This window comes from Condylostylus longicornis, unplaced genomic scaffold (assembly GCF_029603195.1).
Source record: "Condylostylus longicornis isolate FDR11 unplaced genomic scaffold, ASM2960319v2 ptg000022l, whole genome shotgun sequence".
Taxonomy (NCBI): Eukaryota; Metazoa; Arthropoda; class Insecta; order Diptera; family Dolichopodidae; genus Condylostylus; species Condylostylus longicornis.
Window position 1 is genome coordinate 4,283,780 of NW_026577991.1, and position 144,179 is coordinate 4,427,958.

At 26.7% G+C, this 144,179-nt stretch overlaps 1 long non-coding RNA gene across 1 annotated transcript; it reads left to right on the plus strand.

Annotated features, from left to right (window-relative positions):
- Positions 1-4,830: 4,830 nt before the first annotated feature.
- Positions 4,831-78,815, plus strand: LOC129606959 (uncharacterized). Its single transcript, XR_008696787.1, has 3 exons — positions 4,831-4,948; positions 48,964-49,021; positions 78,558-78,815. It is a non-coding gene; the product is annotated as an uncharacterized LOC129606959 (long non-coding RNA).
- Positions 78,816-144,179: the final 65,364 nt, after the last annotated feature.

Here is a 144,179-nt window from a genome sequence, read left to right on the forward strand (position 1 = left end):
TAACAGTTCTATGCCGTAATTATCCCGTAAATTTCTATAAAAGCTCAAGAATTTCAATTTCAACCACTTCATAAGTAGGGCATCAAAATTTTCTAACATAAACTTTTGAATTTCCGGTCATTTTGTTAAACAAAAAATATAAAATGCTCATACTTAGTATTTGTAAATTTTTTGTTTTTATTTTAGAGTATTACCAGAACATATCAAATTATAAATATTTCAAGAAAGTGAAATTTTAAAAGTTTAAAATAAAAAGTTTTAATTTTTTTTTTTGTTATTTGAGATTTCATTTTGTTTCGTTTGCTTTCAACTGAATAGAAAGAATCTGGCGAAGTTTAAATGTGTAGGTAGGCAGTTGAAATGTGCGGTTTACTTAATTCTAACCTAAAAATTAGATTTTTAAATTAACTTCATAAAAGAAAAATAAATTTTAGTTAGAAGAAGTTTTTGAACAACATTTTCTTATGATCATTTTAAATTACTTAAAACTTTGTTTTTTGTTAAATTTTTTTTTTCTAAATCATAATTTTTACTAACAATATCGCATTTCTTATCGTAATTTCCTTCTCTTAATTCCGAACATAAGAACGAATTGAAGTTAACGAGGGGTGAACTTTTTCGTATTATTTCTATGCCCTTCTAGAATTTTTTTTCATTCAATTTACGTTTTCTTTTGTCTTTTCTGTTTCTTCACTAACACAATTATAATTTCAAATCCACTTTTGTATTCTTAATATGGTTTGTTGTCCTTGAATTGTTTGAGTTTTAATGGCGTATGCAAATTTAACTTATATAATAATATTTAACAAATATTTTGTCGTATAAAATGGAATTTGTAACGGAAGAAAAATTATAAAAGAAACATAGAAAAGTTGAAAGTTCTGTTGTCTTTTTAAAAGAATCAACAATAACCGAATGAAGCAATTCGAAGCATGCTATAGAGTAGCACTCGGAATACGGCATATAAAATTGAAATATAGAACAAACAGAGAAAATCTAAGAGAAATAACAAAAAAAAATCTAATTATAATTTAGAAGTCTTACTTCTGTTATACATTTTATTCTTAAAATGTTTATTTAATTTTAGCTACGTTTTAAAAAGAAAGAAATTTAAACGAGTTAAAAAGATTTTTAAAATAAAAACAAAACTCTTATACACATACATATAATAATTAATATGAAAGAAAAAGAATTAATAAAGAATTAATTGAGCGCGAAAAGAAGAGATTTTGAATTTGGTTTTTTAAACTTTAAATACAGAGAAAGTATTTAAAATGAATTTCAATTAGAAAATTGAGGAGAGAGGCAATGTTGGCTCTTCTTATTTAAAAAATTGTGGTTATATATGAAGGGTTATAATTTATCATATTATTTTTAAATGGAAGAAATAATTTATAAACAAATCGGTGATACGGGAACTCACCAGAATAACTCACTAATAATTCATACTGTTTGTATTGTGAGGGTAAATAAAATATTTTTTTTTATTTATTATATAAATATAAATTAGAATTAAAAAAAATATGAATAAAAAAATTGCGTCTGCGAAATTATGATCTTGTAATTGTGTGTAAGAAAGTGATAGTAAAATTAATTTGGTTTATGCATCGTGAAGTTAAATATGAAATGGGGATTATTTTAAATATTACTAATATACTATTAAGAATTATAAGATCTTTAAATGCGTGTTCTGTCTAAATTAAGCGAAAATATTTAAAAACTTAATCAAGAAATATATGGTAGTATTCTAGTTTATATAGCAGCAGAGTTAATATTCAAGCGAATATTTGAGAATTTTGTAGTTTATAGTACCCTTCATATTGTGAATGAACCGCATTATACAAATATTTCTGCCTAAATACGTTTTCTGGCTAAACACTACTATCTGTTAGTAAGTTTCTGGCTCATAGCAGAAAATAAGGGGTTTTTACGTGAATATAGAGAAATTTAATTAAAAAATCTCTAGTATCCTTATTATGTAAAAGAATTACATTATACGATAATTTCTGGCTAAACACGTTTTCTGACTAAACACATTTTCGGGCTAAACACTCTTTCGGGCTAAATACAATTTCTAACAAAGCTGGCTTTTCTGTCTTATAGAAATAGTTAAAAGATTTTAGACAGAAAAAGACAGTGTATAGGTGCGTATTTTAAAATAGACCTGTAAAAATACACAGAGAATTTAGATGTTCGAACGTGATCCTGTTGACAATTGTACTTGCTTATAGATTTCGGTACCTTCTTCGTGAATCATTAAGAGATGCGATATAAAAATTAAATTGTTTATTACATAAAGTTAAAAACTTTCCAAAAATTCACATGTTCTTAAAATATTTTCTTAATACAATTGTGACTTTTTCAAAATGAAAATCAATTATATTGTTATTCACAATAATGTGCATTTATAACGCTATTCTTATCTTGTTTATAGAAAAAAATAAAATATTTTCGACTCTTTTTTATTGTTTTGAATTTAAAAAAAAATTTTTTTTTTGGCAAAGTTTTCTATTTTATCTGTTATAATGGAGTTTGTTAGAAAAAAAAAATTTATAGAAGCAGCATTCCTTTATCTCTTTTAATGTATTGGTTTTTGGGTTTTTTTTTTTGTTTCCATTTTTTTTTATGTCTGAATTAAATTGAAATTTTGGGGTCAAAATTGTGGGGGTTCTAACTTAACATTGAGATCATTGAACTTTTCCTTTTTATTATACAATCCTCTAAATGAAAATATCAAAATTGTAAAAATTTTACTAAAAAAGGGGGAGTGCATAATTTTTCTCTCCTTCTCCAGAAAAAAAAAAAACGAATTTGTATAAAGCGTGCAAAATTATATGTACGTTGTTGTTCTTATAAAAAGATTAATTTTATTTTGTTTCTCTTAATTTACTTATATATATACTGTTATATTTTAGTATAGTTTTTTTTAGGAAAAATGTCATATAGACAAAAAAAAATTTTGATTTCTTGATTGTCATCTTGATTGTCACTTGCGGTTTGATAAAAATAATAATGCATTTGGAATATTGTGATAATAAAAGCAATAAAAATAGTTGAATTTCAGATAAGATGTTAAAAATTTTGTATGGCGTTATCCTTACCACCTGTAAGAAATAATATTAAATTTGACAATAATAATAAATTACAAGTTACGGCCCACAATATTTTACTATTTTCTCAAATAAAATTATTAAGTAATAGCGGCGATAATTGCATTGTGAATAATGTATAATAAAAATGTTAAGGGACAAAGTTAATTCAAATTTTCGTAGGAATTGGAAAAGCTACGGGTGTACGTTTGCATTGGAAATCACAATTATATAGCAAATACAAATAAAGTAGGGATGGTATGAAATGTTCTCTTCGTAATTCACAATTGAACGCTTAAATACAAAATTATTTTTAAAGTTCAATATCATAAAAATTTCATTATGCAAAGAAACAATTTTATTTTGTTAAATTTTAAATCTATTGAAAATTGAAAATTTCTTTTATCCCGATCACAAATAATCTATGATAATTTCATTATAATGGAAAAGAAATGAAAAATAAAAAATTCCTTTATTTTAATTAAGAGTCTATGCATAGAAGCAAAGCTTTTTAAAACTTTTGATTGATTTCAATAATTTTTTTCTTCGCTTCTTTCATTTCTTTTCAAGTTAATTAGAAAAAACTTTTAAGGGTCTTATTTCTTTTAAAAAATCAAAAAAAAAAAAAACATAAAAACAGAAACCGAAATGGCAAGGGAGGAGTAAAAAAAAAAATATAGAATCCTGATTATGATTAATTGATGTTTTTATCTTGATCTATTCATTATCCTTTACCTCGTATCCTCATTTCACATTTACAATAATTCTCATTATATGTCTACATTCTAACATTCTACACACTAAGTATAACGTTATTCATTAAAAATAATATTAATAATTTCTTTTTTTTTTTCTATTTTTTTTTTCTCACATAATAATTACAAAAATATCTCTAATCTAATTATTGTTTTTCATATACGTAATTTGTATTTGTGTAATTAGAAATATTGTTATATGAAATTAAAAGAAAATTAAGATTATTGTATTATATTGCCTATTTATAGGAGAAAATTTAACATAAATGTAGGAGAACATTGAACATATACCAAATGTCGAAGAATTAATATTACTATGCATGGAATTTATTGTTTTGGATTTCTATCTGGAATTTACAATAAATTTCATACAAAATATCAGAGGGATGTTGTATATTACTCGGAGTTTTTTATGATCAATGGTTCATTATCATAATAGTATATTATTTAACTTGAGTTTTTTGAAGGCGGCCGGAATTAGAACTTTAAAAAGTCGAATTCTGTCGAGCAGATTACAGAAGGTGTATGGACTTATTACGGCGAGAATATAAGATATAGTTTACGAGTACAATTTGGGTTTTGAGAAAAGCTACTTTTAAGAAAATGAACAGCCGAATTTCGAATTCGACTCATAAAATTTATTATATTTTAATCAAGCACTCATAAATTCTTGTATAACACTTTGCGTTCTCCAAAAAGCTTTTTATAACTGGCCACCTGTAATCATACGCTCAATGATGGCCTTGGTGGTCGTGGGGTGGTTATAATAAAATGGCATATTACTCCTTGGAGTGCGGTGGACTTGTTGCAACCAACCATACCACTTTCGAATTAAATGTCAAAAAAATCTGTTATATTATAATCGATTTAAAATCTATTTTCTTTAATATTATAAACATAGATTAATACTAATATAACGCTTAAGAAAATTGTAATACAAATTCAAAAAAAAAATAATAAATTTTAGTTTTTTTTTTTACTTTCAGGTTTACTCCGAATTTATCTTATTTGGAAAATCAATATGTATAAGAAAAAATTTATTGGATAGCTTGTAAAAAAGAAATCATGAAAATAATTTTGAAGAAGTTTATACCATAAAATACGGTAAATTTATAATATTTGTACATATATTTTGTTATACATATAAAATTTCAAAATTTAGGAATGCCGGCAGTAATATAATAGCAAACAGTATTTCAGAAATTACAATATATAAAGTTTCTTTAGTTGTTTTTATTGAAATTTTTACTGCTGACTAAGTGGAAAACTTAGAAGTAAAAATTTTCAGTTGTTTTCAGTTTTTCTTTATTGTACTAAAAACCCAATTTATTATCTTTCAATATATATGTATGTAGAAGAAATACAGAGTATTTGTTAGAATAATTTACTTTTCTCTCTTTTATTATTTTAGGGGGGAGGGCTTTAGTTTTTCAAGATTACTTCTTGTATACGTTCGTTCGTGTAATGGAATTAATATATACCAAAAATTTAAGAGGAAAAAAACAAAAAAAAAAAAACAAGAATTAATTCCAAAATTACTTTTTAAATATTTTAGTTGTATAACATTATTTTAGGCTCGTATATAAGAAAACAAAAAAGAAAAGAATCTATAAAAAAGGATTTTTTATATAATTTTCATTTAGTAATTTATATTATAATGTTTACAGGATATTTTCTCTCTGTACTTTATGTTTATTTTGCTTAAAACGCAATTAAGAAAGAAAAATTAAATATATATTACATAAGTATGTGGATATATATACATATATATATAATATATATTATATATATACTTGAATATATATGTACAAGGATATTTATAGTACATTATAATGTTAAACGCTTTAAATTACAACCACATATCTGATGTTGAATTGAAAAAAGTTATTTTAAAATGAGGTTTTGGGGAAAAAAATTTGTATATATTTAATGGCTGACGGTCACTGACATTGGAATTGACACAAAACTTTATCACTACACAATTCAGCAATAAGATCTTATAAGCTGAATTGCGTAATAGCTGATTTATAAGTGGAGAATCACCAATTGGGTATTAAATATTTCTATACACAATTCAGCTTATACGTTCTAATTGCTGAATTGTGTGGTTGAAAGTATTATTGCGATTTCGGACGTTTACGCTTAATTTTCTTAATTTGAATTTTTAATTAAGACAATGTGAGAACATCGGAGACTTAAGGTCCAGATTACATCAAGAAATTCAATTAATATATTATTTAATAAGTAGAATTAATATATTATTTAATAAGTATATTTCATCCGAATATATCTTGCCTTCAAAACTGTAGCGGTAGTGTCTTTGGTACAATTCAGCAAGTACTACACATAAGGTGAATTATGTATTAATACCTTATTACAGCATATTTTATGGCAAGTGTATTATTTTTTTTCTATTTTGTACACCATTAAAGTTATTATTGAAAGTAATTTTATTTGAGGTTAAATTATTATAATTACACACATAATGTATGAACATAAAATGTTTAAATATAATGAATATGTATATATATATATTTATATACATGTATGTGTGTGTTATTGTAAAGTATATGTAAAATTGATTGAAATTGCGAAAATATTTTATTTCAATTTCCTATTGATTTTATTTACTTTTTCGGAATGTGCGGTAGTATGAAGAGAAAGAGGGATTCTATTATATTTATGTTTTGCGGATATATTCAATATATATGTATATATGTATGTATAAGAAAAGGATTTCTTAACGTCAAAATATATTAAATGAAATAAAAACTGTATACAATGGTGTTTTTGGTTTTTTTTTTCTATTAAAAATATTGGGAAACCTTGAGAAAATTAAACTTGAATGAAATAAGAAAATATAATATGCATATAATATGTAAGTTAGTATGTATATGCATTTGTATACAAAGTTATAGAGGAAAATAATGAAATAAAATCATAGATAAGGGTTCTTAAATTAATATGGAGGAAAATATTTGTAGGGTACCAATATATACGCATATTCAATTGTTTAGATACGAACAAATATAAAGAATTGAAATTTATGGCTTAGAATTTCATTATTTTAATGCAAGTTATTGTGTACGCAGTATATTGTACTCTTACTCCTATTCTAAATTTATATATATATTTTGGCTTTGTACCTACATATACAATTAAAAGTAATTGAATATTGATGAATCCTTGAATATTAATTTTCCATTTTTTTTTTGTTTCATATGTTCTATAAGTGTGCTGAATTCAGTTGGAGTGATTTTTAATTCAATTTACACAAAGAATTAAGTTCAACTTTTAAATTAATATTTAATATAAGTGGTTTGATTATTGTTAATTTCAAGTTTCCCTATAAGATTACTAAATAATCTTGAATGATATTTGAAAGAATTTATGCTGTATAATGAATTCTATTTATAGAAATTTTAAAAAAACCCGGTAAACTTAATATTCGCCAACTATAAAATTTTTATTGTTTCGGAACCCGGTGAGAATTACTGAATACGAAGATAATACCTTAATCTGGTCAGCAATGCTCAAGCTCTCAATTTCAAAATATTATTAACATTGATTCAAAAAAAACGGACAGCTTGAGCCTTATATAGAGAATTTAGGAGGTGCAATGTTGAGCTCACGAAAATACTTTATATTTTGTTAATCTTCTCCGTATATCTGACTTAATTTTCAATAACTTAAAGAGATTATTATTGGCTTTAAATTACATTAATAATTTCCTTAATATTTCATAAGTTTTTAAGGATATTGCCATAAACTTAAAATCATAAATTTCAAGACTACCACGGGACACAATTCTAAAAACACATTATAGAATATTTAATAATTTTTATATATAGTTTAAATACACTTTTCATTCATCTCTTATACACACTATTCGGTCCTTGTATTCGCTTGATTTTTCTCATTTCCGCAATTTATCTTTTTCAAGGTGAATTAAGATCACCGCACCTTGTATTTAAAAACTGAAAGAATGAAATAAAAGAAAAATTTTTCCTTGAAATAAAAAAAATAATTGTTTACTTTTTATACTTGGTTCATTTTTAGTTTCCACTTCATTCTGTGTCACTTAAAATTAACTATCGGTGTGTGTATGTGCATGTTTATGTTTCCCTTACATAAAATATAAAAATTATGAAAATTCTTATAAAAATATGAAGGTAAAATTTTTATAGTTGTCACCTTTACTTTTTTGTATATAAGGTTTAGAAATTTGTAAAAAAAAAAAAAAAATTGTTTACTTACTTCCTTTTGGGTGATTCTTGGAACCAAAATGAATTTTTCATTCACTTACTTTTCTTTTATCATTAAACAGTATCTGGTTATCCGGAGAGTGCTTACTATCTATACAACATTGCGGCAAGACTTGGCTCATGGCGAAACCGTAGAAAGTTTTTTTATTTTACGTCCTCATTCTGTCTTTTACTTTCTTTCCGAACTGTTCGCCAAATGATTTTAAAAGAGAATGCCTGCCTTATGAAGGAGAAACTACTCCTCCATACCGAAAGCCCGCCTATGGATTCATTATCCAAATAAATGTGTTGCCATGCATCCACTACAGATTTGATTGTGTCTATCAAGTTTCATAAATCAGTCAAGACAGTTTATGAATCAAGAATATTCCGAGTTAATCTGAGTTTGCTTTGAATAACATGAAGTTATTTCATTTAAGAATTTAAAAAATTTAAAATACCCTGCAGTACAATTTATTTTTATTCACCACGATTACAGAATTACCCATTAAACATTACTTATTTCTAGAAAATTAAAAAAAAAAGGAAATTTTTTTTTTTCAACTTCAAAAGCAGAAGGAAATACAAAGTACAAAATTTTTTAAATGGGGATTTTAAATAAAGGCTTTTGCAATTATATCCCCCCCCCCCACTTTTCTTTATACATTGAATAGTATGCATTTGTGTGTGTAAATTTATAGATTTATATGGAATAATATTGGAGTTTAAAATATAAGATTCGCATTATTAGAGAATGGCAGCAATAAAATCATAATGTACTCTTTCTATAGATAAAATATTTCAAAAGTGATGATATCATCATTATTAAAACTATATTTATGTTGGAAAAGGATATAGTGTTGTGTACTGTACTAGATATTGAGGTATGATGTTAAAGTTCAATAGAGACCGTATATTCTCAAAATTTTATAGCAGAATTTACGATGCCACTCATATATAGTAATAGCGGATATTGAAATATTGAGTATAAATGGTAGCTTAATAATGTTAAGCAAGAGAGAAAATGTTGACTTTTCTCATTTTGTTTTGGTTATATCTTATGGAGTTTGATTATTTTATGATTTTTGTGGAATTAATAGTGTTCACCGTTCCATGTAATTTTAATAGTGATTCAGTTATTTAAATTGGCCTTTAGAATTTATAATGTAAATTAAATAGAAAAATATTATTTTAAATTTATCTTAGAAAATTTTGAGTGAAGTAGTTGGTTGTTTACACTGTGCTAATTATGGTGTTCTAAATCTTACTAACACAAGAATATTCCTTATAATACATGCCCGTATGTATGTATGTATAACAGATTTTTTTCCCATTTGCTTTTTGAACTAAATTTTATTTTATAAAATGTCACAAATGAAAACATTTTTCTCAGAAACTTTAACACTAAATTGTCATCTTTGATAAATGTCTTGTATTTAACAATGGCGGTTACGTATTAAAATTTATTGTCATAAATGACATAAAGTGCTAGACGATCATAAAATTTTTCTAAAGAAATATTTTTTATATCAAGTGAAGTTTAATGTTCTCGACCAAAGAATTTTTTTATATTTTGTCTACCCTATAAATTTTGATCTTCCAGTTATTTTCAGTGTTAAACTTTTACATTTATTGTTATTGGTAGTAAACGCAGGTACATCTAGTACTCTAGTACGCGGGCCTCCTTAAGACCAAAATTCGATTTCCAAAATATGATTATCAAGATTCTAATCGCTACTCCGATTAAATAAATTTCAATCAATTCACGCTCCCTATAGCTCAATTGCTGTTTAGTTTATTAAGTATTTTAAAATTTACATTTATTAAAATTAATAATTTGCCAAACATTGCCACACAATATTGCGCACATTAACAACCCTTAATAAATACATTTTGTTTGCATAATAATAAAGTCCACAATATTTTATCTAAAGTTTATTACTTAAATTGTAAAATACAAGCACATAAGCAAAATTATATTCATAAAATTTTAAATAGTATAGGTACATTTAAATTATTCTCCCCCAAAACAAGAAAAATTCGAAATTAAAAAAAAAAAGCCCTTCAATTCTTTTAGTCCAAAAATTACAAAATTTACTTATCACAAATACGTTTGCAAAACTGATAATCAATCCACACACATATGCATTATATTATAGATTTAAAAATATGCAGAGTGTTCAGAAAGTGATTTGATATAAACTATAATATTATTGTGTAATAAGGGGTGATAAATCGTCTAAACTTCAAACTGCTTCGAAAATTTTCAAATTAATTAAATTTTTTTTATTTTTAGATGAGAATTGAAATGCGAGTTTAAAAATTCGATAAGAGTCCAGTGTTCACCAGTAAATGTTCGAAAATTTCCGTAAATAATGAAAATATGCGAAAATTGTTAAGTAAATTTAACACAATGAGTCAATTATAGGCGGTAACGATTTCTGAATAATGACTGGTCGCTTTATACAACCAAATGCTATATATGGACCTCACTTGCCTTTTGCTATTTTGGAAGGCTTAAAGTTTATATGAAGCAATAAATGCCGAATTTTCTCATTTTGACCGAATTTAGTTCAAATTTTAACAGCATGTTATACTCTAATTTTGTTTAATTAGACATGTTTATGAAAAATATATTTCCAATATCCTCACAGGTATGATTAACTAATAAAATGTTCCGATTTAACTAACAAAACACTCTGTAAAACCTAATCATATTGCAACCGTAAACTTTACTGTATAGACTCGTGTAATAAAATACAAATATAATGTACATGTATGGTACTTGCTTAGAATGTAATAATAAATGTTCATTATATACCCTGTTGACATATTTTATGACACAACAAAATAATGTTTTTCTCTTTTTGTCTTCTCTTCAGAAAAATAAATGAAGAAGAGAAAAAACAGAAGAACCAAAAAGAAAAAAATTGAAAATGGATTTTTCATTCAATTTGTTATGCACTTTTGTGACCCTGGAGATTTTCTATAGTTTTGACCTTTGGAATTATAATTAATTTCCCATATGGCGTTTATATTTTTGCTTTTTTGACATTATGGAATAATTTGTTCATATACCTGAAAATAATTTTATATTTCAATTTGCAGCTATCCCATAAATAGAGATTTGAATGAAAATATTCGATTTATCTTCTAGACTACATCCAAAAGGGTAAGGGATGGGCATGTATGTATGTGTGTGAACTTCTGCTCTTAGAGTAGTTCGCTTTTGGGAGAAAAAACAGGATATCTCGCTTGTTTAATAGCTTTACTATTATTTTCAAGATATGTTCCAAAACAACACTAAAATAAATAATTTTTTTTGTATTTATATAAAATTTTTTGAATGTGAGTGAACAATAAACATTTTTAAAATAACATACAACAAGTGTGTTAGATAGAATTGAGTAAAAATTATTCAATTCAACAGTTTTCATTAAAATTAAATGAAGTCTCTCTCTCTCTCTCTCTCTATAGAATTGTTTCGTCTCATAGAAGTATTGATAGTAAAAAATTTATACCTGTAAATATAGTTGGCTTGAACAAGTACGCATTAGAGTACGTATATTAACAGTATTATTTAAAATTTGCCTACTGTCATGACAGTATTAGAATTTAATATCAGTATTATGAGTTTAATTGCGAGTATAGCAAATATTAGTAAGACAATAAAGAGAGAGATTTCAATATAATAGTAAATTTTAATAACACCGACCACATGATAGCGTTTCAGAGTTATGACTGAGTATTCTTGTATTAGTAATTAAGGTGACATTGTTACAACACAATTTCCTGACCTTGGAATATAATTCCAACTTGTTCCACATTACTTGTATATTTAAAAACTGGAATAATTGTATAATGATTTAATACGGTAAAATTTTTTTACACTATACTTAATGTAATTCATACTTTAAAATTTAAATGCTTAGTGCTTATAATAGTACTTTGCGTCAAAAAAAAAAACATAAACTGAATTTTTTAATTACCTACTTTATTCAAGCATAAAATTGCCTCATTAAACAAATATAAGAGGATAATATCAACAATTTTGTAAACATGTGTTTTATAAGGTGTTGAAAATGAAAAATTTAATGTTTTTGAAAATTTTTTACAATTGAAGGTCACGGGGCTAATAAAACTATTTATTTTAGGGGCTTATCATCCAACCGGATAACAGAAATCTTCGGCTTCACCATAAGGTAGACGCCAACTGCATTGGGCCTCTTCACGGAATTTCGCAAATTACCATGTGTAGATAATCAAAAATTTGGACGGGAAATAGTGTGGTAGAACTATACCATCTTTCAACTTTCATTTTATAATCATCAATTCTATTTATTAAATGCGGAAGTTGCAAAATATGCAAATATGTCACTTATTTGAAAATATTTATCTACGTATATAATTATTCTCACATGAATGTTTTATAGAATACTTATATGTTTAGCACAATTTATGATAATTTACGACTTATGCATAACAAAAATTTTGAAATAAATTTTAAGGAATAGTAATAATTATCATTATATATTTGTCAGTCTAAGAGAAATGGAAATCTTCTTTAAGCATATTTATATAAGCGTATATTTGAGAACATATGCACCTTTGTTAATATCATAAATATGTCTGCATAAAATAATTGTTTTGTAGTTCACTGAAACAAGTAAAGATTTTATGTTTTCTTATAATTGTAATAAATATCAAATAATAAGGATAGAAAATTATTTGAAATTAACAAGATAAGCACAGCGGTTTCATTGTATGGGATAGAATTGTGCAATAATGTAGCCGAAAAGATTTCCATTTGCAAGAAATTATGATTATATCGGATAGGAGATCGGAAAACTTAGTTCATAATGTCAATGTTATTTAAATGCCTTGATAGATTTGAACGTTAATTAAGGTAGCGGTGCACGAGTGCAAAGAAAAGACTGTAGATAAATGATAAATTTTCGAAAGAGGTGATGGTTTAATTCATTTTTTATTTTTATTATGAAACTGAACCGTGTACGGTACATGTTCAGCTCAGTAGGAAACAAAACACTGACTGGAAACGGAAACGATTTTAGAAATTTGTGGAATATGAATTTCGTCTTATCGGAACATCTTAGAAAGTTAGATATAGAAATCGATAGTAATTGCATATTTCTTGGGGAAGTTGTAAAGATCTCACTAAGTTCTCCTCCTAAATGTTAAGATATATGAGATGATAGAAAATTTGGACAACTGGTTGCGGAAATATGGTACGAACCACATAACTGGAAATTTATAACTGGAACACACTAAGACACATTTTTATTTTAAGAATTACCCAAAAATATTTTCTTTAGACTAGGAAGATATTATTCTGTTTCTAAAAATATTTTTAATAAATGAAATTAAATCTTGTGGTATTTTTTAAAAATTATTTTATCTGAATCTTTTTTATAATCTCTGAAATCTATGAATAAATTCAATAATTTATACAATAAATTGCAATTAAATTTATTCAACAATTCAGAATCATTTTAGAGCAAGAATCATTTTAAAAACATAAAAATAATTTAACAAGCGCAACACAAATAAAAATAATGTTGAATATAAAATCATGTGAGCCACCTACATGCAACATAAATATTATGAATATATTCGGGATGAAGATATGGAGGAATAGATTTTTGAGAGAAAATGATATTCAAAACTAAAGAGAAAATTACATGAATAAGGTAAAAAGAAGAAAGAAGAAAATTATTTAAATAAAGAATTTTTTTTGAAAATTGTATGGTTTCTTCTAAATATTTAAGTTTTGTACTCCTTTTGCCTCAACTCTTATACATATATGAAAGGATTAAATAACCGAGTTAAAATTATTGTAAAAAGTAGACGACGACGACGACGAAGACGACGACGATGAGAACAACGACAAAAAATGGAAAATAATTTTTCTTTTGTTGTTAATTTTTATCCTTCCTTTGTTAATTTTTTGATTTTTGTTTTTAATTATGACAAAAACATTTATTTTAGAATAAAATGAAAATAAGAAAACATGGCATAATTTAACACAAAATGGTGGTAAAATACGATATAGAAAATCATCATGAATTCAAAGTAAAACGAGAGAAACAAAAATAAATTTAAAAGGTGGAAAATGAATTTGAATTTTTTTTTTAAGGATTTATATTTTCTGTTTTCTATTCTCGAATAGGATATAAAAAGAACAAGAAGAAAACTTAATAAATCTGGAAATTAAATCGTAAAATTAATTGTCAAAAAATTTTGTATTCTCTTGAGTTTATTTGCTATAATATGAATTTATTTAAAATATAAAATGTTTTTGATCTATAAGGACATGAATATTAAATAATGAAAATTTTTGATATGGCACCGTTGGTGGTATAATAATTTTTGGGTAAAAGACTCGCATTCTAAAGTGAAATTTATTTAAGCACAAAGAATTGAATTTCCCGGAGATTCTAGTAATACAAGGAAAATTATATTATGTTTTCAATTTAATGTTTTATTAATTGTGACAAAATAAGAATTACCTTGAAAATATAAATGAAAGCTACTCTTCTTACTTAACTTACCTATTGTTTACACTTCATAGAAAAAATGTTCACATATTGTTTCAAATATCAAGAAATTCAGCATTAACTTCAAATGTGTATACAATTTCTTCGGAGGAATTTTTTGTGATATAGAATAATGAATTTTCCAGGTAATCCTAAATAATTTCTATTCTTTCCTTTTTTCTTGAAAGTCAATAATTCTTGATGAAATTTTTAGGGAATGCTATATAGAATAAATGTAAATAAATATATTATATGTATAAGCATGCTTATTGATACAAGCCCGCCGTAATATTGCTTTGGTTACCTGAAAATTTTCTATAAAATCATTTTATAACAAAAATTAATTATTAACAATTTTTTGAGACGCCTTTGAGAAGGTCCCCTGCTCGGGCGCCAATAACTCTATAACATAGTTATTGAAGTCGGGCGACAGTAACACGGTTTTTCCATTCTGTTATAATGGCTTAATGCCTATTAGAGATATATATCCTTCTATATGGTAATTGAGTTCTAAATTTAATTAATTTTTTTTTATTAATGGGCGCCAGTGATAGAAGTGTAAAAGTTTGGGTGATATACGGACGAATAGTGATTATTTCTTATTAGTTGCTTTCTGTTTTCCGTTTCTTTCAATTGTTTTATATAAACGGTAGCATATTTAAATTAGTCCTAATTTTCCAGTCTGAAATAAGAATAACGGGCAGCAAATTTAACAAACGTCGAATTGTAGCCGAATTGTTATAATTTAAAATCTAATAATGTTTTATGAATTATTAAAATTGAAAATATTCCTAATTAGTTGCATACGCGATTTAGTTTGACGTAGGGCTTATATAAGGTCCCCAAACCACTCGTATTCTGTGTATATACAAAAGATTTCTTTAAGATTTTAAGCAAATAAAATATTTAACTAATAATGTAAAGACAAATTATAGTAAAGAAAAATTTTCCTTTTCCTAAATAATATTTTCTTTGCCCCAAAAAAAAACCAAAAAAGAAAAAAATGGTTTCCTAGTATGTAAAACTATTAACACATAAAATAAATTACGTGATAAAATGACAAATGACAAAATACCACGTAAATACAAAATGAAAAATTTTTGAGTAAAAAATAGAAAAAAAAAATTTAATCTTTTTGTATTTTGTTCATATATGTAAGACAATATTGCCAAAAAAGAAATATTTTTACTAGTATACAGTTAGTTGTGTATTAGTTTCAAAAGATTAAGGATTTCAAATTTGTGTCCTTTTTATATTTTGTTTTTTCAACGGAAAATATGAGATTGAATTTTGGGAAGTTTGAAATGTAAGAAAAAATTTTTTAATTAATGACTTATTGTCACGCTTGATTTATGTTTGCTATAAGAAATTGGAATGAGTCTTAAAGAAATTTAAGGGTTAAAATTAATACATATATCTTTTTTTTTTGTTTGGTGCTTCTGTTAAAGAAGGGATGGTTGTTATTGGGCTTCTGTTTTAAATATATAAAATTTAATATGCAAAAGGTAGAGGTAGGCATAAAGAGTTAAAAAATTATTAATTATTATGATTAGTTAGTCCTTTTGATGATTTATGGGGAAAAAAATTATTTTCTTTTTTTTCAGTAATATTTTCTTTTCGCTTTAATTTGCTAAATCAAATATGTAGCTTGGTAGGAAAAGGATACCTTCCGTGTGACAAAAGAAAATTAAAATTTTCAAAAAATTTATTATTGAACTATCCACTATTATACAAAATCTTCATATTGTGGTGTGAGTTACAGGTCCCAGGTTCATAAATTCCTTGGAGATTAAAATTTTATTATAAACATTGCACTGAATTCTTTATTAAAATTTTAAATTTCTGAATTTATCTGATATATGTGATTTTAATGGAATAGTACACTGCGGCGCAAAATCAAAATTAATATTACAATAATCTTAATAAGGTTAGGTTAGGTTAGGTGAACGTGGCTACCGCAAGGTACATATAGGCTAGTAAGGCCCGTTGTGATACCGCCGGATCCACAAAATCCTCCGTCCTCACGAGAACCAGCTCGAGCTTTTCAGAAATCTGCTAAGACCGCTAGGATTTACATTTGCCAGATCCATAGCCGGCAAAAATAAAAAATGACCCAAGGAATCTCCGGCTTCTCCCAGCCAAAGTCGGATATAAGCAAAGGAGGTGGGCCACTGTCTTCTCTTCCTCATCGTCACGGCAGCTCCTACAGAAATCGTTTGCAGGCCGGCCCATTCTTATGGCGTATTACATAAAAAAAGGGAGATTATGTGATGGAACCAAATTTCCATCACATAATCAATATACAGTATGTATCAGTTAATGTAAACAAATACTTAAGTAATCACGTGGATTACAGTATAAAGCAATGTAGAGAACATTTCGTCGGCAATTTCTTCATGCCTCTGTAGCTCAGTTGGTAGAGTGTCCGCCTAGAAAGCAGTAGGTCACTGGTTCGAGTCCAGTTCGAGGAGAAAAGTTTTTTAATTAATTTTTCTGCCTTTAACTCGTTCCTTTGGTTACGTCATCCATCTGTTCTACAGTTCCATGAAGAAATTTCCATTAAGTTGAATAAGTTACAATATTGCAAACTGCATTCGGATAATGGTGCCCGGGCAGAGCGTAGCTTTTTATATTTAAAGATTTTGTATAGTGTGGTGTAGGATAATTAAAACAGTGTTCTTTATTTGCAGCATTGAGCTAAGTTATTAAATAATTATATGGCGTTGTTCATTCTGATTATTCTCAAAATAAGTGAGAATATAAAGTGGTTTATAAATAAAGTGGTGAGAATGTAATTGGTAATAAAGTGCTGAGAACATAATTGATTTTGATGCAGTACATATAAATGGGAATCGCTATTAAGTAATATCCCTTATGTATAAATATATGTATAATCAACTAATGTGTACATTTTTTGAGATTGGATGGAAAAACTATTTTGGCCCTCTTTAGAATTCAACAACATTTCGGTTTTGTATTTTTTTTTTTATTTCCGATGCATTTTTATTACAGATTTTGACAATAGCATTGTGTTATAAATTATATAACTTGTATAAATATAAATATGAGCACATCACATACACATACGTGTACATAATATGCTCAATGCTCATTTTAATGTATTGAAATACATATTTCATTGTTGAATCTAATTCATATTTTACATTATTGAAAAGTTACATAGTTTATTTTTATTATTTGTGTTCACTATAGCACACAAGTGTTTTAAGAAAGTGAGCAATGAATAAAGTTAAGAAAATGGAAAATATTTTAGTATTTTTTTTTTATATAAAATAGTCATAAACAGTTTTCTTTATATGAATGAGAGATGAATGAAACTTTTAAGGATTTCTATTCAAGAAGTCAATTAAATCTAAAGCATCATTGTCCCATTTAATATACAAAATAATAATATGCTTTTTGAACTGTAAAAAAAGTTGTTCTTAATAAAATCTAGAATTTTACGTAAAACAAAAAAAAAAGTTAAAATATTAAAGTTTCTTATTCATTTTTTATATAAATGTTTTGTAAAGAGGAAAATTAAGAAATATAGAACGATTTTTCATAAGATTTTTATAAAAAACGAGAAAAATTGGAGTTGTACATGTCAACTCTATGATTCTCGTACGAACTTGTTATTCTATGGGCAAATAAATATGCCAACAGTTGACTATGAGATATGCTACGACAGCGAACTTTTTGAATCCGGCTGTATTCGATCATTTACAATGATGTCAATGTTATATGGTATCCACCACAAGAAATTCCAATCCAATCAAGAAATTTCAACGATTTTTATTACAAATTTATAGTCCCATATTATGGTTTCAATAATTTCTGAGATATATCCAAATAATTTTTGAAATTGTAGGGTAGCTACCCAAACCACTGCCTCGATTACATCCATTTTAAATAGACTTCCGGGATTTATTGTTATACAACATTTTTGAAAATTTGGTGAGTTTAGCTAAATTAGTTTTAAAGAAATCGTTGAGACGAACAGATGGGCAGAAGGGCAAATAGATAGATGGACAGAAACGGATAAATCTCAGAATCAGAATCGACGTTGAATTAAAACATACACTTGAGTCTCAGATTTTTATTTCTTAGCATTACAAACGATAAGACATATTTAGAATACTTTTCGAACATACTGGTATAAAAATAAAATATAATATTTTTAAGAATTAAAAAAATATTACATAAAATTCATATACGTTTGGTAGCTTGTACTTTTGGCCCGAATTCCCATATGTATTAGATAAAAACACTTTTCAATTGTGTCATTGTGTGTGTATGCCTTTTCATTATAAAATTATTTTTGAATAAGTGCGTATGATAATAATTTATAAAAGTATACAGGCATAATAAGTGATTGTTTAAAAAAAAAAAAATATAGGACAAAAATTAAGACTTTTTTGCATTGTTACAAAAATATTAAGAATACAAAGAAATCAGAGAAAAAAAAAACAAAGTTATTTTAACGCCCTAGAAATCATTTCGATTGTAAAAAATAAAAGAAAAAAAAATTAATTATTTAAAGTGAGAATCTATTTTTTATTGAATCCAATTGTCATTATAAAAAAAAAAAATTGGGGCTATGTACCAAGAAAATTAAAATTCTACTATTAAAAGAAAGTTTAATTTTAAAAGTGAAGCCTCAAACCCTTGTATTTTATTGCATTACTCAAATGTAATAATTTTATAACACTTTATTTTACAATTTTAAGAGTTGGGAATGGAAACTTTAAATAACAGTTTCTTGTTTATTTTCAAATAATGTTATTGTTCAACTGGAAAATATTTGCAAGAAAACTTCGAACCCAGCGTTGTTTTTTGGGTGTTTGAGGTTTTTGACATATGTATTTTAAGAAACTACAATGAATTTCGAAAAAAATATTGTTAATTTTATCTGCTATACGACCTACATAATATTGATTACATTGGTGAGTTCTCTTGTCATTCCAAGTGGCAATTGAATGACAAGAGAAATTAAAGTGACCTCATATTATAGCATGTGGTCAGGGAGTTTTCTGTCTGTTATCATTAATTTATTGTAATATTTTAAATTTTTGGCATATTTTAATAAAATTGTTGCAAAACAAGTCCTGTAAAGTGAGTTTTAATAACATGTGTCCCATATAGTAACGGTAATAAGTGCTAAATGTAATCTATTAAGTACCTAATTAAAATATTTTTCCCATTATTCAAAATATCAAAACATTTCACAGAAGTTTTTAAATTAAAGTTGAATTTGATTTCCATAATTTTTTCTTTTAGTATATTCTTTTTTCAATCAACAATCTCTACCTCTGCCCCCTCCAAATTTCACCTACATATGTTTATGTTTCGACATATTGTTCAAAATTTCTTTTTAACACCTGTAATAAAACAATTTTATAAGCATATTTTTGAAATATATTTTGAGCTACACGTGAAGTAACATACACACATAGGTATCGTATTTAAATATGTATGTGCACAAATGTATTGTTAATTTCCGCAACATTAATTTTATCGAATTGAAAATCTCTTATAGGTCGACAGGTGACGATTTTGCGTTACATTTTTTTCTTGCTCCTTTTTTTTTTTTTTTTTTTTTATAAATGATTGATGATTTATGTGCTTTAAGAACAACGCTATAAGTAAATGAAAAGAACATTACCTGAACATTAGTTAAAAGAAATAATAACGTTGTTGTGGGAGGGGGGAATAGAGAAGAGAGAGAGAGTGAAGAGAGATAGGAGAGAAAATACACAATACATTAAGAGTATTCTCATAACTGTTGAATTGCATGAAATATTTTTTATTTTAATGTATATGTATGAGTTTAATAAATTGACAAGTTTGAAAATGATTTGTTCAAATATTTCATTCAGAAAAATAAATAGCTATTTAATATTTTTTCATTTTGTTATTTATTTAGACACATGCCTAAAATAACATGGTTGATGTTTTTTTTTTAGAAAGGATGTTAAAAGTTTAATATTCTAAATGTCGTTTTTATTGGAAAATTTGAGTTGTAATGTTTAGTAAGAAAATGCTTAGTAACTGGGGCCATACAAAAATTGATATATTTTTAAACATGCTTACGAACGAAGCTTGTATGAGTAACATGAAACATGAAGCTTTCAGAATTTTATAAAATTTTTCAGCGATTACGACTGCAATACGTTATACACGATCATATGACGTTATCAATTCATTTTCATACAATAGAGAAGATATGTTCACGATTGTTTGATTCGTTTTTCATACAATAACAAATGTTTGACGTAGTTCGATTTTGACTGAAAACGACTTCAATGCGTTGAGCTATTTTCGGTTGGGAAAATGTTAATACCCAAACTATTGAGAGTGTTCCTTACTGAAACCTATTGAATATTCTTTGTACCAGTTTTCTATTTGATTTAGAATTGCTTGTATATTCTTATTCGACAGACTTAATCCGAAAATATGAGAAAATACGTATATGTTTAATCGAAAACTGCTGTCAAAATTTGAAAGAGAAAGAGCATTTATATTGTTATTTTTGAAACTGTCAAATAATGACAGAATTTAGTAAGAATACAAAATCATTTTTATTATTTTCTCTGCATTTGTTTGCAATTTATACAAATTGTTTGGTACATAGCAACTGTTTTGTATTTTTTAATTATAACAGTATTCGTCGTCTTAATTTCAAAATGTTGTAAATCAAAACGCCAATGGTATATAACAAAAATTATGTGAAATGAATATTCAAATTTATTAAATATTAAAAAATCAAAATGGAAGAATTTAAGGCAAAATTTTTCTTTTAGTAATAAAAACTTTTTGATGGAGAAAAAAAAAAAAAATTATTAAATTTAAATTTCTTCTTTGTAACTTTAAAAATCACGTTGTATACAATATGAGAAAAGGATTCATACACTTTAAAGTGCTCGTGAAGTTGTGACTCAAAAAAAAAAAAAAACAAAGCAGCAGCTATGTTGCGATGCTATAAAAATTTAAAGAAAATTTTTGAATTCTTTGGAAATTTTATCTTCCAACTCCTTTTTATAATGGAATAATAAAAAATTTATGAGTTATAAAATATTTTCAAAAAAAAAGAGAAAAAAAAATTTTATGAAATTTTTCAAGTTTTTCTTATTTTTTTTTTTTAAATATTTTTTAGTATTGCATAAACAAGAGGTTTTCGCGTCATTTTTTATGAATTTTCCATTCTTTTTCTGTTTTTGTTTGTGTCGCTTGCTATAACAGTTGTATGACTAACTGCACGCCATATTCTATCGGAAAAAGTTGAATTTCTTTAAGAGTTTATTAGCGATTACAAAATTTTGCATAGCTATTACTTTATAAAAAAGAAAAAATAAAAGTTTTAAGATTATTTTATTTAATGTTCTTAATTAAAAGGATTCTAAAACAAACTTACGACCTTTTTTTTCTCGAAATTACAGTAAAATACACTTGATTTTTTATGGAAATATGAAAAGCAGCTACTTTACCAGGTAAACCGTTGTTTTATATTCGAAGGCTTTCCTGATTTTAATATTGGAAATCAAAAAATTGCATGTAAAAATTTAATGTTGTTTTTCAGTCGGGGATCGTGATCCCCAGTTCGCTTTCACATAGATCTATAGGATTTTTTGTGATTCCCATCCATTAGCACTATACCTAGGCCCCTGACTATAGTGATATAGCAGTCAGCCCAAGCCACAAAACTTCTAGCGGTAATCCAAACCCCTCTCCGAAGCATGTCGTAGTAGGTCGTCGAAGACTGTCGTAGCATGTCGTAGACTGTCATAGTCGTAGGTGAGCCGTCGCCGCAAATTCACACAATAAGTGTGAATTTGCACCGTTTATCATTCTGGTGACAGAGATTGTTCCTCACCGTTTTATAATTCTGGTGACAGAGATTGTTCAATTATATGCTATTGTCAAACCGTTTCTAATTTTTTGTTTATTTTTTTAGAAAAATTGATATTTTTGAGTAAATTGCTACTAAAATTGGGAAGTACCTATGTAATATGCAAAAGTAATCAAGTATTTCCTAAAAATAGTTAAATTATTTCAGTAGCTACTAAGTATTTTTTAAAAGTAATCAAATACTTTGGAAATAATAACCAATTATTTTTTAAAATTAACTAAGTGCTTCACAAAAGTAATCAAGTTCTTTCTTTACAAAAGTAATCAATTTCTTTACAAAAGTAATCAAGTTCTTTACAAAAGTAATTAAGTTCTTTACAAAAGAAATCAAGCACTTCACAACACTAATCAAGTACTTTACAAAAGTAATCAAATAGTTTATAAAAGTAATCAGGTACTTTACATAAGTAAACAAATACTTTGCAAAAAATGTTATTTTAAAATACTTATCTAGCCAATTACAAAAACAATAAATTACTTTGCAAAAATTACTCAATTAGTTTGCTACAGTTATCAAGTATTATGCAAGAGTAATCAATATGTTTATTAAAGTATAATCAGGCAATTTGCGAAAATACTTCTCCTTGTTGCTTTTGTAACAGTATTGGTTACATAAGTGTGTAATGATATAAAAGTGGAAGTGTATGTGTATATTGTGAAGATTGAATTGCAAAACCTTGAAAATATAAGAAAAACAATAACTGTTCGAAAGTGTTCCACGTGGAAATGATGTACAATAGGTAAACCTTATTTTAATTTATGAACATATAAAAAATTTATATGTACCTATAAGTTTTCGATTTTATCAAGAACCAAGGACACATTTCACCATACATACATATAACACATTCTACATCACCTCAATCGTCCCTTTTTTTTCTGTTGTTTTTGAAATTTTCATTTTTTTAGGAAGAACAACATGCTGTAAGGTTATTAAAAAAGGGTTTTATATTTTTTGTTTTTTTACTATTTACTAAAAGCAAATATAGAAAAGATATTTTACCATGTAATTAATTATGTAAAATAGTTCCGAAAACAAGAAGAATAAGAAAAAAATCTCAAATATCATCAACATAACATCGTCATCGACAACATCATCAATCGACAGCATCACCATCGACAATCATCATCATCATCCTTAACAAGAAGGAACAAAATACAATCTATTTCTATAATTGACCTATTATAAATAAAGTAAAAATTTGCTTTCTAAGAATATGAGAAATGAAGTAATTTAAAGTCCCTTTTACTCATTAAAAAGGACTTTTGCTTAATATTTAAACAAAAAAAAAAAAAATTATGAAAAACCAAAATAAATATTAAATGTTAATATCCGTATAACAAAAATTGTGGTTATTCATAAAAATTTTTACCTATTATTTTAAATTTTAAGTATCGGAAAAATTCAAATCAGTTCTATAATGCCGAATTACTCCATACATTGTGAATTTTTATAGTTAAATTTTGTGTTTCTTTCTAATGAGAGTTGGTGACGGAACTCTTTCGGCATAATTGTATTGTAGATTGCAAAGAAGAGGTAACAAGGCACTGCCGCTAATTTTGGATATTATATATACAGATTCTAGACGACTAAAGAAAAAAGTGGAGAAGGCTCGGTCAGTGAACTGGAAATATTTTGCAGGTTAAGTCAAGGTGTTTCAATAAGGAATAGTTCGTTATCAGAAGTACTTTAAGGAATCAGGTTGAAATTCTTATGAAAATCACTGCAAATTCAATTGCAAATTGGGAGAATATGTAAAAAAGTATAGTTTCGCTGAAAGTACGAGTAAATGAGTCCTGTAGATTTTTTTGGTAGGCTGCGATGATTTCAATACACATTTTGGGTGAAAGTAAGACTCCCATTTATACTATTAGAGAAATACTGTTTTTTTTTACCAATTAATATTGGCTGAGTACCCGAGTTTTATAAGGTGTTTAAATTAAATAGGATGGCGAATCTGGAGGGATTATTACCGTGGCATGCTTTTAACTTTGCCCACAGTAGATTTCCTATACGTAAAAGAAAACCACGATTGTGATCCGGAACTTCCAACTAATTTATCTTTTAAAAGCACATTGAAAATGTTCTCATGAAATCTTATCAGTTTGGTTAATTTAAGCATGGATAATGTCTTATGAATGCTAGATAAAAGATTGGTTGATGATGGTTTTTATTAAGAATAATATTTTGTAACTTTTTAATTTGTTCTCTTATGGTTTTTTTTTTTAACATTCTATTAATTAGGTTTTTTGTTTTTTGTTATATAAAAAGTTATTATAAACATATTTTTAATTATAATTTTTCTAGTTATATCACAAAAAACAAAAAAAAATAATTTTTAAACTTTTTGTTATAAAAATTGATGTAAGTTTTCTATGAAATATTTAAGAGAATTGTTGAAATCTTTAATTTAGAAAAAATTTTCGTATATTTTAAATTTTAATAATTTTTTAATTAAACAAATATAGAAAGTATAATATGCTCTATAATTAAAACAATGTGAAATGAATTAAAATGAAGTTGATGAATATTTAAAATACTGTTCTTAATTATTACAATTATGTAATTAAATTTTTAATTATTAAGATGTGGGGGAAAAAATAACAAATACGTTCTATTAAAATTGAGGCTAGAATAATGTGAATATTTGTATGGAATACTAATTGTGAAAATAATAGAGTGTGAAACAGCAAAGTTCATCCGGGCTACTTAGAGCAAGTTTGTGTATAATAGTACCAGTATATAAGTTACACGTATCTGTATATTTTTGCACAATCTTATACTTCGACCTAATGAATCGGAACTTAAACAATCTGAAATCATTTATTGCATTATGATTCAAATACTGCAAACTGTAATATTTCAATATATTACACCTCTCACAATGTTATCTGAATGCGAAGCATTCCCCTATCATACTCATTTAAATACCATTCTTTTTAGGAATGCGAGGAAGTTGCAAAGTTTAACGAATTAATACGTTGTCGTAGTTGTTTAACTCCACAGTATTGTTGTCCTTATGCAAATTAATACGCTACTTTTCTTTAGGAAGTGTATTGAAAACTCCGCGAACTCTTTACAACATCTCTTCTGAAAGTATATGCAGTACTCTGACAAAATGTTTGGAAACATTCTCATCTAGTTCTCATTTAGCGCACCCCTATTCCTTTCCTATAGTGTTTTATCTGGAATCAGAAGTCTATTGACCTGCAAAAGCTTTGGAAAAGCCGTCCATGTTTTAAATGTACGCACACAACTTTTATTCTTTTAGATCTCGATGTTTGATTTCGAAGGCCGAATCTTTTTCATCATAACAAATTTTACAATTTAAAATAACAATAAAAAATTTTCAGTTCAAAAAAGTTTTTTTTTTTGTTTTTACAAATTTTCATTTGTAGGTACATGGATATAGTTGTAGGATTTATGAATGCAGAATATTTGTAGGTGTCATGAGCATCCTGTGTGTAAGAGAATCAATACTTGAAATTTTTATAACAATTCACAATTGTAGATGAGCTTGGGGGTAGACTACAGCTTAAAATGTAAGAGAGAATTGAAAATCTTTTCAAAGATTTTTTTCCAATTTGTTTTTTTTTTTTTTGTTTTAATATTTTTTCCATTTTCGTAATACCTAGGTGTTAATTGGTTTTTATGCTTCTACAGACTATTGATAGTTTTTTTAAGTATAACAGTTTTAATTGCTTTTAATTTCAAGAGTGGTAATAATAAAGTAAAACAAAAAAAATTGTGAACATTGTTGAGTTAAAAAAAAAAAAAGAATTTTTTTTTTATGTTTGCATTGTGCAATGATGAAAACATAATTAACAATTTTTTTCTCTTTTCTTTGTGTGTGTGTTTATTTTAAAAAAATCTCGCTAGAGATTTTTACTCTATATATTGTAGTAGAACATTAGAGACAACGTGAATGAATAAAGTAATTTTTCTCTTTTCAGTTTTGAGAGGAGTTTTAAATTTCAAAATTTCATTTTAAAGCTGTGGGCAAGGCAACGGAGATTGTACTAAGAATAATCAAGTTTTCCTCTTTAAATTTATATTGAATTACTAGTTAAGGGTAATTATAACAGAAATTGGATTCATGATCTTCTTGGGAAAATGTATTTAGTCTTGGGAAAATTTATTTAGAATTTACATTTAATGGAAAAGAACATAACGTATAAGTAAAAGATTGGGACGAGTTTGCCGAATGGAAAATCCTTCCATCTGCAGCTGATCACTTATATTTCGCCTCTGTTGCTAGATAAATCCTGCCAATTTTATAGCACAATGAAATTACAATCCATTGCTTTCTTTGTATACAACACATACAAGGTCACTAAAGTCAAATACATTCCATAATACCAAAATGTCAACAATTTTTCTATCAAAATTAAGAGTAAAAAAATTTTTCAATTTCTTTTTAATTTCATCATTCTTCCATTCTATACTTAAACATTCGTTTTTTTTTTAAGGAATCAATACTATTATATAAAAGCACAAATCTGAAGAGAATGAAAATTTCTGGTCTGATACCCTTTATGGGAATTTGTAAAAATATTAAACTGTGATTTCGTTATTATTGCAAAATATATTCGTTTAATGTCAATAGGAATTGTTTAAGAAAGGATAATTGAATAAGTTATTAGAATTTTGAAATTATATTTCATAGTATTTTATTTTAGTTCAGAATATTTAAGAAATATTGCAGAAGTACTTTAAAAATGTTGTAAAAATGAATTTAATTCACTCAGTTATAAGATATTCTATTAATAACAATAGGGCCCAGTTTTCTAAAATCAAGACAGATCGGCTCAAATCGTGAAAAATCGTCAAAAACACATGGAAAAGCTTTAGTTTTATCCAATATGTTGAATTATTTGGGATATAGCAATATTTTGTGTTCTTGTCTCGGCTAAATCTCGACTATCTAGAATATTAACAGTACGACAACATTTTTTATGAATATTCTGTGAAAAAGTCGCAGTCGACTAAATTTTGCGGTAAACGATGCCAAAAATAATTACAGCATTGCCATAATTAACTTTATTCATTGTTTTCTTTTTTTGCTAGTGTTTCTCTCTCAGTTTTTTTCTGTTGCATATTTACAATGGAAATATTTGTTTAAATTTTCATTTGCATTCTCATCTCATTTTCTCTTATTCTCATATTATTTTTTCCTCTTAAATGTTTTAAAGTTTTTAACATTTTTTTTTTCTCTTTTCCTTAATATGTTTCTGTTGCCAAAACAACGTTATTATTTAATCATTACGCTTTTTTTTGGAGCAATTTTCAAAAAGTTTTCATTTTTTTTTGTTACACTTTCCTTGAAGTTTTCTCTTTCTTATGTTGTTTGTTTCTCTTTTTTTTTTTTTTGGAGTTTTACAATTAAATATGATATGTTTGAAGAATAAGAGAAATTTATTTTACAGAATTGAAGATACATAATTTGTGTGCATATTTATTTATGTTAACGGTACATATTTAAAAATGCATTTAAAATGTAATGAAAAACTTTTCTTTAAGCTCTGAAGAATAACACTTAATATTTATACATTTTTCGCTTCGAGGATCAAATTTGAAGAAAAGAGCACAATAAATAAAAGCAACAGAAACATTTTGTTACTCGTATAGTGGCATATAAAAAAAAAATAAAAATATGAAGAATTTGGAAAATTTTTATATATTTTTTTCGGAAATTTAACTAAAATTTTGTAATGTATAGTTCCTGTAATATAAAAAAAATTTTATGCATGTATATGATAATGTTTAATTTGTATTTTTGAGCAATATTAACCCATTAGCGAGCAAATTTCTTGTTAGTAACAGAATATTATATGGTCATTAACTACATATTGCTTCTTATTGCTTAATTTTGGTTAAATATTGTAAATAAATATTTATAATAAATAAATAACGGTAGATAATTTTGTAACGGTAACGGTTAGTATCCTCTTACCGGAAAGTGTGTTTGTGGTCTGCAATGAGAAATTCTATTTGCATTGCATAAGCTGCAAATTCGCATAAACGATATGTTTCATATTATTAACGCTCATCTAGAGAGGTGTCGCTGTAATCTGTATAAATGACGTTTACAATTACGGATATAAATTTGAAGTTATCGAATTGGAAAATTTATTATTCTCCTGAAATTATGCAATATTTTATGCAATATTAATGATCATTGAGGAGCAGATATAGGCGGACTCAAATTTTCGTCAGATCTAACTATAATTTCGTCAGATGTAACTAAAACGAAATTTGGTGGTCCTAAAACTAGTCAAACAGATTAACCATTAGTATTGCTGTTTTTATGTATTAATTCCATAAAGGAAGGTACGAAAATTCCATCTTAGCACTCTAAAAATCTTCAAAATTTCATCTAAAAATTCATTTTCCATCTTAAAATCTAGAAATCTTCAACACTCCCTTTGTTTTTTAAGAAATTTTCGTAATATTTTTGAATAAATTCTTTATAACATCCACTGTAAATGAAAATCCACTCTATGTACAAACATAGAGTGTAAGAATAACACTAAATATTTAAATATAAACTGTACAAATTGAAATTTGCTACAAACGAAATTTTACATTTTGTATTTATAATACGCCTCAAAGTATGCAAACGCCAAATTAAGAGAAAAAAAAACAAGTGAACAACAACACTTTACTAAATTAGAACATTATATTTACAAGAGTGTTCTATTTAATTGCATCTATAACATACTTTAATAATAACCTAGTTATCTACATTCCAAATGTAGGTTTAAATTAAAAAAAATTTTTCATTCTGTTCGCCGAAAAGAGAAAATATCACTTAGTAATGATGTGCATATGTAGTTTGCCTTTTGGTATTTTAAAGAACCTTTTTCTATTTATTTTTACAATTTAGGCTTCAGAAGTATTATTTTTCTTTACGTATAAAATTTATTTTACTCTCATTTTATTAAAAATGTTCATATTTTTTTTAAAACAAATTTTTCTATAAAATTTTACATATTCTGTATGATTGTATGTGTGCAGTATAATTCTACATAACCTAATAATATCTAAGTGCATAACTTGTATAACAGTTTGAAGAAATAATTGAGATGAAGAGAAATATTAGAAAGGCAAGTTACAGTAGATTGAAGAGGAAAAGAACAAGAAATGAGAAAATAAATTTTTTTTTGATAGTGTATGAAACTTAGTTACAAACGCACATATATAAAATGTAATGCATAGACAAGTTAGTCTTTTATACAAGTTGGCTCAGATTTAATTCGACACTCCAAAAGCCGCCTTCCGTTGAATGGATCTAAACGAACAAAAAATGGAAGGGGACTATTTTTGGCTTTTTCTCCTTCTTCTTGATATATTAGACCTCAAAGTTGGTTCTTTTAAGAATCTGGTCTTATAATTCATGAAATCTGTCTTAAAAGATCGGGAAATATAACAAGAAAAGCTAACTTTGTAAAATCATTAAAAAATGTATAAAATTATAGGTCTAAATCTTTTTTGGAACGCAATTTTCCCTTGTTATAATTTGTTGCTCTGGACTTCATAACCGTACCATCGAGTATCGGACACCCTGGCGATATTTTATAGAAATATAATGAAAATTGAAACAAATTGTAAGCGCATATAATAAAAGAATTATTTGTTAAATGAGAAATTTTCTCAAACACCCATAAGAGAACATAAGATTATTTTCAATTTGCTTATATGTACTCGTACATTGTACCTTGTACTTGTTCATACACACAAACACAACCGTATACTAAATTATCTTTGTAGTTTTCATTAAATTATGATCTATATAGTTTGTATATAACTATATAAATTTTGTCTAGATTATTTTCATATGCGGTGTCGGAAAATTTGTAATTAAAGTGAACATAAATTAAAAATTTTTGTTTTATGATCTAAATTGGTTAAACAAAATAATTGTATAATTTTTTGTTTTAATTAAATTTTTTGTAATGAGAATAATTGAATTTTTTCTGTTTTTTGTGAATAATTAAAATAAAATTTTAATTGTTTTGTTAATTATTGTATGGTGTTAGCGTGGTATAGAAAAGGCTTAGTAACGGAAACCGACATCTTGTTCTGTATTACTCTATGACAATGAGTAGAGTCATCTAGCACAATGAACGGCCTATACCAACTAAACTGTTTAAAGTTTCGAGGTCAACTAAAGATCTCGTCAAATGAAAAATTCAGGGTGACAAAAGTTGGCATGGGTCCTAGTCAGTCTCACATTTTCCTAACATGTCAAACTGAAAATGCTAGAAAATGCCCTCTGAAAACATCAGCTCTGCCAACAAATCCGACTCTCACCTCCGAGAAGGTAGGTGACATAGTTATCTGCCGGGTGTCTCCTGGGCAACTTACTTAGTAAGGCTGACGAGAGCGGGTGAAAGCGAGTACTCGGCGCTTAATCCGGGTATCGTTGGTTAGGAAGCGCGCGGGCGGTAAATGCAGAAGCGTCTGACCTAGAATAGGCGGGTCCCTGGTCTGCGTCTGATCCCTGAGGGACGGCAGTTTTTGAATCCTGGCAGTAGGTATAAAATGCAGAATTTAATCATTTGTGCAATAGACAAAACAAAAGGATTTAGTAACCCAGGTGGTAATTCAACTACGTTGGATAATCCAACCTCTTCGGAGGTCGGCTCTACGAATTCTGTGGAGAGCCATTTATTGCATTTGATTGATCCGTTCAGGAGGAACGCGAAAACCCGGCGTTCACCACCTACATCTGATGTGCGGGTTTTAGAAAAGAATAGAAATATAGAAGGTGGACTACCGAACATTCAACCAATAAGGATATAAGTATGAGTAAAGCTCAAGACAAAGAAAGTGATGATCAGAATGCTGACATACACAAAAGGATTAGCCAACTAGAACAGCTCTGTGTGGCTTTGAAAAGCGAGGTTCTTCAACTGAGGGCTGAAAATGAGAAGCTAAAGAAAGAGAAGCATACGCAAATACTTTCATGTGAATAAAAAATTTATTCTAACTCAAGATATAATTAGTCTAATGGGACCTTTCAATGTGAATGAAAATTATACGAAGCTGCCATAAATTAATTGGAAGTCATGTCTTTTCCCTAATGGAAGAATATCAATAAAATTTCAAAATGAACTCGTTAAAAATGATTTTTTCTTTGGGAAATCATTACATTGCCAGGGCGGTAAGCAATAATGAAATACCGCTATAATAATTATACTAAAAACAACAAAGAAGAGTAAATAAATTTTGGTGCACAGGCTGGATTTTGGTGCTCATTAGAATATGATCCTTGGTAGAGCTAATTCTAAGCTGGGTTTCGTAATGAGGTGGGCTAGAGAGTTTATTGATCCGTATGTTGCGAAGCATTTGTACGTGTCCTTTGTTAGGCAGGTTTGAGTGCTCTTTTGTGTTGTGGATGTTTCTCGTAATGAATCTGTTCAGAAAAAAATTTTTGTGTTTTGCTTTGAGGGGTTTGGGCTGGTCTGATCCTTTTAAATTGCCGTCGTATCAGGCTAGGTTAATGTTGATCGATTTGCCATCCTAGACGGCACGTAGTGTTGTCGTTGACATAGTGTTTATCCGTCAGCTCGTGTCGTGGGCCATTGTGGCTCCTTCTTTGTTATGGCAGGTTTCTATTAGAGATAACGTAAGAAATCTTAGATCTGTTGAGTTGTACAGGTTGTTTGATATTACTCTACTGATTGTAGTGGGAATGAGCCGGTCACTAGAATGTTGCATTCTGTTAATTCTAATTCTTTGGTATTTGATCCTGCTATTAGGGTACTCTTAGATCTAGACTTTTGTGTAATTCAAATTTGTAGTAATATTTTCGTTTCTGCTTGTTTTTGTCTTTCTCTCTCGTCTGTATTTATCTATATTATTTATATTGCCTGTATGTAAAGGGAGAGAGAATTTGGACATTTTAAAATTAAAACTATTTTCTCAGAAAGTGGTTGACTGGAATTTTGATCCTTTATCGTTATTAAAAAAAATTTCCAATTAAATTTTTCAAACCTTCCAATTTCCCCCATTTCCCTCATACACAAATGAATATCAATTAATGAACACAATTTGTGATTGAATTCTTAAACAAATTTCATAAAATTAAAAATATTATTAAAAATACAAAATTATTTAATTTCAATAATTTACAAAAATTAATAAATTGATTTTTATATTTTAAACAAAAATTAGGGGGAGTAAATCTTAAATTCATTTTTATTTCCATAAAATTAACCTTAAAGTCTTCGACAACAACATCATGAAATCCCTTTGTTTCGGAAGTGTTTGCATAGTATCGTTTCTTTTTGTTATATATTTAGAGATACATTATTAAACTAACAACAAAAATTGTTAAATTGGCACCTAAATCAACAACATTCAATTATTAGATCAACAATATTTTATTTATATACAAACTAAGTATAACACAATATAATTTATGTGTACAATTTATAAAATGATAATTACTATATAGGAAATTTGTTTCCTATACAAACAAATTTATTTCAAACAAAATGGAAAAGAAAATGAAAAAGCAAAATAGGATAAAATAGAAAAAGGAAAGGAAGTTTCTGTCTTAAAAGCACAAACAGAAAGAACCGATAAATATTTCCTGAGAATTTCCGAAGAATTTTTTTTTTTCTGGATTTCCATGGTATTAGAGACATCTTTAAGAGTATTATGTCAACAGAACAATAAGGATTTTGTTCTGTTTTTGTTATTTGTTTGTTACTGGAAAGGAGGAAGGATTTCTATAATTAACTATGAATGACCATACATAAATATTATATAAATTTATTTACATGGGCCTATAGATTATATATAACTATGCTCTTGGAGTATATTTACTAATTGTGTCTAGAGATTTATTTATCAATAGTGAAATGAAGATATCAAAATCAAAGAGATATTATTGGATCAATTTATTATTAATAATTATTTTATACTAATATTAATAGATTTTTAAATATTTACAAGTATATATGTGCTTAAGTTAATAAAATATTTTATATTTGGCATTATATTAAATATAGGATGATTTTGAATATATATGTAATAAAAACAAGTAAAAACGTTTCATTCGGTATGAACCGATTGAATTATACCCTGCACCTTTCATTGTTGTATAGCAATTACTCAAACCTGTGAAACCATTCTATAGAAACTTCACGGATATGTCTGATCTATAACTGAACACACAAGTTTCGTGAATCTGACTTTATTATTTTTCCAAATATTTAAAATTAGTTTTTGGAGTTGTATGGCAGGTACTCGAACCTGCCAAGCAATTCCACTAAAACCTCGCTAATATATCTGATCTATAATTGGACACACAACTGCCAAGTTTCATGAATCTAACTTTATTACTTTTCCAAATATTTAAAATAAGCTTTTGGACTTATATGGGAGCCACTCGAACCTGTCAAGCAATTCCACCAAAACTTCAGAAATATCTTTGACCTATAATTGGACACACAACTGCCAAGTTTCATGAATCTGTCTTTATTATTTTTCCAAATATTTAAAATTAGCTTTTGGAGTTGTATGGCAGGTACCCGAACCTGCCAAGCAATTCCACTAAAACTTCGCTAATATATCTGATCTATAATTGGACACACAACTGCCAAGTTTCATGAATCTAACTTTATTACTTTTCCAAATATTTAAAATAAGCTTTTGGACTTGTATGGGAGCTACTCGAACCTGTCAAGCAATTCCACCAAAACTTCAGAAATATCTTTGACCTATAATTGGACACACAACTGCCAAGTTTCATGAATCTGTCTTTATTATTTTTCCAAATATTTAAAATAAGCTTTTGGAGTTGTATGGCAGGTACCCGAACCTGCCAAGCAATTCCACTAAAACTTCGCAAATATATCTGATCTATAATTGGACACACAACTGCCAAGTTTCAGGAATTTGACTTTATTATTTTTCCAAATATTTAAAATTAGCTTTTGGAGTTGTATGGCAAGTACCCGAACCTGTCAAGCAATTCCACTAAAACTTCGCTAATATATCTGATCTATAATTGGACACACAACTGCCAAGTTTCATGAATCTAACTTTATTACTTTTCCAAATATTTAAAATAAGCTCTTGGACTTGTATGGGAGCCACTCGAACCTGTCAAGCAATTCCACCAAAACTTCACAAATATCTTTGACATATAATTGGACACACAACTGCCAAGTTTCATGAATCTGACTTTATTATTTTTCCAAATATTGAAAATAAGCTTTTGGACTTGTATGGGAGCTGCTCGAACCTGTCAAGCAATTCCACCAAAACTTCAGAAATATCTTTGACCTATAATTGGACACACGACTGCCAAGTTTCATGAATCTGACTTTATTATTTTGCCGAATATAAAAAATTTACTTTTGGAGTTGTATGGCAGCCACCCGAACCGGTGCAGCTATCTCATTAAAATTTTTAGAGCATATGTAGAATATAATTGGACACATGTATACAAAATTCTATATTTGTACCTTTATTAGTTTTTGAAATAATGAAAATAAACTCTTTGAGTTGTATGGCAGCTACCCGAACCCGTTGTCCGAATTGGTCCAATAACAATAGGGTTCGTCCTTGGCACAAAAGAAACAACTTGTGAAAGTTTGGTGTCGATTGCATTATTCGTTTTTGAGTTATCGTGCGATCGGACGGACGGACGGACGGACGGACGGACGGACGGACGGACAGACGGACGGACGGACGGACGGACATGTCTAAATCAACGCAGAATTTTACGCTGAGCAAGAATATATATATATGTCCATACCGCAGATGACTCCTTCAAGTAGTTACAAACTCCATACCAAAGTTAATATACCCTTCACGAAGTGCAGGGTATAATGATCTTAATTAAAGCTGTTTTAGTTAATTTTGTAAAGTTAAAATTAAATTTACAATTTTGTGATTTGAATAATAATAGTATAAAGAATCACAGGTTTAGTCCAAATTTGTAAATTATGAATTTTACTAATACAACATCATAGTTGCGAATTAATAAGAATGTGCTTATTACACTACTAATTTATCTTAATGGAAATTTCTTCATGCAAATTTGGAAATTTAATTAGTGCAATAGGCACAATCCTATAAATATATATGTTCTTGTTATTGTGTGTTTCAATAGTAGATTGTATGTAGCAATCAATGTAAACAAAACAAATACTTAGTAATCATGTGAATTACAGTATAAGCAATGTAGAGAATATTTCGTCGGCAATTTCTTCATGCCTCTGTAGCTCAGTTGGTAGAGCGTCCGCCTAGAAAGCGGTAGGTCACTGGTTCGAGTCCAGTTCGAGGAGAAAAATTTTTTTAATGAATTTTTCTGCCTTTAACTCGTTCCTTTGATTACGTCATCCATCTGTTCTGCAGTTGCATGAAGAAATTTCCATCCAAATTTGTAAAATTACTATGCGTTTATTAGAATGTGTGAATTTTATCTGGAACGCAGTCTGGATAAAAAACGGATAAAATTAAAAAAATCGTCTGTCTGGAAAGCTGCTTGTATGAAAAACACCCTTTGGTATGAAGTTATTCAAAATAGAAGTCTTATAGAAATTTTTATGTTTTGTTTTTTCACCTGTTTGTACAAAATTTTTTAAAAATCGAAAATTAGGTACCTATAATTTATCAGGATAATCAGGATTAAATTAAAAATGATAATGAATTCGTAGAAATTTTGTACTCAGTGTCATTTTTGTTTATTTTTGGTGTCAAAAGTTTTTTTTTTTGTAAACTTTAATTTGAAAAAAATTTGAAACCTTATTAAAACTTTTGGAAATTGTTCTAAAATTAAAAGTTTTTTCATTATACATAACGTATCAATTTCTTTTTTTTCCCCTATACTGATTATAGGCACCCCATATAAAAGTTTTGTGACCTATTTAAATGAAATAAACAAAAAATATTATAATTTTATATTTTAAAGAAAATATTTTTTTGAAAAAATAGTAAACTGGTATAAAATTTAATTTATTCAAAAAATAAGGAAAGAATTTTATCGAATTCATTTAAAATAAAAGCGATTTATTAAAAAAATTCATGGGAGTAGCAAGACCCGAATATTCTAGCTATTTTTTGAACCCAAGTTATTCGATGTTATCGGGCTGAATTCGATTTTTGATAAAGTATAACAATTTCTTAATGCAAAAAGTTTAAAATAGAAGAGATCGACAGATTCTTAGTGGACCCTCTTGGTTATTGATTGTTCTACAGAAACAGACATAATAGAGGCAATATAGTAGAATCAAAACTTTAAGAGTTTTCTTTTTCTAGTAAATTTCTAGTAAATCTAGTAAATTTCTTCAATTAATTCAAATTTGATTATTTAAGATTTAAACATGGAGCCTTTGTAATCAACCATTAAGACTTATAATTTCTTTTACTCTATTTGCAATTAAAATTCAATAGGATTTTAACAAATTATTTTTGAAATTACAGTACAAGGCCGTAAAATCACTTTTAACCTAAAAATTTTTATTTTCATCCCAATAATTGACAATAAATTTATTCCATTTAACGTACGAATGACGGTTTTGTGCAAGTTATGCTTGTTTTCTTAGAATAACAGTAAATAATAAAATAATTAATTCGAATTTAAAAATTGTTAAATTGAATGCTCTTTGATTTAAAGTTACAAAGCATTAATTGTGAAACACTATGCTTATATGAAAAGTTCAATGTTTTATTAAAAGCACTGCATAAACGTCTAGTTTTTTTTTTTACTTTCACCATCATCAGCAGCGTCATTAATGCCATCAATATTACTTTTCAGTAGCAAACAGTTAGGAATTCTATAGGGAAAATTTACTAAAATAAAAATTACAAGTAAACTCTTACCTTTTTTTTTTTACTTTTCATTCACAATACTTAACTTTCCTCTTTTGTTACTAGATATGCAATGTATGAGAAGGCTTTTATGAATAGGTGATAACTCTAATCAGAAATGCAAACAAAAAGTAAAATAGTTAAGGAATGAAAAGAAAAAAATTTGTTATACAAGAGCTTGATTTGTATTACTTTAATTAAACTGTCATCTGTCACCTATCATCTGCCATTTGTCACTTATCACCTGTCAGCTTTCATCTTTCACCTTTCACCTGTCACGTGTCACCTGTCACTTGTCATCTGTTACCTGCCATCTTTCATTTGTCACCTGTCACCTCTTACGTATCATGTTTCATCTGTCATCTGTCCTGTCACCTGTCAGCTGTCACGTGTCAACTATTACCTGTCATTTTTCATCTGTCATTTGTCATCTGTCCGCTGTCATCTGTCATCTTTCATCTTACTGCTTAAATAAAACGCGAAAGTGTAGGCAATTTGTACAGTGAGTATAGAATTTTTCTTGTCAATGATTCTATCACTGCTATTCCCTAACAATAGGCATATAGTGGTAAACGGTTCCAGGAATTTAATATTTGTATTTATGAGGCATAAGAAAAATTAAAATAAAAATAGGAAATCAAAACAAAAGTACTTACACCTTGTATGTTGTCTATAGACTTGTGTATATTAAGTCTGAGCCTACTTCAGTCTTTTATCTTGATTCTTATACAAATTAATCCTTTAATAAAAATCCTTTTATATTTTTATAAATACATTTTTCTTTTCATTTATTTTATAATATTAAAAGTGGAGTGTGTATGTGCTCATACTAGTATATGAGAAAATATATTTATTGGTATATAAGTTGATGTTGTGAGCTTGTAAAAATTTCGTGTTGTTTTTGTTGTTTCCTGTGTATTTTATTATTTTACTCATCTCAATTCTCTTCTGATCTCATATAGTTTGAATACCTTTTAATAAGATATTTAAGTTTTGTCTGTGTTTATTGTTTTGTTTTTTATTTAGTTTTATTTTTTCTGACTCGTGCCTGTCACACCAATGTCAGATATAACTTTTTTTATATTTATTTGGAATATACAAGAGGAGTAAAAATAATAATAAAAGCCTCATATCATTTTTGTTTCGTTTAAAAGTTTTAATAAGAAAGAAAATTTTTATTTTTGTCATCAATTTTGTTGTTACGGTAATATGTGCTTCTTAGTTTCAATCAGTTCGTCCATCTGTACGGTTATCCGGGTATTTGTTTACAAAACTTTTACATTCTTTAAGATAGAAAGCTGCAATTTAATATATAAATAGATCTTTACAAGTAACTTATTTCTCCAGAAGAAAATTTTTACACATCTTCCCCCCTTCTAAAATTATAGCTCCACAAAATAATAAAATTGTCACATTTATTGACCTCGAAATCATAATTGTTTTTGAAATTGCATAAGTACATGCTTCTTCTACTGTGGTGTAGCATAGATTTATAGTGAAAAAACAAAATGGCGACTAAAATTAACAGTTATTTGAAATATGATTATAAAATTTTTGATTTAATTTTTCTCCTAGTTTTAGGCTATCAAAAAATATAATTATTTACCTTAACTCACTTATACTTAATCATCGAATTCGGCCATTGTGGTAAGGTCATTTTTATTTTTTTTTCTTCTTTATCCTAAAAGTATGCTAAGAATTTATACAAATTTGGTTACATGTATGAAAATACATGTAACCAAATTTGTATAAATTCCAGTGAAAAGTGCTACTTTATAAACCATTGATTTGATTCAATTTTATTTTATTTTAAGTTAAAGACTAATTGGAATTTGTCTGTCTATTTGTTTAACTATTTTTTAATAATAAAATAATTTCAGATTATTTTGAGTAAATTTCAGATTGCTTGGATAAATTTTAAAGTTTCTCAATTATGGTGTCATAATTTGCATTTGGGCGATCCATTTGATTATCTGACTATGATGTTGACGGTGCGTTATTACGGTGCAATGTATTGATTTTCCTCATTCAGTTATTTTTGTTGAAATTTCGGCAAGACTAAATGTTTAGGAAAGTTTTTGACTAATTTAACCTCGTTTCTGGTTAATTTTAGTTAGCAATTGGGTGAGCTATCAGTCAACTGTAAAATTTTTATTGTTCTAAAATCAGATTAGACAATATTGGAAGCTTCCGATAGGTATAGTAAGACAAAATGAGAAAATTATTTAAAATTATTAAAGTTTAAAATCAGCCAACTCAAAAATTGCAATTATTCGTTATACACGGTTTTGACAAATTTACAAAAAATTTTGTTTTTTTGCAGAAAATTTTCAAATAAAGTTTCGAAAATTCTTAAATATTCTATATAGTTTTTTTCTCTTTCTTCCAATTCATTATGAAAATAAAGACAAATTATTTTTTTTTTACTTTATGTTTCCATTAAATGAACTCTTTCAGGATATAAAAATCAAGAGGAGTTGAGAAAATGAGAATATAAGGAAAAAATAATATGAGAAAAAAACATAAAAAGGATTTTATTCTTTCCGTAAAAAAAAGAGAGATAGCAAGAAAACAAGAAGAAAAAAAAGAAAATCATGTTAGGTGATAAAATTAAAGGAATTTAACAAAGAATTACTTGACTGGAAAGGCGTTCAACTGTGCTTAAAACAGCGTATATAGATCCGTGTCTCTTCTCTTTCATTGCGGATAACTTTGTGCCACGTATAAAAGATTACGGTTATATAGGGAACAGCATGGTGTATACGTAAATATAGCATGTATATATAATTGTATAGCACCTAACCTATCTTCATGTTATACGTATATAACAACTCCTAATAGCTGCAATATTAGAAGAAGTGGAAAATATTATGGCATATGACGGAAAGAATTTAAATTGGAGAAATTATTGTTCTCCTTTTTATATTATATATCAATGCTCTCTTATTTGTATAAAGTGCAATATAATGTGTATATGTAGTTGTTGTTTTAGAGCAACGTCTATACACACATAAAGAGAAATAAAATTAATTTATTTTGATTAAATTTTGAATAGGGAAGACAAGAAATTTTTTTCTATCATTTTTTTTTTTATTTTAATTAAATTTTTTTAAAATAATTTTTTTTTTTTCTTATTTTGATTAAATTGACCTCAATGATAATAATTGTTATGAAAAAATTGATGGCTAATAATGGAATCATTAAGAAGGTAATGGGAAACATTTAGAGTATTTGTGTACACAATTTGGTTTTAATCATAAGATACGCAAAGAAATCTTGAAATTATAATCGTCCTTTAAGCCAATAAATGGCTCCGCCTTAAAATGAAGGAGGCTATGAAGGAAGCATTGCGAATAAAACAATACAGGGATCCAAAGCCTGATCACCTTAGTGATCATTTTAGTATCTGAAAATGAAGTTACTCTTAGACTTTAGGTTGAAGGCGAAAAACATAGTAAGACGTTATGTTGTGGATCTGTGACGAAGAGAGTCTGTAACTTGGTCCTGGGACTATAGTTTTCTCTACCGATGGGGCAAAAAACCAACGAAGTATTGTAGATAGGTGGGTACAGTGAAAGCATAAGTATCACAAAGGCCTCCGGACACTATCCATCAATATTCCTAGCTATTGAATGCTATTCAATTATGTACTCTGGAGTGTATCAGAAGGAAACTCAGAAGATGCAGAATCTTCATTATTTCAGACTGTAGAAAGACCCCAAATTGGTATGGAAAGACCCCAACTTCTTCAAACCCTTAGCATCTTGGGTAGGTATAACAATGTAATCTTCATGTGGGTTTCAGTACATTATGGCATAAACTGAGCTTTTTCATATGAACTTGACTATGAGTTTGAGGTAAACTTGAGGATATTCAACTTGGAACCATTTTGCCTGAGTCCGTCTCTTTCAAATATTTCAAAATTTATTTAGTGTGGTATGAAATGTTCAAATTTACTTTAAATTTTGTTATTAAATTTCCAACAAAAATTGTGACAATATAGTTTATAATAACAGACTAACAGAGGCTCGCAACATTTTTTTGATTGCAAGTCAACATTAAATTAAAATTTGAATATTTTGGAGATCTTTGGATTAGGGAATTCGAGATATTTTAATATCAAAAGAAATTAGGTATAATATTTGGCCAGTTATTCTGAATGAACAGTCGTTCGGACCAATACCACTTGTTATGATAAGACTCAGAAAATTTTAAATAGCATTGTGTTGCGGCTTATTAAAAATCAGTATCAATATCTTGTATTATCACTAAAAGAATGTAATTTGCTTAATTCAAAGTGTCTTAAATATGTGTATTCCCCAAGAGTTACTTTTTTCCTTCATTAAAATGCCAGGCAGTGTAGCAGTAAAATATCCCAGTGATATGATCCACGGAAGGTGAATTCAAGACTTATATTATTAATTGTAATATAAAAGTAATAATTTAGATGAGCCGCGAATCACATACGTTTTCGGTCACTGGCTTATAACATAACAGTTTAGCTATGGCTTGGAAAAAACTATATAATTTTACTAAATATCAAAATTTTAAACCCATAATTATGGTAAAAATAATTTAAATTATATAATGTAAAATAAACAGAGAAAAAAAAAACAATAAGAACACTAAAAAAATTGAGTGCAATAAAAATTTGAATAAAATTAGAAAACCACATTGAAACCATCACCAAATCACATGATTTAATTTAAATGGCTAAATTATGAAAATTAAAATTTCATTCATTCTGTTTTTTTTTTTTTTTTTTGGTTCTCCTCTCCACTAAGTATAAGTGGCTAATTAATTTTGTTGACAGTGATTTTAAATTGTTTTTGTTTTTTGTACTTTTCGAATTTCTCTGTTAGTATAGAAAATTTTAATATGTTAAGTGGGTGACCACAAATTCTAAATTTTGGATTTGCTGACACATTTGAGGTTATGAAAGTGAATTTTATTAGAACTGCCTTAAATGTGTTTTATTTTAGTTGATTTAAACACTTTAATACTGCGCTTACTTAAACAAGATTTTCCGATGTTAGTTAGGCGTCAACGTATAGCTCATACCAAACTAGTACAATCATATTGAATTCTCATAAATTTTGATAATGCCTGCGTATTTTGACGTGTTCAATTTTGAGTTATTAGTCTTAATTTTAGCACAAAATTTCATGCAGTAATTCACCACAACGCCCTTCCAATAATGTTATACATAAGGTATTGTGTCAATTATATAATTTTTCTAATAATATTAAAGTCAAATATATTATTAAAATTTATAGACTTACTTTATTTGCCAAATACATAGAAGAGATTATGGAATGAAGTACACAACTTTTCTAATATGCAAAGGCACTCTTCTCTGTTGATGTTAAATTCGTGGCAAATGTTTATTTTTCCAAAAAAATTTTTTTCTAATAATATCAAATAAAATGAAAATATGGCAACAAAGAAAAAAAAATGAAAATCAAATTAAAAAAAAACTTGTTATTTTTTATTATTAAATAACTCTGATTTTTCGTAAATCCTTCTTTTGTCAGTTTATAAATCGCAGCTTTCATATTATTTTCGAAAAATTTTTTATTAAAACTCATATACGTACACACGGAACGTATATTTGCTATAGTAAATTTATTCATTGATTTATAATGCATTGAGTGTGTAAGAATGTTCGGAGTGTCAAGTTTTGTTAAGCCTTAATGTTTCGGCTGTGTAATCAAGTCATTTATGATGATTCCTTTACGTGGAATGAATTAGAACGGCATATTTCAGTATCTCGGTTATTCAATAGCTCGGTGAATCCAACCTTCGGCTACTATTCAGGTTTTAGTTCGGAAATCGAATCATTCTGTTCTATTTCGTAATGCGATTTCCAAGACCGTTCTTATATTAATCCATACACAATTCCATTTAATACGTTTTCTCCCACAATTGCCGTCGTTATTTTTACATCAACATGTTACAATCTATGTATTTCTCTTTTATGTCGTAATTTTTATTACTCGCATAACTCACTTAATATCTCACGGGGGATAAATCTAGAAAGCGGGTCTTTACTTTTCTCATTTTGTGTAGGGAGGAATGAACATATCGATTACTTAACAAAGGGAATGGTTTAAATCAACTGTTCATTATGTTTTTATTCAATCTCGGCATTCGACGCTGACATCGGTTTTTAATATCTTTACCTATTGGCCCGTATGAGATTTTGCAAATTTTCCGTATTAGTAGGAAGGAATTCGAAAATTTATGTAAGGTCGGAGAAAATATAGTGAAAAAATGTCTGGATAATTGTCAATACTAAATTGACAATTCAAAATCAGCATAACTACAATGGTTATTGATTGTAGCAGTTTCTCTCGGTAATAGAATTTCTTAGTATAGCAGTTAAATGACTTTCGAAATTTATTATCTTCATGTGTTCTTGCCTAATAAATATTCAAAAAGTGTAATATTGGAATTACCATGAATCCATTTCATGAATAACTATGGTATATCCCAAAGATGGCAGCCCGAACCTATTCTAAAACATTTTCCATTCTACAATAAAAACAATTTTTCTCATATTGCTCGCTTGTTTGTTAAAATGTGTATATCAAACTTTATTTCAAAATAAATATTTGTAAATACTTTGGATTATTAAAAAAAAAATCTTTTTGCCTTCAAATTTCGCTGTTTTTTTTTTTTTTTTTTGGAAAAACAACGCGACTTTTCATTTAATTTTTCTTTTGTTTATTTAAAGAACTTAATTTCATTTTAGCTATTAACAATCATAATAATAAGAAAAGAGAATGAACAGAGAGTTTTCATAAAAAAATGACTGCAAAATATTATTCTAAAGATAATCTCTTTAAAAAGGAGGTCCTTGCCTAATATGACATAAGGTACGTGTGTTTATAATGCAAATATTGTATATGATTTAGTTATCCTGATTATGGGTTTATGTTCTCATACTGTGTCCCTGGTCACAATTTCCATGTTTTTTTTTTCAATTCAAAAATGTTCTTAAAAAAAAAAAAAAATGTAAAGAACCATGATCAGTTCATGAAATTTATTTAACATTAGATTATCCTTAATTTAAATCCCAGAATAAATTAAAAATTAAATAAAATTTTATTTCTTTTTAACGTTGTTGTTTCGGTTCTAAGAACTATGGAGTATGCCATGCCATTTACAATAAATGAAATGATGAATTTTAGTTTCTCTTACTCTTCACTTGGGCTTTTTTTTTGAATTTTCATGACCTAAATAATTTATAATGTATGTTAGAATCAGAATGTGGTTTAATCGTAACCATATTTTGAGTATATACGGCTACACTTATAACAGAATTTTAAACATGTAAGGTTTGTATGTGTATGTAAATATTAAATATATGAAAACAAAATTAATTCAGTTATTTATGGTATACCCCAATTTTGTCCCAAACATTTACCGTCTCACCACATCCCCAGCAAAACAGAAAAAACAACAATAAAAATAAGAAGAAAAATTTAAATAATATAATAAAGAACACATAATATACTGGAGAGAGAGAGAGAGAGAGAGAGACGAGATAGAAAGAGAATGTAGAAAATAATAGTCAAATTACATATGGAATTTTTTTTTAATGCTCAATTTTATGTTCATATACAGCATAAAATTTACATTTAAAGTCTAGTATTAATATAATGAAAACTCATGAATTAGTGTTGCCGAGTAGATTTTTTAAACTACATAATTTTGTTAAGAATATTAAAGGAAAACGACTTGCAAAACAAGAAAAGTTGTTCGACTATTTGCAAAAATATTGAAGTGATTCTGTTTTTTTAGAACAGTGTCCCATGCATTTAGATTTTGACAGTTCAATACACATAACACAACACTCTCTCTCTCTTTGACTTAACAGCTAAAATACTGTAAATACTGTTATGAAATTTTCAACGCTATCGAACAGTGCAAAACAGCGGGATGCTGCTTATTGAAGTAAACATAGGCCAACTGCCTCAAAGTATGTAATTAATACAAATTCTTAAATCCAAAATGGTCTGGAAAACGACTCAAATAATTCAAGATTAACTCTCAGTATTTACGAGGATAGTTGGATATGTAGTAAATTTACTGTAAAATATATAAGAACGTTATTTCTTTTTTTTTTAATTTACGTGCATTTTTAATTTTATTGCAAAATTTAAAATCGTCTCTTTTCCTCAGTTCTCTCTTCGCAAATTAATTCATGTTTATATGGGGATCCTTTTAATGAAATTAAAAACAAATTATAAATTTATATTAAAAAAAAAAAGAGAGAAAAAAAGAAGTTAAAAAATCAACAACAAAAGCAGAGAGTCAACAATATAACATTAAAAATATGGTAAGGGTTTTTAAAATGTTGTGATTTTGGATTTTATTTTTATCTCACAATTTTTTTTTTTTTGGGTTGTAAGTACCGTCTCAATGTGATTTCAAGTTGTTATTATAATTCTTATTAAAATGTGGAGGAAAGGTATAACAATGGAGTATTGTTGTAGAAACTTTTTTTTGACATTCTTCCATTTTTGATATTTCTTGTTGACAATGATAACACGAACATTGTCATATCTACGTCAATGGTGCGAGATTTATAGTGGGATATAGATGAGTTTTTAATGATCTGCGAGTGTATATGTGCATGTGTTATGTGTTTACTTTAGAATTTTTAAGCATATACAATATAATTAAGCATTATGGAGGATATTTGGAAGAGTAGCGAAAATAATGTGATTTAAGAAATTTATAACCCTACATACGAGTATATGGCATTATAATTTAGAATATATGAGAGGAAGAGTTGGTTACGAGAGGAATGAAATCATTACTATATCTTGTACAGCTAATATCTGGTCTTTATGATGATGTAGACGAGTTACATGTAATTTTATAAGCTAAATCTTAAAAAAATGCTTTAAATTCCTGAAACTTTTTAAGAATATTTAATTTAAACTAATTACATTTCTTTTAATTTTCTCTTATTATCTAATACACATCAAAATATCTTACTCAAATAGACGTAATTTAGCTAGTGTAACAGAAAATTAATTGTGAAGGCGAAAGTATTTCATATCAATGTTCGGGTAGCTTATTTTTTGTGGCAGACTACAGTCATTTGACTAGGTAAGATAAATAGGCTTTTAAGCATTTAAATGAATAAAAATTTTCTGTGCAAAATCCATCTTGAAGGCCATTTAATTGCACATATTTCGCTCAAACAATATAACAATATTGTATACCACATTAAAATAAAATTATTACGTCATTTTAAATTTTATATACCCGCTAAAATGACGTCTACGGTCTGACACATATTTTATTTTCGCACAACTCTTGTATACTTTTGTAAAATTCATTCAGTTCTTTCTTATTCTTGCATCTTTATTATGGGTTTCCTAATAAGGTTGATATTTTTAAATGGGACGTAGAATTTAATAATGGAAAACTTAATATAAATTTTTAAACTAATTAAAGTTGACCAGTCGATCCCATGTGAGTGTCCTTTTTTTTTCTCGTTATTTTTGAATAAATTTTGTTTTTTCCATGAATTTTAAATTATTGTAACTAAACGCTCTTCCATGGAGCTCTTCCATTAAAAACAAAAAATTTAACTTTAATTTAAAATAAAAAAATTATTTTTAGAATTTAATCTGAAAACTAACAATAATAATAAAAACTGAAGGTTAATGTACTGCTCTACTATTTTTGGATATTCAAAAATTATAAATTCTATATTTATACACGTTGTTATTGTTAATTTATTGTACAAGGATAAAGGATTTATTCAAATATTTGTGTTTGTACAAATTTGGTTATTTTTTATATATTGTGGGTTTACTCTGTGTGTAGGAATCGCATAAACAATTTGATTTCAATTAGAAGTGAGTTTTTATGGTTATATAATTTGGTTGCAATATAATACCGGAAATTGGTTTTCCACACTTAATGGTCTCTACATATACAGCATAGAATGGTGTAACAATGGTTATTATTGATTACATTTTTAATTTTTAATTGTTGACGGAAATATTTAAAATATTAATAAAGGATTGAAATTTTAAAAATTTTAAATTTTACATTTTTCAATATTGTCATGTTGGTCATAAAATGAAATCTGACGTACTCTACCATTTTAAACTCGAAGGTAATTGCAATTAATCTTGAAAATATTCAAATTTTGTAGAATATTGTAGAGCCTAACAAAACGTTAATTGGAGAATCTCTTTTGATTTCATTAATCAAATGAATAATTCGCTAAATTATAGTTTATTAATTAATTCCAAATTGTAGTTATTAATTTTAATGAAAACTGAATACACCAGTTCGTGTATAATATAAAGGATAATTGAACACAAATTATTTGCAAAATATTCCTGGTGCTTGCAAAAGCATTAGAAGAAGCCTAATTTTTTGCACAATTTTTATGATTTTTGGAAAATTTTTACAAAGATTGAATTGAACAAAATTTTAAGAAATTAAATTTTATATTTTGATTATAGGGATTTACTCAATTTAATTGTATCCTTTTGATCTATAATAGAGGATCAAAGAAATCAAAGCAAAAAAAATTTCCCTTTTTTGGAAGATTTCAAATATAATTTCAATTGCTCTTAATTTAAAATTATTGTGTTCATTATTGGAAAAGAAAAATTGAAAAATAATTTCTTGATATTTGGTAGATATTATTCCGGAGTTTCGATGAAATGAACAATTTTCTAATTTCATTTGTGTTACATTTTAGGCTTTTGAATGAGAAATTTGCGAATTTTGTGGTTCCCAAAGAATAAAGGTTACACTTAATTCATTTTTCTTTGTAGGTAATTCTTGAAGTAAATTTTTTGATCAATAAAATGTTCAAAATATTGAGAATTCACTGTAGTTTTACAAATTTAATAATGAGATTTTTTTTTTGTAATCATCACGAATTGATTTTTGAAAAATTTATTTTTATTCTGTAATTTTCTTTGTTGCTAATTTTAGATCAGAGAAAATAAAATTTTGTTTTGGAAAAATTGTAAAAATTAAATTAATTTTAAGGTAAGGGCTATAAAAACATATACATGCGAGCTCATTAGACAAGCATTATTATTATTTTGATTATAAAATGAACCTTTCAATTGATTTTTATTCTTAAAAAAAAATTTTACGTCAATAGATTTTAAAAATTACTGTTCCTTTTCGTAGAGAATAGAAAAGCGACGAGAGTAGAAGCCCCTTCTAGTGCCCCTTCTCATGTTGCCTTGTCAATTTTTTGTTGATTCTCATCTACAATAATATGAGTCTGATTAGTCATTAAAAACATTTCTGGTATGTGTCTGACTCTGATCTTAGTTGCTGTGTTGCAGTCTTAGGGGAATACGTCGTTCCGCCCTTCCCTAGACGTAGCAGAATTTCAATAAATTTTCAGCACAATAAGCTCTATAGTTAACAAAATTTTTTATCTTTACTAAAGTTGTTTTTTTTTTCTAGAGTAACAAGATGCTATAAATTTTATTGATTGCTAAATATTTCAAAACTATTTCCAAATAAATCCAAGACTTTGTTATTAAATATTGTTTTTTTTTTTTAATTTTCTTTCAGATTTTTGTTTCGCACCTCTGTCAAATAAGGAAATAAAGTATTGAACGTCAGATTAACGGTAAGCCAGATTTCAACTATTAATTTTTTTAAATAGCTAAAATGCAAGCCGTCACATAATTTTAAGTACGAAAGTAACGCCTTAATTCAAAACTTGGTTACGCACGCTTACCCACGAGAATTTTGAAATTACTTAAACTGAAAAAGTAAATTCAGGTTGCCGTCATATTTTGTTCGACGCATTGGTTTGATTTGACGCAAGAAATATGGTGATATTATAAAACAGAAACTTCTACCTCATTTCGACAACATGTAGTTGGCTACATTTTTAATTTAAAGAGACTTGCAATGTGCGAATGAGCGGAACAATAATCAACTTTCGCAATTTGAAAAATGTTCAGAACCACTAGAAAAGAATGCAATATGAATGTTCCATGCAATTCCTAATTTACAAAATGTATTATAATTTACAAGAAGACTATTGGGTTTAGTTTTAATAGTTTTGTATTTAAATATCATTTTAATTCTCATAAGACATAAGTAAAGAACAAGAAATTACTTTTATAAACGAAATTATTGAAATGTACGGGAACTTTATTTAAAATGGAAGTGGAAGAGGAATTCTAAAGTATTCTAAAGTTTTATTGACTTTATTCAATTTCTCTACCCTCTTACAAGGATAAAAGAAGTCAACATCCTTTTAATGTATACTTGTTATACGTATTACATACAATTATACGCCTCTATACATTCACATACAATATGCACAAGATATCAACTTATCTGAATGAATGAATTCTGAATTTTGTACGTTTTAAATATTTTTAAGATTTTCTTGTATATTTTTCTTTTTCATTCTTACAATATTTTCGAAAACAATAGATAAATAAGCAGAATAATAATAATAAATTTCAAGAATACAATAACAAGTTGGATAATTTATATATAAGGGACCAGAAAAAATAGAAGAAACAATTTTATATTCACAATATTATTTCAGGGAAAAAAAAAACAAAAATGTCACGCTATTGCTCATTCTCTGACAAAATTATCTGCACACAAACATGTATATACCTATGAAGACGAGGACACCTATGAAGATGAAGATGAAACGTTTATGTGAATAATAAAGTTGAATGTTAAGAGAGATAGAACATGAAAAATCAAGTGAAACGAATTTAATATACAAGTGAGAATCTTATAAGAGAAAACAATATTCTTACATTATTTTCGGAATTGAATTATTCAATCACAATCTCTTTTAATATGAATAATATACACACATATAAACAGAAGCAATATTATTATTCATGCAAGTATTTCTCATTCTTACCTCAATAAATTGGTATTTTACTTTTATCTACACTGTTGGTAGCAATTTGTTATTATAACTGTTATAAAACACAATACTCTTGTTATGTCTTCTTCAAACGTAATGCACATCACAACAATTATTATTCTCTCTCTCTCTTTTGTAGTTCACATATTGTTTCTCATTTCATTGTCATTTCATACCATACTTTTTTCTTTGCTTTTTATATAAGATTGCAATTTATTATTACAAGAAAACAAAAGAAAATTTGAAATGAGAAAAATATACTGTCATTGTGGAAGACGCTATTATTATGTAAGTGTGAAGTGAACAAAAAAAAAATAGTAAAAATCCATAAATTTAATATTGCAAGAATTTTTCCGTATTGTCTTATACAGGTATGTAAAAAAAAGAGAACATTAAATTTTGCAATTACTAAAAGATTGATTGAAAGAGTTTTCTTTTCATTAGCTAGTTCTTCATAGAAATTGGACTTAAAATTAAAGTTCACTTGTTGTTGGAGTATATTGTGAATGGTTTTTACGTGTATGATTTAAGAGAAATGAAAGCGATGACAGCTGACAAGTATTTTAAGAACTATTTGTAAAAGATAATTTATTCAAATTTTTAAATCACATTTTCCATCTTATTTAGCGGCATTTTAAGGCTGGATTCTTGTCAAGTCTAAGATGTCAAAAAGTCAATAAACAAATTTTTTGTGATAGAACATATGACTTTGACTTACTACTGTCAAACTTGACATTACAGAATGTTTGCTTTTGCATTGAATGAAGTCATTTTTCTTTTTAATTGAAATTTGAGTTAAATTTTGAAATACAAAAAAAATTAAGGTTAAATTAACAATTTGCTCTTAAATGTCATCAGTGACAAATGTTTTCATATCCATTTGGTTTTTTTAAAGAAAATTTTCTACAATTTTTGGGTTTCATCTTTTGAATATCATAAGATATAAATATTTTGCTTGTATTTTATGAGCGGAAAATTTTATCAACAAGGCGTTATTGTTATAGATTTAGTTAATTATTTCGGTTGCCATACCTATTGAATAAGAGTCAAGGATCTTTATCAATTTTTCATTTTCTTGCTCTAAAATGGGCAACATACTTTTTTCGATTTTGTCAAATTTCCTTTCGATTCTGTGAAATTATTTTCTATTCTGCCAAATTCTTTTCGATTCTATCAAATTCTTTTCGATTCTGTTAAATTCTTTTAGATTCTGTGAAATTTTTTTCGATTTTGTTGAATTCTTTTCGAAGCTTTTCGATTCCGTAAATTTTTTTTACGAATTTGTTAAATTAATTTTGATTCTGTCGAATTATTTTCGGCTCTGCCAAATTTTCTTCGATTCTATCGAATTCTTTTCGATTCTGTTAAATATTTTTTCAATTCTGTGAAATTATTTTCAAATCTGTCATTTTTCTTTTATTAATCCACCATTTATTTTTATTGACACTTAAAATTTAAAAATTAAATTACTTAATAAAATTATTGTCCAATATTAATATTGCCCTAAAATTTTTTTTTAATAAATAATTTTATACAAATATTCTCTTAAACCTTTCAATAAATTTAAGAGTTATAATGTTTTTCTCTTTTCAATTACTTGGTAGAAATCAAAATTTAAGCGATTATAAATTTTGTAGTCTTTATGCTTGAAAAACTTTTTGATAATAATTTGTGAAACAAACATTTTTTAAACTTATTGTTAAAGACTGGTTGAAAAATTGTTTTTTTTTTTTGCTCTCTTGTTTTTTATTTTAGTTTTTATAAGATTTACTCTTTAAAATTGATGTTAAGTTACTAAACATGCAAAACTTTTACTTCTTTTATCAAAAACAAAAAAAAAAATAGAAATTGTTGACTCTCCCCCCTTTCCCACTATAACCCGCCCCACTTCAATTTGTGAACAAAAAAAAATGTTCTGCCCTTTCAAGCGTTATCAACAACGAAAGAACAACAAAAATAACAGTAAAAATAACAAAAAATTTCTTTTATTTTTCTTTTAGCTTAACATTCGTTCTATTTTTACTTGAACTACAGATGCAATACGGAAATAGCCAGAAAAATTAAAAAAAAAAAACGTAAGAATAAAATTTCGTGCTGAAAGCAAAAATTTTTACCATTTTTTCTGATTTTTTTTGAAACAAGAAAGATGAAAAGGCTCTTGCTTTTTCTCTTCTTCTCATACCAAAAAAAAAAACAAAATCTAAAATGCTGCGATTCTTTATTAGAATATTAATTGGAAAAAAAAGTTTTCTTCATTTTATTTGTTCATGGAAAAAGAAAGAACAAAATACAAAAAATATAAAAAAAGAATAGGAGACGAGAACAGTTTTGTGTCCTGAAAAGTCCTGCGAATGTCAAATTTATTTTTTGGTAGCGCAATGTTTTATTGTTACTTATTATTCCCCCCCCCCCCCCCCCCCCCCCCCTCTCTCTTCCTTTCAACAAAAACTGTGTTGTCGATTGATGTGAATTTCATAATAATTATTAAAATGTCAAATGAATTTTCTGTCTTGTTTTTGTTTTGCTGTTTTTTTTTTTTTTTTGGGAAACAAGGCAAAAAATGGACAGGAAGTATAAATAATCTTAAAAAAATTTATGAATCAATAACGGTATACTATATACTTACACAATTCAAAAGGAGACTGGAGTTATGTACTTGGATATACTTACATTCGCATATACATGTATACTATTTGAATAATTTTATTTACGGCTGAACGACGGACAAAATATTAAAATTTTTAACCTGTCATCATTTCTTTTTGTAGCTAAATTTGTATTGAAAATCAAAGAGTCTTTGTTAGAGGAATTCATAAAAAATGATTTTTGATAGAAAAAAAAAAATTATTATTGGGAATAATTAATTTGAAAAATTTTTTGAATAAAATTATTTTAGTCTATGAATTTATTAAATTTTTAATCTAAATTGACGTATTGAAAATAAATTTAGACATTGAATGCTTTTGTAGTTGGCTGGAGCACAATTTACATGAAATATTATTGAAATAAAAAATTCCTCTGTCTGGAACACAATTTTTAAGGAGAATCATTAAAATGAGAAAAATGCGTCTGTCTGGAACGCATTGCAAAAGAAAAATCGTTAAAATGAAAAAAATACGTCTGGCTGGAGCGCGATTTTTAAGAAAAACCGTTAAAATGAGAAAAATGTGTCTGTCTGGAACGCAATTTTTAAGAAAAATCGTTAAAATGGAAAATTGCGTCTGTCTGGAACGCAATTTATAAGAAAAATCATTAAAATGAGAAAATTGCGTCTATTTGGAACGCAATTTTTAAGCAGAATCGTTAAAATGTGCAAAATGCGTCTGTCTGGAACGCAATGCATAAGAACAATTGTTAATATATCAAATTGTTGAAAAGTTTTAAGATAAGGATAAGCCTGGAATTTTCATAATTAACGTAAGAATTGCAACATCATTCATTACCACAGTTCTTTATTTAATAAAATCCAAATTTCAATTTAATTTTTTTTTCTCATATCATGCATTTTTCACGAGTTGCTTTAAAAATATTCCGTTTTTCATCTATTTTATGGTTTATACCAAATTGTCTTAATATTTATTAAAGTCAAAGGATATTTTTAACTAAAAATGGTAACATGATAACAGCAATATACAAACAATAAAATAATTTTATTAAAATTCTTCTTTCGAATTGTAAAAAGGATCACATTACAAAAATCTTTAATACTAAACAAAAAAAATATTAAAATCAAACTATATAAGGTCACAAAGTCTGTAACAAGATGATGAAGTGTAATATTGTTAAGTCATAGTTTAATGTTTTGTAATAAGTAAATTGAGTTTAAAAAATAATAATAAAAGTTGACGGATACATAGTTCATTAAATTACCACAATACAAAAGTGGTCATACACGTATAGTTTTTCTCCAACTCCTCCTGAATACCAAATTTATCATTATATACGTGACAGCACACACATCTATAAATATACCCAATAAGAATATTAAAAAGCAATTTAAAGAAAAATGGAAAAAGAAAATATTATAAAAAATTCATACACCATTTATAACGAGCAATAATAGTAGTAACGATAAGAAAATTGCAGTTTTTTATTTTAACATTGTGTTTAAGGATAACGTGACTAAGTATGAGTTTAATAAAATAATGAAGACATTTAAGAATATTATTCTTGCATTTATAGCATTCAATTTACTGTTCTTTAAATCAATTTTTGTAATATTTCGGGCAATAAGCTTTAAAAATGCATTCTTGATCACTTAGTACAAAAAAATATTTAATTTGTCATATTTTGGAACTCAAATATTAAATTGAGATTTTAAAATTTGAGCATTCCAAATCTATGTATAAAATTTTCGGTCTGCTTTCGATTTAACAGAATTTCATATGAGAAATTGAAATGAATTCAACTCAAGAGCTAGTATACTATCACTTAGAATGTTACAAATGTTGAAATATTCTATATACAAACAATAAATTTCAAGAATATTGCAAACAGTTGAAAATTAAATTAATTGTATTCTATATGAACTGATTTATGAACTAGCAATACTCGTATAGGTATATAATCCTTGTATGCACATAAAATATAAACTAACTTATAAATAATGGTTATAATAACAGTAACTCTTTACACAGTAACATTCTAAATATCTAAAATATTTTCTATTTCAAACATTATAACAAATGTAAACTATTACTGTTATATTGTCGTATATGTCACTAACAAAAACTACCATACATTTTTGATTTAATATTCTTTGTTATTTATTGCAATCACATATTATACGTGTTATACTCTTTTTGTTATTGTAGTTATATGCAAGCTATCATCATGCCATTGCAATATTTCAACTACATATATTGATAATAATATTTTGCATGATAATATCATATGAACTGTGTATATATGCTTAGAAGAGTATAACTATATTAGTATTAGATGAGTATAACAGTATATGTGTGTTGAAAATTCTATTATAAATCCGTTTTAGTTTTTACTTAAAGGCACCTTCAAAAAATTATATGCTCATAATAGATATTACTACGTACAATATTATTATCCTTTATTTAACCTACTTTTACAATATTAATATTTTCATATTACTGTTATACTGTTATACATAATTTGTTATATGGTTATACATAGGTTGTAGATATTTGTTATAGTTAGTATATATGTAGATGAAAAATAATAAAATATTTTCTGATATGACAATCAATAAATTAAAGGATTATTAAAGATATAAAAATATTATTTTTTTTTCTTTTTTTTTTTTTTTTGGAAATAATTTTAATTTATAATTGAATTTTATTAGGTGAATATGTGAATTATAAGGATTAAGAGATATTTAATGTCATTGATAAAATTTGAAAAAAAAATTTAAATATTGTTCATTGGGTAGAAGCAAAGATGAAGATAAATTAAAATTTTCCTCCTAAAAATATGCAATTTTTAATTGTTCTTGGAATATGAATAAAATTTGAATTATTCGGCCGGGACTAAGGGTGTTTTTTGTAATATTTTCATAATAACGAAGATTGGTTGTAATCTTATTCAAAATTAGTAAATTTTTTGTGATCGCCTAAAAGTATGCAAATTTTATGATATTTTAAATTCAAATAAAATTTTAATTCTTGGATTTAAAATACTGAAATTATGTTATAATATCTCCCAAAAGTGATCCAGAACTCTTATTTATGTTCATAGAACACTTATAATACCTAGTATGTATTATCAAGTATCCGAAATATGATAGAATAATTCAGCATGATTAAGTAAGGTTCAAATTATGATAGTGAAAAAGTAGTATGATTCAAAGTATGATGATTAACAACAATACTTAAAACTTCAGTAATTCTTCAATTAACACCACAATAAGAAGTAATTAGTCTATTAGGACGTGAGTGCACTCCTTATACTTTAAATTTGATTTTGCTACAAAAATTAATACTGGTACATTCATACATGTTTCACGATTTATTCAAAATTACAATCCTACAAATACAGTCATACACGTATGTATGAATACATATATATGTGTATAACAATTATATTATAACATATTTTATTTAATTCAGAAATGTGATGATAATCGAAATTATTAACATTGAACAACAATAATAATAATAACATTATGTTAATCGCCCATTAAAATAATTTTTAATGAAGCCAATGGGATAATCAAGAATACAAAAAATATATGAGTATATGGGGGATTTTAATGGGCTTATCATTTAATTTGAATTGATTATTTTGTGTATAATAGTGGCTTTTATATGAAATTTTCAACCAATTTTCACTATTTTATCAAAAAAAAAAATATTGTAATTTTTCTCTTTTCGTTTTTTTCACTTAATAATTTTCCAATGGGAGAAATTTTAAAATCACAAAAGCGAAATAAAAATTAATTTTAAAAAATTTCAGTCTTTCATTCTTTTTACAATTAAAATAAAATTTTCCAATTTGTTTAAAATGTTAATTTGGTAATTTAATTGCAAAATTGAAATATTTTTTGGTGAGGGAAAAGAATTTGTAATTGTTGCGTTCTTTATAAAAGTCTGATTGCCTTATTGAAGTTAAATTTTGTATAAAAACTTTAATTTTTAAATTTTCCATAAAAAAAATAAATTTTCAATAATTCTAGGAATAAATGCTTTGTACAAGATTCAGGAGAAAATATTTTGTAACTTTAATCATAAGAAATCAAAAAAAAAAAAAAACTATTTTCATTTTCACTTTAAATTTGAAAATTTAAGTTTAAATAAGAGTAGTGTGTGGGTAAAATTTCAGGTTCCTTACTCCTAAATTGGAAAAGATAATAATTTCGATTTTGTTGCCTGCCGAAAATTTGTTTTTTGTTTTCCTTTTCAGTTCTTTTGTTATTTTTATTATTACATTACATTCGTACACCTGGCGTTTGTTTATTGGTTACATTTTTTTTTTGTTCATTATTACCCACGCCAAAAGGAAAATTTCAATTAATGTTTGGTTCTCTTAACATCTCTTAGTGTTTTGGTACCTTTTGAAAATTTCTCTATATATAGTTTTTTGGTATTTTAGTTCGTTTTTGTTTTGTAATGGTAAAAATTCAAAATTTTGATAACCAAACGCCATAATAATGAAAGGCAGGATATTTGAGTTTTTTTTCATCCTTTTGATTTTTTTTTGTTTTTTGCATATTTCTTATGATTGCGATATTAAAATATAAAATTTAATTGAAAATTTTCTCATTTCTGACATATTTTTAAGCTGTGTGTACTAGCTCTTCTTTTTCTTCATATTCTTGATTGTGGCATTACACATATAAACTTGTTATCTTTATGATCCTGAAGGAAAACGATAATAAAAAAAAATTCTGTTTGTTTTCTGTTAAGAGGCTCTTGTTTCATTTTTGTTTCAAGTTTAAAGAAAATTTAAAATTTTACTTAAAAAATTATTGAGCATTGAGCCCAATTACTGTACTGTAGGTTTGTCCTGTAAGATCTAAGTGAAATATAAGGTAATTTTATGATTTTATGGATCATAATTATGGTTAATTTTATGGATGAATTATGGATCGTTTTTCCTATAAATCTAGGAGCTCAAATTCTATTTTAATTTTAATTGGCTCAATAGAGCTTAAATTCCCGAATAATTTCGACAAATGGATTAATTTGTCTTGATCCTGTTATTGAATTTTCCTATTAGTATGACATTAAAATTCTTAAATTAATATTAACTACTCAAATAGTGCTCATTTCATATTTTAATTGCTTTAATGACAAAAGTTTTTAAGTAAATAGAGAAGTGATGAAATAGAATTGTGCTCTATATTGTCTCATATATTTTTCTAATTCTACTTACTGTAGATAGCAAATTTACTTTTACTTACATGACACTGTATTTACTATAAACTCTTATAGAAATCACTTGAGGCGACAAATTAAAACAAAAGGGGCTAGATCATAATAAAAAAATTTTTAAAAATGATAAAACAAAAAAATGGTTTGTTAAAAAACCGAAATAACAAGTAGTTTTTCCATTATTTGAATCTAGTTATACATACATACATTATATAATAATATACATATGTATGTAATCATATAGCTGTGAAGAGAATCATAAAAAAAGATGAAGAAAACAAGAGACAATTGGATGCAAACTTTAGTGTTAATATGCTTTAAGGCTAAAACTATTGTAAATGAAAAAATCTCTCTCACTCCTTTCTCTTTTATGCCCTTTGTTTTATTTACTTTAATTATGACAAAAGCATAAGTTGAGAAAAAAAACACGTCACATACATAGTGTTTACATCTATTTTTTATGTGTGTATATGTACGCATACATAGAATATGTATGATTGTGTCTGGTGTACAATAATATTAATTAAAGTAACAAGGCAAAATGTTTTGATGTTTTAGATTTAGAAAAAATTATGAAAATAAAAAATGAAAAGAAAACGAGAAAAAAAATAGAGTTGACCTTGTTAACTCTGTGATACCCGTACGAATTTGTTATCCTATGTGCAAATAAAGATGCCATAACTGACTATGCGATAGACGATGACTTTAAGTTGCCGTATTACCATATTAATGTATGCAAAATTTCAGTACTATGTGTTTTTCAAAATACTGTGTGTGCCAAACTACTATTTAAGTTGTATGGCAGGTACCAGAAGGAGTCAAGTAATTTCAACGATTCTTATCATACACATTGGCCCTACTAATATATTTGTTTGTGTGCAATTTCAATACCACAACTTTTATAGTTTCTGAGATATAGCCAAATAAATTTTGAAGTTGTATGGCTGGTACCAGAAGGAGCCAAGCAATTTCAACGACTTTTATTAAACACATTGGTCCTACTGGTATATTCGTTTGTGTGAAATTTCAATACCATAGCTTATATAGTTTCTGAGATACAGCCAAATAACTCTTGAAGTTGTATGGCAGGTACCAGAAGGAGCCAAGTAATTTCAACGACTTTTATGAGACACATTGGCCCTACTAATATATTCGTTTGTGTGAAATTTCAATACCACAGCTTTTATAGTTTCTGAGATATAGCAAAATAAATTTTTAAGTTGTATGGCAGCTACCCGAACCGGTGCCCCGATCATGTTCAATTTAAATAGGGTTCTGGCACTTACTAAAATAAATCATATGTGAAAATTTGGTGAACTTAGCTCAATTAGTTTTTGAGTTATCGTTGGGACGGACGGACGGACGGACGGACGGACGGACAGACAAAGCTAAATCAACTCAGAATTTGACGCTGATCAAAAACATACACTTGAGTCTATATCTAAGACCGTTATTTCTTAGCGTTACAAACGGTAAGGCAAATTTAGTATACTCTTCGAACATACGTTCGTACGGGTATAAACACGACAAAAAATAAGAAAGAGAGAGGGAGAGAGAAGAAAAAGAATTACAAGTTTTTGATTTTAATTGTAGGCAAGTCTTTTTAAAGGGTCAATTTTTATTTCCTTCAATAAAAATAATAACAATAATAATAATGAAAAAAAAAAATTTACTTTCGCTTAGTTTCATACTACTGTCACCGCACATAACTTTGAAGTACTTAATAATTTCTTTGAAATCTTAGTATAATTTATTTGTTTTACTCATTAAAATTATTCTGACCTACATATTGTATGACAGTAAATATTATTGTTTACAATAGAATTCTGGGAATTTGATTACGAAATTGTCTTGTCTTATATACATTGATTGTGGAGGCGTAGGAGGGCTACAATAAATCGAGAATGTCTGCGGTGGCCCGGAGGATATTCCTGCCGTACTCGGTTCCCATAGAAATCTACAATCTATATATATATTGATAATATGATAACGGTGGCTCTCTTTCTCTCCGAATTTCTTTGTCACTCAGATGCAATTCAAATTACGTAGTTCTATTAATATTCTTCATTTTCAATTTGTTCAACACAGGGATTGGGAGAGAGAAGAGTGTAGAGATAATATTTATTAAAGGGTGTAGGTTTTATTGCCAAGCATTTGTAAATTGTCGTAGCGGAACTTGTTTGTAGAAGAGCAAATTTTTCTTTCTCAATTTATTGCACTTGTATAATCTGTTTAATTCCTATTTCTTTGCTCATTTATTTTTATTTACTATATTCGACAATAACACAAATGAGATAATTATTTTATGAGATAATTGTTATATTTTTTTATGATAATTGAATCTACTATTCTCTTGCATATAACAATTATTGCATAATTGAGAATTATTATTAAATTTTTACAGTATTTCTAATTGATCATTTAGACATTGCTCTGGTAAGGAAAATTAAGGAAAAACATACGATTTATGTCGAAGTTGACCCGACTGAAGCATTTTTTAATGCGCTGGCCTTATACTTATTATGGCAGTGATTTAAATACTGCAAATTTTCTTCTCACTCTATTTAATAATTTGTAATATTTAATTCTCAGAGAATTTAAAATCAATTCTAAGTATTTTCAAATTTAATTACAAATTGGAATAAATAATATTCCAATTAAATTTCAATTAAATTTTTCAAATTTTTTTCTGATTAAAAATTTCATAATAAAAAAAAAAACAAGTCAAAATTCATTTGTAAAATTTTTATCCCGAAATTTCAATCACTAAAATAGTTAAAATAGTTTTTGATTTGTAAAATATTTTTTTGTTTTATTGTTATGACGGTAAAATAACAAAAACCGATAATATCATGGCAGTATTATTTTCCTTTGGTTTTAATCGTAGTCAGTTTGGTGCGATAGGGTCAATTTCTATACTCTAACTTCGGATGTTTATATGTTTGTTTATATGATTGTGTGTGTTGTTTTGTGTTTTATAAAACAAACAGTTGCATGATAAAAATTGTTTTTTTACTGGTATAACAATAATTACTACAAAGTCAGTTTCCGTACATGAAAGCAATACAACAGGAACAAAATTTGTTTTTTCATTTTTTTTAATAAAAATATTTTTGTTTTGTTTTTATGGAAATTAAATAAAATTTTAGCAATCAATGGCGTTATACATGTATATATATATAACACAATGTGCAGATTATTAGATTTCTTCACATAAGAACACAGATTAGCAATCATACAACTATAAGCTTTACATGGGTACGTGGATGTGTACATGGTTACTGTTATTGGATTTCAAAAATATTATGGCTCTAATATTATTCTTATTGCTTCTTGGAAAGCGCATTAAGTAGCTTTTAAGCAGAGCAGAGCCTATAAAGTTCTTATCGATTTTTTATTACAATTTTTTTTCTCATATATTTTTTGGTAATGACAAAAAATATGAATAATAATAGCAATAAAAATATTATTTTTAATGGCAGTAAAAATTTTGGTAACAGTAAACAAAAATTTATTCGTAAATTATTCTTTAAATTCAACAGGGAATTCAATTTTTAACTACAATGGAATTTTAACTATTTGCATGTATTGAATTCTTCGAATTTAAAATTAACTTCTTTTAGGAATAAGTCCTATTGGCGTCATGGTACAGCATATACAAAATATTATTACTAGCCTCTTTGTGAATTAGAAATGTGGAAATTTTACCTAATTATTTTTGTTTTGGAATATGAAATTTGTGTTATTTGAATTTTTCACCATCCCACTTTAACACGGTAACTTATAAATTTGTAATATTCTATTACACATTGCATATAAAAAATCGTACATATATACATATATAAATATTGTTATGAATATTAACTGCTTGAATATAAAATTTTATGTTATCATGTTACTGCTGCTATGTACAATTTAAGAACTAAAATTTTAATGTTGTGAAAGAGTTGAAAATAAAATAATTTTTTTTATTTCGTAGCTGTTGTGCATGGTCTTGAAGTTCCATTGGGTGAATGAGAATTTTTTAATTTAAAATTTTGTATTTTTCGATTTTTATAACTTTTTTTGCAATATAATTGACTATTTGTATTTTCATCGACCGCATTGCATACAGTAAGGAGGCTTATGTGATGGCACCAAATTTTAAATATCGAGTTTTCGGTGGAAATACATTTCTCCATGATAGGGAAACACAAATAAACTGTTTTTAACAGTAAATAATGCCTCAACAATAAATATCTTGGCAGAAAATGTCTTCACAGTAATTGTTTTTGTCAGTAAATGTCTAAACAGTAAATGTCTTAACAGTAAATGCCTTGGCAGAAAATGTCTTGACAGTAACTGTTTTTGTTAGTAAATGTCTAAACAGTAAATATCTTAACAGTAAATGTCTTGACAGCAAATGTCATGACAGTAAATGTCTTGACAGTAAATGTCCTAACAATAAATGTCTCGACAGCAAATGTCTTGACTATAAATGTCTTGACAGTAAATGTCCTAACAATAAATGTCTCGACAGCAAATGTCTTGACAATAAATGTCTTGACAGCAAATGTTTTAATAGTAAATGCCTTAACGGTAAATTTCTTAACAATAAATTTCTCGACAGTAAATGTTTCGTATTCGGAAGCGAAGCTAAATTTAAATTTTTTACTCTAAGCAGTTTTTTTCTCAACTTCTCAATTAAGAAATTAAAGAGCTTTCTCCTATATAGTTGGCAACATTTCAACGACCGTGTTTAAAATTTTAACTGAAAAGAAAAACAAAGCAACAAACACAAAAAAAAAAAGACAAAAATAAAACAAATTTTTGTTTGCCACTTAATATACAAGATTAACTTTGAAGCTGCAATTTTTGCTGTTTTATTATTCCATACGCTGTTCATTTCTCTTAAAAAATTAAATTATTCTCTTTATGTAATTACGGTATAGAATGTTATTTGCATTACCAATTTTAATTTCTTTCAAACAAACAACAAATTGTTGTACTACTTTTATGTAATTCTAAAAATTATAAGAGTGCATTTTGGAGAAACACCAAAATTGACAAAAATATGGTGGGAGAAAACACAAAAGAATTTTTCTAATTACTGCATGATATGTAAAATAAACTGCTGTTAATTAAATTAGAAATAATATGAAGAATTTTTTGGAACGTTTCAAGAATTTTTAATTTGAAATTTATACATTTTTCAAATCAAATATTGAGATTGTTTTGAAGCAATTTAAATTTGTTGTGAATTAAAAATGGAATGTGAAAAACATAAAACTACAAAACATGCTAGATGATGAGTTCTGCAATTAATTTTACTCATATGTGAATATTTTGTTTTGCTTTAATGTGGTTTTCATCAACTTCTTTGTAAATCCTGGAATTTTCAATTCACATTGTATGAAATACGAACATGGAAAAGTAAAATTCTAGGATGGCAAACTAGATTTTTATTTCTCAATAATTACAAGGAAGGTTCATTGTTAACAGATCCTTAAAATATTCATAAGAATTTGCTCATTAATTTAAATCATAATTTTATCGTAAAAATTCGAACAATCTCTGCTTCCCTCTGGTTTTTTAAATTTCAATTCTCATACTAATGTCATTATTTGTACTAAAATTGTTGAAAAGGGTTCAAATTTAATTAACTGTCCTTGAATTACGAAAAATGTTCAATTAATTTAAAAAGAAATAAAACAATAAATATAATTATTAATTAATCAAATTAAAAATTCATAAATTAGGTTGTTGCTAAAAATGAGTAATTTTTATTTTACTTGAAAAAACAAACGAACGAAATCTGCAAAAAGAGAGAGAGAATGTTGCTTTATGACATTAAACATTGTATTCTGATAAGCAGAATTTTTCAAAATTTTATAATAATAAGATGACGTGTCATTAATAATAAAAATTGCTCACACTGTCACAACAGTACGACTTATTCACGGAAAATAATCGTAAATTAAAGAGAGCATTATTTGTTGAGAATGAGCATGAGTAATAATGGAATTTTTAGGTAATTTCTGTTAAATTGTCAACGTGAATCTTAAAAGTTCTAAAACTCATTGAATTTTTGGTCTGTTGCCCAAATATTACGAATTACATGGAAATTATTCAAACCATTTGCAATTACAATAATTTTCGGGTCTTGTAAAAAAAATTTTTCGGTCTGTAAAAAAATAGGATTTTTGGCTTTCGTTTTTCGTCGCAAAGCAGAAAAAAAAATGCAAAAATCAAAAAAAAGGATACGTGCAAAGTGAAATTAAATTCGTGTGTCCTTTTCTCTCTTTTTTTTTTTACATTTATTTTAATACTTTCAATTTAAATTTCAATTTAAAATTTTCTCATAATATTCGTCGCCGTCATTTTATTTTTGCCATCATTTTAACAAATTAAGCAATAAAATGCTTGTTTTGTGTTAATAGTGAAGAGCAAGGATTGAATGAGAAACAAAAAGAAATTTTTATTTTTTCTTTTTTTTTTCTCTTTCTCTCTTTTCTTCTGAAAATAAAATTAATAAGAGTTGAAATTTCTCTTTTTTTGTATAAGGCTTTTGTGTCTTATATAAAAAAATGTAATGTATGCTTTAAGTATAACTAATTTCCTTTGAGAACGATTTATTGTATAACAATATGTGTATAACAGTTATGTATAAGAAGTACACATGTACGATATTGCAACAATCATGTCTTTTCTTTGAAAGGGAATTTAAATTAGCTTATGAGAATTAATATAATTAAATTACAAATTTTTTAGTGATTTTATTTGTTGTATAACATTAAGTTTTATGTAATGTGAGTATGTTGTATGCGTGTGTTTGTTTAAAACTTTGATTATACAATTATAGTAATTATTGTCTGGTCTTTATGAAGATGCAAATTAAATTTTCTAAAGGAAATAACCAATGTGAGAAAATTCATGTTGAATATTTAATTATTTAAAATTTTGTAAAAGGATAGAGAGAAGTTGTAGTACTACTTGTAGATTGCAGCATACTAAACATTATAGCATTAAACTAATTGACTGCAAACTCTAGATTCTGCTTTATATTTTTAAAATTTTTAATTCTTTCCACTCTGACACAATATTCTGGCACAGTAATTTTGTTATGGGTCATGTTGTTACCGAATTTAAATAATAAAATTGTAATAAATACTTTGGACTACTTTAAGAGAACTTAAAATTTTTAACAGCTCTTCTTTTAAATAAATAAATTATTACAATAGTAATTGAATTGAAGTCTTAATTTTTAAAATATTTTAAGTATAACTCTTAGATTTTTAATTATTTTTTTTTATTTTCCACTATTTATCCCTTTTAAAAAACTCTCCAGTTTAATACTATAATGCACTTGTAGTTCTAGAGTATACAAGAGAAATTTTTATGAGAGCAAATAAAATCAAATAAATAAAGTTAAACACAAAAACTAATTATAATTCGCTCCGAATAATTTCTAAGCCTTATGATTATTGCATTGTTATTGTATACTAAGAATCTCTCTATTTAATGGTAGGATTGTACATTTGCTATAATAGGTACTGTTGTAGCAATTTTAAGGTGAAAATAATATTCATGTGTTTCATAAGTAATATAAACCGAGTAGTCAGATTATCAAAAAAAAATATTCTCGATTTACTCTTTTTCTACGAATTTGCTCTAATTTAACTAAAGTTTGTGGTATAAGGTTGTGTTGCGTTGTGTTAGTGTTGTATAAAATAAATAATTGTGGTTAATGATAATTTTTTATGCTCTTTTGGAATTGAATTACTCTCTTTTATGTTATACTAATCCAATTCTCTAAAATTTTTTTAATGTTCTATGAATTTCTTAATGAAATTTTGTGCATTGAAATTAATTTTATTTCGTATTATCCTTTCTAATTCCTTAACTTGGATTAGTGCAAATAATCATGTTTTCCAAAAATTTTTAAAATTTAAATAATTATTGCAGTAGTATTTTGAGTATGCTGTTTAATTAAAATATTAGGGTATTGGAATCCGAAATAAAATTTTAGAGAATATAGAATTTGTGATATAAAACTCATAATAAATTATTGAAATTTTTTAAAGCTGCAGCTGGTATTAAAGTAGTACTAATAATTTGTCTCATTCAACTTAATTGTAGCATAATAATTTACAATTCATACAAAGAATTTAGATTTTCCATAAAACAATCTCATTAATATAGACTCATTGGAAATAATTTTGAATAATATAGGAAAGAAATGATTTCTGTATATGATTATATTTTAAAATATAGCGAACATTAAGTTCTTTCAAACTTGTATGATTAAATTTCTTTACGCTTTTATGAAAAATTTTAAAGCCTTTATAAAAAATTAAAGTTTATTGAAAACATACAATTTGTTGTGATCCAAACAATGTGGGCTTAAATTATTAAATCTATATATATATATGCCCTTCTAGATTCTTGTGTAACGCAAAATTTAGTAATCATACATTTTTAAAGAATTATGTTTGATTTAATTAGATTATACCAAATCTTATATACGTCAAACTTTAGTAGAACACAACGCAATCAAACAAATTGTATTATCAATGTTTGATAGTTTTGTTGACTTGTCTCGAACTAGTATAATATCAAACATTTTGTTAAACACAACATTTTTATTTGATTTTATTCGTAAAGCCCCCATCTTGGATTAAAACCCATATAGGCTATAATGCAGCTTATTTTATCCAATAATTTTGTACTTCCTTACCAATTTTTCATTTCTTTATAGAAGGCTGGACATTTTCATAAAATTGTTCCATGCATTCCGCCATATAATGTATGAAAACTATTTTAACCAAAGATAGTGTTTTGGAAAATTATTAGTCTTCCATTAAAATTTTATTACATTTTCTGCTTAAGTATGAAATATGAGGTTAAGAAATTGAAATTTTGTTTTAAAGAACAACAACTGATTATTTTTTTTTTATAAGGAAAATTTAATTAAATTTAATTCATCATTCCCGTGAACTGCATTTTTTATGATATTCATGTATTACAGATGATTATTACAGATGTTAAACCATTTATTACATTCTATGTACACCATTATTAAATTTAATATTACAGTAACAATATTTTCTTAGCCATTGTCTTACATTATTAGAGTTTTAGTTTATACAAGAATAAAATAAAGAGCAAGCAGGAATAGCAACAGGTGTTTCCAATTTTTTTTCTACTCTAATACTTTTTTAATGGACATTAAATGCACCTGTAAAGGTAATATTTTTACTAAAGGAAAAGGAAAATTTATAAATGATGCCTTTTTATCTCCTTCCGCATCTTTGGTCTTTATAGTTTTTTTTTTAATAAAATATTATGAAAAATATTGCAAGTGTACAAGAACTTTAAATTTATAGTTTGAAATATTATGGTTTATCTTCTGTTGTGTATGAATGTCTTGAGTTTAAATCGTTTGAAACCGATAGTTTTGTTCTGAAATTTACATAAATCAGATTTGAAGTGTACGACATTTCGATATGATTTTAACGGCTCTGGTCACAAACTGGTTAGCATAGATCTATGACTGACCGCGGACAGTAATTGGTTCCTGTTTCTTGTTTTATATAATAAATTGTCAAAAGCTTTGATAAAGTAATTAAACCATTTGTTAATATTGTCGAGACGTTTGTCATTCTATTGTGACACAGTAAGCCTTACTGTACAAATCTGTAGTATGCTTACTGCTTCACTATCCTTTAGGAGCAAAAGGCTTTCCAAAACCTCACCATCGAATTATATTTCGAGCAAATATTTTTATATCTACCCATATTTTTCCAGTTGGAGCCAATCCCTTTGTGACTAATGTGGAATAGCTTATGCATTCCAAATAATCATGCAAATATTGCATCTATGTATAACTATCACAGCAATTCAACAATGTTGTTAAGAACATGAATCAATTGAATTTTATCAATTTCTCATTTATTCTGGTCCCAGCATGATTGCATTATTGCCATATTTTTACATTAAAATATAATTTAATATACTCATTTACTACATGTGTATATACATACAATGCCCCCATATTTAAATGCGAGTATTTAATTTACTTGAGTTCTGGTACACCTGATTATTGATATTGTATAGCAGAGACAATATTGGTACGTATATTGTGGTACTGTGGCACAAATAATATTCTAAATACTCATTTTATCAATTAATGTTTAGTAGTTAATTGGTTTCTGTGGTATAAAATAAAATAATTTTTAAATAGAGAGAAATTTTTTATGTCAATAAATTAGAAATTTATTAGAAAAATATTATGTGGTTGTCTACAATAATTGTTAGAAGGAAATTACTTTGGTTTGGTTTTGTGTTAAAAATTTTTTTCTATTTTAAAATTTATAAATTTTTTGTGTGGCTTTCAGATTTTTTTTTGAGTTTAAATTGAATTTCTTTTTATTTTTAATTGCATGTAATTTAAAATTAATGATGGTTTTGGAAAATTAATAACAATATAGCAATTCTTAGGCATTAAAGATTTAGTAGTAATTTTCAGGTTATGTGTTTGGTGTTGTATTTGTAAGTCAAGTCTATCGGCGATTTTGATATTCATGAAATAAACTTTGAAATTTCTTTTATTAAAGTACAATGCTTTTACGTCAGATCAAGGAAAATAATCAATGAGAAGAGTATTTAAGAACAGCGCTTGAGAAGAATATTTAAGAAGAGAAAATGAGAAAAATGTGAGAAAGGAAGGAAGAATTGATTAATAAATAAGAGTAGATTGAAAAGAGAGAAGGGTAGGTTAAAACAATAATTGAACCGAGTAATTGAGAATAGTAGTTGAGCAGAATGATGGAGAAGTGTATTTGAGAACAGTAGTTGAGAAGATTAATGGAGGAGAGAAGTGGGCAAGAATAGTTAAGAAGAGTAATCGACAATAGTAGTTTAACCGAAGTGAAAGAACAGTGGAGTATAATAATAGAGACGAATATTTGAGAGCAGTAGTCGTGCGTAGTGGAAAGGAATTTTTGAGAAGAGTTCTCAAGAACAGTAAAATGGATAGTTAGAACAGTAGTTGAGAACAATATTGTTGGGAAGAGTTATTGAGAACAGTAGTCGATATTATTTAGAGGGAGAATATTGTGAAAAGACTAGTTCAGAAAATAATCTAAGAAGTGTAAAAGGGAAAAGTATTTGAAGAGAGTATTGGAGAAGCGTAGTTGAGAAAATAGATAAGATTGTTATATTAACACAAATGTATTCCGATAGGTGGCTTTAGTATTTTTTAATATAGAAAATCAATGTCAAAACTTTGTTATAAAAAATTAGGTTATTGAATCGAATTCACTTTAATGTCATAAAAATTAGAGTATAGAAAATTTGACACAAAACAAAATAAAAAATTTGAAGAGTTTAATAAAAATTTTTTTGAGTATAAAAAAAATTTTTTTTTGCGCTCTCAATAAAACGTCCTATTTTAGATTAATTTATAAAAAATTGAAGATTTTCTTTTGATGTCAATGTTTTTATTACAAGGTAAATATTTATAAAAAAAAAAATACTTAATTTGTTCTTGTTACATGAAAAGAAGAAAATCTTCAAGTAAATGAAAGTAAATTAGAAAATTTATTTCAAGCCAAAAAAAAAAGTAATTTAAATGATCTAGAATTTTAAATGTAGATTTAAAGATTAAGAAAAAATCAAAAGAGTAAATATGGCATGAAGATTCCATGGTAAAGGAAGATAAGATGATTTCTTCTTCATCTTCTTTAAAGATCATAGAAATTCTTTTAAAGTTGAGAAAAAAATTCGTGTTTTTTTTTGTTTTCTTTAATGATTTTTTCTTTTATACTAGATGTAATCCTTATCTATTATGCAAAGGAAATCTAATTATACTTTAAATTTTTTTATTTTTGTTTTTTTTCAAAAAAAATTAATTAAGCATTTAAAATTAAAGATAATTTACTTTTATTTAATATGAGCTGAGAAATTTTATAGGAATGATCTCGTAACTTTTTCAATTTTTAAAAAAAAATTCTTAAATTTTTGCGTTCCTAAAACTTTGTAAATATTTTTAATTTATTGAAATGAAATTTAAGGTATTGGTGCAAGGAAAGGCCTAAGAATTGAATTAATCGCAGTGTGTTAGGTCGAAAAATTTTAAACGAAAATTTGCATATTATTTTTGCCCGAAATTTAATTGGAAATTTGGAATACGAGAAAAATGGTCTGAGTTATTTCTTAATTCGTATCCTTTCATCTTCCATTTAAAATATTTTAGATACAAGAAGGAAAATTTTTTACCAATGCATTCAAATGAGCTGTAAAAAGTTTCTAACCAAAATATCTTAATTTGACATTGACAATTCAATTTTAAATTTTCAAAAATTTGACAAGTTTTGTCACCTTCAATTTTTAAGTAAATTTTTATGGATTCTAGCGATTATCTGAATCAGTACTATTTTGAGTTAGTTTGTAATTGTAACTACTTTACCTACATATCTGCCCGAGAAGCTCCAATCACTGTTCTACGATTAATTCAACACTGTATTGCTGTACGTATTCGTATTCAGGTTGCATTGTGTTACTCAATGTGCGATCATGAAATTTATTTTCTATTCCGCCATTCTGAATCGTATCTCATTAAAAGCACTGTTTCTACATAAATATACATATTTTGCTGTCATATCCCGTTAATTTACATTCTCTAGCAGATTATGCTAGATTTTTGTCATATAATTTTTACGCATCATTTTAAATATTTCAAATTTTTCAACTTCCTGAATAAATAAATCAATTTTAATAAATACAAAATAAAAATTCATGGCTTAGTCCACGTCAATTTCATTAAAAATTATCGATTCACAACATTATTTACATTGTTTGTTGACTTTCATGTCAATAAATGAATTTCATATTCACAATAATACTCAAATATACTTATGTACTTGTTATATTGGTATATGAATAATTTTGTATTTTAATTTTACATGTTATACCTATACTGGAGACTCGAGTCTATAAAATATAAATTTTATATTTGATTTAATTTTATTATTTATAATGTTTTGTTATTGTCGACTTCTCTGAAAAATTATTGATTCATTAAAGCAAAAATTTTAATTAAATCATGGGAAATACTGGGGCAATACACAAAAGTACTAAAATGGTAAAAACATATTGCAACGTTCATTTAATCAGAATTAAATACAAAATCACATGAAGGTTGAATCAAGGTAATTAATTTTTTAAATGAAAATGTAGATGACAAGATAAAAATCGTGTTGAATTTTTTATTGTATAAATAATGTTGTAGGTATATAAGAGGTGCATGTACTTTTGAATATTGATTTTTTTTAAATTTTGTCGTACAATATAATAAATAAAATATTCGACAAATTATTTATAAATTTCATTTGAAGCCAATTTGAATATTTAAATTTTTTGTTATTAGCCATCATTATGAACATTTTGAGTATAAAAGAGCTCCTATAAATATGCAAACTTATTTGATAGAATTTTTAAAAATAGTTAATGATGTTGCCGCTTGTCTTTCCGCTTGATTGAATTTTATGTTATTCTGTTCTATTGTGGGATATGAAAATTAAACTGTTATCGTATATTAATAATAACAATAATTTTTTACATATAATTTTAGTGAGACACCAAAAATTTTTGTAATTAAATGTTTTAATAATTGATATTAATGTTAATCAACGATATTTGGTGCGAGATAATTTTAATTTTTATGATTTTTAACTTTAATTCTTTCCCTTTTCTCTCCTCTCCCGTATATCGTAGATAACCCAATCCATATTTAACGCAAATATAAAAAATTTTCTTTCTCTCAAATAAAAATTCAATGTTATATAATCACGTCTCCATGTTACACCATCGGCAATCATGTACGAATGTTAATATTTTTAAGTACAAAATCTCAACTTGAAATTGTCATTTTTATTTTTTTTCTATTTATTTATTTATTCTTATTATTTTTCATACATGTATGTATGTATGTCATAAAAAAATGGTATCTATGCTACTATTATGTACATATTTCTTTCCCCACTATATATACTTATATACTTACATATACTTATACGTACACTTAAAATATCCTCTTAAAATACAATATAAAACAATCATTTTTAAGAAAAACAATTTTCAATTGTACCTTATATCGCACGTTCATGCAAATAAAGGATAATATGTGTGCTACCCACTTAAATAATCCTTGTTATCAAGCATATCAATGTTTGTGTGTATTCAACTTGATATTATATCATAAATTGTTGTTATTATACAAAAATATAAATTCATCTATACGTTTGAGGGTATATGAACGAGTACATAGACAATAACTGCAAAACACTTACGGAAATTCTTAGTTAAATAATAATGAACAAACATTATTTATTTTGTTTTTTCGTTTTGATTTTAAATACAGTGATTTCCATAAAATTTTGTACAATGTATATCAATTGTATTCATAAAAAAAATTTATTTGCTTTGAGAATCTTGTTATTTAAAAACAATCCATCATTTTATAGTGTTATACTCAACTGTTATACTACTGTTATACTATGTTATAACTGTTATACTAAAAACTAAATGTTATACTAAGTTATGTAAAATTAAAATATCATTTTACTACTGTTTTTAAGATAGAGACAAATATTATATTGAAAAGAGAGTGTTGAGGGAAGTTTAAAGTCTTCGACATGTTTAACACTGCTATAAAATGTGCCGCTTGTGTCAATGGATATCTTGTCAAAGTACTTATAACGTTTTAAGCTTTTCAAACAATTTCACCATGTTGTTCGAACTAAATCGTTTTGTTAAAATGCATGCTTGCTCTGAATCTGGTATACGTTGATATTGAAGTATAAGCCATTGATATTTAAATGCGTAATCTATTACGCTTATTTCAACCAATACTGTTAAAGAATTTATACCATGGAGGCGACGAAAGAAACTCTTATAATTATTATAATTTAAAAATTATATTTTTCTATTTCATTCTTAATTTTTATACTTTATAATTTGTACTTTTGTTTTAAAAGGAGTATGAAAAAGAAGCTTCCATTTTTAAATAGCTTATACAATACACTCATACATTAATATTATACATGCTAATATCATACAATCACAGTAAAAGTACAATACAACACAATAAAACATGAAGGTATATGCAGTTTTCAATTGAAAAGAATAATAATGGACAAAATATTCTTCCTTTTTGTTTTCTCTTCTCATTTTTTAAAGTAGAATTTACACACATTAACATCTTAGCATTGATTTTTTGAGTATACATTTGCTTACGCCACATTTTATACTCGTATTATGAGTTAAACACTGCGTTTTTAACGAACAGTTATAATGTTCAAACTTGAAACGAACAAGTTAAGTAACAGAGCCACCATTCTAGGATAAATATTAATAAAACAGAACTATAGTGTACATCTTTACATTGGGGAATTCGGGTGGGCAAACTAATGATTTTTCAATTGACGTAATAACGTAAAACTGACAGATAATAAATTGACAATTACAGACATCAAAAATTTTTGAAAATCATATGTTCACAAAAAATATTGCTGCGCTATCCGGTGGTTTTGACAATTAATTTTGTTAATTTTGCAAATCCGAAAGCATATATCTTTTAAAATTACAATATCTATTATAAATGGCGAACATATGACGTTTTGAAGTCTTTACTCAAAAATGACAATTCATCTGCATCTGTCATATGAAATTTGTCACCTGTCAGCTGTCATTTGTCATCTGACATTTTTCATTTTTCATTTGTTATATGCCAGCTGTCATCTTTTATCTGTCATCTGTCATCTGTCATCCGTCATATGTCATCTGCCATCTGCCATTTATCATCTGTCACCTGTCATTTTTCATTTGTCATCTGTCATCTGTCGTCTGTCATTTGTCATCTGTCATATGTCATCTGTCATCTCTCATTTGTCATCTGTCATTTGACATCTGTCATCTGCCATCCGTCATATGTCACCTGTCAGCTTTCATCTGTCACCTGTCATCTGTCATATGAAATCTCTCATCTGTCAGCTGTTATTTGTCATCTGACATTTTTCATTTGTCATCTGTCATTTTCTTAGAAAATATTTCTGCAGTTATGTCACAAGGATTGACACGATCTATCTTCTCTTCTTATTCATTTTAAAACTCGTAACTCTACCTTAAATACAATGACATAACGACAAGCACGAAGATGATTCAAATATAAGATAATAGGGTACTTATATTTTATAAAATATTTTATTACTTTCAATTCCCATATTATTCCATTTTGCTTTTTATATTTTACATTTACAAATTATAACTGCGAAAGAAAACACTGTTATTCTGCGTATATGTAATTGTATGCGAAATACTTGTATGATACATGAAAATATAATTTTGAATAATTATTAAAATTATTAACATTTGTGTGTGTGTGTGTGTAGTAAAAGGTAAAAATTTTGACGTATACACTCACGTGATCATATCGTAAATATTTTGCGTACCATAATTTAGAATACATGAAATATTGGAACGTTTTATATATATATTTATTTTAGTGATTTTGTAGGCTAAGCATATTGTACAGATACTTTGAACCTGAAAAAATTTTGTGATCTTTTTTGTTTTTTGATTTTTTGATATTTTAAGGATAATTGTTAACATTCAAAAAGGCACTTATTATTTATTATTACAGGAAATAAAAATTGTTATGTGTATACTTGTGTATGCAAAGTAAACAGAAGCATATGGGGGAAAAATATTCAATGAAAATCGTTAGGGAATTTATAGGTTTATATAGGTGGTATATAGTACTTTTACATACATTATATTTTAAATTGAAAACATCAACTCATAACGTTAAAATTACTTCAATTTTTTATTAAAATTTAAGGTCACATCCTTAGTATTGTACAAGCATTTGAGTATAATAGAGACATTGTCATTGATATCAAGTGTATATGAATATTCTTCAGTAATTAAATGAAAAATATTGATTTAATTTAATTTTTAAATAAAAATTCGTACACTTGGATTTTTCAAAAATATTTTAATGAGTCTTTAAACCCTCTACAATCTACAATTAAATTTGAAAAACAAAAATTTCCACTGAACTAAATTTTTAATTTCCACTTATTAGTTCGAGTTTTTTAATTATTCATATTCAGATTCGACTGTAATCCGAAATTGTACTAGTAAAATTCACAAAACTTCATTTATAAGAAATTTCATTCACAAGTTTAAATTTTTTAGAAAATTCAAATGAACCTGCAAAATTACTATTTGCATCTTATTCAAGTGCCTCTTATTTAGGTTCAATATTGTAATGAAACTCATTAGTGGCTTAAGAATAGTGTCATTCAAAAATCTTCCGTCTTATATATAAGTGCTTCTAATTCTGGCTTTAGAAAATTATATTTTCCGGAACCCTACAAATGGGCTGATTGTCCTAACTGCAATGCTAAAAATTATCAATTATCTGCTAAACGAATAAATCTAAAACAATCGGAAGATTCACAAATTATAAATATTTTTTAGAACAAAATATCTAGATTTTCCAAAACCTTTTACTCTATTTCATTAACAAAATCCTGAAGAATTAAAAAAAACTGATAAAAGAAAATATTTTCTTCCTATAAGTAGAACCTTAGTGGTAAAGTAACTATTTCAAAGTCAGTGATTTAGAATTGATCTGCACAAGTATTTTTTCATTTTCTGATATTAAAGAAAATCAATTGCCACACCATTTATTATAACAATAAAAAAAATGAATTCCTTTTACCCTCTATACTTCTTTTGTTCATCATCTAGTTAAGGATATGGAATAAATGATTTACAATTTATTCAGTCATCCTTAAGGGTATCTAGAGAGCAAAAGATACAGAATTGTAGTAGCCTTCCTTCTTCAGAATAATTTTTCAAAAATTTTTATTGTTTTTGCCTTATTTTAGTTTTGAATTATTTTTTAAATTTTCCTCTAAAATCAAAATTCAATTCAATTTATTGCGGGCTTGGAATTCTTTAAAAGAATTCTTTTATAAGATCATTGACCTTTTGTCATACTAGTTGTTTCTATTTTATTATGTGTTTGTGTATATAGAACAAATTTTGGTAAAAAGTTTACAAAATCTTCATTTTATTAAAAGATAAATTTTAAGCTTATTTCTCATTAATTTAAAAAAGGACTCGATTAGGGCTCACTCACATAGTTTTGAGGTTTTTTTTTTTTTTATAATTAATTTAAAATTTTGACATTGTTGACATTTTATTTTGAAATCGTGTCCTCCTGGTACCGCACATTTTGACTATATTTCAAAACAAGATAAAATTTATTTTGTTTTCTAATCAAATGACAGTTTTAAAGTTGATTTTTAGTGAAACTTAAGAACCGTCGGCTTTAGTACAGAATTTTTAAAAAAAATTAATCAAATTTAAATTAGTAAAGCCAAGACATAAACCAATGCGTATTGTATACTACTCGAAAGTAAATTTTTACGCCACGTGCAACGAACGGATATATTTTGTTACTAATTTTATTTAAAACTTAAAAAAAACTTATTTTTAAATCAAAATGTCAGAAAGTAAGCATATGTCAAGTGTTTGTCAATTACAGTCAAATAAATTATTGACGAATAATAAATATTAAAGTACACACCATTACATCTCAATTTCTAAATTGATAGCTGCATATTTTACAATTTGGAACAAAACCAATAATTTGACAACAACCAAGAAGCACTTGCAAACAACAAATGATTTTAAAAGAACAAATGCTGTTTACGATATATCGCGTATTTTGGACGCTCTTTTAAAAACATCTATATAAAAATATTTTGACACAATATTTTGACATTTTATTTCTTGACACAATATTTTGATATTACGTAGCTCTAGCTTATTTACGTCACTACGTAAGTTTCCGAAGTATAAAATGTTATGAATAATAAAATACAATTAATAATATTTCGGGACGTAATAAAATTCGCCTAAGAGAAATTAGAATTCAATTAAGGAGTTCTTGAACGAAAAATTCGAAAATTACTTCTTATAAAATTTGTAGATGTTGCTGGTGTATAGTAATAACACTTTTTATAATTCCGAACTGTCAATAATACTTCACAATGCCTTTTAGTTAATTATAGTTATTTTAAAACGAGAAAACATAAATAAAAAATCAATATTTGAAATTTCAAACGATTTGTATATTAAAACAAAAACATTCATTGCCATAGGTTTCATGCTGCTGATGTGTTAATCGTTTTTTTCTCGTTTGTTGTTCTTGAATCAAAAACATTAATTCATTACATGCAAAGTGGGAACACAACGAAAACATGTTTTTCTTTTATTCTACAACAAAAAAAATTAAATTTTTTTTTGCCCCTAAAAACGTGATGGTTTCGAATGAAAATTTTCAAAAAAAATAAAAAAAATCAAAGAATTGAAAAATTTCTATTTTTATTTTATAAAGAGACAACAAAATAAAACAATAAAAACAAAACCAACAAAATATAAAATATGAGGGAAAAATTACTTTTAACTTGAGTCTTGGTTAAGCGTTTTCCTTCCGCATCACAAAAACCCACAAGTATACATTAAGAAAATATAGAAAAAAAAAATAGAAGATAATAATGAATAAATGAAGAAGGATGAGGTCTTTAGGTTGATTTTTCCTCTTCTATTATTCTATGTTTTTTCTATTTTTTCTGCTTATTTTACTTTGAGGTTTGAAGGCTTTGAATTCCTTTTGGAATAGAAAATAATTTTAATTTGATATAAGCGTAGAAAAATTATGCCGGGGAGCCTTTTGTTTTAGGTTTTTTTGGTATACGTTTTTTTTTTCTAAACTTGAATGAATTTTATCTAATTCTTGATTTTATGCACTGTTTACATATACCTATTATATATAGAAAATTTTTTGATCTTTTGAAACCACTCATTTTGACTTTGTTTAAAAAAAAATTAAGGATTTAAGAAAAAACCATGTGCTTAAATTGAATACCGTAAAAAAAATTTTAAGAATTTAAGGAAAATTTAAGTATTAAATATGACGTCAAAAAGATTAAGAATATTTCAGTTGTTTTATATCGTAATCACTTACAACAGTTTTTATCGTAAATATTTTTCAAAATATTGCGCTCTAATGAAAACTATTTGCATGCCAAATTTTCAATAGACGTATTTAACATGACGTATCATTAGTGTTAATATCAGATAATACGGTTTGTCAGTGAAACGTGTAAACTCCTTGTTTTAGATAATTTTGTAAGAGATTTTTGAATGCGTCTGGAAACATCTGACAACATTTAATGTAATTATATTCAATTTTAGTGAAATTTTTTAAATAAAATTTTTAAATTTTAAATAATAATTAAGATTTGCATTAGATTTTATTATTGATAAAATAATTTTTTTCTTCTTTCTATTTTTAGATTTCGTGCAGCGTTTTCAGCAAGAGGAAATTATTGTGAATTAATATTTCCCAGAAAATTTCAAATAATTGCGAGAATTGAGATTAAAAATTGTCAAAAAATTAAAGAGAATATTATTAAAATTGCAATTTTTATTCTTAATCTCTCGCCACAATAAAAACTATTCACAATAATCAATTCAAATATCGTTTTGACATAACCTATAACACAATCAGTGAATTTCTGAACGGAAGTGAATAATAATTAATAAAAAAACAAAAATTTTATTTTAATTTTTCAAGCAACCTGAAATTTTAAATCAAAATAAAAAATATTTTTTTAAAAATTTTTCTCATTACAAAAAAAAATATTGAAAAAAAAATATTGAAAATTTAAATTTTTAAAAATTCATGAATTATTTTTAGTGAATTTAGTGAATTTAGTGAACTAAACTTTAAAGAAAATAAAGAAAATTTTTGGAGGAATCTTATTAAATTTTCAATTATTGAATTTGAAATCGTAATTGGAAGAAAATGTGAATTTATTTTTATGTATTTAAGTTAGAAAATACTTGGAAATCATACAAAACTATCTGAAGCTCAAACTAAAAGCAAGTAAGTAAAAATCAAATTCAATGTTATAAGAAATTTAAAATTTTCAAAAATTTACTAAAATAAAACTTTCATACTTTATATTTAAATTATTGTACATATAGGGGCTCGGACAGATATACAATTTAGCAGTTTTGAAAATGTTTGATTGCTTATTTGTATTCGGCTCAAGAATACACAAATGCGACTGTATGATCGCAAACAAATAAGCAATCAAACAATACGTAATTTTGTACAAACTGATTGCAATTTAGTAATTTTAAATAATTTAGTTGTACGGATTAAAGTTTTGGGCCCCTTTTTCCCACCACCGAGCGCTCAGTTTGTTTTGCCACCGTCTCGAGGATTCAACAAAAACTCACATTTTTGATGAACCCAACCAACTTTTCCAGCAAAATAACAAACAATGATATGTTTACAGTATCGGTCCACCCGTGGTTGTTCTTCTTTTCTGAACCAATACTTCACACTTAATAAGAAAGTGCATTTGTAATTTAAATTAAACTTTATTAATTGTGTTTATTGTATAAATTGTGTATGACGAACTTGTATGTTCTGGTATGAAGAGATAAAGAGAGGAATTATTTAATTCAAACTACATAATTCCTTAAAAGCAATATTGTCTTATTACTACTTGGAAAATCGTTTAGAAATTATGACATTTATAATATACGAGGATTGTGTCGCTCTCAAAATATATAAGAAACAAGAGAAATTTCCTTTGTAAACAAAATTTCATATTCAATTCAATGTGGTCTTTTTACATTTAAAATTTAAATTCAGAATCTCATAATAGATGTCGTACATGAGTATTGTCTAGTTTACAGTAATTTATAAATTAAAACAAAAGTTTCGAGTATTAATTTAAAAAATTCTGAGCAATAAAGAAAAAAAAGAGAAGGTGAAGAGAAATTCCATAATAGGATTTTATAAAATGAGTTTAAATTAAAAATTGCGTCAATGTCTGCAAGGTTACTAAAATTATACTTGATTTTCACAGTTCCAAGTATTTTTTTTTTGTTCTTTCCCATTTTTATTTACTGTATTCAAATCCTTTTCATATTATAGTGTAGGTGTATGTAGTTACTCGTATATATGAATTAATAGGATTTAATGGCATTCAAAATATTATTGTAAATATAAAAAATAAATTTTGTAAAGAAGAGTTATTTCCATATTTTCTCTTTATGAGTGTGTTTGTTTGTATGTATATTTAAGACGATTTGAATAAATTTAAGAAAAAATTTTCTTAGAATTTATTTCAATTTTTGTTTTCCTGTTTTTAATGAACTCGTTACTATTTATTTTGAAAAATGTATAATATAAAAGACACTTAAACTTGAAAATGGAATAGAATAGAAATTCTAAGGATTTGATTCAGTTTATTTACAGGTGTGTAAGGAATAATGTGTAGTCCTTTTAAATATTTTTTTTATTAATGAATAAAAGAATTTTCATTGATATCATTTAGTGTAAAATCACGACAAGCCGAGTAAATTTACGAAATTTGCTTGCAATTAAAATTCGTGTTTATTGTAGAATGACTTGAGCTGTGGAACTGTGGTGCTTGTGATTGAAACTTTAATTTATGTTAACCAGAAAAACGCAGTGAAATTTAAATTGTTACCTAAAAATAAACGATCGGTAGTGGAAAATTTAATTAAACTAAAAAAATTTTGATTTATGAATTGGACTTTTAACACGTGTGACTCATTTTTCTCGCGCATTACATTCTTTTAGACTAATGGGAAAATTAAATGATTAATGAACAATTTTATTGCAAATCCTTAAATTTTTGAAAATCATTAAATTTTAATACGAAAATTTATTTAACTTAAAGATTTTTTCAATTATGAGCTTTAAAACAATTTTATAATGTTACAAATTAGTTCAGCCAAAATCAAGTGTTTGTAAAGTAACACATTTCCTCTTTAATGTGTTGAAAAAATTTTGTTTTTCAGTTATTTCAATTAATTCCGTAATAATTTTGATATTTTAATATTCTTGAAATTTGCATACTTCTGGGTGCAAAAAAAAAATTTTTTTTTTGTTAATTCAGCTTAATCAATTCAATTAAAATTCACTATCTAATTTGAGAATATGAAGACAATTACTGTTGCTACAGGTACAGAATACAGAAAATTTAAATATAGAAATGAGTTACAGCAAATTTCCTGCATTTTAAGCCTTTTAGTGATCAAAATTTTTCAAGAGCTAAGAGAATTATGCCTCAAATTTAGCACTCGATCTTAAAAAGTTGAAGATATTTAAAAAACGTGCTAGTAATGGACGGGATTGGACGCAAAACGTTAAATTAAAAAGCACATTTTATTTGAATTATGTACTAGATTAAGTTAGGTTAGGTGTTGCGGCTCCCCGAAGGGTATGCATTGGTCCAGTGTGGCACTGCTGGATTTCTCTTTTTCAGCTTCTCATTCGAACCAGCCCGAGCTCTTCAAAAATTGGCTTAGATCCCTAAAGCTTACCTTATGTCCTAAAAACATTAATGTCAAATAAATTAGAAATCATAAATTTTAAGTTATAATATTTTAGTATAGGTGCCGTCACCTTCCACATTTTTTAATTAAATATTTTGAACTCATTTAAAATTTTGCACAACAAATTCACACTTTTGTCTCATCCAACTCAACAATAACCCACACTTGAATTGGAGACTTTTTTAAAAAATCTTTTGAATTTATGAAATTTTACACACCTTTTTGGGTTTTTTTTTTTTTTGTAATAAATTATTGCCGACGTTCTGATCGCTTTAAAAAATAATTAATTTAAAAAAAAACAACATTTTACCCTTTACAAAAATTTATAAGTAGATTTATAAGAGTGAGTTTTTTTTTACAATGAAATTTTCCTTGAGTCTCTTTTACAAAATTCCAAAATTTCAAGGTCGTTGTTCTCATGTACAATAGTTTTGTTGTGTATTTTAATCCTATTTGTGTTATGATTTTGAATCGAAACGAAAAGGAAGAAATCATTCTGCTTTTTTTCTCTTTTCCTCTGAATAAATTATTTTAAATAATTTTAGAACAAAAAATGCAAAATAAGAAATGAGATTTATTCAACACTTTTAACTTTCACATCATTAATTTTAATAACATTTAATTTTTAATTCTGAATAATTGTTATTTGAAAGCGTATTAAATTGTACGTGTGTAAATGTGAGTAATGTTCTAAGCTCACTTTATATATACATACCGGATTTTGAGTGGTATGGCAAACAATTTGAAAATATTCTTGGAGAATAAAATTGGGAAAAATTCTATAATTCTATATTTTAAAGGGAATTGTAATTTAAAATTAATAATTTTTAACTTTAATATTAAAGAAAGTGCAAACAGGCAGGATAATGAGGGGGAACTGGAATAAATTGAAATATCACGAATACGTCTTGTAAATATTTTAGAGCTGCGGATGAAAATTGAGGAATACTGCTTCACGAGCTACATAAATTATAGATATAGTTCCTGGAACCAGTATATGATTGCACAGAAAACTCGCCAAATTAAGGAAAATCATGAAAATTTTCTTTTCCCGTTTTTCAGGAACAGAAAAAATTTGGTATTGCTCGAAAACGTGTAGCATCCCACCCTGTAAGATCTTTGCAATTTTTGATTAAAGAGTCATCCTTTAAATTTTTTGCCACCTTATGCGAAACACCCTTATATGCGATAATAGAACAGTTTTCAGTTAAAAAATTTTTAACTTTTTCCAATTAAATTTTTGAAATAAAAGCCTCTTAGAAGCAGATTTATTCTAAATTTTAACAAAATATTTATTCCAATCTTACTTTGTATAGCAATACAAAAATTCTTGGAACTGCAAATTAACTTTATAACAGAGTTTAAATTAAAAGATTCCATAAATTTATACAAAATTTTAAGAAACTAAATGAACAAATTCAATGTATAGGCAACCAATTTTCCTATTTTAAAATTCAAAATAAATTTGAAAAAAAAATTCTCTTAATTGTTTATACGAATAATATTTATAACAGTTCAGAATGTAAACAGAACAATATAACAATTTTTTTTTTATTCGATTCGGGTTTAAAAATAAATTTTAATTGGATTAAAAAAGGAAAAAGAACAAAGAAAATTATTAACGATGCTCTTATTTTTAAGTTTTAAATTCTTCCTAATTTTCGGAACTTTAAAAATTTCCATGTTTACGGAAGGAATCTGATCTTATATTTCATTATAATTTTCAATTTTTCAACATCATGTTCCTCGTGAATTGAAATCAAAAGGAACAGATTACCATATTTTTGGTGTTTTGTTGTAATTTTTCTGTTTTGGACTGAAAATTGTGAAGAAAATCAGTAAATCATTGCTGATATTTTTTTAGAATTGTTTTATTTAGTCTTAAAATAAATTCTTATATACTAAAAGACAGCTTAATTTGAATATTAAAGTTAAATTCAATTAGATTTACATAGAACTGTTTTTTTTTTGTATTTATTTAAGGATTATGCATATTTTTGTATAGAAAGTTTTTCAATAAGAAAAGGATAATTAGAATAGAATAATTTTTAAAACAAAATTTCGATTGAATTCTGAAAAAAAAAATTACAAGTAAACTGCCCACAAAAATCAAATATCATCAAATATATTATTCTCACTTCTCTGTGCACGGGATCTGACATATACAGGCGAAGAATACGGTATCCAAGTCTCGATCTATTCAAAAAATTTATGGATTCATTGTTAAAAGACTCCGAATTTAAATTTCACGGAAATTGGTTGATTATTTTTCTTTTTATATACGTGAAAACGTTAAATTGGCCCGCAAAAAAGTCCAGTTCCCGAGGCCATTGTATATAATGCTCTCTACAACATATTAAACTCTATTAAACTGTATTAAAAACTCTATTATATTCGAAATGTGGGAGATTTGATGGAATAATTTCGTCCAAAGCCATGTTAATGGTTCAGACTAGAATTTTCATAAGAAAATTAGTTGATTTTTTTTCCTCACGCCATCAAATCCGGCATTTAACCAAATTTTGTTTGTACTCGTAAATTATAAACAGAGTTAAAATTGTTTAAGAAATTTTAATTTATTTTACAACCATGGATCACGTGTTCAGTACTACAATACCATTCGGCTCTTTTTAACTATATCTAGGGAATAGCTGACACCTTCTCTGTTGACGTCATTAATATTACAACTCTAATTTGCTTTCTGACAAATTTTGATTAATTTCACTTTCTTCTGATCTGGCAGCTTTTAAATAAATATTTGAAGTTTCCTCAGCAAATGAAATATTTTATACCCGCTTGCAAATATTAAATTATGAGAGAATTCACCTCCAATATTTGAAAGTTTGTTAGACAGTCCTTTTAATGAAATTTCTTAATTTGTACATGTTGAAATATCCTGTAAACTTGTCATATAACAAAGGTCATATTAATGGCACAAGAAAAATATCTTTGAACCTTTGTCATTTAAAAAATTAAATTCAAATTGATATTTTTCTCTTTTAATATTATTCTATTTCGTTCTATTCTACCAAAGGAAAAAAAATATCCTGCAGGAAATCTCACTAAAATTTAAATTACTTCAATGTTGTAAAGATGAGAAGAAATAATAAGAGACGTAAAATCGTAAGATAACGAAAACTTTAGAAACCTAAGACAATTTTAGATTTGGAAATTTAAATGATAAATAGAATTTGATTATTCGGGCAGTTTTAAATTATAGGATTACATTTATGTTGGAATTTAAAGAAAATAAGTTTTAAAGCACTTTCATTTCACTCACTACGATTTCGTAAAGAAGAAATGACGCCCGAAACCAATTGAAAACCAATTTATTCTTTTAATAAATTTGATTGAGAATTTTATGCTTGAATTTTAATTTCAATATTGTATAGTGTCTTATACTCACCACCAAACGCACAGTTAAGTGTGATAACAGTAACAAAGACAATTGTAATTGATTCCATAATTTTTATGCAACTATTACAATTTCATTTACTGTTGTTATGTTGGCTATTGTGAATTCTGTTAATATATAAACAACGACGCTATTCATACCCCAACCATAAATTTTAGAATCCTCAAAAACTGTACTCAATTACACATATTAAACAAACACATTCAAACACATAGAACGTCTTTCCGAATAAATCAAACTATTGTTTTTCTTAAATCATTTCACTTTTATGACAATATGGAAAAATCACAATTTTCTTTTCTCACACACAACAAAACAAGATCTTTTAATTTAATTTCTAGTTTATAAAGACGTAACATACAAAAAGCTCAAATTCATTGAACACTTTTAATAATAGTATTCCCATTATAACAGTATGATTGGGAATTGATCGAAATTGTAAATAACAATTAAAAAAACTGGAATGACATTAGCCTTTTGCTATATATGAAATTCCATTTCAACTATTCTTTAATTTTCAATCTCTTACAACATTTGTTCTCATTTATTCTCATATTATACAGTTAATCCTATATATATGCAATTATATTGAATTTAAACAGCACAATATGGGAAGCTTCTCATATTGTTGTTGATGCAACAAAGAAAGGATGCGAAATATTTTTATGATTGTATGACACTATTACAAAACAAAATGTACAAAAATCCCAAAAGAGAGTAGAGAAAAATAAAATTGCAATTTTACTGTCAAAAAAACAAACAAAGAAAACAAAACAAAAAAAAAATTGAGAAAACAAAAATAAAAATATATTCAGAACAATATTGAGAGCAATGACAGGAAGTCAAATAGTAAATGTTGACTTGAGTTTATTTTGCATTCATATGCACGAAACACAACATATGTACATATATACATAAGACGACAGTAGTGTAATGATTGTGAAAATTTGTTCAATTTTTAATGTTATAAAAATGTTATTTTAACTTTTTTAATATTGTTCCACTTATTGGCGTATATAGAGGAGCATATAATTATGTACATATGATAACAAATATTTTAAGTAAATTGACATATAAAATGAAAAGAGAACAGGTAGTAGTAGTGAAACGTACATTTTCCTGGTTAATTTTAAATAATATTTTTTTTTTCTTTTTTTTGCTTTTAATCATTATTTCTTTTCAAAAACAAAATATTAATCATTATAATTTAAATGTTTATATGAGTAAAATGAAAATATTATTTAATTTTTAATTCATAATAAGAAAGAGCGAAATTGAGAAAATGAATTAAGAGCGGAAAAAGAATAAGTAGTAGATAATTCAAACAACATTAATATTTAAATTACTGTACTATTTAAAATTATAGTTCAAGATAATTATTATTACTGCTCGCATTGCTCGCCCTCACGGTACATTTATATAAGCAATTTGGCATTTCAAATGGTATCATACGATGACAAATCGAAGAATTCTGAGAAATTAGAGAGAACAAGAGAAAAAAGCTATAAATGAATTTTTTATTTTTGTATAATTTTAATTTTGACAATATTCGTATTTTGAATGATGTCATTCCTTCCAATAAATAACATATATACACGATAGTAATGGTGGTACTCTATACAATGGTAGGGTAGTAAAATGGCGGACATTTCTGAGAAAATTTTTCAGACATTTAAATCGAAAATATAATGTGTGAATGGCTACAACTCGAAAACGGTAAATCTGACATCAATTATTAACATACCGTTATTTACGTTTGGCAATTGAAAAGAAGCATCTGAATAATTGATTGTTGTACCTTTAAGATTTTCGAAACAGCAGTAAATATTCGTGAGACAAAATTTTTTCAATCCGATTTTTTTAACTCTACAGTACTACTCCTAGAAGTCAGACTTCACCCCCTCCCTCCCCCCCCCCCCCTCCACGCATCTATCAAGAGCGCGTTTACATCAGAACCGGACCTGTATAACATTCAACCTGACTCAGAAATTTATATTCGTTATATTACCGAAAAATTCTAAAAAAATGTCATACAAAATTTTTAACCTACAGCTATTTACTCTCATTGAGAGAATCTGAATTGAATTCTTATATAAGCTGTATCTATACGTATTTATAGTCATACCAACATACCCACGTACCGAATTAAAGTCAATATAAATTTTTTTCTGTCAAAATAAATAATTTTTATATTTTTGTCATCATTGGTGTATCACATTGTATAATTTCCTCAATTTTTTTTTTTTTATTATCAATAAATTTTAAAGAAGAATCGGAAAAGGCGACAGTATAACTGTTATAAATTTTTTCTCTCTTTTTATTTTATTTGAATCAATAAATTATTTGCCATTTTATTTGTTTTGTTCCATTTTTATGTAATTCGAAACACAATATTTTATATATTATGTACATTATAATATAGAGCCATGAGTAGGAGAAGAAATGCATTCTTTGTATGTACATGTACTCGTAATATCCTCTGGTAATTCAATCATCTATGATAAGTGCATTATTATAAATTTTTCAAATAATAGAAAATTTTTCAACATTACATAAGTTGGAATTGGATGACAAATTTTTTACAAAGAAATAAATAACATTGTTGAGGGTATCAACATTGGCAATTGATTTTATAAAATGAGAACAAGACAAAAAAAAAAAAACATCACGGAAATGAGAACGAAAAACAAAAATTGCTTTCAAATGTTCTGCAAAATTTTTATGAACACAATTTGTCAATTTATTAGTCTATTTTTTTTTTTAGAGAAGTGTTTAATGATTTCAGTAATGAGAAATGACAATGATTCTATTAGAGAATTTTAAATTTATTCTCTTGAATTTATGAGAGGAAATTTAGATCAATAGCATATATTAAGTCTTGGTGTAGCTTATTGCTATTTATATGCGATTATATTTATTTACTAGCCTGACAATATCATTCGCAGTTGAAAATTTTGTCTAGTATTATTTTCATTTTATTCTCTTTCAAATGCTATAAAAAATTTCTAGGATTAAAATTCACTGTTCTATTTTACAGAAGTTGTGATTGACAGCATGTAATTAGTTCATTCGAAAATATTTTCGGTTTTATAGTCAATTGAATGTTATGGTAGCCATTAGTTTAGAAAATAGAATTAAAATAATATCGAAATTATAAATTAGTTATAAAAAACATCCACACATTATGTTGGTTGTAGTGAATTGTTTGAACTCTTATACAATTATAATTTTATCAAATTGTAGGGGGAATAAAAAAATTTATTGTTGTTGGATCTTAATTCACTGATTAATTATACGCCATCTATGCATAATATAAAGAAATAGAAAACAATTTTACTGCAAGGCCTAAAAGTATGCAAAATATTTAAAATTTTAACGCGTTTTGTGATTGTATAATTCATAGTTATAATATTCGAAATTATCTGTTATATAGAAAAATATTCGATATTAACATTTAATTTGATCGTATTTTTAAAATTTCTCTCAAATTTTGAAATTACGAAAAAAATTACTCAAAATATAAATTAAAATTGAGTCAGTTGAATTTTGTTCCTCACTATAAATTTGGGATTTTAAATCGCAACTCTCAATAAGTTAGAAAAACCGGGTTTCGAACAAAATCAGTTCGAAATTTAATTTTCGAAAAAAAAAATTAGAGCTTTGTGTAGTTCCATCCATCGGAATTATGTGACAATTCATCGGAATAGTGTGAGAATTCATCGATTCAATTGTGTCAGAATTCATTTGAATAATGTGAGAATTCATCGCAATATTGACGAGAAATTCTTTGGAAATGTGTGAGGTGGTCGGAATTGGTTGAGTTATTCGAAAATGTGAGGGGGCATATTTCGGCAAAATAAATTTGGTAATTTTACAAAAAACTAAAATATGTGACAAATTTTAAAGAAGTTTCTTGATTCTAGCTTACCAAGTTAAATTTTAAATTCAGATTTAATTTAAGAAGAATTTTGTAAATTCTTAATATTTTTTCCCACACTTTCGCCTCTAATTAAGGAAAATAAACTAAATTTTTAGTAGAATACTGACTGAACTATTCCATATTTGACTTTGTAATAAAATGAATCACTGCCAAATTAAACTTGTCTTATTGTTGCTTATAAATTAATCAACAATCTTCTCTGTTGAGAAAATAATTTTGTATAATGTTCAAAATGTTAAAAAATATTCAATCAAAATAAATTTATTCACCACACTATATTTTTCAATACTTGTTTTTTTTGTATAACATTAAAAATTAATTCATTTTATATATGCATTTAACTTAAATAACCAAAAATTTCATTACATATAACTTTTTAAATAGAATATGTTATACGTGGCTACTTGCAATTCAATTGAACCATATGTTCTACTATAATATTACATTAAAAAATATTTATTATTCGAAATCTATATACTATTATACACATTCAATGCCACAATCAAAACCAAACTAAACTAAAAATCAACTATTCACAAAAATACTACAAAAGTATTAAATGAGAGAAAATAAATTTTCAATATTGGCATGACAGTACAAATGAAATATAAATCGTTTGATTTACTTGCACATTCATGTAAAATATATCAGGTATTTACGATTTGCTTCTATAGTATACTACTGTAATAAATCAGCATTTATGTTGTATAACAGATTCTTCTCTTATTTTATAGTTTTAGCATGTTTTAACTTCGATTTATGGAAATTTTCAAAATTAAATATTGACAAAGTTTTGAAAATCATTTAATTCAATATTTGAATTTAAAATGTAAATCAAAATATTAAATTATGTAAAAATACGATAGACATTTTATTCTAAGAATAGAATAAAATGTCTATCGTATTTTTACATAAAAAAAATTTATTGATTTAAGATCTTTAATGTTGAAATATAAAAATTTTACTACTGATTTTAATAACCTGGAAAGAGTAAAATATAAAAAAAATTCATTAAAAAATACTAACGAGAATTCTTGAGAGCAAAATACCAATGAGAACAGATGATTACGATATTAAATTTTTCTTCTCTTGTCTTTGTAGACTATACCCAAACCTAATTCCAGGCAACTAACCAACCATAAAGTACACTCCATTACTTTTAATTTGATGTTTATTTCTGTCTACAGAATTTCACTTTTATGTTTTACATATAGACAAAATCTTTAATTTCCAAAAATTAAATTTAATTTGTTATATTTAAAAAAAAAAAAAATTTGATTGGCATAATAAAATGAACTTGTCTGTAGGCTGATTTAATGATAACGAGAAATGTTTGAATATTTTTTTAAAAATTAAAATTTGAAATGAAATTTTATTACGAGTATTTAGTCTGGAACGAAAATAGAATTTCTCATTTTATTGTAATTATTTTCTTAGTTTGTTCTTATGGTGATTATATTTTCTTAAAAGACGGAGTTTGTACAGCAATGTTATTATTATATGTTACATACATGTTAAACCTGTACTGGAATACGAGTATCATATTTGGACTGTGTGTTTCTTTGAAAACATTTTTGGTTTTTAGGCTATTCAATGAAAATTTTTATGTTTTAAATTAAATTCTTGGTCGATTGGATCTGCATATTAACAGACCATTCTCCACAAACTTGAAATCCTTAGGGCTACGTAAAATGGGTGATTTATTAACCGTAATTGTGTCATCGTCGATGGTGTTAAATACTGAATATTTAGACCACCACTTTACTTTTGAACTCTAGGTGCTCTGCCGTCTTATTCTTCTCTAAGCAGAGACAACGCAACCCACTCTCTATTTTCCCCCATCCCTTCTTTTCCAAGTAGATCATGGAAAGAAAATGTCCAGTAAGCACTACCAATTATTAGAAGCAAGTCTGGACGATCCATTCCTACCACTTTGGAAAGCTCAATAAATCTTTTAGGGGTGCGCCAAGCCTGGGTATGATGGATGATACAATGGGAAATAACATTATTCCTTATTCTTACAGTGAATACTTCAATATTAATATTAGGATAAGTCTGTTTCTGTTCGTAGGAGTTGAATATTTGTTAATTTCAGTTCAGTGTGCGATTTTGTGTTGATAAACTTTTGTTTTGCTGTTTTTAAAACCTTGTCATTGAATCTACCGAAGACAACATCTTAATTATTTGACTGCTTCTAATATAACCAGTAATACAAGCTCAAAAATTGAAAAAGCTGAACTAGTTCCCAGCTTCTTCAATGTTTAATGAATGTTTTCCTTCTATCCTATATTTTATTAGAATGTAAAACATCTTAAACATTCCTGAGAACAAAATGATTTGCAATTAACTGCGCTTTTGTTCAATTTTCAATAGGACTATTAAATACCCTTAATTTTGAATGTTCTCCTTTTCTCCTTCATTACTTTATTTTTCAAAATTATTGTGTTTATATTGAAATGATAATCTTTATTAAATTTTATATCTAAATATTTTTTTGAGAATTGGTTCGGTAATGGTGTATATTTTTCTTCTCTATGTCCCTTTTATATTTTTAATATACATAAAATATATGGGGTCTAATATTATTTTATGATTTTGAATTTTGATTATTCTTTTTCTATTCAACTTTCAGAGTTTTCGGTAAAACTCCTCGAGTTTTTTTTTTCAAGAATAATAAAAGATACAATAGCTATTCTATTATGTCCTTTATTATTTTAAATCCATATAGCACAAAATTATTATAACAGAAAAAAAAAGAACCTGGATAAAAAAATTAGGTTATTGGACGACTCCTTAAAATATTAGATTTACTTTAGATTAGTCTTAAAAAACAATTTTTTCTTTTTCTTGTTTTTGTACATAAAATATCCTATTATATTGTGATAATAAAAGGCAGGTATTTGAAAATATTGTGGCCCGCTTCTGAGATTCCCAAGAATGTTAGAAAATAAATTCAAATTTTGTCGAAGGGTTCTTACAAATACTTTTACTTATAGTTTTCCACAACATCAGCGACCCAAATTTTTAGAAATTATTCCTAATTCTTTTGTTCTAAGAATTTAAATTACGAACTCAACATAGTCATCTCCTATTGGCGAAAATATTTAACTTAAACGTACTGAGTGACAAGAATATTTCGTGTTCCGATTATAACATTTGAATTGCTCAATAAAGAATTTCTCGAACCCTTAGATTGTAGGTTGTACAGATGGTATAACAGTGCACCGCAGCGAGCATAAATATCTATTGTACCTTCCTACAAGGTGTTGCACATGCCCCTACAACACACCCCTCGATCAAACCCATTCCTCTAATGAATTCCCATCTCTTTAACATTTGAGGCTCAGGAAGACCGCACCTCCGGCAGAATAAGTAAGTAATTTCTTGAAGCCTTACCCTGTAATATATTAACGTACAGGTTAACTATGATATTCTAACACACTTTGACTCTAATTTAAGACAATAAAACATTGTTATAAATTGCTTATAATTGCTACTGCAACAGACAACTATTTCATTCTCTCAAGAAATTATTCTCCTCATCCCTGCTCTATACTCAAAAAAAAAAAAATTAAAAGAAACTTATTTCCTTTTTATTATTATTAAAAAGGAATAACTACCTCATATATGCACGACACAACAAAATAGGAGGCATAGAAACCAAATTACAAGCAAAAAGAAGGTCCTCTTTCCTACACCCAAAAAAAAAAAGGTAATGAAATAAATTTTAAGTGTTAGTAAAATACGACCAAATACGAATACAATTATTTACACACATTTGCACTTATATAGCCCACAATACGTTCAAAATTCTGAAGAAAAGAAAACCAAAAAAAAACAAAATGAAAAAGTTTAAGGTAAATTCCCAAGTCTGAAATTAAAATGTACAAAAGTTCTTGTATACATATGTAAGTAAAATGATCCTAATAAAATTGAATAGATGTGAAAAATTAAGAAGTTCAAATTCCTCTCCCCTCCTGGCATGGAATGGCGATCCACCCTACAATATTTTCAAAGCTTTAAAATTTTTCTTTCTTCTTTGCTTCTTATTGATCCGAAAGAAAACAATTTTTTATACACAATCGAAATAATAATAATAAAAGAAGAGATTGAAAGAGACTGAGAAGCAGAATCAGAAAAATGGGTGGGGGGGGAGGCCGAAGTGAAGAGAGAGAGAGAGACTGACACACACAGTCAATGACCTTTTCACTTATTTATTTCTTTTTTGTTTTTGTTTTGTTCACATATAAGGGATTTTTTCTCATGTAAAGAAAATTTAATTTTTGCGTGCGATTGTGACTTTTTGAATAATAATTAACAGAAAAAAAAGGACCTGTTACAATATTTTCTTTATATTATAAAATAATAATGACAAGAACAATATAAAAAACAAGAAACAAAAAGTAATAGAAATTTCTCATGTATATATAGAAAAGTATAGGAGAAGAATCAAAAGAATGAGAATAAAAAAAATAGACCAAAGAGAAAATAATAAAGGTTGCTTTCTCGACATTGTCGAATATCCTATGAAAAGGAGAGAACTTTTCAATTAAAAAGGGCGAAAACACAAAAAATAAATTTGCTGGAAACTTTTCATTACAAAATTTAATTTTTTTTTTCTTATTTTACTCCTCTGTTCAGTCCTACTTATATTACATAATGTACCTTATATGTAATTATGTATGTGAGTTTATTGAGGATCTTTTTAATGAAATTTGTTAAAAATACAACAAAAAAAAAGCAAAGTTTTTAGTTGAGTTCATTTTGTTGTTGAGTTCATTTTGTATACAGTTAAAGAAAACTTTTGTTCATTATAGAGAGCCATGGCGGCAGTAAAACCTTCCGTTTTATAATAAGATTTTCTATGTTTTATGGAACTTTACCGTAAAGTGACAATTTTTTTTTTTGTTATTTTTAAAGATTTATATTTTGAATTGAAAATTGTAATAAAATGTAGATTTGAGTAGAAAATTTAAAATGAAAATTATGTAAAAAAATTTTAATATTAAAGTTGGTTCATTGATGCTCTTCAGGAATGCGGTCATCTAATATTTTTGTAACTATGAAAATCGACAATAATAGAATCTGTAATGAATCTAAATTAAATTCTTAAGGAATCTTTGGTTCTTACGCTAGTCTTTGGTAGAATATAACCAGAATACCGCTTAAGTCTAGTTTAGCAATAGTTTTATTTAGACATTAGAACTTATATTCTGTCAAATTGTTTATTAACGTAGCTCAATTTATTCAAGTGCTAGAGAGTAAAATGTTAGAGATTTCTTAAAAAATTAAATATTAGATAGATTTCGCGCAAAAATGTAGACAGGAAACTGAGTAGCAATTCCCGACTAACAATTGCAGCATAAATTGCAGCCAGTCCAACGAAGCATTCTTTCTACATCAGTTGCTGACTGAATTTCAATAGACTCAAATTTTTTATAACCACTTTTTATAACCACTTAAGTAAGTGGTTATAAACTACAAATATTCGCCTTAAACACAAACAAAATACGAATGTAATGTGCGAATCAAAAAACGCTCTGAAGGATACACGGTACTAATTATATTAAGAGTCCAGAAAATGACAATAATTATTTAAAAATAATTTTTTTTTTTAAAATATTGAATTTAAGTTTTAAATTTCCTTTATCTTTTCATGTAAATCAATTTTACTTAATTCCATTTACAATTTGCAGACATTCCTTATAATTAATTAAATATTGTAATTAATGAAATTATTGCGAAATACTAACAGTATTTTATATAATTATACCGGAAATTATAATTAAAATAAATTTTATCGTATGAAACAAGCGAAACATTGAAACCAAATTAATTGTGAACAAAAAATTTCCCTATGGCAATCAAAAATTTTCTCTCACTTTAATTTAGTAAATTATTTGGGATATTTTTTTTTCTTCAATATTGCAACATTAAAGGCAATAATGAATTTAATATTCGAATTAATCAAATTTTCATTGGAAAACAAAGAAAAAAAAATTTAAACTGAAAATAAAATTTTCTTTTTATTTTAAAATTTTTTAATGACAATAAAATTTTTAATTTAAAGAAAAAAAAAATATTTTCAATAAAATTTCCAATTTAATAAAAAACAAAAAATAGTGTTGAAACTTTGTTGAATTACGCACTGATAAAAAAAGATGATTGATATGAAATTAAAGAAAAATAAAATAAAAAATTAAGTAGAATCAAATTAATGCTTCCTAAAGTAGCACATCCTAAATATATGCTATAAATTTACATACCGAAAAATGTATATTAAATTATAGCATATATTTAGGATGAGTAATATACGTTAACATAATGGAAGTCGTTCAAATTGGGGAAGGGTACAAAAATCAAACTACGAGTATTCAATACCTGTGTAAAATCAGTACTACTTTACGACTGCGAAACATGGCTGGCAGACACAGGGTTCGCAGACACAGCGTATATCAATAAAGCATAGGTATGTATAGTTAATGTTGTTGAATAATATGCGGAACATAATGCGCCAGGGCAATAACAAATAATGAACTATAGGCGATTTCGGACTAGAAGCCTGTAAACGCCGCTATAAAAAAAAGAATATATTTATTTGTGTTTCGACTGCGCTTATTAGTGTAAATTTATTAGTGATGTTAAAATTGCAGACTCAAACAACCTACTACCTAGAACAAAAACCTTATTTCAACTTTTTATCTTGGAGGTTGTAGAAGTTTTGTAAACAGACACGCACACGGTTCACCGGCAGAGTGAAATTAATAATTAATTTTGTCCCAATTTTTTTTGTTTTTTGAAAACTGTCAAAAAGAAAAAAAAATTTAAACTTTTTAAATATTTTTCAATTAAAATTAATTAATATATTTATTATCCTTTGTATTGTATCCTTTATGTAATGAGAATATATTAATAAAAAACGAAAAATAATGAATAATAATATGTTCAAGATATTTTGAAAATAAAAAAAAAATACAAGGATTACAGAGGAATTTACACATATGTATATGATTGTGTAAATAATAAAATACAAGCCTACATTTTATATAAATATTTCAATTAAATAATTAATTAAAAATAAATTCGATAAAAGTAGATTAATAATATTTACAAAGAGAAAAATAATTTGCTAAAGTAAAGGATAATAATCGGTTCCATTACTTTACACGAATTTTTTTTTTTCAGTGTGAGTAAAATTTTATTTAATATAATACTCGTATTGTTTAAGCTCATATATTGCTCATAATGAGATGTCAAAAATCTCTCTGTTGTTATTTTATATTCAAATTCGCAATGGTGCATGTTCACTATGTCAAATTTCAAAATATTCTTTGATTTCCTAACGGCAGTAAGCCACCGCAAAATTTTATTGGAAAGATGTCATTTATAAAATTATTGCAACTCATTTTCTTGTAAATATTTTCATATGCAAGTGACATGTCTAAAAGTGGCATGTCATAGATGTTAACGGCATGAACAATCGGCATCACCAAACTATCAACATGACCAAAATGAATTATCAATTTCCGCGACCAATTTGCTTGACCAACTTGGATAACCAACTTGCATGACAAACGGGCATGACCACCTTGCATGACAAACTTGCATGGCCAAGATGACTGAAAATTTGCACGACTACCGCGAGAGTTTTCTAAGTAATTTCTCAAAGTCCCATTGTGATCGAATTAATAGTATATCAAATCAACGCATGAAAGTCACAGCCAGACACACATTGAAAATTTTTTTAAAATTTTCATAAAAATTTCAAATATTTCCAACAGATGTCGTAGTTTACTTTGAATTGAAAGTAAATTATTAAAGCTACTTTACATTACCGTCAGACGATTTAGAAGTCTTAAATTGTCAACTACTTTCTCTTGTACGTCAAATGCAACAAATTCTTACCACACCTACACAATTTTTTATTTTATTTTACACAACATAAAAGTATATTTATCTTTTGATTGAATGTTATTTAACATCATTTTACATAATAATAAATTTAATAATTTAATGGAATTTAATATAAAATTCAAGAAAGTAATGATTATTTTTACGATTAACTTTACATCAATTAATAGCTTTTAATAGAGTTTTAATTAATATACGAAATTAATATTACTTAATAAAATGCGCAAATAAATACGATTGAAATAAATTCAGTTGATTTTCGAATGAAATTATATTTTTCTTTGAAATTAAAGATAAAATTTTTTGATATACTTTGACATTGAGATGACAGAAATAAAATATTTTGAGTAGTGAGTAATTTTTTTTTTTTTCAATGAAAAGGATTTTTTTTCAATAATTGTCTTCATTTTAAATTTAATACAAAATAATTTTTATTTAAATTGTTTAAAAATAAATGTAAAAAAAAATTGGCGGAAAATATTAAAAAATGGTTCGTGTCTAAGATTTTAAAGCATTTTGTAAATAATAAATTATGACCTGTCAAAAACTTGATTTATTTCGTTTGCTATCGCTTCATGAGTTACAAAATTTGTGCATTTTTCCGAAAAATGTTATTGTCCTGAAAAAAGTTCGAAATGGAATTTATGAATTTTCAAGAAAATTAAACCAAACCTTAAATATAAGAGTGTGAGGCCTTTAAATACAAATTTATTTTCTATGAAGATTATCCGAGTAAACTACCCAATTTATGTAAAACAGTGTTTTATACTGCCCGTTGAATCTTCACTGTCCCCATAAGATTTCTTTATATTAACGCAATCTAGCAATTTAAAATTTATATAACGATACAGGAACAATCTATCAACTTTCCGTTCCATATAATTCATCTGTATTACAAAGAAAGAAGGCTTTTATTTTAAAAAATTCTCATTCCTTCAGGCGTATTCAAAAATTCTTTTATAGATTTTGTTTTTATTTTTTCAAATACAACAGAGGACGATTTGTTAAATCCTTTTTGTATATAACACTCCTATTTTTTTTTCTTTTGCTTTTTGTTGTTTTTCTGGAAATTCCTATAGAAGTTATGAAAATACAACCTTAATCTTGTTCTTGTCAATAAATTTTAACATTTTTTCATATACAAAATGTTCTAAAGAAATTTTTTTTCTCTTGTTTTTTTTTTTTGTTTATTAAATTTAACATGAAAACGATTTTAAGTTTTGTTTTCTCTGAATTGTATACAAAACAAAAAAAAAACTTTTGATAATCAGGATAAAGAAAGAAATTTTTTTACCAGTCATTTATTTCTATGTGTTTTTAAACTCGAAAATCTTAAAGCGTCAAATTAATGTGATAATGTGAAGTGAGTTGAAAATTACATATTGTGGCTATAATGTGACGACAAATTGTAGCGAGCTCCCGTCCTGCGGTCCATAAATTTTATGAAGTGAGACAGGCCAGGGCGACTGTTCCAATTTTCGACTATGGTTCACTCCTTCCAATCATTCAAAGCACGAGGGATTGTTGACTTTAGCAGCTCAAAGCTCATTACTCCAGCCCAACGAAAGGAGCTGTCGCTCCCCTCCGAGCGAGACCATCAGTTTTCTCATTTCTGTCTCTGTCTATATCGTATTATCCCGGCACCCAAATCAAAGTTAAATTGTTGTGTCTAGCCAGGATACGAAAGGTATTAACGCATTCCTTTAGCAGAACGCAATAAATATCTTGCTCCTTGTGATGTTCCTTGTAATACATTCCTTCTAATATAATTCTATAGCATATGTTTCAGCCTGAAATATTGATGGACAGTGTCCGAGGGCCCTTCTGATGTTCACGCTCTCACCGTATACGCCTACGCCCACTCTCTCATTGATCTTGTACCTATCCATATAGAAGACCACGGCACCAGGCCCAAGTTGTGCCGCTGCCTCTGGTTCAGATCTACGTTTCAGGCGGTTAATACTATTATTACTGGGCGGGAAATAGACAGTTCAAGTCCGGAAATTTCCGAAATTTTAATGTATTGCACTCAGAACTTGAAACAGAGTGTTATCAAATATCACATTTAGGTGCAACTTAACCTTAAAATCACCTCTATAACATTATTTCTTTCCTAAATAACCCACTTCCGAACTAAACCAAAATGTTAAATTATTCTATATACGTTATGAATAATTAAAACTTGTAAAGCCAAAAAATTGCACTTACACAACCATTGATGTAGTTGGAGTGAATTTAATGAAGCACATAATTTAACAAAGCACCATTTTTTTTTTCTTTAATACTGCAATAATTTCATTTTATATCCGCACTGTTTTAACTAAAATGTGGTATAGATATAATAAAAATATAATTTATTTTATAAAGTATCATGAAAATAAGGGATTGTCACATTTTACTGCACGCTAATCCTTCAGCTAATAAATAAAAAAATAATATTTAAATTAACGTGATGGTAACAAAATGATGGTGTAGAATCAATTTAATTTTAGTAAAATAAAATGAAAGTGCAATTGTTGTGCTTACAGTTACAAAAGTTTTATTATATAATCGAATAAAACAAAAGGAATTTTCTGAACAACCATTATAGGGTTTGATTTTATTAAACTTCAACTTTCAAAGAACTAATTAAAAGAAAAATAATTGTAAAAAATAATCCCGAGATGTCACTTTATATTTTAATTTTAAATAAGGTATACAATTGCAGCAGAACCATACTAAATCCGATCAATTGCAATCGCTTGAGACGGCTTTGTCACAATTATGCCGATTAACTTTGAAAAGCCATGTATGAAAAAGAAATGCTTAAACCAAATTTTTGCAAATTTTGAAAATAACATTGATTTGTATTAAAGGTTTTTTATCAAATCAGTTAGGAATCAAATCTTCAGTGTATTCTGATGAAGGCCATATATTAGACATTTTATACAGATCAACGTCAATCAGAGCAAAATCAGTATGACATAACCAGTGTTGACGCTTTTAATTCACATCATTCACAATATCAATAAATAAAGGAAGGCCACCGGTAGCCGTCATTTCAAATTTATACTTCAATATACGGGGTAGCCCAATACATTCAACTGATATTCATTGAAATGCTCTGTAAATCAACTTCAAATTTGAATAAAATATGGCAATACAACTGTTAATTTACTGTTATTCTACCGTCACGTATGCTTCAATTGGTAAAGCTTAATTCACTCATATTTCTACCCAATTTTCTTTCATTCCAAGCCCTTATTCAAATTCTCACATAGTCTCTCAATATTTTTGACAAGCACAGTAATTTCTAAATTAAACTTAGTGTTTCCGTGTTTACTTTTTATTTTTCAATACCAAAATTTTCATTTTAGCTGGGTACGTTTTTAAGGATTTCTTTAAGTGCCCCAACATAATAATATTTTTCGTTTCCATCTTATTTAAACACGAAGGTAGTAATGTAAACTATTTAAATTACACTTCTATATGAATTATGCACGATTGTTTTTACTTCATAAAAAAAAAATTTATAATGCTATTTTACAACAATGCAAACAATGAACGTCGTCATGTCACTTTAAATTTAAAGCTATGGCACGAGACCAATGTAAATTTTTTTTTTCCTTCTTCCATATTTTTTTTATTCATTCACCCATATTTAAATTCAATATGGTAAGAAAATAAAACAAAAAAATTATACTTGTAAACTAAGGCAAGGAGGGATACAATCTAGAAGAAGAAGTAAAAAAGAAAAATGAAAGAAAAGAAGAAAGGAAGTTGAAAAAAAAATTCCAGACGTTGATTATGCTAATTAAAATTCGTGGTTTAATTATTTCTTTACCATTATAGCCATAAATTTTTCTTTGTATTGGTTTTATTTTTTTGGTTTTTCATTCTTTATTGTTTACGTTGTCTACTTTTGGGGTTTTTTGTCTTAGTTTTCAAAGTTTTATATAAAAATTTGTAAAATAAAAGCAAACCATTCTTTGATTTACGAAAAATCAAAATTATTTTGTTACTAAAAGTGGGTAACATTTTCATCGAAAATAGCGTTTATGCAAAGGAGGGCAGTGGCACTTACGGATAACGACACAATTAAAAATTTACAATGTGTTATACAGAGGTAAAAAGATTTAATTCGAATTTTTGAAGAAAAATCTCTAGAACAGTCAAATCCTTATGCACATAGATTTTGCATATTCTGTAAAAAAGGTAGAGGAAAAAACAGTTAACTTTCCCGGAGATTGTTGATAGATCCACAACAATATTATAATTTAGGCGGATACACACATTCAGTTTCGTGGCGCTACTGTTGATATTTAGGAAAGCTGCGCTAGAAACGTTTTTGGTTGTGATATATAGTTAACCCAAGCATATAAATTATAATCTTCATATTCCAATTTTAATTTTACTGTAAGACAAAGCATATTATTGTCAATTGTGCTTTTTTCATGAATTTAAACTGTCCATTTTAATATCAATTATTTTTAATTCGATTCGATTAATTGGAATTTAAATTTAAAAAAGAATTTTTCGGATTCAATCATTCAAATAATTAACTTTCCCGTTTAAAACGTATACCCACTTTAACCAATCATAATCGCCTTTCTCGACTATTTAATATTTTGTTTCTTTATTCACAATTAATTTCGAACTTCAAAAATAAAAATTCCAAGCAAATATAATGTGATTTCAAAATTACAAATTAAATTTTAAAATATCGTAAAATAAAGAATTGTCAAATCAAACATCAAATAACAGTTCCTTGTACCGTATAATTTACCACCATAATTGGAATTTATGGCAATGCTATCTCAGATTTTTATTTGAATAATGCCAAAACATAATTTGGCGGTTTATCAAATAACTTCAAAGAATTTGTGTGGTGAGAATTGGTTAAGGAATTGATAAGGGTTTTTGAAATTTAGTCTTCTGAAATGCAATTTTAAATTGATCTAATCATTACTTTGATTATGTTTTCAAAGAATTGAAAGGACCCTATGTATCTGCATTCAAATTGACCAAAAATATTTGGAATTTGTAAATTTCGTGGCAGTTCTAACGATATACACAATTTATTCGTACACTATGTCGAGAAAATAATTTTTCATAAATTCCTGTTATAAGTAACAACAAATTTCCAATATGTGCAATTCGTATTGTTCATAATAATTATTATATTATAAAAGAATATTATTAATGATGAAATTAAAAATGACAATTTACTTTATTAATTGTAAAATTATAGCAATAACGTGATAAAAATCCTTCATATCATTTGAATTGAAAAATTTTACGTCTCTACTTCGAAAACAATATAAAATTATAAAATGCCGTCATAATTATGCCACCACAATTAACTATCATAAAAAAAATTCTGTTTACAATTATGTTGTATAAAATACCATAAAATTATGTAAATTCTGTAATTAACATTATATTTCATAAATAAATAACTGGCGTCAATTATAAGTATTATTGTTGTATGACGATATTCCAAATGTACATTTTATAATAAATGAAAATTAAAATTGTATACATAAGTATAATTGTATATTATGCAGATGTAGAGGTGCTGTGTAATAACATCGAAAGTAATAACATCGAATCGATTATTCATATGAAATTGCACGACTATGAATCTGGATTTTCTGCTTGATGGCGGCTATTGGAAGGCTAAGTAATAACTTCGAAAATAATAATTTCGAAAATGCACTAGAAATTAAAATCATACACTAGGTTTTGTATGAATGGCTGACTATAAGGACTCTACCTCAAACCTGAAACATACCATTTGTTTGTTTGAGCAACAGTAGGTATGAAGTTTTCTTACATGTACTCTTAAAAAAACTTTCAATAAATCAAAAAATTTCGTTGGAGAAAATATAATTTTTTGGAAGAGCGGAGAATTTTTTGGAAGAGAGGAGAGGAGAATACTCTCTTCTCTCTCAACTCTTCCACTATCTATATAACACACATTTTATTATATTATTATTAACACATTGTTGACCGGGAACGTCATATGACGTCTTTCGATAACGAAGCCTATCATACTCTTAAAAAATATTAAAACATGTAATTTAATACAATGTGTGCAAAGTTCCTTATAAATATATTATGCAATAAAAAAGTTTCTAATAAATATATTATGTAAAAAAAAAGTGTTGAGAATTTTCAATTTTTCCCAAAAATCGCCGAACACACGCGTTAGTTCTTATAAAAAACACCCGGTCAACAATGTGTTAACATTTTCTGGAATCTATACCGAAACCCGAAATATAAATTAAATTTTTAAATGATTTTAATTGGTAATTTAAAAAGAAATGAAGAAAATATTTTTTGTAAAATAATGGCATAACATTAATTGTTTCCGTTATACTTATTATTCACATTATTACAATTAATTCATTGACTTTCTCATTCTCTTGTTTATTCACATGTTTCAATACTCAATTTGTGTTTATGTATTTATATGAAATTGTAGAGAATAATTAATTAAAATATAAATTTAACAACTTATTACAATTCGAGTTATACTTAAAAATTTGTAATAGTCTTAAAAATAACACTTTAAACGTATAACACTTAAACAGTTTAAACCTATAACACTTTAAACGTGTAACACTTCAAACTTTAATTGAATAATAAGGCAATTTAATTTCGATAGATGCCTTCTTATGGCTTGGATTATCACTTGCAAAAATTGGGACAATTTGAGGACCATTCTCATATTCTCTACTTTTGTGAAGCATTGCCCAAGAGACGGTTGGTTCACTTGCGGAAATATGTGGTAGTAACCTCAGACGGTGCCTCCTATATGAAAGTGGCGCTTGAACGAATCTGTAATTACATGAGGATTATAAGCCTAGCTGATGCTTTATAAACGGTTTAATGGTACAATTAGTGTTTATGGCTGCAGTGACCTGGTTTGAGAATGTCCCCTGCTAATCCACAAAAATTATACTTACTAATATTGCAAAAAGAACTTGATTTTAATAAGCAAATTTAAATAAGTGAATTCAATCATACATTGAGCATTATATGTGCAAGTTAACAATATGCTTTTCCTATACTATATTATACTGTTATATAAACAGAATTGCCATATCATATAAAAAAAATTAAACAGATTAATTTTAATATTCCTTGCAAAAAAATAACCTTCTATATCAATTAATAAAATTGCATTGCGATTATGTTCAAGTACTAATGCCCTAAGTGTTAAATTACCCCCAGAAGTATGCAATTTGTTAATTACTCATATATAACAATAACTTTGATGTGCGGCAATTCTGTGATATATGCAACTAAGTCACTATAATAAATTTTCTATTATTGTTCGCTGAATTTAAAACTATTAAATCACATAACCTAATTTTGGTACTTTCTCTCGTATTTTTTATGTAAACCCCATCACCATTAACTAATTTAAAACCTTGATTTTATGGTAGGAATAGTTTTTTACTTTTATTAATGAAATTATATAAGTTATGCGTGTATAAAATAAAATGAAATCACTTTTCAGCCTACATATATATATATATATATATATATATATATATATATATATATATATATATACATCAATATATGTGAACGTGTATAATAATATTTTCCCAACATAATTTTATAATCGAGTTAGTAGAGCGAATTTTAATTGAGTTAACAGGGGAGCAAGCAAGAAAAAAGAAGTAAAAAAATTTCCATTTTAATTTCTATTTTCTTCCTCACATTTTACGAGTATGTAAGAGCTATTCCTACATTCATTTAAGTTAATGTTTTGAAAATGAAAATCACTGAATTCTATCAGACGAATTGTATATATTTTTTATTATAATTTTAATAATTAAATTAGCATTAAAATAACAATATAAAATTAGCAAAATTTTATTAACATAAATACCATCTACAAGAAAAAAAAAGAGTTATTTTATGCTACAATATGCTTATGTACAAGATTATAAGATTAAATATACTTATATACATAATTATATACAGAGCTAAACATAACTATGCAATATATTTTTAAATACTCTTGAATTTAATAAGCTTAAATTGTATACAATAATATATTTAAGAAGAAAACAAGTATATACATTAAATTTGCATACTTCACGGCTTATTTTCACTTCATTTACATACGGTAAATTCAGTTTAAGAGCAATCAAAATTATTTTTCTATATATACATATTTAATAGGCTTATATCGCATTACGTTCAAATATATTCCATTGAGCAATATGAAAGGCAAATAAATATCCTTAAATACTCCTTAGAAATAAATCTCTTTCTTGTTAAAGAATTAGAATTTAATTTAAGAAATATTCTTAGAAATACAACCATATTTAAATTTTAAGTAGCTAGCGATATATATGAATGAATGTAATCTGATATTCTTGTGCATACTCTTGGTTTTTTAGGATATTAAGATTTTTTAAATTTTTTAGATTATTTAAAATTTAATTTTATATGTATAAAATAATCAGAATAAAATAATTAACAAATATTTTAATGACTTTATAAGAGTATTAAAAATGATTTATGTGGGTTTACTTTAAAAAGTACTTTAAGAAGTTGAAAAAAAATATACGAAAATATTAAATCGAGGTTTTAAGGCGAAAATATTAAATAATTTTGGAAAATTTTCAAGCGCGTTTTCCGGCTAAGATATTGGAGATTTAAAATTTTTGAAAATTTCCTTAATACAGGTATTGAGCCCCAAATATAAAAAAAACTCTACATTGCATTTCGTAAAACTTTGACAATCAACAAATACGTTCTCTGAATAAATCATAAGAGATAAGGAATTTTTAATAAGAATTCTCCACAATTAATTTTTAACGCAAAATCACAAAATTCATAAATTCCAAGGGAACCGAATTGAGCAAGAGAACGTATCGTCCAGACTATTACAGCCATTCGCGACTTATTTCTTCACGCTTCCGCCTATAATATCCCTGTTCCAACTATAAAGCTATGAGATATCCCCAAAGGCATTAGACAGAAATCTCAACAAACCCTGCCACTACTGGGCAGTTGAAAGAATGTATATGGTGCTCTCATCACCGTCCCTACAAAATCTGCACAAGAGGCAGTCCTGTTTCCTTATGCAGGTGGTGTTTTACTAGACAATTTTACTGCAGATACTGGTAATCTGATCTTTAGTGTCCCAGTAGTTTTTGTATGTAACGGATATCCTTCCCTCCCTTTGTGACGCTGCAGTAAACAGGGCATGCGAGTCGGCAACCTTATCAATTTCGTTCATGATGGCTACTTTTATTTTCCTCATTTGAACGCCGGATACCTTCTCAAAATCTTTACAAATCTAGTAAATAAATTTTGCTTATAAGAAACATTTTTTTCTCATAATTTTTAACATTAAACATAATTTTTTATTATTTTAATATTTCAAAATCAAAATATGAACACCAACACAATCACATTATAAATTTATGGTATGGCAAGGTTCTTTATTAAATGGAATAAAAATTCTCTAATTCTATTTTTTGCTTTTTACTTAAATTCATTATGAAAAAAAAAATTTAATTTATTTATTTCTTCAAAATATCCCACAGGTTTTGTCCATTACAAATATTTTAATATCCCAAAGATCCTTGTTATGTTCTCTGTGCTCTCTTGTTGTTTATGATTTGTGAATTTTTCTTGTCTATTCATAAAAATGAAAATAAATAAAAATAAAAAAAACAAAGTTGAAAAAATTATTTTATTCCCTTTTCTATACTAAGCATAGATAATACAGGAAAATGAGTTAAAGAGAGAGAAAGAGAAATAAAGATATTTGACGAGAAGAGCGGATAGACGAGAGAGGAGTTTTAAAGCGGAAACAACTATAAAAATCAAAACAATAAAATAAATAAATAAGAATAATAAAAAAAGAAAAGGGTTTTTTGGATTTCACCTATTTAAAGAGTCAACAAAAATTAAATATAGAAAAAAACCTAGAAAAATCCTCCGAAATCCTTCACCTCTTTTTGTTTTTTTCTTCCTATCTATATTGTATACCTGGATATTCCGGATATGAATATTAAAAAAAAAAATAGAAAATACGAAATAAAAATTTTTTTGGGAGAGTAAATAATATAAAAGGATAAAGGATATGATGATTTTATAGAATTTTATTGCAATGCTATGATCCTTTTCGAAATAATCTGATATAATTTCAAAAAATCCTGATTTAAATCTAAATGATTTTTTCTCTTTAAAAATAAAAAGAAATAAATCCTGATTCTCTAATGACGATAATGATGTTATAAGTAGAAATCTACTTAAGGTGTTTGTTAAAGTGCACATCATACCGATTTAAAAGTGTTCTTTGATCACTTACGGTCTATTAAGAAAACTGGATTCAAAATATAAAGTAAAAGTCTATAGTAATTTTTTACACATGGCAAATATCTGGTATTTATAGGTCAGGAGGCTAACTTAACTATTTACAGGCCTTTGACGACACCGTTTACTTTTCACTTTCTCACTCTTACGTTATCTAGTCTAGACTTTGCTTAAAAATTAATTAAAATTCCTACATAACATTGAAATTATTTCTATTATTAAGCCGTAGATAGATTAGTTATATAAAAAACATTTCCAATTCCAAGCAAGAGAATCCAATTAAGAGCACGTCATAATGGACATCTTTGATAATGAACATCTTCGAATCTATATAGCTTTCTTATTATACCTTGACTAGCAAAATAGATGTTTATATCCCGGGCGAATATACCCATTGAGGACAGTAGAAAGAGCTTCATTTATAGCAGCGATTTCCGTTCAAAAAATACTTTAGTAGCAATCCTTCAAGGGGTAGAACGCACTTGGAAGCAATTCACTTTAATTTTATAATTATTTAATTGGATTGATTTGCTGTTTTCCAAATTATTGGAAATGCATTATTGAATTATTTTTGTAAATAATTTTCACTGTTCTATAATAACTCACTAAATACTTATAATTTACTATATTAGTAATAATTCACTAATTTGTACTAATTTTCTTAATTTTCAGATTTTTCGGTTTCTTCTATTAAACCGCTACCATAATTAAGGTAAGAAATTATAAAATATTTAACAACTGTTTTTATTTTTATTAGAAATTGCATAAGCCAAAATTTAACATTGAAACACACAGAATATTTCTATTAAATTTGAAAAATTTTTGAGAAATTTATCGATTCCTCTTGTCTCAACTTGTTATTTAGCATTCTTCCACAACAAAAATTTATTTATGCTCTCACTTACGCAAAATATATATATTTGCTACAATATAAATCAAACAATATTCACTACCATCCCTGAAAACACAATCAGTACATGATGGTTGCAACTAGGATCACGTAAATTTCCTAGTAAATATTATAAAATAAACAATAATAATGAATTTATAGCATTTGCATGCTCATATAATTTTGTACTCGTATTCATAATATGTTTAAACTCTTACAAATTCTATAAACTTTGTATACATTGTAAACTACACCATTAAAAAGTTAAAAATCATTTTTATCACTTCTCCTCTCGGAAAACATAACCTTATTTAACAAACACCTATGACATAAATATATTTTTTAGTTATACTTTCACTTTTCACAATACGTGCACGAATTTTAAACAAAAAGCAAATAACAAAAATTTAGAAAGAAAAAAACTGTCAAAATAATTCAATTATTTTTTAATTCAATTATAACATTATTGACACAATTTTAAACTTGTTAATAAATTATCACTCAATCATTTTGGAATTACACACTACTGCACAATTGCTGAATTTATAGCAAGTACTTTGAATATTGTTATTCATGCCGGCCAAACACATTATTTTCTCATATGTTTCAAAAATTTATTAAGCAATCGCTTTCGTCTACTTTTTTTTGAAATTCGTATTTGACAGCCACTTCATGAGTCACATGTGGCGGTTGGGTTTAGAAGGCAAGGGCATACTGGCAGATTTTGTGAGAAAATAAAGAAGACCTCGCTACACTTTCATGGTAAATGTGAACGTTAATAGACAGGAGCTAGTCTCTGGATGATTACGTGCTCACAGCAAACAGAGCGGCCAGAAATCGATCGTAGGACTACCATAAGGTAGTCGAATTTGTCACAAGGTTAGCAGTCGAGGTAGCGCTTCAAGCATGTTAGGTGGAGGTAGAGGTACAATAGATCCACTTCTTGGGTTACGGTGCATTGTTACCCCATGTAATCTATCCAATAAACAAAAAGGAAATAATTTCGTATTGCACAAATTACCAACAATAAATTTAAATCTAAATTCGAATTTCTATATCAAAATTATAATCAGAAGAAGGAAGAAAATTTAAAATTATGTGAGATTGAATTTAATATAAAAAAAAAATTATAAAGGAATAAATAAAACCAAGTCATTTCATTGGTAATTCCAACGACTTCAAAACATAAAATAAGCGTTTATGTGTAACAGAGATAGGTTCTTATTTCCCAATATATTTCTTTTCTTCTCTTTACTTTTCTTCTTATTTTTGTTTTATTCATGATGTCAATAATCATATCCGTTCGTAATCCAATGTCAAATAAAAAAAATATTCGAAAAAAAAATCTTTAAAGACAATTTTCATGTTTTCACATGCAATTCTTCTTCCTTCAAATATCCTTTATATGTCAAAATTGTCTATGTATTGTTCATAATACAGAAACAAAATTACAAGCAACAACAATAACCAGAAGAGAAGAATAATTTCTTTTTGTCCTCAAGGCTTTTGAATTTTTTATATTTTTCCATTATCAGATAATTTTACGGTGGTGATTTAGGATTTCGAACGTAAAATATTTTTCTCTTTTTTTTCCCCCTGTTTCGATTTTATCGTCTTCTATTATTGCTTTTCTTATTATTTATTTATATTAAATTTTATTTTTCTTATTAATGTTTAAAGATTAATTTAATTCAGAAAGTAGACATAAATGTATTTTTCCTCAAAAAGTTTTAGATATTTACAAAATGAATTAATTAACTATGCTGCGGAGAATGTAACACTCTCTTTTCGGAATTAACAATTTTAGTAAACAAAATGTAATAACTAAGCCAAAATAAACTTGTTTTTGAAGACTCAATTATTATTTGCAATAAGAGATGATTGTCATATAAAAATTTCAGCGGTGATATAAGAATAATTGCTGGTCGGCGTGCTTAAGCCAAGAACTCATCTCTTCGAACCTCCGAAAAAAAGTTTGCGAGCTTGTTTAAGGTTGAGGTTCGAACCATTGAACTGTACGTTCGGTTCAATTTAGAAATCAGCTATCGAAGACAGGATATAATGATTATGTCGGATACCCGCACTGCCATCGGAGCACTAAATTCATGTTCAGCATCGCATTTTTTAAGGTTTCTTGAGAACTTCATGAAGTTGGGAAGGCGCAATTTGGTTACCCTTTACTGAGTGCCTAGCGTACAAGGATGTAGCGATGAATGAGACAGGTGGCACGTTGTCGAAGAATCTCTTCTTCGTCATTGGATCACATAATATTCTTTAAAACATAATAGGCGATCGGAGTACTATAGAAGTTTTCCTGAGCTGCGGCAAGTCAAAAAACTTCTGGGTAATTATTTTATTTACTTCTGGGTAACATAAGTTTAGAAAACTAAAGCATTCGCAGATTTTGTGAGGAATTTGAGGGGGGTTCGGAACACCTTTTAGAAAAGTATGAAGCTCCCGGTTGTGGGGGTGGTAAGAAAATACTGGTCTCACAATGTACTCGAATTCATCAGAGGGGTTCGACAGAAGGAAGACACAATAGATCCTCAGACGCACCCGCAGGGCACTGCTATCATGCCTCTACAAATCTATGAATCTAGGATAGCATTAAAAGCCACTACCAATTAAATTTTACGAGAATTTTTCAACAAAAACATTTGAATGAAAAAAAAAACAAACCATTTATTTTTAAACAGAAACTAATAATATAAATTTGAAATGATTTAAGGATCTCATCACAGGACTCTTTTGTTTCATTTTCATAATGATATCATATTTTTTTTTTTTTGGTGTTTTCTTTCCTTGTTCCTATATACGTCTATATGTAGTTTGCTTATTTTAAGCATTATTAAGTACGCAATCGTAAAATAAAAGATTGCGTATACTTAAGATCTCTTATATAGCATATTTTTTTTTTGCAATATATTGGCGCTGTACATACAACAATTTCTCATGTTTATAGATTTATTTATTCAAGTTTAGCTATATACACTTATGTATAATATACACGAACATATACATTTAAAGAAAAATTCTTCAGGGTACATTATTATTATGGTATATATACATAATATAACATAATCAACGACAAACTGTGTATGATGAAGTGTTGAAATTGATGTCATTATAGGAACTCATTTATAATAAGGAAGAATATGAAAAAAAAACAGCAAAAGTCAACAATAAGATGAAGTTGTTTCCTACATATTGTTAAAGAATAGGCTGTTAATTTATTCAGTACAATATTTATCGTTAGATTGTCCAAGGTCTTTGGATAGATTACATATTTAATGAGACTATTTTAGAAGAAAATTGAATTTCTAAAAATGGAATGTGACAACCTGAGAATTAGTTTTTTAAACGTAACAAATTTTGAAAGAGAAATGTGTTTTTTTCTAAACTGTATGAGACGAGGAATAGCACAAGTTTGAATGTTTAAATCGAACAGGTTTGAATAATCTGTTCGAACAAGTTTGAATAATATAATCAAACAATTTTGAATTAATGACTAATTAAAAATTACTTCACAACTCCGTGAAAAAAAATTCTATTTTACGTTTCAAACAAGTTTTTCTTCTTATTGTCATTTCATTTCAAGTAAATCCAATTCCCTTTCAAACAAATCGCTCCACTATAGCTTTCACATTTAAGCAATATATGTGCTCTATAACAAACCAACAATCATCCTATACCAATTTATATTTGATCCACCGTATTACAATACCATACTTTCAATAAAAAATACATACAAATAAAATTAACGAGAAAAAATATTTACCGGCAATTGTTTGTTATAAATTTTACATTAGATAATATAAAAATAATGTATGAAGTTCAGTAAAACCTACCTCCTACATTCATTATAATATATAAGTATGTTATTATCATTGGAACATATTTCATACATCCATACAACTATACGTGGTGGTATCATTTATAAATATGTTAACGGTTATTGTTTTATTATCTTTTTAAAAATAAAAATTCATCAAAAAGAGAAAAATAAACGTGACATTTGAATCATAAATTTTTGAAGATTATTGAACAAAAGAGAAGTAAGAGTTGGTACGATAAAATAAATTGTGCACTCTCATACATGCTCAAGCGCAAATGCGTTCATACTTGTACGTTATGCAACTTTATTTCAATTAATGTACAAAAACAACAATTTTTTTTATTATTGTGAGATTGAAGGGTCGTTTCTGAAGTAGTTGAGAAAAGAGGAGAAATTTTACTTAATATGTGAGAAGGTTCACTACTTCTGTATGATACTTTTAAAGTTAAATGTCACAATACTTGAAATTGAAAATTGAGCAAGTAAATATAGCCAAAAATTTTTAAGGCTTCGTTAGAGCTACGCATATTTTTCCAATTACTGTATAAAACTGTTTAATTACAAAATTGTATAAAAATTTTCACTTTACTACAAACTTGCTACCCTAGTTACTTGCTTACAACCAAAAAGAATTCGCACAATTTTAATTAAATTCTCTAAATTTAATTAATTTTATATTTCATTCTTTAATTATTTTTTCGTACTTTTAATTATAAGTAAAATTTTTGTATAAAACACAATAATAAAATTAAAATTACTTAGGAAATAATGAATTTTTTAATTAAATTTAAGAAGATTTTCTTGAGAATTCTTGCATAGGCTATAGTAAAATATTTTCCACTAGAAATTCTTTATTAAATGCAAAAAATTCATTTTTTGAATTATAAGCCATTGAAGAACCGGTCACTGTAAAACTGACTATAGTTTGTTGTAGTTGCACAAATTCTAAGGGTTCAGACTGACATGCATTTTTTAGTTTTGCAGTTACTGCTTGATTGTAAAATCTTTGTGAGCACAATTACTCAACTAAGTTACTACGTCAATTCAAATCGAGTGCGTTAACTAAAAATTGTAATTCGTTTGTAAGAAATTACAATTTGTTTGATTGCTTAATTGCATGCGATCATACAGTTGCATTTGTGCGCGGGAATATAAATCTATGAAATTCAAGCAATCAAACAGTTGCAAAAGTAAAAATTACATGTCTGCCTGAGGCCCAATAGGTACTATAGATTTTTTTTGCAAAAAGGTTTACTCGTTAGCTGTACTGTCACGCAGTACACAACTCAGTGTTAATTACCTACTAATAATTACAAGTCACTCTCTGATTTCTCTTTTCTCAATTCTTATTAATTTTCCTCTCCAGAAATCTTCTCTTTCTATTAATGAGATTCTGCTTTTATTAAACAAATTCAATGTAAAAAATTAAAATTATTTTATGATCATCATTTAATTTACACTCTTTTCATTTTATTATTTTATTGTTATCACACAATTTGCACGATAACAGAAATTATTATACAACTTTATTAAAAAATGTCCTCTTCTGACCACAACAATTTAATATTATATTTTTAAATGTGATTTTAATTTAATAGCAAATTTTTATAGACAAAAATTCAAGGAGCATGTTAATAAATTGAATATTTAAAAAAAAAACATATTAAATAATTACTGTAATGGGCGCTACTCACAGCAGCCTTTTGCGAATTCTCACTACCATAAAAGTAAAGACACTCATTTACAAAAGCAACAATATTTTTTGACATTATCACATTTTAAGATATAAAACATGACGCCAAGAAAATACATATACAAGTGTATATAAACAAGGTAGCTGTAAAAGAGAAATGAGTGAAAAGAGAAATTTTGTTGTCTTATAAAATGTTCTGTGTATGGGGGGAGGAGAGGAACTTTATCATAAAAATAGAGCAAGATTTTTTAATATTGCGGAATCTATTAAATTTAGACAATATCGCATAAAAAGTTAAATTAAAAGTGAAATCAGAGAATTGATAAAGGTCGAAAAAAAATGGTGTGGGGAATGAGAAAATTCTCCACACCATTTTGGTATCGTGAGAGCAGGTATGGTGGGGTAGAAATATTTATTTTTATTAGTTTACATTTTCTTTGAAATTGCGTAAGATAAAAGATAATTTATATATGTATAAATTGTAAAAGTGCCTACCCCATCTTCTCCGTCATAAAGAAGAAATTAAAGTGAAAAATAATTCTTTGATAATTGTAAAATTTTATTATAGATGTCAAAAGGCTCTAATAAGAAATTGAACTTTATTTGTACACAAAAGGAACTTTAAATTTAAAATCTTTTGGAAAAGAAAATTGAAATTTACAGTTTGTGGGGTTTAAAAACAATGACTTCAAATTCTATTGCCCGGAATAATCAGAATCGATTAAAATTTTAACAAGTCATTGAATTCTAAATTTTCTAATTACAAAATCTTGAAATTTCTAGTTAAATTTCTATAATTTTAAGATTCAAGAATAAGGTCTTGATACGTGGTTAATGCAGTCGTCTAATTTTACTCCAATTTTAATTCGATAATTTGCCGGCCGAGCATGGTTAGTGTAACAACGTATTAGAAACTTCCTGCTTCTTAGAATTAAGACAAAAATAAATTGTTTTCGCACAGGAAGTAAGAAGATTCATTTTAATTAAACTTATGTGTAATATTGACCCGACCTATACCGATTATTCAAATTTTTTACACCTTTATTCCAATTAACCTCCAGTTACCTTTAAAAAATAACTCTGAAACATAAGGAAATTTTTGCAAAGTAGAATTAATTTTTTTTTAATCTTCATATAGAACAATATACGAAAAGCAATTTCGACAATATAGAAACTAGAGCAGAACTTGGTTCTTATTCTCTTGTTTTTTTCGTTTTCTACTATTTTACATATTAGTAAAGCGGAAAAATCTAGATAAACTTTTAAATTAAATAAAGTATGAAACTTATAAGTTAGAAAATAAAACTTTTTTTTTTTAATTTTCTCTCGATTTTCAATCTTTTTTCTTTGCCTTGCCATTTTGTTTTAATAAAATAGAGATTCCGAATTATTTTTATTTCTTCAGTAAAATAAAAAAAGAGCAAAAATAATTGTTACAATTGTTTCAAAAGTTTCAAATGCAATCTAAATAGGAAATGAGAAAAATTTTTTGAAAAATAGAAAAAAAAACTTTTAAAAAAAGGATATTAAAAGATTATGGAAAGAAGCAAAAAAAAATTGTCATCGGATAGGAAAAATTCAATATTTAATTTATCTTTTCTCTAACAAAAAACTTTGCCTTTTTTTAACTTGTAATCGAAACTATAGAAATGAAACGATAAAGAATTCAATTTGAAAATGATTGAGAAAACAAAAATTATGAAAAACCTTAAAATTTTTCTAACATATGGACAATGTTGAAGTTTTGATAAGGAGAAGCCATAAAATATCAGGAGAATAAACCTTAAAATATCTAACAAATCTAATTGAAGACATTTTCTATTGCGATGTGGAAGAGCCAAAGAATAGGAAAAATATAATGTGTTCACAGTTGCAATACAAAATTAAGTGAATGGGGAAAATTAAGTAAATTAAATGAAATGGAGGCGACAGCCGAAAAGCACCGAACGTAACCGAATTAAAATTAAAATTATACTTGTAAATTTTTTTCCGGCTCCAGCAACTATTCCAACAAACATAACTCTCAACAAGTCCCAACAAACGTAAATTCCAACTTCTCAAAAATAAACGTTGGACTTAATAGTTAAAGCGATTTAAAATCTTAAATTATTAATGACTGGCTAATAGGTCAAATTATCACAAAATAATTATGTGGCAAATTTCCAAACTACAATAACGTATTAAAAGCCGTATTAAAAATTAAGTTCAAACGCTACATGACAGTATTCCTGTCAACACAAACATAAACAAATGTTGTCCGACTTGTCAAATAAATGACTTACCGTTTTGTGGAAATTTTTCACAGTATTATTGTCAAATTATTATTTCCAAATAAATGAATTTTTAGATTTTCAATTAAGAATGAGTTCCTGATAGAAGAAAATGAATAATAATCAATCCCAATGAATTTAATTTGAAATTTGGCAACAATAAGCAATCAAATTTTCAATACACAAGGGCTTATATCTACAAAATGTCTACATTCTCTCCACATTAAAAACTCCTACTATTTCGTTAATGCGTGAATAATTCTCTTCCTATTGAAAAGTAATTATTAAATAAAATTGCCCTAAATGGCAAAATAACTGTCATTTCAAATTCGAATTTATTCCATAAATTTCTTGATTTTATGATTGACAAATAAAAGCTATTTGCCAGGAAATAATCAGTGAACGCAAATAAATAATTACGCAAATTTCAATTTTTTACTTTCAATTTAACAAAATAATTCTATGAAAATTAAAATTGAATAAAATCAAAACCTTTTACCTAGAATTACAGTCGCCATTTTCTACAGATAGACCAAATTTTTTTTTTCTAATATTAAATTATGACTTTAACCTAAAAATATTCAAATTTTTCCTTTAATATTTTTTTAAATAAAATTTTACATGTTTGCACTTTAACAATTGTAAATGTTATAAAAAATAATGTTAAGTTAATAAAATTTTTCACTTGGTATCATTCTCTATAGAATTTCCTGTTACAATATTAACAAAAAAAAAGCAAAAACAAGAAATAAATTCCACCCTATTAAACCAATAATTACCAAGTGAAATGGAAATATTAATGTTTTCAATAACATTTTCATTTCTCCCACAAATAAAACGTAACAGGAATAGAAAAACGAATTTTGTATGTTAAAATTTTTCCTATATCAATAGAAAAAAAGGTAAAATGTGTAGGTATGTTTTAAAAGAATAGAAAAAATCGTAATAATTTTGTTAATTACACCTTTACCGAAACCAAAAAATATTGACGTTATTATTGGTGAAATTTTTGTTTCCTTTTATTTGCAGAAATAGTAATTTGTTCTCCACATCATTTGAATACAAATAATAGGTTGTTTTCCTGAATTATCAAATCTCGTTAACATAAACGGCAACACTTGCAAATTGAAGAAATTTTATGAATAAGTTGATTATGCACCACGACCCTAGAAATTTATTGTACGTTTCTCTTTTGTTTCCGATATCTAATTTATAGCACAAAGGCTGCACCTACTATTCGATTTTTTTCCTGCAGATTTTCTCCAATTTCTAGTGTCTTCTTCAATTTTTACGACAGAGTAAAACGACAATACTTATGCTAATAAGATTTTTTTTTTTGTTGAAAACAAAATCTTAGATCAAAACATCCTTGCGGCCGGTTGGACCAATTGTGTTTTAACTGTCATTTAAATGTCAAATATGACATCAAATATCAAGCAATAACGAGTATTGGCAACTATCACCAATAATGAGTACAAGTATTACCATATATTCAACATTCCATAGAAAAATCGCAATCACTTCATGCCGATTACCATGAACATTCTTTAAAAATAAATTCTTATTGAGGAAACCAAAGGTAATTACGAAAAGTAATTACAAACCAAAAAAATAAAATTTGTTTCTGCCCAAAATATTCATTAAACTCAAAATAAATGACATTCTATTTTTAAAATAAACATCATTTTGTAAACAAAATATATCTACATATTATAATGGACCCAATATACTTTCCCAAAATGAGTTTTGCTTTAATACTTTTCTTTTTTAAAGGGGCTTAAAGAAAAATTAAGTAAACATTAAATATTAAAGTACATAACAAGAACAAAAATATTAATGAGTACATTTTTGTTTTTTTTTTTGGTTATGAAAATTGGGAATAATTTATAGAGATATTGGGAATATGAAATTTCCCAAATAATTTGAGCACTAAATGGCATAAATTCAAATAAAGTAAACTTTAGTGCCGTTCATACCCTCGGAATTATAAAGAATTAAAAAATCTGGAATTGTGCAAGTTTGCTGCAGGAATATTGTTTGTTTGCGGCTCTTAAATATATAAAACTTTCTACTACTCCGCAGCAGCAGTTAGGGGTTGTTTAAAAGTAGAACGCTGTTTTGTAAGAAAATCCTGTTGTGCAACAGTAAGAAATAACAAATTTATGATTTCTATGAATCCTACTTGGCTTAGGTGCGATAATTCGATGAATAATCCTAAAAATTTTAATTGTTCCCCCAAAAGTATGCAATTTTTTCATATAGAAAATTAAAGATTTTACAATATTTTTATGAGCCCTGATCTTCTAATTAGTAAATTTAAAACCATATACTTCACATTTTTTATATTTTACGGAAGCACCACTTCAACATCTTTGAATTTGTTTATTGTGTGAGGAAATTTTTGTCCGTTATCGTCATTATATAATTGAATAAAAGCTTCCTTTTCAAAGAATACTATATAAATGCGCAATTATTATTTAAATGGTTACACGGAAAACATGAAAAGGTTTTTTCAATTGAATTTTCATTTAAAAGATTTTTGTGGCTTATAAGATCCTCATATTCTTGAAAGAAGTCTCTATTAGCTCATTCTGATTTTTTCTATCTTTTTTCTTTATTATTTTCTAAAAATTACACCATTTAGGCAGGCAAAGAATAAAAAATTTCTAAAGAATTTTACAATATAAAAAATAAAATTTTAAGATTTTAAAATTTAAGCTTATCCCGTATAAATATCAGATTTTTTCCCGTTGTATGCAAGGATAAAACATAAAAATAATAGGAAAACGAGAAAAAAAGTAGAGTTGACCTTGTCAACTCTGTGATACCCGTACGAATTTGTTATTCTATGTGCGAATAACTAATGTGCCATAACTAACTAGGGGGCAAACTATGACTTTAAGTTGCCGTATTACCATATTAATTTATGCAAAATTTCAGTACTATGTGTTTTTTAAAATACTGGTTGTGCCAAACTACTATTGAAGTTGTATGGCAGCTACCAGAAAGAGCCAAAAAATTTTAGCGAATTTTATCAAGCACATCGGCCCTACTAATATATTCACTTGTGTGAAATCTCAATATCACAGCTTTTATAGTTTCTGAGATATAGCCAAATAACTTTTGAAGTTGTATGGCAGGTACCAGAAGGAGCCAAGTAATTTCAACGACTTTTATGAGACAAATTGGCCCTACTAATATATTCGTTTGTGTGAAATTTCAATACCATAGCTTTAATAGTTTCTGAAATATAGTCAAATAACTTTTGAAGTTGTATGGCAGGTACTAGAAGGAGCCAAGTAATTTCAACGACTTTTATGAGACACATTGGCCCTACTAATATATTCGTTTGTGTGAAATTTCAATACCACAACTTTTATAGTTTCTGAGATATAGCCAAATAAATTTTGAAGTTGTATGGCAGCTACCCGAACCGGTACCCCGATCATGTCCAATTTAAATAGGGTTCTGGCACTTACTACCATAAATCATTTGTGAAAATTTGGTGAACTTAGCTCAATTAGTTTTTGAGTTATCGTTCGGACGGACGGACGGACGGACGGACGGACGGACGGACGGACGGACGGACGGACAGACAAAGCTAAATCAACTCAGAATTTGACGCTGATCAAAAACATACACTTGAGTCTATATCTAACACCGTTATTTCTTAGCGTTACAAACGGTAAGGCAAATTTAGTATACCCTTCGAACATACGTTCGTACGGGTATAAAAAAGGTATATTTGCTTTAATATTAAAGGAAGAGATCTATATAATCTTAACTCATTGTTATTATTATGTAATGGGCACTTTATTGGATACTTAAAAAAAAGGAAATCCAAATATTGGAATTACATTTACGATAATAACCCATTTCTTCCCCATTGTACTCATATTGGCAAAGGCTTTTAAGTTACAATCCGAGGAATTTCTTTTGTACAAAACTCGCTCTTTTATTGAACAAATAAAATAATTTCTGAAGCAATTCTCTTCGTTCAATGCAGAATTAAATTTTGTATCTGCATTTGTAAAATGCATTTGGAAAAAATGGGTTAAAGATGTACTAAGTACACAATTTATTTAAGTATTAATATTAATATTAACCTTAATGAGAACAAATATATTAATGAAAGCCCAAAATAATTATCCTTTAACAATTAAAATCAATTATTACAAATTACGAGTATCTGAACAAATATCGAACCTTAATTAATGAATTTTTAAATTTCCTAATATAATAAATATGCAATTAAATTGATTATTTATCGATTTTAATATAACAAGCCCCTAGTATCATTATTAAATTGCAAATTTTAATAAATAAATATTTTATATACAAAAACAAAATTTATTTTTTCATCAACATTCCGTTAAATATTCATAAAAATGTTTTTCTTATACTGCATAAATATTTTTATTTTCTTTTTAAATTATTCAGCTTATATCACAACGTTGAATTTTTATGCATCAATACCTTACATTTTTTTTACTTTTTCTATTTTATTTTATATGTTCAGCATAAATTCGAATAAATTACTTCGGAGGTAATCTAGAAATCATATGTTATAAATATTGAAATTAATCTGAAGAGTAATGCAGAACGTAATGCGTACACTCGATTGCTGGGTTATTCTGGGGTAAAATCAATTTATATTGGTTATTTGGCGAGATTCGTTTAGATTCCGGGAAGGAGATTTCAATTACTTATTTACTATGAAGAGCACGGTAAAATTGTGGTTAATTATTATTGAATTGCAATTGAGCTAAATAAATTTAAAGATAAAATTTTTTAAAGATAATATTAGAGTACCAAGGTTTTTTCATACGAAAATTCCAATATACAAGAATATGTATATGAAACACTTAAAATAAAAACTTCATTAAATTTCCAGAACACGATAAATTTTCCGGAAACCTAATGAAGAATTTCTGAAGTTGATTGGTACATTAATGGAATTAATGGAAAATTGTTTGGTACAACTTTGGTTCATCCATAAAATACCAGTTATAGTTCATTGTTCTCAAATATTAGTAATTTATAGAGATATTATAATTGGATTACCCTTATTTCGAAAGAAATTCCTATTTTATTTGTTTTTCATAATCGAATGAATCAATTTCATCGTTACATGACATTAACAAATCCAATTTTACATGTTATTTTTGTACGCTTTATTTTTGTTTTCATTTCCATTTTTATCCTGAATTTATTTATGTTTACACGTCGTTTGTTTGTAAAATGAAATAAAGAATTGTTATTGTATATTTACAAATATCAAAAGCAAAAAAAAACAATAAAGTTGAATAAAAGCAGTTGTTTATAAAGTAGCACTTTTCGTTTGAAAAAGCGAAAATCTGCTTTAAGACTGTAACAATAAATAAATAGTCACTAGACATGATTGTAAGAGGTGCCGATGAAAAAGTCTTGAAAAATTTAAAAACGTTGTTGGGAATAACTTTTGAAAATCGATTCATGCGTTGTCACACCTTAAATATTTTTTTAAGAAATACCCAAGGAAAGTTCTCAAATTTACTCTTGGGACATATTTCTGATAAAAAACAACATTGCAAATTTTATTTAAGTCAAATACCAAAAGTACCGTATAAATTATTGGAGATGTGAAATTTTCGTTGCTTTTCCGAGTTTTCTGAGAGAATCGTTAAGTAACACATGTTTCTAAAAATGTCCTTTCCATGAGGTTTAAAGTACCTTCACAGAGTCATCTGAATAGTTTCAGTTCATTCAAACAGTATGAATAGATTTGTATTATCGAACATACAACAGAATGTATGATCGAATATATGCGATAACGAACGTACAGACAATGTAACAGCAATTCTCTTTATATAATTTTAAATTTTTAGCTGAGAAGAAATAATTATATATTTACTTTTTATCTTCTTCTAAACATACACATACATAGTAAAGGTATTTAAATAAAAATATGTCGTGTTTGTCAGCATGTGTGTGTATGTATTTACACGTTTGAACATTGATAACGCATTACTCAAATAATCTATAGAACATAAAATTTCTCGTTATATGTTCTTAGTATATTGAATAATAAAGTGGGGTAGGTATACATAAAATCGTAAAAGAGAGGAAGTAACTTTCATTCTCTTTTTGCTTCTTTTTCAAATAACCGGGGAGGGGGCACAAATTACAAATTCAAATCCATACATTTTGTTTTTATCTTTTCCAAATGTTTTTTCAAAAAGTAATAAATTTCTCTTTAATTTCTTATACAATACTTTTCGTATTTAAAATTTTTTTCTTTGTTTTCTCATTTTAAGTTGAATTTATTAGAAAATTATTAAGAATTTTTTCCTGTGTTTTATTTCGGGAAGATGAGAGTGTTTACATAATGCTTATTTTCCATTGAATTCAAAAATTTTTTTTTTTAATTTTTATTTAAAAGCTCATAAACTAAAATATTTAAAATAATATCATTATTATGTGAGCATTATGTTAATTTCAGTAAATAGCAAAATTAATTTAGAAAATTGGAATTACCTTCATGCTTTGTTTCAATACCCATAGGTATTTTATTGTTTCTATACAGCTGAAGGGTATTTCATAAATTCTCACATTTATTAAAACCAATTATATTTTAATTCTACACTAAACCACATAATATTCAATATTAAAATGAAATAAAATAAATTCATAAACTATTAAAATAGTATTAATTAAATTAATTAATCCGGAAATTTAAAATGAATGCAATATTTTGTTAATAGGTTTTCTTGCTGAAGTTTGTTTTAATTCCAAAAAGCATCAGTTATAACTCTAATATAGTTTTGGGGTACATCAAATTCTGTTTGATTTTCAGTTTGACACAAAATATGTGACAATAAGAGAAAATCTCTTTTGACTCAGAATCTTTGAAATGTTTTTCCAATTTCATAATTAATTGAGTTGAAAAAGCTCGCAAACTCACCTTTTTGTCTTGAAAATTTTAATTAAACTTATTATACAAATAATACCAAACGACTCAGCAGTCTTCACCCAATCGGCTGAGACTACTAAGACATTTCATTCTCATGGTATTCGGGAAGAAAATTGCTAAAAATTCAGAACCAGTATAGCGACTTCACTATCCACTGTGTCACACCTATAACAACCTCCATTGAAGTAAAATTGGACACATCTTTCTATAGCATGTATTTTCGTCTGAAAAATCCTCGGATAATATAAACACTCGTATCTGTCCCGGATTTGATTTTGCGAATTTCTATCGGATAGTTAACAATTCACGGCTCCAGGTTTTTTGTTGTTTGATTTTGAAGTGAAAATTTTCTCAAAGCTACACTTTCTAATCATATAATCGCTTAGCGGGCACAACTATGAAATTGTCTTGGAAAAGCATGCTCTTGGTCCATGGGTTGTCATGAATGATTTAGCGATGAATAAATTTTCTGAAGACTACCTCCGTAACTAAAAGATGGTTCTCATTGCTGTACGTTAATTAATCTTATTAATTGATCTAATTACACTGAGAAAAAAAAATTTAATACTAAAACAAATTATTTAAATAACCTTTATTTGCCACAATACACACCAAATTTTAAATTAAAAATTTTTTTTTGCTTTCATTTTTTAAAAATTAAATTCATATTTTTAAATTATTCGCGTCAATCATTACAATAACAATAAAATTTTATTTTTATTTCTTATTTATATTTTTACTTGGGTGATCAAATTTTTTTCTATACGCAAGATTCATTCGCAGATATACTCAAAATTTTATGTTGAAGTCCTGGCAAAAATTCACGAAAAAAATTACACTTTTTTTTATTTTATTTTATTTCTTTTATTTTGCTTTTACTTTTTAATTTTTATAATGGAGTCCTGAAAGAGGTCAAAACAAACAGAGAAATCGTAAAAAAAAATTTTATTTGAATGACTGTCATATTTTTGTTTAATATTTTTCGAGTTCTTTTTTTCTTTCTAAGGTTTCCTAAAAGTTAAAATAATGTCCTAGTTTCCTGGTACATGTACGTACGTCTTATACACACACAAAATATGAAAAAGAGAAGAAAAAAATTATTTGTTTTTTTTTTTTCAAGTGTTCTAATCATTTTTATGATCGCAACTTCGTTTTTCATGGTCCAGGGTAATTTATGCCATAGATATTTTTGTTTTTATCTTTTTAAATTTCTTTTTGGATTTTTTTTTTGTTATTTCGAGATATCAAAAACAAACACAAACCTCAACAAAAAAATCCTTAATATTTTTATTTTTTAATTTTTCTTCTTTTTGTCTTTACGATAACAATTTAACAAAAAAGATAATAAAACATAACGTAAATAACTTTCAGTGTTATCTTGACAATGAACATAAAATATCCTTAAAAAACAGTAATTTTACCAAAAATATTAAAGAATGGAAGGGAAGGGAAGGGAAGGGAAGGGAAGGGAAGGGAAGGGAAGGGAAGGGAAGGGAAGGGAAGGGAAGGGAAGGGAAGGGAAGGGAAGGGAAGGGAAGGGAAGGGAAGGGAAGGGAAGGGAAGGGAAGGGAAGGGAAGGGAAGGGAAGGGAAGGGAAGGGATGGGAAGGGAAGGGAGGGGAAGGAATGGGAAGGGGAGAGATAGGAATAGGAGAGATGGGAAGGGGGGAGATGGGAAAGGGTGGGAAGCGAAGCGAAGCGAAGGGAAGCGAAAGAAAGAGAAAGGAGAGTAAAGGAAAGTCCCTCAATAACCACTACCTACTAAATTGTTGGTTCTTGCAAGATTTATTTGTACAAGAAATCAATTAAAAATTTAAGAAATTCAAAAAATTTAAAATTTTTTACTCAATAGTTAAGGGTAGAACGATTATGAATTTAACAGCGGTTAATACAAACTTATGGACCATAATTTTAATACCCCGATATGCTTATAATTTGGGAATTTTTACAATAAAATTTTTCCGGTTTAAGTAAACTAAAACAAAAACTGAATTGTGTTCGGAGACTGTATCAAAACAAAACGAAAACCGTATTCCTAATTTTAGAATCACAACCACGCACAATTTAAAATTCATTTGACGAGGTTAGTTTTCATACGAATATTACACAATTTTGGATGAAAATAGAAACTATTCAATTTAAAAATTTTTCTTCCTCTATCAACACTCAACAGCAAATGTAATGCAACACTTTTACAATTTAAACAAAATTTCTCTAATATTTCACAAAGAAAATTGTGCGTACCATCCGAGGACATGGACTTGCAAAGAAAAGCATTTTTTAATAAAATTTTAACTTAAAATATATAAGAGAAAGTCATCAAGTCATTGTATAACAAAATCTTCTTTAGTCCTTCTTATTATTTATATTTTGTATATTATTAATTTAACACACAACACTGCGCTAAAATAAAAGCCCAATATACACGTATAACAAAAAAACTACTTAAAGAAAATGAGAAATTTTTTTTTGTTTATTTTTAGACCGCAACACAAAATATAAATAAAAATCTCCTTCAATTATTATTATAGGGCTTTAAAAAAAAAGCATAATAAAAAAATTGTAATAAAATGAAAATAAAAAATTTACTTACTCTTAATTTTTGTGTCCGCAAGAAAATCGTGGAAAATTTACAATTTTGCAAAAAATCCTGCCAAATTTGAATTATTTACGCATATTATGAATACCTTCCGTGCTGCGTTCAATATCCTCACTTTATGTGACAAAGAAAATGACCTGTAATAAAACAAAAATTATAATAAAAAATAAAAAAAACTTGAACCTCTATATAATTTCTTTATGTAATTCTGAATTGCTTGTAACTTAATTTCTTTCAGTATAACAGTTAAGTAGAAAAAATATTAAGGGTTATTAGAATATAAAAGTACGGAAGTTATTTAGAGAGGAAGTCATTGATTTTCTGTGCTTTAGTTTCGATTGTAATTGGATGGAATTTTTTTAAGCGCAAGCTAGAGAAAGAGTAGTAATTTTATATTTGAGGTTTTCGGCAATATCTTAAATTATTTCACTTAATTGAATTAAAGACTAAAATTATATTATTAAATAATACGGCGTCTTAAATTTTTTTACCCTGCACCTTCATGAAGAATATATTTACTTATGTATATGGAGTTTGTAACCATTTAAAGGACTCGTCTGCGGTATGAACGTGTACAAATAAACTTTCTCAACGTAAAATTTTGCATTTTGTTACACACTTCGGGTCGCGCACTCATAAACCATAAAAATCACCAAACTTTCAAAAATTGTTTCTTTTCTGCTAAGAACGCCTGCCATTGTAATTGGAATAATTCGGACAACAGGTTCAGGTAGCTACCATACAACTCCAAAAGATGACAATTTCTAAAAATGCTCATGGAAAGCATATTCTAAATTGTCAGTTGGAAATGTGAACAGTTTCAACAAATCAAAATTTTTTCATCAAGTTTTGGAATTCAAAGGGTCACACACAAACAGTAACAAAGTTTAACAGAAGAATGTCAACTAAAATGTCATTACTCAATGGGTAATATTCTGCAAATAAAAATATTTGAAAAAAATAGAATTATTAGAAATTTAAATAAAATTTAGAGTGAGAAATGCAATAAAAGAAATGGGCGCAATTTATACAAAAAAAACATAAAAGACCATGGAAGGAAATGGGCGGGCATTATTATTTTGGGACATAAATATCCCAGATTTTTTTTATTTTCTTTTCTAAAAATCAAAGGGACCAAATAAAAATTTATGAAAAAATTAATTGAAAACCTAAAGAAGAGCAAAAAACAAAATTTGATTTCCTCTCCTTAATTTATTTTGAAAAATAAAAATTTAATTATATTTCAGGTACGAATTTGAAAATTTCACCTAATTTAAATATTCATTTTTCATAATTCAAACACCACTACCACTCTATTATAATAAAAACAGCTGATGCTTACATACAAAAATTTTATTATTTATAGTTGTCCCTTTGAGGAAAACATGTTATATAACACAAAATTTTTGAATATCCTTTGACTTCAGTCATAGTGTAAAATCGTGCCAGGAAGTATTTTTCCTTTATTCTCTTTTCCTTTCCTCTCCTTTCCTTAAATAACACACTATAAAAAAATGACCCATATTGTCCATTTATCAAGGATATTCTCCCCTGCATAAATGTATACAAACATATTATATATAAAGTATAGCAACAAGTTCAACATATTTCTTATCAACATATTCTTCTTATTTACTTTATTTTTTTTTGTCTCTTTTCTCTTCTTAATGATGACATTAAATACATCTGTCAGTGATTTAGTTGCATTTGTGTGTGTATATTATGCGTTCAATTTCTTTCTTCATTTTCTTTTTACATGTGGTTGACCATTTTTTTTTTACTTTAATTCTTTTTCCGTTGTTGGCTCTTGTTCATGAGTTCGATTTGTGTATTTTCCAATTCAAAAACTTTGAAAATTACGTTGAAAAATATTGATCAGAAACCAATTTGGAAAAATATCTATGGCAAAACTGGCAATCTTTAATAATACCCAATATGAACGCCATAATAGAGAAAAGAAAATAAAGATCTAAAATTTTATTTTTTCTCATTTTCAAAAGCTAATAATGAAAACAAGAAGAAACTAAAATATATTTTCTTGAAGTGAACTTATAAGAGAATTGAAAGCAAAAATGAATTTAATTTAATGATAATGAAAAGAGCATTAAGGTAAATAATGAAAAAGAAAATTAAAAATTAATTTTGTTCTCTCGAAAAATAAATTTGAAATAAATATAAGCGAAAAAAAGTGTTAGTTCTGTGCATTTTTGTGTAAAGTTTTAAATATTGTGAGCTCTACTTGTTTCCGAATTTAATGATTGATAATTATTGATAATTATGAATATTGTGTACACAAATGATAATTATTGTGCACGATTTAAAATTTCCATAAAAATTAATTGATTTCGGCTTTATTCGGCTTATTTTAAAAACTGAGCGAAAATTTGCAAGAATTTAGCGAAAATATTTACAATAGTTAAAAATTTCGCATATTTGCTTGATATTACTCAACAAATTCAAAAGAAAGTGTAGACAGTAAATGGAATTCAAGAATAGCTATTAGAATTTCATTAAAGAAGTCGCATGAAATTTATTACTTACTACTACAGCAGATTTTTATTACTACAACGGATGTCTGTACGAGATATTTTGATATTGCGAAGGTGTTGTCTGTGCCTGTTCACTTCTGATGTTGAAGAGGAGACGCATCTTAGAGGCTTTCTTTTACTACAGCTTTGAAAACTTATTGGGTGAATATTTGCCGTGGCTCTTGAGATTCGTTAAAGAAGACGTTTGTTTTTATATAATATTAATAATATTAATTAGTGACAAATGGAATAATTTTACGAACCCATCCCAATTAATCGAAAATTATACATGTGTAAAGTAATTTGTTTCTGTTCCATATTATTCCTTTATTTCTTGAAGAGTAATGCAATGGTATTTTGTAACACGGCATTATACAACCATAGACTTATTCTATGGTAGGAATTCTTAAAACTCAATGTCTTTTTCGTATATAAATGTAAATTGTATTCTAAGAACTAATTATATAACTTCATAAAATTAATCTAGTCCCTGATGATATCAAATGCATACTCCAACATCATTAAACAAACTTATAAACGAGCATCAATTCTCTAACCAAATATCATTCTCAAGAGATTTTCTTTAATTACAAATCAAAATATTGAAATTATTGTTGAAAAAAAAATAATCTAGAATATCACACCACCTACACTATTCAGTAGAAGAGTCAGTTAAATTTTCTCATGTTCTAATAAATTTTTAATATAACAGTACGCAATCATTTATAATAACAGTATAATAATATAAACATTGTTCTATAGTGAATTTTTGATATTAAATAATAACAAGATTGTGAATTCTATGTTATCCAATCGTATACCAGTTGACTATAAGTTAATAAATTTACAAATATTTCCACGTAATATTGATATAATATTATTTTATTGTGATAGATAAATTTATTTTATGAAGAAAACAGGAAAAATAGTTGAGATAGTATGAGTTTTACGTAAAAGAACGATAACTATTTTTTTTTTGGGGATTTTTAATGTACGAATAATATTCGAAAGGTCTTTGGAAATGTTTACTACGTTTGTAACGTTTACAAATGAAAGTGACCTGGAAATTTATCCAATGTCAAATTACCGAACCATGTAAACATACATATACCGTTACTCGTCTAATACCAAGGCGAAACTAAATAATAAAAATTTTTCCAAATGATTCAGAATAGCAAATTTAAGAGTTTGTAGAACACTCGGAGGTGCCTAGGAACTCAAATCACCTTAATTATAAGACGTCTCTAGTTTTAATGTCTTTATTATTAAAGCTGCCCAGCTATCCGTGAAGATATACGGATATAATTACAAAGTGTCAAATTGATGACTAATAAGAGCTTAATAGTGCTCATTGCGACCACCTCTGCCTGAGATGTATTGTAGTAATGTAGAAGACGAAAAAGGCCCAGTCGTTTTTCGGTTCCTTCTCTAACCCTGTTAATGAACCCTGCTATCAGTACTATCAACGGGTTTATCCATGTGGAAGTAATCAAATTTCTACATGAAAGACACAGCAGTGATCTGGAAGACGAAAAGGTTTAACCGTTTGAATTAGATTCCTTCTTGTAATTTAATCTTGTTATCCATGTTATCAATGGATTCATTCATGTAGAAGTGATGAAATCCGCCCCAAGTAGTGCTTTTATCAACTTTTTATCTTAGAATTTTTAAATTTTATATTAGTGAATTTGGCAGCAATGTCACTATTTCCTATTAACTTGTTTTATACAATATGAATTCATTATTCTAGGTAGTTCTTATTGACATTATAACCATTTGATATAACTGTTATCCTACAATATTCATGATCAACTCTATATCAATATTCGGTTTTTATTTATAATTAATTGCTTTTCAAATAAATGTTATTGCCGAAAATAATCGTTAATATTTTTTTTTACTATTCTCCTATACTTAATAATATCTAGGTTCCGAAATTTTATATTAGTATAATAAAAATAATAAAAGTAATAATAATAAAATGTTGAATAATAATAAAAACAAAAAGAAGAAAAAAATTCTGTTAGAAAAACCAATTTTTTATTTCTTTTTTATTTGCAACAAAAGAATCTTTTACATTTTCTAGTTTTATTGTAAATATTTTATTTGAAAATAAGTAATAATTATGATAGAATTTGTAATAATTACGATAAAATAACAATAAAGGTTATTTGTAGGCAGTAATTTTTATATTTTCGAAAGCAATACTCTTATATTTTGGAATTTTTTTAATAAAATATTTTAGTGCGACTGATGGCTATTCTATTTTGAGGATGGTTACACAAAGAATTATTTTAAAATTTTATAAAAAATTCATCAATAATCCGAATGGGACTTGAATGACGGAAAATTTAAACCATCGGAAATTTTTATATTATATTTTCTGACTGAACTCTGAGAGGACTTTTGAAAGAATAATTAAAAACTTCATCAAAACATCTACAGAGTGTTCTCAATTCGAAAACTTAATTCACTTTCTGCATTAACTAGAATAGATACAGACTTTTTAAGTAAATTTTTGGAGATTCAGGGTGGCACGTATGGCTGTGGGAATTCAGGGAATATTAAATTTCTTAAATTATTTCTTAAGTTTTAAAACCATAACTTTTTATCTTTATTCCATGCGGATAAAATGAAATTTATTAATTTTTCGGCTTTTTCCACTCAACTGTCTTTCCACTCAATTCTTTAGTCTCATAAATTAATTCTAAATTTATCCTCTCACATAAAATTTACAGAATTAACAATTGCGAAATATAAATAACCTTTAAAAATACCACCTTACTAACGGGAACGAAAAAAATAATTTACCATAAAGCACTTTAAAGCTTCTTTTTATATTATACAAGAAGCTTTATACATAAAAATTCACATGTGATTTAAAAGTGATTATCAATATGGTTACCCGTCTAATACCCGTGTTTTAAATGTGTTTTCATAAAATATAAGAATGTAGTAGAGAAAAGGATAACGTGAAAAAAAGACCTTTTTTGTTCCAAATTCTCTTTTCAATGAGATTCACCGCCCCCCGTTGTAATTTATATTTCAAGTCTTTAAAACAAAAGTAAGATTTTAAATGTGAGAAAGAATCAAAATTTTCTCATTCCATTCTCTCATCTAGAGGGAATTCTTTTCATTTTCCTCTTTTGTACTATCCACAAAATTATTTTTTGTTAAATGAGAATTAAGTGTATATCCACATATATTTTAATGTATGTATGTACGAGTATGTAATATTTTGGTAAAATTAGTATCACGAATATGTTACGTAATAATTTTGAACTTTTCTAGAATTAAAAACGTATGGTACATAAACGTAATGGGGGCAAATAGCTCCTAAATACTTCGCTAGTTAGAAGGCAAAAGGAGAGATTTTCACGTCTTTATAAAGTTGTATGAGAGATGCTAAAATTGCCTGGGATATCAACAATTTAATAATAAGAACATAAATAAAAAAAGCTTCTCCCGTTAGGTGATTAAAAATAGTATAGCTGACCTTATATACAACCACGGTTCCGAAAATTCAGGGAATGCTCTTTATTTCATATTTTCATGTTTATTGCTTTCAACAAAACAATTTGAACACCACATGGTTGTTATTTAATTATATTTTTCTATAAAAGAACATTTAACAATTGATTTAAGCAATTATAAATGATTTGATAGGTTCAACAACCTATGGGTACACAAAAAATTGCTTACCAATTAAATGTTATAAAACATGCAATATGAATTTTATTTTTAAATAAAATAATGAACAAAGGCGTAGTACCAGAAATTATTTTTTAATTAATAAAATGAAGCATTTTTTAATTTGAAAAATTTTATAAAATCTAAAATCACAAAATGGAAAACATGGACTACAAATATTTTTCATATCTTTTCGATCAACATAAAAAAACATTTACAAATACAGTAATGATAGGAAATTCATGAGAAACAACTAAAATTCCAGCAGGAATGAAAAGGCAAAAAAAAAACACTTAAATTCCTTTCGGTTTCCTTACAAAAGCTAATTATAGTTTTAGAATATAATTAAAAAACAGGCCAAACTAATAAAAATTCCCTGCTGAAATTTAAAATCAACAATAGCGTACTAAAGGTGAGCTCAATAGAAAAAAGGCGAGAGAGACTATCAAGTACCGCGCCGGAATTCAGTTATTTACTACCAAGTATTCACATGCACATTCACTGAAAACATCAGGGTCCGACTAAGAGCGTCAATTATTAAACATCGAATCGAATTTATCGCCAAAACCAAAGAGAACCTAACCGCGGAAAAGCAAACAACAAACTAAATGACATTAAATGTCATACAATATCCGAACTTATTCTCTCCGCATATAATTATTATCCGCATATCTAGTATGTATCTAGTATGTATCCGTTAAAAAATTTGCCTCGGCTGCGTTGTATTACAGCAAATTCTCATTACCATACATATTAACCCTTTCAGTTTAATTCAAAATGTCACTTCAGAAAATACTCATTGCTATTGCCATGTAATAAATCTTTCAATAAACACTTGTCTACTATTGATGGCAACTCTATTTTCCAAAAATTCTATTCCATATACATATATACTCGTAGATTTCCCTAAATGATCTATTTAATAATGAATAATAGCTTCCGTATAGAAATTTTATTCTATTATAATTTTTAAATATACACAATAGACACACAAGTTGTTTTGTAAAATTTTGTATTTAAATGTTATTATAAAAAATTACACGAGCGGTTCACGATATCCTTAAAATATAATATGAAATAAAAAATAAAGGATATTGGGGTTTTTAAATTTTTTGTATATTCAAAAATTCTCTCTATGCATTCCACTTGTACTTTTGTACAAACATAATATTAAAATTCATTTCCTACATATTTTTTTTTTGTATTTTTTAAAACAAAGAATAAAATACCAACTTAACTTTTTTTTTTAAATCATTCCAAGCAACACGCGACACATTCATTCTTCGTTATCGTTCTAAAATAGAATCATAAAAAAGGCACAATTTTGCTTTTTTTAAATTGAAAAGGGAGAATGTAAAAAGCGAGAGAGCCCTCTATAATATATTCCCAGACGTCTATTATACTAATTTCAATTTAATTAATTTTTTGTTACTATGCCGCCATTACCACTGCTGCCGCCGCTGCCATATCATTAAATTTTTACCTTTTGTATTAATACAATCATACAATAGTTTTGGTTGTTTCTTTTCTTTCTTCTTTTTTGCCATATTTGCTTAAAGTATTAAAGAAAACGAAAAGAATAGAGAAGAAATGAAACAGCAATAAATTTTTTGCGTTTTAGAATTGCTTTTATGTTAAATAAGAGCGCCAATTACGCTTTGATTGGCTTTAAAATAAAATAAGGGGGTGATAGGTTTGCTTTTTTCCTTGTTTTATGCTGCTTAAAAACAAGATGTCAACATACTCAAAAATTTTTTTAAGAAAGTTAATACTCGAGAACGTAGGTCATGAAAAAATTGTAACAGTTTTTATTTTTCATCTTAGTAAAAATAATTACTTAATTACTATTGAAGCCCAAAATATCAAACCCCTAGAAGCGTCAGATCGCATATCCACAACGTTAACATCCCACAACGTTAACAAAATGAACAGGTCCAAAATATGAAAATATTTGCACACATTCACCAATAAATCCAAATAGTTATGCCTGCTATATGGCTATGCAGCTCTATCCTGCTAAAACCACATGACAATCAGGCAAAAACCTGGAAATTATTTACTAATAAGGGCTACCATTGAAAGTAAAATCGTGTCGATTTTGAATGAGCTTGCGTCAGTGTTTTCGCTTGTAAGGTCGTTAATTTCTCATTATACAAAAGACGGCAACTATGGTTTATATTAACAACTCAATGTTTATCTAGAAATTTTATAATTTTAAAGTGATATTTGGGTGCGTAAAACTGTAAATGGAACCGCTAAAAATTAATTGTTTGCAGAGGCAACTACACATGAGTATTTTAAATTGTATAATATGAGCAATTTAGATTATCTAAAATATTTATGTACGTGACAAAATTAAAAATCACATGATTTTCTTAATTAATTTCATTAAAAAAAATTTAAAAAAAAAAATTCTTATTTACTTTATTCTATTTCATTATGTAGTTACAACAACCCTAATTACAAAATATTTATCTACATAATTTATTTTATTTTCATTTTTGATAAGAAAAAAACAACAAAGAATGTTGTTCTATTCTAAAGAAACAACATTACAAATAACAAAAACATTAAATAAACAAAAATATGTAAGAATGTCATTAAAAACACGCACCGTGGCAGCGTGAAAATGCCTTTTAAATGTTCCACTCAAACGTCTATACAAACCCAGTAATACGTTAATGAAAAAATTAAAATGAATTCCACGTTAAAAAATTTCCACATTATGTAATAATAATAGCGTGTCTAAACACTAATTTAGACCTCAATTATGTCAAATTATATAATCAAAAACAGTAAATTTATTACATAATAACTAATATTATTAAACATAAATAAAAGAAAATGTTGCATATTTTTAGGATTCATTAGTTATTCCAACTAAAATATTTACGATAACACACATTTTTAAAAAATTATTTGTATAACAGAAAAATGCTATTAATGGCATAACTAAATGTGTTCATTTGAAGAAAAAAAAGGTTAATGAACACTTTTAGGGAGAGGAATGTGAAAAAAGAAGCAAGAAAAAGCAAACAAAAATTAAATATAAAATTTATGAGTTCCTGTTCAAATTAAATAAATATTTTTTCTTTACTTCAATTTAATTTCTATCCGTGAATGTGCTGGATATTAAGACGCTTGTATGCATATCACACAATGGTACTATATCATAAACGCAACTGTTATTAGGTTATTAATTATTTGAGTACAACAACAATCTTTGAAAATTACGATTTAATAATTATATTTTCAACTGTATAACGATTAAGAGCTTAACTTCATTTATTAATATTCGGAATTTTCAACTGGAGCCGGAACAAATAATATTTTCTTAATATTTATATATATAAAGATTAGTTAGATAGTTGCATGTAATTGGGTATATTATCCACTAATATCGACGGATGCTCATGGTAGCTTTTTAACCCGTGTAGGGTTATGATAGGCAATTCTTCTTCATCTGTTGCGTAGACCATAACATTTTTTTGTTATTCTCGTTTTTATTATTAGTTATAATCATATTCTGCTGTCTTAATAATCTTAAATTTTCTGTCTTGAGTTTGCAGATTCCATTTTTCAGATCTTTACACGGGTTTTTAAAATCACTTATACACGAATCGACCATTTTTTAACTTCCCTATATTTTATTACCTTCAGAGGATTTACTTTTTTTGGTTTCTTTAGATTTTCTTTCTTTATTACCTTCTGCGGTTTTCGTTTTAACTTCCTCCATAGGGAGAGACCTTGTGATCTTTGAGCTCTTGTCAAATGTACTTATTAATTTCGCTAAGTGTTCTCTTTTTGCAACTGGTAACTTTTCTAACCTACTCACACATTCAGTTAAGCTATCTATCTGCCGGTAAATAAATATCTGCCGGTAGATATCCGTCGCATTTATATTCTTTTTATTGGAACCTCCGTATTACTTGATATGAAACCGCCAATAATAAGAATATACTGCCGTCGCTCTCGTATAAGACACAGACCATCTATTCTGGACCAAACGTGATTCGATACTGTTCTCAACCCACCGAGAATATCCATTAAAAAAATTGTTATATATAAGGTAATAAAATTAATATTTCAGTCCTACTACTCGTTCTTTTGAACAGAGCATCCATATTTTCTTCAGTTCTATATTAAAACTGTCTACGTGCTGTTCAATAGTCTTTAATTAAATTAAGAACTAAAACTTTTCATTCCATTTTCCTTTCCTTCTTATTGCTAATCTGGCAAAAATTTTTTATTTAATCATTAATTAATTCAACCACATTCGGTTGAATCGGTTATTCCCTCAAAACTGAAGAAAATTTAAGGAAAACTTGGCAAACCTTTAACCAAAATTTAATAAAAAATATTTCTTATAAAAACTAATTTTCAATTTGGTAAACTATACTAAAAACTCAGCGAAAATTTTGTAAACTAATTATTTATTGAAACTATTTATAAAAATATTATCAAATAAAATTATATTCAACGATCCGCGAATATTGCAATTTTAAAACCACCAATTAAATATTAAATTTTAAGAATCATTCGCAAAAAATATTGTTAATTAATTACTTGATAGCATAAAGGAATAGTGTTAATTTTAAGTAGAAATACAACAACATTACCGATTTAAATCTTACGATGTTCATCTTCACAGCTCGTACGGCCACGTTTAAACTGCGCTACCCAATTTTTAATCATTGCATATGAGGGAGCAGACTCCCCTAGTGTAGAATCTGGTTCACTTTTGATACCGGCTGGACTAAGACCTTTCAAATAAAAATATTGAATGACATAACGATGACCAATTTTATCCATATTAAAAATTTACTGAAAAGCTTCACTATTAATAGTCGGTAATCTGAAAAGAAAAAAAAAAAATAAAATAAAAGTGTGACAGTTAATCTTTAAAATGACAGGGCTTTTTGCCAAGCTTATTTTTTTTTTCAAAATTTTTGTGTTTTCTTGGTTAGGCTACTTAATTGTGGGACAGTCCTCGCAACGGGAAATGATATTGCGGGTAAAACAAGGAGTATTTGGTGGTAAAAAAATAAGTCTGTCGCAATGAGGAAAAAGTGTTTTATTTAGCATTTTACACAAAATCGAAATATAGCAACTATTTTACTCATCGTGTTAAATCTGAGCGAAATCTCTTTTTTAAATCCATTCTAAATTTTGTAAAATTGCACTACAATTGATAAATGCAATGATTCTAAAAGGAAACTCTGGAAAGAATTTGTACGCACTCAAAAAAATAAAAAACAGTGCAAAGCTAATTTTCCTATATAATCAAAGAAATGCTACTTAAAAATATTTATGCATAAATTTCATCTTAATTCAATATAAAACTAACATTCTTACTCAATTTAATCAAACGCAGCAAAATTTAACACCACATTACTCTCAACCCAATTAAAATTTATCTTAATTACTTTGCAAAAATCTTTAAAATTAATTTAACAATTTTTCTTTTAATTATCATCTATTTTCATGTACATAAACCATGTGTGACTTCATAAACTCTTATAAATTAAAAATTTTTAAAAAAGTTGAGGAAATTCTAATTTGCAAAACTAAGAAACAAAAGAATAAAAAAAAATCGAATAATTCTAATTTCCTTTTTATTTTTTTTTTTTATTTCTTCATCAAAAGAGATCGAATTTCTGTGTAAATATTTGATTGCAACAGAAAGCAACAAAAACCAAAATTCTTTTTAACAATTTTTAATTAAATTAGATCTCGGCATCTCGGTAAAAACTCATTACAAAAGAATTCAATTCATTTCTCATTCATTCATTATTATACAAATTTCTTTATTTTTATCTCTTTTTCCTCTTTTCTCTTTCTTCCCTTTCCTTACATTATTCTTTTCATACTTCCTCTTAAAATTTTTAACTAAATCTCATTTACATGTATGACTGACTTGAAAATGTTTTGTAAAAAAAATTTTTTTTCTATTTTAAAAAATATAAAATTATAGAGAAGAGTATGATTATAAGACATTATGTAAAATGTCGACTTGACACTAAGATGATAATGTTATGAATTCGGTTAGTTTACCAAAAAATTGACGTTAATTGTCAAAAATACTGACGTCTATTAATTAAGTGAATATGAGTCTCACTTCACAAAGGAAACTCAAAATTTAGGGAAGTGGCTGAAAAATAGGCGACTTTAAATTTTTTCGTGTTTATTTTATATTACTATCAAATATAATGTGGCGGGTAATTGAACGCTATGTGGTTAATTGAACGCTATGTGGGTAATTGCACGCTGTGTGGGTTATTTACCAAACGGGTAGAGGGTAAATCAAAGCATTTGGAGCGTAAAATTGTTTCTGGAGTGTAAAATTGAGCCATAATAAAAAATTGAGTCATAGTAATTTTGACACATATTATAGGCAAGCATTAAATCTCTCATAATTTTTTTTATTTCCTTAACATTACAAATTAAATTGACAATTTTATTATACCCTACATAATTTGTACACATACATATACGTAAGCATAATATTCTCATATAAGAACTTTCAAAAACTATAAGGTAATATAAAGAATTTCCATTTAACACATCAAACCACAATAATAAAAGACGAAAATAATTTTTGTGTGTGTCACAAATACTAAAACAAACTGTAATATGTTTAATACATAATCAAAAAGGATAAAAAGGAATCTTTTTTTATTTCGTATGTGACAAAATAAAATAATTTAAATTTTAATTTAAGTTTACCATCCTTTCCTTCCCCATTTGCACATAATATTGAACGTATATATGCAAAATTTAAATATATGTACATGTTTGTTAAATATAGACGTCCGTATTTAAATTGTGAACAAAAATTCTTGATAGTCTATGAGATTTCGGTGAACACTATACACACGTACTTGCTTCTCATATAATATAAAGGGCAAAGCGAATAAAATGTCGAGAGTTAAAAATCAGAAAGAAAATTTTCCAACTTCTAAAATAATCAGCAATGCGAAAACAAAAAATCTAGTTATAAAGGACTAGAATGCACACATGTGAATTTTTGACATAGTCTTTGATTAATTTCTTTACTATTAATGAGAAATAAGAAAACTCATTTGAGCAAATGAGCATCAAAGCAAATTTTGCATTCCAAAGCATCGTAATGATTTTATGGAACTCAACAACTAAGAATAATTGAATTGTGTCAAATAATTTAACTCCCACAACTCAATTACAGCGATTGTCGAATGTCACATAGGCTCGACCTATAGCACATACCCATGATCATTTTTCGGAGTTCTCTGACAATAAGGGTCAAAAAGTCTTGATAGTTTACGTATTTGGCAGTTAACCAATTCTTAAGTTTTGTGTACAATGAACAATGCATAGTTGTTTACTTTTAATTCGACTTGAGTTGTATTTCCACAAATGTCAAATGTGAAAAATTTTTAACACCAAAATTTGAGGTTTGACACTTATGTTCCATGTCATTAATCAAAAATCAAATATTTCAAAATTTTTTTTATTATTTATTCAAATTTTTTGTCCTTTTCCACAAGAACCCGAACATAAAAATTTACAAAAACAAAACAAAAAACTACCGGTTCAATAATTCTTGTTTAAATTTCTTATTATTCTTATTTTAAACATAAACAAGAAATGAGTCAAAAGGTTATGTAACATTTATTCTTAATGATATAAAAAAGTAAAAAATTTAAAATGCCATCTGTATAAAATAATAGAAACATAAGAAAAATTTCAATCTCTCTTACCCTCTTCGGAGAACAAAAACAAGAGAAAATATTTTTCCTTTGATGTCACAAATTATTTTCTACTTGTACAATACTAGTATATAATCAATGCTACACCAGTAACCAACAATATACAATCCAATTCTATATACAAAAATTTTATCATTTAACATTCCCATGTATCTATTTATTCTCGTATATAAAAAAAAAAATTAAAATTTATGTTGAAGCAAAGAAAAATAAAAAAAAAATCCTTCTTAAAAATCTCATTATTGCTGTTTTCATATGTTTGCATAACACTAACACAACACTACACAACTTGCTATTGAACACAATAAACTATCATGTAAACATTACCATAAGTTTTTACTCTCTCTCTCTCTTTTCCTCTTTATTTATGATGAGTAAATTATGATTGTGATGTGATATTGATGATGATAGTAGAGTATTTTTGTGTAATGAAAGAATTTTGAAAGATGAGATAGAGAATTTGTGATAATAAAAAAATTGATTTTACTGTTGCAACAATATAAATATAATCTATCATTCAATATATTATAGCAATAACTCATAAAATGTCCTTTCATGTAATCAAAAGTTAAGATGAAAAGTTGATAAAAAAAATCTGATCCCGTAGTTCAATGTTTCATGACCTTTGAATATTTTCAACCTTTTTCAATATTTTTAGTTTAACAAGTGCTTCTTTAATATTTAAATTATTAAATTTTTTATCATATTTACTTTATATTTAAAATTGAAATTTGGAAAATTATACTCAAAAATTAAATTGAAAATATTGAAGACTTGGCAGCAGGGTTCATTAAATTATTAAGAATTCTAGATTGTTATTTGATTATTTAATTTCGAATTTGATAAGGTTTTCTTTGAATAAGAATTTGGAAGTAAGTACTGTCACAATTGGAAAACTATTAAAGTTCAAAACTAAAAATAAGCTATTTGATGATTGGAAAGATGAACAAGATCTTTCTCATATTACAGTTATAAAAGTTTATGAAAATTTCATTGTTAGAAATTAAATGCGAATTACTCAATTGGTAATGTTATGCTTGTACACGTTTATGCTTTGTAAACAAGAAAATATGTTAATTGATAGTCAATTATGGTGCATATTCAAAGCAAATGATACAGACTGGGTATATGACCCGATGACATATCTCTTATACATAATACAGACCCAATGACTTCATCTATTTCAATAATTCGAAGTTGTTCTTATAATAGATTTTGAGTCAATGGTTTTAATATTGTTATACTCACTACAAAAACATTGTGCTATGTTTTTGGTTGTGTTTATATTCCCGGCTCACGCATGTTATGTATATAAGGCCACCGTATCTCTTGTCTTGTTTTGAAACCATGTTAACTTCTTAGGACTATATCAAGTCGATACGAAACGATGCTGCCACACATAATGCATATCTTAATCTATAAATTTCATGATTAAGAACAACATGGGGAAAATAATAAATTTGTTCGAAACGTTAAAACTAGCAACCAGGCCAAATGAGTCACATCAAACATCAAAACTAGTCCCATTAGATATCTGCTATATAGAGTCTTAAATTATAATTCACTTTGTTCGTCTCATCACCCAACAAATTCATACGATTTATATATAAAAATTTTCCCTTCATTAAGAATTGTTGGACATAGTTGAAAAATTTTTGGTTTTAAACTTCCACCTACAAATTATGAAAAATTTACTTGCACTAATATCCTGTGCCATTTTACACTTAATTATATAAAAAATAACCTACCTATTGTATACACAATAGGGTCGGTAAAAACATTATGCGTTAGAAACCAAAACAAAAGTAACACAACCGAACACAAAAATGGACTGTGTGATATTATCCTTAAAGAAACCAAATCCATTAAAAATAATTTACTCTACTTAACAAAAATGCACTATAAATTTTATAGTTGTGCGGTTACCAAAACAACACTATGACTAACTTTGACTCACAGACTTTAATGCAGTCTTTTCCACCATTTTGAAATTTATTTAAATTTATTTATTTTTCTTTTTAAATTAACATTATGTATGAAAACAAATATTATCATTTTCCTTAAAGGATTAACTTAGTATACATGAGAATGAAAATGTTTTTACACTCTATACCTTAATCTCACTTACTTATACACACTCATTTACAAATGCATTCATATACAAGTATAATAAATGCATTTAAAATATTAAAATTTACATTTTAATCTAATGTCCTTTAAAAAAATTTTTTATTTTGTCCTTGAATATCACACATGTACAAGTATAATATGCACATTTAATATGTAAACTAACAAAAGTGAATAAGAAAATTGTGTTTTGCTATTCTTTTGAAACCTGCAGAATGACACAAAGAAAAAAAACTTATTTAAAATGCAACCAAATGGAAAAATTTTATTATTTTTATTTCTTGTACTAAAAATGTTTTTTCTATGTTATCATATCGCGTTACATACGAACATACATTTAAAATCCATATTTAATGCAGATTTACATGTATTTAAATTAAATTTTGATATTTGCAAAAAAAAAAAGGGTTACATATAAGATTTGAGATAATAAAATTAAAATAAAAATGTATTTGCATATTTGCATATGGAATGTACTAGAGAGATGCTAGAGATACTAGAGAGAAGCGAATAATGTATAGAATTTTAAAATTTTTAAATTATTTTCTCACACTTGAATTGCATTAACCAATACGCTGTATGAATTTTGATCAAGTCCTTAATCAACACTACTATATGAATTAAATGAGGTGGAATAATATAAGCCAAGGTTTATTTTTAACCAAGGTTTTTAACACTAAATATAATATATACGATTATGTTTTCATAAAATTAAGTATTTATATAGGTTATTCGGGAAATCTATAAGAATTTATAAAAAAAAATTGAAAAAATAATTTTACTTCCTCTGGCGTGTATAATTAAATTTCGATATGGAATTTAGCAACAAAAACTCATTGCGCCATAGAGAAAATTGAATCCTTTGAGGAATTAAGAGACAACACATTGTGTAGTATTAATTAATTCCTCAAAAAATAAGGTATATATGGCAAGAAATATAAGATTCATTTAAATTAATAAGACTGACTGCAATGATATCGAGACTAATATGCCAGATCTCAAAAAACAAGTCTAATATATTAATAATTTGGCTTTTTCTGATCAACTTAATAAAAAATAGATAAAATTTCTTAAATTATGGTACAGTTAATTTGAAAATATTTCAATTATTTATTCAATGCAACACTGATAAACTAGTTTTTAAATGAAATCATCGCAAGATTAAAAGTAAAGAAATTTCTATTTCCCCATTTAGTTTAAAATTATTAAAACTTTCTAATGTTGATTAAATTAAAGATTGTCCTTACATATTATCCTTTCCATTTCATCAAATGAAATAAATCAAACTAAAAAAGAAACTTATTTATTTAATTCTAATACCGTTTAGAGAATCCTTTTAAAACTAGATACGAAATCCATAGAAGAATTTTATTTCTAAAAAAAAAAAAATTTAAATAAAAAATATTTTTAAAAAGAATTTTTTTTTATCAGAAAATGCAACAGAAATCAATTGTGGTTTCAACTTTTTTTTTTTGGTTGAAACCACAAAAACTATTACCAGACCTCATTTACTTCGCATTTCTAGTCAAGAGTATAACAAGATTGGAATAAAAATCACTTAATCCAAATTTTTGAACACGTAAAAATGTTGTTGAAGGCAACATGTTTTTAACTTTCACATATGAATTCTGAATTTATTTTCTTTTTTTCTAGAAATTGTACAAAATCCTTAAAATACTTTAAAGTCCGATTAAATTGTTGTAAAAATTTTTTGAATTTAATAGAAGACAATGTTATTTATAAGGTAGATCACCAAATCTACAGTCGCAAGAATTTTGAAAAAAAAAAAAATTTCAAATTGAAAAATTTGAAAAAAAATGCCATTTATGTAAAGTTTTGATCAGGTTGGGAATTTAACGAGATGAAGATACTCTAAAGGAATTATTGTATTGTTAAACTTGTGTTGCCTGATGAAAATTTAAATGTGATGAATTCGACACTCTGTTTTGCTTGTGAAATATTCGAAATCCAAAATTGACGAAATTTATGACTGTAAAAGTTGCGTAAACAGCATGATCTAGATATAACCAGCTAGGGTATGGTGGAAGAAATATTTTCACACAGAAACATTCGCCTTTAGACCTTTCATGTAGGGTCCGATTGCTTTCCTAATTAGGATTTATTGTATATTGAAATCTACAAAGAAGGATATGCTACATGATTAATACGTCGAACTTCCCTAAATCATTTCCTAAGGATTATTTTGCTCTAATGTCGACCGCATCCAGGAACAAAATGAATATCCCTCTATTTTTCAAGGCCAAACCACAAAGTAAACATCAAACCTATGAATAGGCAGCTCAACACCAACTTGGATATCACTTTATACGATTGAAGTACCAACAACGTCATTTCGTTGCCTGTAAGAGCTAGTAGATGGCGCTTTATACAAGAATATTCTTTTACAATATGTTATTATTAGTAATTCACTGTTCTAAACAATTTCAAAACTCAAGAAAAAACTTCATTATCAACTTTTGTACTCAACAATTAAATTGTTCTACTGATTAACTAAAATTAAGTCTTTTGCCACTCTTAATACACAATGGAATAAAAGTAAAACCATTATACTAAATAATTCCGAAATATTTAAAAAAAACTTTTAG